At 43.2% G+C, this 109,342-nt stretch overlaps 1 protein-coding gene across 3 annotated transcripts; it reads right to left on the reverse strand.

Annotated features, from left to right (window-relative positions):
* GATAD2B (GATA zinc finger domain containing 2B) lies at positions 28,852-108,567 on the reverse strand. Of its 3 annotated transcripts, none has more exons than XM_018046145.1 (12): positions 108,329-108,455; positions 64,492-64,748; positions 44,183-44,518; positions 40,120-40,249; positions 39,400-39,531; positions 38,972-39,100; positions 38,374-38,544; positions 37,320-37,632; positions 36,366-36,568; positions 35,329-35,439; positions 35,056-35,173; positions 28,852-34,401 (listed from the first exon to the last, which is right to left on the reverse strand). In XM_018046145.1, the coding sequence occupies exons 2-12, from the start codon at positions 64,527-64,529 to the stop codon at positions 34,268-34,270; spliced, it is 1,815 nt and encodes a 604-aa protein (XP_017901634.1). In that variant the 5' UTR covers positions 64,530-64,748; positions 108,329-108,455; the 3' UTR covers positions 28,852-34,267. The 3 variants fall into 3 exon arrangements, with proteins under 3 accessions (XP_017901634.1, XP_017901633.1, XP_017901635.1); XM_018046144.1 differs by having other exon boundaries at positions 37,320-37,635; XM_018046146.1 differs by lacking the exon at positions 64,492-64,748 and having other exon boundaries at positions 37,320-37,635; positions 108,329-108,567.

The raw sequence follows: 109,342 nt of genomic DNA on the forward strand, positions 1-109,342 counted from the left end.
CCCCTGTGGGCAGCCAAACATCTCCAAAAACTCACCTGTGGTTGGGGCCGGGAGAAGGGTCTTAAATGGGCAAAACAGAGGCTTCATTTTGGGGGAAACGACCCTCCAGACACCCCTCACCCCTCAAAACTGGCTTTGTTATCCATTCCCTGAAGGGGAGGGGTGCGGCCTCTCAGTGCAACTCAGATGTTCCGAATCTTACCCACAGTTAGTCCTGTATTCCCAGAAGCAGCAGTACAGTTTCTGGGGAGAGTTTGCCTGAAAGCCCTCCTGGGAGCAGGGCTTCAAACACACGAATGCTTGTGGTGGCAGAGGGATGGGGAAATCAAAAGGAAAAGGGCCTCTCCTTAGCCCCTGAATGAGGTGTCAAAAAGGTTAATCATCAGGGAGTTCCCTGGTGGTTAGGATTCACGCTTTCACTACTGTGGCCTGGGTTCAGTCCCTAGCTGGGGAACTGATATCTAGCAAGTTGCATTGCATCACCAAATTAAAAAAAAAACTTTAAATAAATAAAACTGATTCAAAATAGCTTTAAAAAAGTTAATCACCTTAAAAGTTTGAAATGATGAAACTGCTGCTTATCTTAGAACTAAACTCCCCTTCTGTTTTAAGCTGTGGGTCCACAAAAAATTCTACTACTTTCTTTTGGATTATCTTTCCCCCTCCAAACCCTCTTCCCAACGTGAGAGGTCAAGGGATACACCCTATCACCTATCCTGGGTCCTTATGGACCCTCACCCTCCTATTCCAAAACGTACACCTTGTCCCACCCTCCACCAACAAACCCAGTTCAGATCACCAACGGACTAGACAGACAGGTGCACCCAATCCTTGTCTCATTTGGTTGAAACCTGTACTGCACAGTATGGTGGCCACAGTGTTTAGTGAGTGCTTGACACGTGGCTGGTCTGCAACGAGATGTGTGAACTACACACCAGGTTGCAAAGACTTAGGACCCAAAATAAAGATAAAAAAATATTTCATTAATAACTGTTCTATATTGCTATGTGTCAAAATATTGGGTTAAAATATATCAAATGTATTCCGCTTGTTTATTTTTACTTTCATAAAGGGGGTTTCCCTTTTGTAAAGGTGGCTTAGCAGTAAAGAATCTGCCTGCCAATGCAGGAGACAGGATCCTTGGTATGGGAAGATCCCCTGGAGAAGAATACCCACTCCAGTATTCTTGCCTGGAGTATCCTATGGACAGAGGAGCCTGGCAGGTACAGTCCATGGGATCTCAAAGAGTCAGGCAAGACTTAGCAACTAAACAACAACAAAAAGAAGGCTACTAGAAAACGCAGAACTACAGACCAGCCACGTTATAGCTCCACCAAATAGAGCTGGCCTAAATCCTGTCCCACGCCTCCCTCTGCAGACCCACAAATACTAAATGAATACATCCCCTGTCCCTGTATGATGCCTGCCTTTGAGCTGCTGCACTTTGGAGAGGACAGCCAGCGGAAGCACTTCTGTTCCAATGGGCTGAGCCAGGTGGCTGAGGTTGGCATGCTGTCCTCCAGACAGAATCGCAGCTCTCTGAACCAGCTTTGTTGCAGAGGCTATATAACCTCTGAAACTGAGACGCCAGAAGAAGGCACACTCTGGATCCAATGGTTTTCCATTTACCACAATCAAATATAAAATAAACTTCAAAAGAATTTAGTTTTCCTACCAAAAAAGTCCAAAGGAATAAAATGGAATTCTGAGAAATTTGCTGAGATAGGTTGGTCCTTATGGCCCTTGTCCCTGATATGCTGGGCGTTGGGAAGGGAAGGTGGTGGAATCAGAGAACTGTCTAACCTCATCTTCAGTTACAGCAATGTTCTCAGCTCTGTGTCAGTGAATTTCCAGGCCACGAGTCCTCGACAAATACCGGAACCAGACAAGTACCAGAACCAGAGCCTTGGCAAACCACGCTCTTTCACAGCCAGAGGCTAAGAATTTTTTTTTTTTTTTTTTTTTTAGATGGCTGAAGAAAGCAAAAGAACATTTCATGAGATATATGGGATTCAGACTTCAGAGTCCACGAGTAGTTTAATGAAACAGGCCACTTGCATTTCTGTACATACTATCTATGGCTACTGCTTTGCTACAAAAACACAGTAGTTGTGACAGACCATATGGCCTGAAAAGCATAAAGTATTTACTATGTGGCCCTTGACAGAAAGACTGCCCTGTTCTAGGGCCTCGTCCCTACCGCCGCTGGGCAGCAGTTTTCCCGCGCGCAAGGACAGGGAGTGTCAGGGGGACGGCCCGGCGACGCTTGGCGACTGCTCCCAGTAGGGCCTGGCAAAAAGCACCCGGGATGCGGCGCCGCCTGAGTCGATTATGTGGGGAAAGGCAGTAACACGCGAGGTCCTGCTCATTGCCGAGCGCCCACGCGCCAGCAAGCTCCAAGGAGCAGCCACGCACACCCGCGGAACCCGAACCTGGGGCGCCAGCGCTGACTGGCGCCGGCCACTCGCTGCCGCCCACATCCTCGCGCGAAGGAGGCGGGGCAAGCTAGGAGTGGGCGGAGCCATCCCACACGGGCTGGGCGAGCCCCTCCCCTCCTTCCAACGGAGAAAGGCGCCTGCGCACTGCTGCCCCGTCCCCGGGTGGGTGTAAGGGCTGTGAGTGTGTGTGTGTGCGTGCGTGTTCAGTCGTGTCCTTGTCACCGCACGGACTGTAGCCCGCCAGGCTTCTATGTCCATGGAATTCTCCAGGCAGAATACTGGAGTGAGTTACTGTTTCCTCCTCCAGGGGATCTTCCCAACCCAGAGACCAAGCCCACGTTTCCTGCGTTGGCAGGCAGACTTATTACCACTGGAAATTACCTGGGAAGCCTGCAGCCCTGGCTAAAATTAAGAGACAAGTAGGGAAACAGGGTCAAAGTAACGGAAGTTTTCTTCTTTGGGCCTGTAGGGAACAAATATTGGAAGAAAATTGTTTTTGTTTTTAAATTGAGATGTAATCCAATTCACCCTTTTCAAAAGTTCAGTGTTTCTAGTATATTCATAGATTTGTGCAGCCATAGCCACTACCTAACTTAGAACATTTTCATCCCCTCCAAGGAAGCCCCTACCTATCAGCATTCTTCCTGTCACTCCTGTTTCTGGCAGCCACCAACCTGCATTGTCTCTATGGATTTATTTGTTCTGAACATTGCATGTAAATGCGATCATATATGTGACATTTTGTGTACCAGTGGCTTTCACCTAGTGTACCATTTTTGAGGTAGATTCATCTCTGTTGTGGCAGGTATCAGTACTTCGTTCCTTCGTATGGCCAAATAATCATTCTATGGGATGTATATACCACAATCTGTTTATCCATTCATCAGTTGATAGCATTTGGGCTGTTTCTACTTTTTTACTATTTGAAAAATATTGCCACAAACATTTATGTACGAGTGTTTGTGTGGACATAATATATTTTCAACTCTTTGGGGTGTATATCTAGAAGTGGAATTGCTGGGTGTTAGAGAAACTCTGTGTTTAACTTTGGGAGGAACTGCCACACTGTTCCACAGGGGCTGCACCATTTTACAGCCCCAGCAGCAAGATATGAGGGTTTCAGTTTCTCTACATCTTCACTAGCACTTGTTGTTATTTGTCTTTTGACTATAGCAATTATAGTGGGGTGATAGGTATCTTATTGTGGTTTTGATTTGCATTTCCCTGATGGCTAATAACACTGAACATTTTTTTCATGTGCATATTGGCCATTTGAATATTTTCTTCAGAGAAATGTCTACCCAGATTATCTCCTTGCTTTTTAATTGAGTTTTTTGCCTTTTTATTGATGAGTTGTGAGATTTCTTTGTTTTGTTAGGGTTTTTATTTTTAAATTTTTTAAAATATATATTCTGGACTCAAGTTCCCTTGTTTTTTTCACTTCCTTGATAGTGTCCTTTAAAACATAAAGATTTTAAATTTTGATGAAGTACAGTTTGTTCTTTTAAAATACAGGGAGAATATGGCAGAGTTAGTTTTCCCCAAGGACAAATAAAGATATGAGGATATATTGCATTTCATTTGGTAGTATACATTTTAATAGTAAAATTGGCATTATTTGAAGCTTTTATGGCTATTATTATACTATTATTTAATAATAGTATTATCTATTTTTAATTATTATTAACTTATTATACTATTATGTAATGTATAATAATAAACATTAGGAATCACTGTTTTCAGAGCAAGAGAAAAAGAGATATAAGTATAAAATAAGTGAAGTAAAAATCTCATAAGGTCGGGTCCTTCCCTGGTGGTCCAGTGGTTGAGAATCTACCTTGCAATGCAGGGGACATAGGTTCAACCCTAACCCTAACCCTAACCCTAACTAAGATCCCATATGCCATGGAGCAACTTGGCAACTAAGACCTGATACAGCCAAATAAGTTTAAAAAAAAAAATCTCATAAGGTCACTCAAAAAGCCTAGAAGCAACAGACTATTTGACAACAGTGAGATGTGCTGGTGCACACGTCCTTGGAGGAAAGGTCGGTTCCAGGTCAACAGGAGATACTCAGGATGAGACTTGGGGCATCTTGTGCCGGAAAGCAAAGATATCAAAAAATGGGGGAACAGCAAAAAGCACACAACGCTCCCAGCATTCCCGTCACCTAAGACAGGGCAATCTAAACTGGGGAAAAGATTAATGAAGGCACTCGAAACACTGAACATACAAAATGTAGCCATTCAGAGTGATACTGAAAGGAGGCTAGGAGGATAAAGGGCCAGAGGGTTAGAGAAACAGGTGGGGTAGAGCACCAACACCTTACTCTGAATACTGGCCATTAAAGGAAAGAATTTTGTCCTTTAATTTGCATTTATCCTTTAACAAGCATTTATCCCTCCTTTACTGCAAGAATTGTATTTCAGGGTCACCAAATTCTCCTAGTTGATGAGGGAAAGTTCTTTGCAAAAGACTTGCAATTAATGAGTGAGAAAAAAATGATAGAATTGGAAAATTACCATTTTGCAACCACTAATAAATTTGAGGCAGGAAAATATCATCAATGAATAAAACTATCAGATGAAACCCTGGAAGGGAATTTTACAAGGGATCGGTCAGGTTATCACCAGCTGAAGCCACCAGTCAATCTTAGAATCACTAAAAGTAGAACCCCACCCGCGAGGCGCTTCTTGCCTCCTGAAGAGATGAACTGTTGGCACACAGCACCGCCTGTAAGGCTTCCTTTCTCAAGAGCAGAGCGTGAAGCTACCCAAGTCTCTAGGGAAACATCCATTTGCAGAGGAACATATTTAATAACACCAAATAAATCAAACAGATCCAGAATGCAGGTACTTCTACTGGAAAATTTATCCAGTGTCTTCAATAGCTCAATGATATATGAGAGAGGTATGGTGGAGGAAGGGGGTGGGCAAGGCTCGCTTCAATTAGATCCTTAAGATATAACCAAATGTAGTATAGAATATGGACCTTGTTCTGAGTGGTCCAAAGAGTAAAAAGACGTTTTTTTAAAACAATCAGGGAAATTTGATTATGAACTAGTTACTAGGTGATAGTAAGAAATTATTGTCACTATGATAGGGAAGAAACTTTGTATTATTCTGAGTGTATGTGCTAAGTTGCTTCAGTTGTGTCCAATTCTTTGCGACCCCCTAGGACTGTGACCCCCTAGGCTCCTCTGTCTATGGGGTAATCCAGGCAAGAATACTGGAGTGGGTTGCCATTTCCTTCTCCAGGGATCTTCCTGACCCAAGGTTCAAACCCAGATCTCCTGGGACTCCTGCATTGCAGGCAGATTTTTCACCACTGAGCCACAGGGGAAGCCCCTAGTATTATTCTGTTACAAGTTAATTACTAAAGGGATGTTGCCTGTCAGTTTAGACTATGCATATTGGCCCATCTCTGGGACTCCTGCCTCCCAAGGAATGAGGATTAAGCTAAAATACCTTTGATTAGCTCACAAAAAACCAGCCTCACCAGGCCCACCTGGGAATGGTTGCAAGAAGGAAAAAGTTAACACATCCTGGAACCAGGACTTCAGCCCCTCCCCTTTCAGTATAAAAGAAGCCTGCATCCTAACTCGGGGAAGGTGGTTTCTTGGGAAGTTAGCCTGCTGTCTTCTTGTCTGCTGGCTTTCTGAATAAAGTCGCCATTCCTTGCCACAACAACCCATCTGGTGATTGGCTGGCCTGTCATTCGGAGAGCAGTATGAGCTTAGACTCTGTAACAAATTTTGATGAAACCATCAAGGACCCTTGCTGCTCATGGCCCTCTGACTTGGTTGGGGAATTTTGGACTAAGTCCCGAGCAGCTGCCAGGACCTCTTGTCCTGAGGATCTTCCCTTGAAGTTCCCCAAAATGGCACTGGCTACTCCAGCGCTTGGTAGTGGGAGCAAAGAATCAAGATCTGGGAGTTGACGGGCTCAGTGCAGTTGGGCAAATCACTCTGGTGTGTAGAGTTGATGGGCTCAGTACAGTTGGGTAAGCCACCCTGGTGTGTAGAGCTAGAACTTGAAATTTGATTACTTCTCTTGAGTTTTTTCCTGTGGGATAAGCCAATTTGCTTTGTACTTCTGTGGAGTACCCAGTTACAGGAAATAATTGCTAGATATTTTACCCAGTTTGTGAACTGGTTGGTTTGTTTCTTTGTATGCTAGCATGTGTGTGCCACTTACGTTCATTTGTCTTGTATTTCTGTCTTTAAAAATTGGGATATTTTAACTATCCCTAAAAAAAGCCCTCTGGGGCACATTTTGGATAAGCAATCTGATGTCAGCTATGAAGCTGACTGAGAGGCAGACGATGTTTTATTGTAACAATGTGTAGCCACAGTACCTGTTATGACCCCACAAGGGGTTTAGGCAGGGTTGCCTTGGGACTCTGTACACTTTGCTGCGGTGTTGTTCAGTCCGACTCTTTGTGACCACATAGACTGCAGCACGCTAGGCTTCCCCGTCCTTCACTATCTCTTTGCTCAAGTTCATGTCCATTGAGTCAGGTGGTGCCATCCAGCCATCTTGTCCTCTGTCATCCCCTCTCCTCCTGTCTTCAATCATTCCCAGCATCAGGGTCTCTTCTAATGAATTGGCTTTTTGCATCAGCCATTGCGAGCTTCAGTTTCAGCATCAGTCCTTCCAATGAATATCCAGGGCTGATCTCCTTTAGAATGGACTGGTTGGATCTCCTTGCTGTCCAAGGAACTCTCAACAGTCTTCTCCAACACCACAGTTCAAAAGCATCAGTTCTTCGGCGCTCAGCCTTCCTTATGGTCCAGCTCTCACATCCCTACGTGACCACTGGAAAAGCCAGAGCTTCGTGGTGCTACATTATTTCTGGTCTCCTGTGTTGATGGTCTGGATCCAACAACTCTCCCAAGAGTCACATTCCATGGGGTTTTAGTTGGTGGTTCTTATGACATGTCAAACCTCAAGACCAAACTTGAGAGTAAATTCAGAGTTTTCTGTTCTTTGGGTTTTTTATTCCATTTGGTTTTGGTACCATGTCTCCACTTAGACTGTCAGTGGAGGAAAGGACATTCCCAGAGAGAAGAGAAAGGTTTCACTTGGTTCCTAAATCACCAGAAGCCCCACCCCAGAACCCAGCCTGGTTGGTGGATGCTGAGGCAAAAGGCACTCTTCTGATTGATAGAGACGGCCAGTTGCTATTTATGGTTTTCTGGTGGCCTTTGAATGAGCCAAACACAACTTAGCAACTAAACAACCAGAAATAGCATAGCTGTTCTGTGAAGAAGAGGGGAAGAATGATGAAATCCTCTATGCGCAAGCATTTGTGCTGTGACATCAGGGTGAGAAAAAGCCAGACAGTGTCACTTTATGGTACAAGAAGCCCAAGGAAAGTCTATCCTACAGGAAGGAAAGAGAAGGGAGAAGGGTGAGGACAGATTGCTGCAACCTGGGGCCGAGCTGGCTGTCCCAGCTGCTCCAGCTGTTATGCCAATATGTCCACCCCTTCCTTCACCTCCCATTCCCATTCAGCGCCAGTTCCCAACCCGGGGCTCAGGAAGTGGTCCGGCTAGCTCCCACTCCTTACAGGGATCAATTAGAAAATCCCTGAGGCACAGGGACTGGTGTGGTATCACCACCCAAGACCCAACAAGGCACTCAGTTTGGGCCAGGAGTCACTCCTGGGGCAGGGCCGTTTCCCTTACACAGTTACTGAGGGGACCGAGATGCAAATGCCGAAGAATTGATGCTTTTGAACTGTGGTGTTGGAGAAGACTCTTGAGAGTCCCTTGGACTGCAAGGAGATCCAACCAGTCCATTCTGAAGGAGATCAGTCCTGGGTGTTCTTTGGAAGGAATGATGCTGAAGCTGAAACTCCAATAGTTTGGCCACCTCATGCGAAGAGTTGACTCATTGGAAAAAGATTCTGATGCTGGGAGGCACTGGGGTCAGGAGGAAGAGGGGACGAGAGAAGATGAGATGGCTGGATGGCATCACCGATTTGATGGACATGAGTTTGAGGGAACTCCGGGAGATGGTGATGGACAGGGAGGCCTGGCGTGCTGCGATTCATGGGGTCGCAAAGAGTCGAACACGACTGAGTGACTGAACTGAACTGAGATGCAAATAGCCAGCTAGCTATGTTTCCAAGGGCTTTCTCCATGTCAGGCTTGTCTAATTGGTGGCCCTTATTATAGGGGGGATCCTCTAGATGAAAGAATAGTTATTGATAAGCCCAAGAGAGAAGTGTGCCAGCTCCAACTAACAGACCCAAATGGCGCCCAGAAGCCCATTTGGCAGTGCCCACAGCTGAACCACACTGGGACCACAATAAGGGAGGAATGCCCTTATTAGAGCACTACTATAAATGTACCCTGCCAGGGCTTTGAAAGGGGAACCAAAACAGAAGAGTTTGAACAAAATCCAAGAAATTCGGCAAAAAATTATTACTAGGCCTATAGACTGGTTCCAAATAGGAAAAGGAGTACGTCAAGGCTGTATATTGTCACCCTGCTTATTTAACTTATATGCAGAGTACATCATGAGAAACGCTGGGCTGGAAGAAACACAAGCTGGAATCAAGATTGCCGGGAGAAATATCAATAACCTCAGCTATGCAGATGACACCACCCTTATGGCAGAAAGTGAAGAGGAACTAAAGAGCCTCTTGATGAAAGTGAAAGAGGAGAGTGAAAAAGTTGGCTTAAAGCTCAACATTCAGAAAACGAAGATCATGGCATCCGGTCCCATCACTTCGTGGGAAATAGATGGGGAAACAGTGGAAACAGTAACAGACTTTAGTTTTTGGGGCTCCAAAATCACTGCAGATGGTGATCGCAGCCATGAAATTAAAAGACGCTTACTCCTTGGAAGAAAAGTTATGACCAACCTAGATAGCATATTGAAAAAGCAGAAACATTTCTTTGCCAACAAAGGCCTGTCTAGTCAAGGCTCTGGTTTTTCCTGTGGTCATGTATGGATGTGAGAGTTGGACTGTGAAGAAGGCTGAGCGCCGAAGAATTGATGCTTTTGAACTGTGGTGTTGGAGAAGACTCTTGAGAGTCCCTTGGACTGCAAGGAGATCCAACCAGTCCATTCTGAAGGAGGTCAGCCCTGGGATTTCTTTGGAAGGAATGATGCTAAAGCTGAAGCTCCAGTACTCTGGCCACCTCATGCAAAGAGTTGACTCATTGGAAAAGACTCTGGTGCTGGGAGGGATTGGGGGCAGGAGGAGAAGGGGACGACCGAGGATGAGATGGCTGGATGGCGTCACGGACTCGATGGACGTGAGTTTGGGTGAACTCCAGGAGATGGTGATGGACAGGGAGGCCTGGCGTGCTGCGATTCACGGGGTCGCAAAGAGTCGGACACGACTGAGCGACTGAACTGATAGACTGATGCAGATCCTGAAGCCTCTGAATATAATAGAATAGTAAAATAGTTCTGGGCAAAACACCTCCTATAGTTTGAGGCAAAAATTAGATGGTGTGTTTGGAATGAACCCTTCTCAGTTGGCAGCAACAACAGGAACGATAACAGAAGAAACAAGGTGCAGAGCGTGGCCGCTTTTCTGGCCATCGCGCTGGATCCCTAGAGGCGAGCAACCCAAGGAGACACGGTGCCGCTGACCGTAAGGAGGAAGGATATTAGAGAAAGGCTGCCCTAGGCTGAAACATAAGAGGCCAATAAAAAGACAGGAGCCTCTCGTATTATTAGGGAATCATTGACCAAAACCACATGTCTTGGTCAGGCATGATGATAACAGCTTGCATGAGTTGTCTCACAACAGGAGGTCCCAATCAGGAACACAGTGCTGCCCCCCAAAACCTAACATGGGGAAAATTCTGGAGGGGCCAAAAGGAGGGAGGAGATGCTCCTCCACAGTATTGTCCTGCCAATATCCCAGGACTTTTCTTGCTGGAATCCATCTTAGGTGAGAGGTACGAGCCCCACCAGGAGGGGCCCTGAGTCAGGCCACATATGGGCCAAGCAAGATGACTGGCCAGAGACGACCCAGAAAGTTAGCCCCATCCCCATGAAGCCTGAGGCTTCCAGCCACGTGGCAGAGCAGCCCTCCTGGCTCTCCCTACCCTGCTGCTCTCCACCTGGGGGTCCCTTCCCAATGAAGTCTCGTGCTTTGCCAGCGCCTATGTCATCTCAGACAATTTCTGAGCGTTAGACAAGAACCCACTCTTACCCCCTGGAAGGGGTCCCCTTCCGGCAGCAGCGTGGTAGAAAGGGAGGAACACAATGATTTAACAAAGAAGCCCAGGGGCTCCCTTGGACTTGAGGCACCCAACTCCCATTTCCCCACAGGAACTCCAGGTAAGATGGGCAGTGGGAGATGAGCAAAGACTTTCTGGTAAACACAGGTGCATCGTAGTCTGGTTAACACCGAGATGGTGCAAAAAAGCTCTCGATCCACCCCAGGCGTGGAGTCTCTGGCGAGGTACAAAACCATTGGTTCTTACAACTCTAGAATGCCAAGTAGAGCACCTCTCCTTGATGTCCTTCACCATGTGAAAGGCAACGGGGCAGCTGACCAAGCAGCAAAGGAAGGCCATTAGCGAGGGCGATAGCATCCCTCCCCCCACCGACTGTGTTATCAAAATGCCAGCCAGTGCATTCAGAAAAGGACAGAGAGGACCAGAAAGTGGCGTTTCGCTCTGACCACACCGCGCCCGGCTGCAAATGTAGGGCACAGGAAAGAGCTGTGATCCCTCAGGTGCTCGTGGACGCTGCGGCAGCCCATTTGCAGTGGTACCCATCACGTGGGAGAGGCCCCCTACGGCGGAGTCAGAAGTATGCAATGGGGCCTAGCCTACAAAAGGCCACCCAGCGATCTCTCAGAACTGCACCATTTGTGCTAAAAATAACCCAAAGACTGCTGCTGGACCTCCCCAGGTGAGGACTCAACACAGCAACCTGCCATACTGAGGACTGGAAAATGGGCTTAAATGCCTCGAGCTGCAGGAAACTTCAGATACCTGCCAGTGTTCAGACACGCTCTCAGGATCGGCGGAAGCATATCCCATCTGGGCAAAATAAACAAACAAATAAAAGGCCTCCAGGCTTCCCTGGAGAATCTGCCTGCTAATGCAAGAGGCACAGTTTCGATCCCTGAACTGGGAAGATCCCACGTGCTGTGGAGCAACTAAGCCAGCTGAGCACTACTAGAGAGACTGCGTGCCGCGGTGAGATGCTGCATGCTGCAACTAAGAGCTGACGGCCCAGAAAACATATCCATAGAAGAAGGCACTTCTTTCTGGGTCTTCGTTGCTGCTCAGACTTTCCTCCAGTTGCGGCAAGCGGCGGTTACTCTCTGGTTGAGCTGTGTAGGTTTCTCACTGCAGCGGCTTCTCTTGTTGAGGAACACTGGCTCTGGGGCGCTCAGGCTTCAGCAGTTGTGGTTCCCCAGCTCTAGAGCAAGGGCTCAGTAGCTGTGGTACTTGGGCTTAGTTGCCCCACAAGCATGTGGGCTCTTCCAGGACCAGGGATCAAACCCGAGGCCCGGAAATTGGCAGGCAGACTCTTTACCACTGAGCCACCTGGGAAGCCCTAGGTTCAAATAGTTGTATATAAAAAAGGAAAGACGATTACCAGGCTCCTCTGTCCTTGGGATTTTCCAGGCAAGAATACTGGAGTGGATTGCCATTTCCTTCTCCAAAGAAGATTGTACCACTGACTAAAAGACTAAAGAATATTCCCTATCCAGCACTGATCGATTCCTTTCCATAATCACCTCTTCTTAGGCACAGTCCAGTAGGCCTAGGGCAGTCTTCACCCCTTTCACAGGGGACTGTGGAATGGATCATTGACAGCAGGGGATTATAATAGGAGAAGACTTCTGTATTCCAAGTCAGTCACTGAAGAAAGGCATGTTGCCTATAAACTTAAGCTACACCTAATGGGAACCTTGCCTCCCAGGTGCTGAGCATTAAGGAAAAATACCTTTGTTTAGTTCACTTTCCCACCTGGGAATGACTGGCTGGAAGAAGTTAGGGTATCGCCTCGAGTGGATGGCTGGAACCAAGACTTTACTCCCTACCCTTTCAGTATAAAACAAGCCGGAACTCTAACTAGGAAGGTGGTTCTTTGGGATGCTAGCCTGCCACCTTGTCAGCTTCTGGTGGCTTCTAAATGAAGTCGCTACTCCTTGTCGCAACAACTCATCAGCTTCTCACTGGACAGATCAATCAGAGCTTGGACTTGGTAGCATTATTTTTGTTAGATATGATAATGACCTTGTGGCTATGGAAATTTTTGCATTTTTAAAAAGATACACAACAAGTATACAGGAGTGGAATGAGATGATGTCCAGGATTTATTTGAAAATGCTTCAGCAAAGAAAAGGAAGACTGAGAGAAGATGAGTCCAGCAGGGGAAACAGAGAGCCGGAAGGGCCAGTGACTGGCAAAGGCCAAGGCAAGGAGGGAGCTGGTGGGGAGCGGAGACACTGCCTGGGACCGTGTCCTGTGGAGCCCAAACTTCAGGAGAAACATCCCGGGGTGGGGACAGTACCTCTGATAGAATGTGGGGAGCCAGGTCGGAGAGGGACTGGTCGGGGCAGGGCGATGTCACGGCTCGTGTGCACGGGTGGAGGGATGGAGCCGCCTCAACCCGCTTTCTGCCTGGCTCTGCTCATGGACCGCCTATCAGGTGTTCACAAAAGGGAGAGACGGATGCTTCTCAGAGTCGAGGGAGGTCTGGGCATGACTTTGCAAGGCTGGCTGGCTCTCCTTTCATCTTCCCCTTACCCCGTGTTGACAGGGAGTGCCACCTGCTCTGGCTTTGGGCACCCAGAGGGGATCATGCAAAGCTCCTGCCCTGGTGGAACTCACGCTCAGGTTGGGGAGATGCCCGGGAAACCCGAACTGCGGAGTCAGTGGGTGACAGTGTCAGTGATAGAATAGACAGGGATCTTGAAAAGTTTTCTATCTGCTGCATCAAATGACCACAAGTCATGGCTTCCAACACCGCCGAGTTACCCTCTTAGGGTCTGTAGTCGGAGTTCAGACACGGGCCCCACGGGCTAGGAGCCAGATGTTCTCAGGGAGGCGTTGGGAGACTCCATTCCTGCCTTTTCCAGTTTCTGGAGGTCATCCGCATTCTTTGGCTATCTGATTCCTTGTCTCCAACAACAGCTCGGCCCCCTCTCCCCTCATATGACCCTGACCTTTCCCCCTGACCTTTCCTGGCTGACTCCTGCCAGCCTCTTCTACTGCTAAGGACCCTTGTGACTACACGTACCCACAGGCTCATCCAGGGTAGTCTCCTTCTTTTAAAGTCAGATGACTGGTCATGCAGTGCAGCCAAAATTTAAAAAAAAAAAAGGCCATTTGGACCTTTATTCCTGGGACAGCACCTCCTAACCTGGGGCTCGGGGTGTACGCAAATGTAAGTTTCCTTGGAGGTTGGGGAAAGCTTTCACCAAATCTCAAAGGGTCTTGGCACCAATAGAAATTAACTCCTATCTTGAGGGTTATAAAAAGAAGTGCTTGGAATGTCACTTTGGAAAACAGCTTGCCAGTTCCTCAAAATGCAGAGTTACTGTATGACACAGAAATGCCATTCCTAGGTATGGCCCTGAGAGGCCTGAAAACACGTCTCTACACAAACTGTACATGAATGTTCACAGCAGCATTATTCATAATTCCCAGAACGTGGAAATAGCACAAATGTCTGTCATCTAGTGAAAGGATAAACAAACTGGTGTAGCCATACAATGGAAGCTTGTTCAGCCACAAAAAAGCGTGAAGTACTAACACGTGTCTGCAACGTGAATGAACCTTAAAAACATCACGCTAAGTGGAATGAGCCGTGCACACACACAAACATATGTAGTATGAGCCCACTTATAAGAGGCATCCTGAATAGCAAAGACAATAGAGTGGGTGCCTGCAGGGGAGGCATGGGAGAGGGGTGGATGGGAGTGAATGTTAACGGGTACAATGTTTCTCTCGGAAGTGATGAAAATGTTCTAAAATATATTGCGGTGATGGTTGTGCAACTCTGTAAGATATACTAAAAGTATTGATTCATATTAAATATACTAAAAGTGTTGATCATGTTGTACATACTAAGATGTCTGAACTTTAGGCTCTGTAAATTCTCTCAAACTGCTCTCCTATCTTTGTGGTTTTAACGTGTATTATTTATCTGGTTGTGCTGGGTCTTGGTCAGTTGCGGCATGCAAACTTCTATCTGTGGCCTGTGGGATCTAGTTCCCCTAGAGAGGGATGGAGCCTGGGCCTCCTGCCTTGGAAGCACGGAGTCTTAGCCTCTGCACCACCAGGGAAGTCCCCAAGCTGGTTTTAAAAAGGAGGAGGAGTGGCACTGGGCCCGTAAAGTGCAAAGCCTTTCATTTGTTCATCGCAGTCCTGACAAGCAGGTCTTGCTCTCCCTCCCACATCACAGGTGGGGTATCTCAGAGGTGAGGGATACCAGCCCAGGGCGAGATGGCGGGTTAAGGACAGAGCTTGTGCTTGAGCCCACGTCTTCCGTACTGATGATGGTTCTTTGTCTTGTGGGCCACGTTGGTGAATTCGGAGGTGGCAAGGTAGACGCAGAAGACAAGGAGACATCTTGTTAGTAGGTACTGGAGCGAGGTCTTGACAGCAGGAAAACCAGATAGAGGGGCCCGGCCAAACACTGCAAACGCTGATCTGGGCCACACAGTCCTAAGCCCTGGCCCCACTGAATCCTCCCAGTCATGGGGGGAGGTGGTTTCTATCACATACACCCCCATTTTTATCAATGAAACAGGTTCAAGAGGGAAAGGGAACGTGTTAGTCACTCAGTCATATCCGACTGTTGGCGACCCCATGGACTGTAGCCCCCCAGGCTCCTCTGTCCATGGGGTTCCTCAGGCAGGAATACTGGAGTGGATAGCTATTCTCTTCTCCAGGGGATCTTCCCAACCCAGGGAAGATCCCCTGCATTGCAGGCAGATTCTTTACCATCTGAGCCACCAGGTAAGGCTTCTTACAAAGGATACAACTTATCAGTCACTTGAACCACATCTTGACACCTCAGGGCCTGTGATCCCATCCAGGCTGTGCTGACTCAGTAGGCCACTCTGGAGAAAGAGTGAGAACCTGAATTGGAGGCTTCCAGAGAGATGCAGGGCTGGTGAGGAAGGCCCAGTGGGGACGCTGCAGACTGTCTCCCCACAGTCTCTTTTAGGAGTAGCTCAGGCTCAGTCACCCACCCTGGACTGCTGGTCTCGGAGGAGGAGGTGGAGCCGGTAGAGGCAGTGTTGGGTGAGTTGATTCTGAAAATGCTTTTGCATGAGGTGGGGAGCCAGGGAGGAGGCTGAACACGTCAGAGAGAAGACCAGGGATGGGAGCTTGTGCTGAAGAGACGAGGGGCGCAGGCTGAGCTGGGGAAAGCCGAGGAGGAGCAGGGGAAGGGGCCTCAGTCTGGGGCCAGAAGCCTGGCTACTTGTGGATTCCCCACCCTCGCTTCTCCTCATCATCGTTTCTCACGGACAACCTCCTTCCCCACTCCCTATACTTCCTCTCATCTTTCCAGAAACTTTGCTTTTGGAGGGCAGAGGATGCAGTTTAGGTGAAGGGGGTCCTACAGAAATAGTTAAGTCTGAAAATTCAGGCCTTCTCCTCTGGTGAAAAGGCATGCCCCTCCCCCTTTTAGCCTGTTTAGACGGTCAGTACGGCAAGAGGAGAGGGCCCAGGCTGCTTTCTCTCTTCCAGATGGGGCAGTGGAGGCTGGGTCCTCACCCCCGCCTGCCAGTGCCTCCCGTCCCCAGGGCCCCAGTCCATTGTCCCAACAAGTGTGCAGAGGACAGCTTTGGAAAGTGGCGCTATGAATGGTGAGGGGGCTGCTGTGGCCATGCCCGGCTCAGCACCTGGGACAGCGATTCCTCTAGGAGGGTGGGGACTCTGCACCCCTCCCCAGGACGCCCATGTCAGACTCCAGGCCTCCCAGTTCTGGCCCAGGATCCCCAGAGTTGGGCTTAGGGCAAACAGATGCCTCCCCCCACCACGCGAACTTCACTCATTCAGTCAGTGTTTGGAAAGGAGTAGGAGGTAGGTCTGAGGCTGGGAAACGGACAGGTTTGACCCCAAATTTGCCCTCCTCTCATTGGCCTCCACCCCGTCCCCTGTCCCTGCTCCAACTGTCTTAGTGTCTGGGTCCTGGACCTGGGAGGAGGGGACACTGGGGATGGGGGTGGGGAGGAGGCTCAGGCTGAAAGCAGAGAGAGACCCAGCTCCAGGGAAGACAGCAGCCTCCAACCTTTACCCCAGACTTCAGGCCTCTGGACCCTGAGCCCCTATACTGAGCTCCCTCAAGTGCATGCGTGGGGAATGCCCACAGCCCAGGGGACCCCAGGCTGAAGGCAGATCAGAGCTGCCTGGGGAACAACCCAGGACTGAGAGGGCCAAACCTGTGGGGACATGGGGCCAGGGCTGCTGCTGCTGCTGCTGCTCCAAGGCTGGGGTGAGGGTCGGGGCCTGCATGCAGGACGCAGAGGGAGAAGGAAGAGGAGGGCAGTGAGGGAGAGGAGGAGGAAGGCCTCAGGATGAGACAGGCGGGTGGGAGGATAAGGGGGAGGACATTGGGATGGGAGAGCCAGGGGCAAAATGGGGGAGGGAGGTGGGGGACACCAAGGCGATGAGAGCAGAGAGCAGGGAGGGAAGTGGGAGGATAGGCATGCACCTGCGGGAAAGAGCTCGGGGAAGGGAGGGTCTGCGAGAGCAGACTTGGGCTGCAGTCTGGGGGTGCCGGGCGGAAGGAGAGCTGAGGGAACGCAGGTTAGGAGAGGCTGTGGGAGCAGAGGGTCTTGGAGAGGCAGGGACCAGGAGGTTTCCCCACAGATGTCCGAGGCTGGCTGACCCCTAGGCCTGTGGGCTTTTCCCCTCAAAGGCTGCCATTTGCCTGCCCATCTGCTGGGCAGGTTCCTGCTCAGCCTGGAAGGCTGAGTCGTTGCATCCCCGGGTGTTTGTGTAGGGTGGTCTGTGCATGTGGGTTCGCAGCTCTGAGCTTGCATTTCCAGGCCTGTAACATTGGTGTCTACCATCCCGTGCTTGGGCATTTGTGACTTTTGGAGTCTGTAGGGATGTCTCCATGTGGGAGTCTGCTGTGAGAGGACAGTTCTGGGATGGAAGCAGTGTCCAGGTCTGTGAGGCTGGGCTTTCAGTCTGAGTGTGACTGAATATGTGAGTGTGAGTGAATATGTAAGTGCGCTCCTCCCCCACTCAGGGGCTGGGATCTCAGCAGTGGGAAGAGGGAGCCAGGAGTCCCGGGAAGCTGACCCTGCAGGCAGATGGGCAGATGGGCCAGTGAGGGATGAGGGGATGACACCATTGGCCCCTGGGGAGCACAATGCCCATGCCTGGGCCCCTGACCCCGCCACTGTGCCCGCCCTGCCACCTCCCTGTTGCCAGGGTCCAGCTGAAAGAGGCCTTCGATTGCAGCAGCCCAGCTGGAGAATGGTGGCCGTGCTCCTTGGACTGGACTGCCAGGCCCTCCTCGTGTGCTTCCCCGAGGTGCCCCAAAGTCAAGTCCTGCCTCCCCACCCCTCACCCAGGCCAAGAGGGGCTCAAAACTGAGGGGAGGCGGTGGGCTACAGGAGGCTGGTGTGCCCAGGCCTCGCTGGCTGTCCCCACAGGTCCCATTGCAGGCTCTGAGCTGGCCTTGGTGCGGAAGCGCCTGCTGGTGCTGCCCTGCCAGGTGGAGGGTGAGCTGCCTATGTCCATTTCCTGGCAGTGGGATAGACTGGCCCTGACCAATGCCAGCAGCACCACCCTGATGCCCAACGGCTCCCTGCATCTGGCCGCACTGCCCTCTTGCTGGAGCCTCCCCTTCCGTGCCCACGAGTCCCACTGTGTGGCCCAGAACTGCCTGGTGCTGGTGGGCCCAGATGCAACTGGCAAGTAAGTGACTGGGCTGCTCCTGTGAGGGTCGGGGGGGAAGAGAGTGCACAGGGGTACCCACAGATGGCGCCCACAGGGCACAGAATTGCCCAGGGTGGGCTAGGCAGTGTCGACAGCATGCACCATGCCTAGGCCGAGGGCCCTTTCAGGGGATCAGAAACATGTTTTAACTATAATTTCTTTAAAACCAGATGAAAAAATGAATAATGAATATATAATAGTGAGTTGTTATTTGATAGTTCTGGATTATATCTGTGTCGATACTAATGCAAATGTAAAACATGAGTTTAAATGTCACGAAGGTAAAGTGCTCATGGCCTCCGGAGATGCGAGACTGCAGGGCTGCAAGAAGGCAGACAGTGGGGAGCGGCAACCGTGGGCACAGAGGGGAGGCTGGGGCTCTGGGACGAGTCGCTGGTGGCGGAGGTGGGGGCCAGCTCTCTGGGTGCTCAGGTGCTCCCTGTGTCCCAGGCCTGTCATGCTTCTATCAACATCCAGAGTCTGTCAAGGAGGAGCCGGGTGGAGTCACCTGCTTCCAGCGCATGGCCTGGGGAGTGCCTGAGCCTTCCCGTTCCTGGGAACACAAGGGCATGACCGTGAGTGCCGCTGACCACAGGTGATCATAGTGAGGAGTGTGGCGGGGTGAGGGGCTGCGGGCCACTGCCCAGCCACAGACCCCTGCAGGCATCCTCCGCATCACTAGCGTGAGCCAGGTTGACCCGGGCACATACTGCTGCGTGGCTCACAGTGTGGCCAGTACTCGCCACAGCCAGGATGCTCGGCTGGTGCTGAAAGGTAAGCGAGGACCGGGGGATCAGAGCGGGCACCGGCAGAGGAGGGTGTGGGAGCTGGCGCCACAGGGAGTGGGTGTGGCTGATGTAGCTGCATGTGGTACAGAAACTTGGAGCGCTGGCTACATATAGGGACTGCGCTGGGTGTGGGAATACAGATGTAAGCAGGTGGAAGAGGCTCAGCCCATTACCAGCTTCCCAGAGCTGGCAACTGAGTGGAGAGGGAAGTGCTGCGGGAACCCAGGGCAGAGGCCTCTAACCCAGCCTTGGGCTATGGGCAAAGCTATACCAAGCTGAGTGCAGGAGAGGCAGGCCAAGGTCAGGAAGATGGGGAGGGTGGCATTGCTTCCTGTAAAAGCACAAGGGTTAGAATAGTGCAGCTCACGCAGGCAGTTCCATGTTGCTGGACCAGAGAATGGGGAGAACTCAAGGAAACAAGAAATCGATGTAGGAAAGGGCGGTGAGGCCCATCATGAGGAGTCTGGGCTTGATCCAGAGAGCAGTGGGAGCCCTTTGGATGGGCTCAGGGGCTCCTGCGACTCAGCTGTGGGTGGATGCTGGGGGACATTCGTGTTTGTGCATGGTGTGCTCAGATGTATGTGCATGTGTGTGTGTGCACACGCACACACACACGTGCGTGTTTCCTCCTTTGGGTGAAAACAGCCTTGTACCTGAAACTCCAAAAGTGACCCGAAATACAGGCCACGTGGGGTGGGAGAGTTTTGTGCCCAAAATGAGGGTTGCAGCAGAAACTATGAAGAGATGGTACCTAGCGGGGAACAGGTTAAGACCCACGCCGCAGCCTGAAGCCAAGATGCCACCGGAGTGTGAAGGGAAAGCATGCCTGAATTATCCACTAGGGGGCCCCCGCAGTACAGATAACGAGTGAACACTGGGCAAGCATCAAGGCAAAATTCTACCAAAAGATGCTTAATTTTTAAACTGAAAACCGAAAGAGGAAGGGGACATCTGGAGTGTCTCTCATCTGGAGCTGACTTAGAAACTGAAAGAGCAGAGCGGGGATCAGGGGCTCCTCCCTGAGAGCAGAGGGAAGCTGGGGTGAGGCTCCTGCGGCTTTCCACTTCCTGTTCCCGTCCACCATCCCAGGCATGAGGGCAGGGCAGGATGCCCGGCTTCCATGATGATCAGTGCTCCTGGCAAAGTGACTGGCCAGGCACGGGTCCTCCATCCTGCTGGCCGCAGAGGCAGGGGACTGAATGGCCAGAGAGCTTAGGCAGATGACAAGCAGGTGCTTGTTGGGCGCAGATCAGCCAGTGACTGAGCTACATGGCAGCCTACATTTCACAGAGGCAGCTGGGATCAGTGTAGACATTTCCCCAGGGACAGGAGACAGGATCTGCGTACCGAGGCCCCAGCCATCCACCCCTAGAGCGCTTCCCTGGGGCAGGCGTTACCCTGGGCAGGCACCAGGGACACGGGATTTCCCGGACTTTGAAGGAGCGCACAGTGCCCGGAGGGAATGCTTTCAGCAGTGCTTCCAAGACCCAGGATTGCGTTCCACTTCTGCCAGGCCCTCTGGGGCTGAACAAGTCACTTGCCCTCTCTGACACCCAGTTTTCTCATCTGTGAACTTGGAGAAGTAAAAGCGCTGGCCTCACAGGCTTGTAGTGAGGATTAAAGGGGCCCAGCGCATGGGGGCTCACAGTATAAAGCCTGGCATGCGGAGGCGTTCAGCCAGGGATGGATGTCATATGCACCAGCTCTGCCCACTAGACGGTCTGACCAGGTGGAACATGGCCTCCTTGGCCACCGCCAGGACATTTCAAGACAGTCCACAGCTGGAGCTAGAGCTTCGGGAGGCAAACTGAGGAGGGCCTGGTCCAAAGTAGACCCTCAATATACAGTGGTGGGCTGAGTGGAGAATGGACGAAATGCTGTGCTAGACCTTGAGCCAGATTCAAATGTGGGTAAGACTTTACACCAGTCCTTGAGGAGCTTTCTTTTTTTTTTTTTTTTTTTTTGAGGAGCTTTCTGAACAATCACGTTTGGCCGTGCTGGGTTTCGTTGCGGCATGGGCTCTTCTCCAGTGGAGGCGAGCGGGGGCTGATCTCGAGTGCAGTGCACCGGCTTCTCGTGGTGGGGGGCTCTCTTGCTGTGGAGAGAGTATCCAGGTTTCAATAGTTTTGGCATGTGGGCTCAGGAGTTGCAGCTCCTGGGCTCTAGGGCACAGGCTCAGTGGTCATGGAGCATGGCCTTAGCTGCTTTGCAGCATGTGGGATCTTCCTGGACCAGGGGTCAAACCCAAGTCCCCCGCATTGGGAGGTGGGTTCTCTGCCGGCTGAGTCTCTGGTATGTGTGTATATGTGTGTGTGTGTGTGGGAGCTCCGTCAGCTCTGACTCTTTGCAACCCCCATGGGCTATAGCCTGCGAGGCTCCTCTGTCCATGGAATTTTCCAGGCAAGAATATTGGAGTGGGTTGCCATTTCCTACTCCAGGGGATCTTCCTGACCCAGGGATCAAACCCACATTTTTTGCATCAGGCAGATTTTTTACCACTAGCACCACCAGGGAAGCCCAGAAACTTTGAGAGATGTAACTTTGTATGAGAACTTTTTTTGTTTTTGTCTTGCTATGGCTTGTGGGTTCCTAGTTCCCCAACCAGGGATCAAATTCAGGGCCCCCTGCAGTGGTAGCACAGAATTCTAACCAATGGATTGCCAGGGAATTCCTAAATTTTTAATAAAGGACATTTATGAAAAGGTTAAATAAGTATGTGTTACAAAATCTCATAAAATAAAAAGCGGCAAAACAAGAATGGGGGTGACAGGATGAAGGAAGACAAAGGCCTGGTCCCTTGCTGTTCACAGCTGTACTCCCAGCGTGGGAGCAACACCTCACACAAGGCAGCCCCCCAGTGATGACTCGCTGATTTGATAAGATGGGAGAGGGCGCCCGAAAATGAAGATGCTGTTAGACCCAAAGAGCAGTGTGTTTCAGAAAAACTTTTGCATCCCATTTGAGCAGCTGAGACACGCTCACTTGGCAGGGGGCCCTGGCTCTCTTTCTAAGGGAAGGGTCTTCCGGCAGTTTTGTGGTTGACTTAGGGAAGGGGACTACGTCCCTACCTGGTCCACCTGGTCAGTTCACGTTCTGACACTGCTGCAGGCCTTCCAGGGGCACTCTGTGGTGGCGGGGGGCTTGCATACACCCTTCCCTCTCTCCACCCCTCCAGTTTAACTTGGGGCCTGCTTAGTACACCAAAGCTGCTTAGCTCTGATGCAGGCCGACCTCAGAGGTACTGCAGGTTTGGTGCCAGACTACAGTGACTATCACAATAGAGTGAGTCACGTGAATTGTTTGGCTTCCCAGTTCATATAAAATCACGTTTCTACTGTATCCTATTAAATAGCATTATGTATAAAACAAAGTACATACCTCATATAAAAATGTTGATAGCTAAAATTGCTAACCATCATCTGATAATGCAGGGTTGGCACAAGTTTTTGATTTGTTTAAAAAACAAAAAAACCGTTGCAGTATCTGTGAAGTGCAATAAAATGAAGTATACTTCTATTTGTGGGATTCCCTAGTAAAGAACTCACCTGCCATGCAGGAGCCTCAGGAAGACATGGGTTTGATCCCTGGGTCAGGAAGGTCCCCTGGAGGAGGGCACAGCAACCCACTGCAGTACTCTTGCCTGGAGAATCCTATGGACAGAGGAGGCTGACAGGTATGGTCCATAGACACAGACACACACAGACACACACACACACGCACGCACGCACGCACGCACGCGCACACACACACACACACACACGCACTTCTATTTACTGCCATAGGACCTTGGGCAAGTAATTTTCTTTATATGTAAACCAGGAGTAAAATAGCAACACCTCTGGGGTCTGGTCACTTGAGGATTAGAAGGGGCCTCTGGGAGCGGAAGTGTGTCCTGGATTCAAGGGGAGAGTTCTGTTTCCCGATCCCTCAATTTTCTGTTTCCCCCTCTCAGTGGGATCCCCACAGCTGCTACAGGAGCCAGAGATCCTGTCTGGGGCTCAGAACCCGAGGGTACAGTGCTGGAATGCATTGTCACAGGCCACCCACGGCCACTGGTCTCCTGGAGCCACCTGGGTGTGTAGCAGTCCTGCCCTGTCCCGCCTCCCGGAGTCCCCAGCACTTTGCACCTTCCCAGCTCTGACCAGTTGTCTCCCTGCAGGTGGCTGCTCCATCAGTTTAGAGGGCATCCACGTCCTGGGCCCTGGGAACCTTGTGATCTCTGAAGTGCTGGTCCAACACTCGAGCACCTACGTCTGTGCGGTCAATCGGCCCGGAACTCAGATCCGACGATGGCACAGAGCATCCTGCTTGTGCAGGGTGAGCCCCAAGGGCCAGCTAGGGAGGGTCCTGGGCCACCCCACTTGCCACGGGAACCTGGATGAGGAGAGGAGCAGCAGGAGGGTGAGAGGCCAGGCCTCATGGCACCTCCCACCTGCCATCACCTGCCTGGCTCCCTCCGAGTTTGTCCAGTGGCCACAGTCCTTGTCCAAGCCTCCAGGCAGCAGCACCATCTTCATCTGTGTAGCCCAGGGTGTCCCTGAGTCCTGGCTGGTCTTGCTGAAGAATGGGAAGGGGTTGAGTCCTGGGGATAACATTCGGCTGACCTACAACAGGTACTCAAGGTGCCCCTGTTCCACCCCCTCCACCCTGCCTGAGTGCTGAGGTCCCCTCACCTGCCCCAAGCATCTGCCCCCGCCTGTATACAACACTCTCTTCCTACATCTACTGTCCACAATCCTTGCAGCCAACTCCACCCACAGGAGGCTCTGCCCAGCCTGCTCCAACACCAGCGACACCAGCACACAGGCGGTGTGTCCTTCTGCTTCTGCGCTGGGCCATGGGTCTTGCCACTCCACCAGGGCAGGGGACTCGGAGGGAAGGAGCCCCATTGGCTGTGTTTGCTTTTCCCTGGTGCGGATATCCGCAGAGGACGAGGCCATCTACCAATACATGGCAGAGAATGGTGCGGGCTCCAACCAGGCCAGTGCCCGCCTGGCTGTGACGGCATCCAGAGCTATGCCCCATTCCCATGGGCCTGCAGGTGATGGCTCTCTCCACCTCTGCCGTTTGAGCATCTTGGGGACCACTGCCCTCCAGCTGGGGACCCATCATCAGCTTTGTGTGGCACGTCCGGCCAGTGGGAAGTGGGTGTGGGTGGATGGACAGGAGTCCCTTACTCTTAGTGATGCCCAGACCTGCCTGGACCTCTGGTACTTCCTTTTGCTCTTCAGCCCTCTTCTTATCCTCAGCCTTTCTCATCCTGGCTCCTGAGGCCCCTCTCCCTTCTCCCCTTGGAGACCTAGCTGGGGCTCTGTGCCCACTTTGTGGTGGTGGGGGATGTTTATAGTAAGGCAGAGGGATGCTGGTTGCCAAGCTTCTCTGCTTCTCAAAGCCAGCTGGTCCAGAGCTCCAAGAGGATGTGGGTAAAGGTACCTTTTGAGCACGTCTTCTCCAACCTGGAGCCCACCACGGTCTATTCTATTCATGTGCGGGCCTACTCAGCAGAGGGTGCCAGCCAGGACTCAGCCTCCATCCACACTTCCACCATGGGCAGCAGTGAGCGACAGCTTCTCCAGCCCTGTAGAGCCGCTGGTCTCGGGCAAACAGCTGCCAACCAGCTCATCTCGTTTCCTCTGCAGCCCCTGCTGCCCTCGGTTTCTCCACCAAAGCGCTCAGTGTCACCTCTGTGCAGGCCCCGTGGGAGCTGCCACTCCAACTGGGGTCTATCCAAGGCTTCAAACTCTCACTGCGAGCTGCCTGCTGCCCATTTTGAAGGGCCCCTGCTTCTGGCTAGCACTGAGTTCCTTTCTCTACATAGGTCTGGATGAGGCCCTGAACCGTCTTGTGCCCCTTCTCAGTGAGGTCTTGCCCCAGGCACTGAGTGTCCCAGTCCGGACAGTCTGTTCCCGTCACAATCTCCTGCTCCTTGCAGAGCCAGCCACCCTCTTTGAGATCAAGCTCCAGGCCTTCAGTGGCAATGGGGATGGCAAGCGCAGTTCCCATGTTGTCTGCCGGCACAATGTGCCCCTTGCCACCCCTGGGGAGTGGGATCCAGTAGCAGGGTAGCAGGCCTGGGGTCCAAGCAGGCCCTTACCGTAGGACCTACGGCCATCGATCTTCGAGGAGGAGGAGGGGCTGAGCTTTGCCTCCATCTTGGTCCTCTGACAGATGGCACATCCACAGAGTCCAAGGCTGGATGCTCTTGCAGCCAGGATGAGAGCAGCTCGCTGCCTGGGGTTGTGGTGGGCATACATGTGGGCCGGGCTGCCCTCATCATCTGCCTCCTCTGTCTCCTCCTGGGCTGGAGACATAGATAAGGGCCAGGATGGCTAATGTGGAGAACTGCTAGGAAGGCAGCATAGGTCCAAAGAGTGGGGAAGGGCTTTTATCCATGACTATGCTGTGGAAAATTCTGAAAGAGATGGGAATACCAGACCACCTGACCTACCTCTTGAGAAACCTATATGTAGGTCAGGAAGCAACAGTTAGAACTGGACATGGAACAACAGACTGCTTCCAAATAGGAAAAGGAGTACGTCAAGGCTGTATATTGTCACCCTGCTTATTTAACTTATATGCAGAGTACATCATGAGAAATGCTGGGCTGGAAGAAACACAAGCTGGAATCAAGATTGCTGGGAGAAATATCAATAACCTCAGATATGCAGATGACACCATCCTTATGGCAGAAAGTGAAGAGGAACTAAAGAGCCTCTTGATGAAAGTGAAAGAGGAGAGTGAAAAAGTTGGCTTAAAGCTCAACATTCAGAAAACGAAGATCATGGCTTCTGGTCCCATCACTCCATGGGAAATAGATGGGGAAACAGTGGAAACAGTAACAGACTTTATTTTGGGGGGCTCCAAAATCACTGCACACGGTGATCGCAGCCATGAAATTAAAAGACGCTTACTCCTTGGAAGAAAAGTTATGACCAACCTAGATAGTGTATTCAAAAGCAGAGACATTACTTTGCCGACTAAGGTACATCTAGTCAAGGCTATGGTTTTTCCAGTAGTCATGTATGGATGTGAGAGTTGGACTGTGAAGAAGGCTGAGCACTGAAGAATTGATGCTTTTGAACTGTGGTGTTGGAGAAGACTCTTGAGAGTCCCTTGGACTGGAAGGAGATCCAACCAGTCCATTCTGAAGGAGATCAACCCTGGGATTTCTTTGGAGGGAATGATGCTAAAGCTGAAGCTCCAGTACTTTGGCCACCTCATGCAAAGAGTTGACTCATTGGAAAAGACTCTGATGCTGGGAGGGATTGGGGGCAGGAGGAGAAGGGGACGACCGAGGATGAGATGGCTGGATGGCATCACTGACTCAATGGATGTGAGTCTGAGTGAACTCCGGGAGTTGGTGATGGACAGGGAGGCCTGGCGTGCTGCGATTCATGGGGTCGCAAAGAGTCGGACACGACTGAGCGACTGAACTGAACTGATGCTGTTTTATGAATGAGGAGACTGAGGCAGTGAGGGAGGCCCAGTTCTTCTCAGAGTTGTGTGATATTAGGAGTGGGAGGAGGCCTGGTGGCTGCATGAAACAGGGCAGAGAGCACTGGGGCTCCCAAGGCAAAGGACAGGTGGCAGAGGCAGGCCAGAGCCGGATGCCTGCTCCTCTGTGCACAAGGAAGGGTCTGGCTCCTCCTGTCTCTGGGGAGCATAGAACAGGATGAAAGCCTGGGGCGGATGGAAGAGGGAAGCCCAGACAGGCCACGGTGCTCATCCTCTCCATCCGGGCAGCCTCTCCTGCAGACAGGAGTCACAGTGCTGAGCAGGGCCTCCGACAGCCTGGGATGGAGCTGGGGGCTGCAGAAGTCAGTTTCGAGTGGAGGGAAGCTCGGGGGGAAGACTGAACTCAAGACCCAGGTGAGGGGGGTTCTGGTGAGAGGGACTGGGGAGGAAAAAGTGGTGTGCTTGAGGCCCTGGATCTGAGGCCTGACCACCGCCTTCCCCCTTTGGTGACCAAGGAGCAGCCACCCTTAGCCTAGGGCCCTCCAAGCTGGCTCCCTCCCAGATGTCACTAACTGCAGTCCTACCTAAGAAACTACTTCACCTTTCCCTGCCAGCCTGGAGTCAAGAAGGAACCAAAGGTCCCTCAGCCCTCTCCACGGACAGGGGCAAGCCTGACCGTAGGAAGAGAAAAGAGGACATGATGTTCGCTTCTCCCTTCTCCTCAAGAAAGGGGGGAATCTGTGTCCTCCCCAACACACCAGGTAACTTAAAACTAAACCATGCTCAGGTGGGAGTTCTCTCCATTAATCCCCCCTCATAACCCTGCTGGACATGTCCTCATGATCCAAATATGAACTCCCCCAAGGTAGATGGCTCTCAGGGTTCCCCCTGAAGTGGGGAAGCAGGGCAAGGGGCGCATGCTCCAACCTGAACCTCCTGTCTGAAATCTGTCTGTCCTGTGCCCAAGCTGGAGCCTGACCCAGGGACAGGCATCCCGCGTGTCCTGGTGCTTTAAAAAGGCAGGTGGGCAAAGGAGCTCCGAGCTCCCTGCCACGTTGTTCCGACACCAGAAGTATTTGCAACATCTAAGCTCACGTGCACCGCTTCTCTTAGCAACCAAATGGCCCTCTCCACCTTTCCAGATCCAAAGCATTGGCCCCTTCTCAGGAGGCACCCCTCATCATTTTTCTGTTTTTGAAAGGAGCTATTAGTTTGCACTGTGGTTTTGGTGGCCTTGAATCCCTTGTAGAATGAGCACAGAAGCTGTGAAGCACCCTACACATCTATTTCCCTCCGTTCTAGGTGTGCAAAGAGCACGTCTTTCCCACTCTGCCCCTGCTGACCTGTGGCAGTGCTGGCCCCTGGCCCTCCTTGTCCAGCCCTACCATGCCCTAAAACCAAAGCCCCAGGCTCTCCCTCGGTCTGCTGGTCTTGGTGGGATCCCAATCACTGTCTCCCCTGTGCTCTTGTAGAATGACGTTAGTACCAATGACCAGACTCCAGCAAGGCTGGGCCTTGCCCCTCCCCAGCCACCCAAGGAGCAGAGAAGCAGCTTTGACTAAACAGTGTGGCAGAGGACCAAGAGGTTAAGAACAGCCCCAAACTTTAGCTCCCTGAGGAAGTGCCATCCTCTCCTCTGGGTGGGCCAGGTCTAAATGCTTTGCTGGAACTAAACCAAAATGGAAAAAATTAGTTAGGATCTGATTAATGTTCCGGATTGAAAGGAGACCTTCGGGCAGTGGAGCTGAGTGACACGCCAGGACAGGGCAGCTGCAGATCTTTCAGGGGACGTTGCACTCCGACTAAGGAAGTCCGTATTATGCAGCTTGCTAAGAACAGTGTGGGCCGTTTTAAGGCTCCCCCTGGAGAGACCCGCATGCTACGAAGAACTGTTACTGGAGACCAGAGCAGCGTAAGGAGAGCCAAGGACAACTAGGGTACACCTCTCCTTAGGACAGGATGCAGGTCCAGCCTCTGGGTTAAATGCAGCCTCCTTCGGGATACCTTTAGACCTTAAGTCATCAGGTAATTAAAGTGGGATCAGTGGCTTCCAGAACATGGATCTACATAAAAGTGAGGAGAACAAGAATACACAAATAGTTAAGGGCTTTAAACCCTCACAACTGAAGAAAGGACACAAACCATAAAGGTACCCCACTGACTTCAGGGAGTATAAATCATAGCCAATCTCCAAATCGCCCCTAAAATTTCTCCCACCAAACTGCCATCCCCACCCTCCACCACGACTAAAGCACAAGCCACAGGAAAGTTTAGAAACCATTCCTTTCTTTATTAAACATAGCTTGCAAGTGATAAATATTACAAAGTTTTTTTTCTTTTAATCCTTTCTCCAAAAATTAGCTTATTATTTGAATCTGTCACCGCTGAAATGCTCAGCAGCATCTGAAACAGATGGGAGTGTATTTGCCTTTTTGAAAACCAGTTTCTATTGGTCTTAGTTTTTTCATTTTAATTCCCAAACACAATGCAGAAAATCAGAATGAGTTTTTTTTTTTTTTAAAAAAGGAAACTTAAAAAGAGTTGTGCAAAAGGGTCTTGTTCCCCTCCCACCCACCCCATTCAGAGAAGGCCATTCCCCATCCCACCTCCCTGCTCCCCACCCCCCACCACCAATCTATCCTTCCACCTTCACCAGGGCTTCACCCACCATCCTATATCCTCTCCAGGCTTTACCAGCCAAGAACCTACAGTGGGAGTACTCAGCCCAGGCTGCGGGGAAACTGGGCCCCTGAAGGAAATAGCTGTTGAGAGAGCTGCCTTTAACGGGGTTCAGATGAGATCTGAGGGAAGGAGACAAGATGTGGATTATATCTGAGCTCTCCAACCAAGAAATGGGGGAAAGATCTGCATTCTGTAGCTCACAAAGGGTGTGAGTGACCACCAAACCTGGAGTATTCATTGGTCAACCACCCTTGAGGGCAGTTGCTTGTGAGGTGGGGCTTGGGGCCTGGTTCCTGCCCTTGGGTGACTAGAGGCATGAGGGCAAAGATGTCCCAGATTTAACTGAAGTTCTACACATCACTCTGCTGCCTTTCCTAAACCAAAAGGAACAGCAGGGGCCTGGCAGCTCTCCACGGGCACTGTCACACATATACCCACTTCAGTACTAGCCACTTTGGTTTCCTCCCCTCAAGTTGTTTTGTTTTCAGTTGGGGAAGAAAGCTTTACAAACTTGGTGGCTAGAGGATCTCCCCTGCCTGCCATCACTTCACAAATAAAACTGAGACCCCGAAAATTAGCTCTATCAAAGGTCACATAACAAGTCAGCAGGAAAGCTCGAGACTAAACCCCAGGTCTCCAGACTGTGCCACCATCCCACCTCCTTTGTGCTGTGGTTCTCTCTATTCTCCACAGTCTGGACCTGGAGTCTTGCAGTAACCCAGCCTCACCCCAATTTGCAAAGCCTAAAACTGTGCACAGATGGATATGGCTCTCCCCTAAAGGAGACTTTCTTAGGATGACTTATTTAAATTATTTCTATCATCTCCTGACAATCCACCCTCAAAGGCCCATGAAACTAGGTTCTTTTTTGGGGGTGGGGAAATCCCTTGCATAAGAAAGCTTGACACTGAATTTTGTTATATAGGTATATTGTATATATGCTGATGCAATCAGAGAAAAAAAACAGTGCAAATACAATTACAATTCATAATAATACTTGGTTTCAATGCCCCCGGGAACTGCCCCATTCCTCGGCTACCTCCCAACCCCCAGCACTTCCCCACAGTCTCAACCTAATGCTGGGGGGCAGGGAGGGTGGGCAGGTTAGGGTAGGGAGTGGGCTCTGCCAAGGCAGTGCTGGTGACCCGGAGGGACTACTCCAGGGTGGGGAGGCAAGGCACAAATTAGGGGTGGGTGGTGGGGGAGGTGGCATCTCTAAGGAGGGATGGGGTTGGAGCAGCTGCCAGTCTCAGTGTGCTGGGCCCGGCCCACTCCCCTCCCCACCCTCCACAGCCCTGCCTCCCGACCCCCGCCCCTTCCCCAGAAACCCTTTTGCACGGATCATACACAAACGGGCACATTACAAAATGACATAACACGGTTTCACAATATCCATGGCTAGGGCTTTTTTTTCTCTTTTTCAGTTTTTTTTTTTTTTTTCTACACAATGTACAATTCCTTTTAAATGGATCAAGAAATAGCTTATATACACGAATGAGTCCTTGTTATAACATCTCGGCAGCAAATATCATAAGCTAATGAAGGTCTTGTTGGAGGGGAAGGGAGCCTAGGACTGGGGTGGGGGTAGGGGGTGTGGAGAGAAGGTTATGCCTTCTGGAGAAGTGGGGAGAAAAGGGAGAGGTTAGGGAAAAGGAACAAAAGTAAAATATCAAGAAGCATCTTTACAAAGCAGTTCTACAGCTAATTCCTTTTAAAGGGGAAAGGAAAGGTAACCAAAGCAGGAAAACATTTATCTCTGTGTCTTAAAAAAAAATTGTCTACCATACATACATCCAAAAAATGTGGAAAAAATACTTATTCCAGGGATGAAAGAAGTCCAGATGCTGTGGTCAAATGACAAAAAGAAAAAGAAAAAAAAAAAGGACAAATAAGGACCTCTGTCCCTCAGTTTTACCAAAGCCTTACTGCTCATTCACCCGTATCAGGCTTAGAGAGAGTAAGCCACTGTCCATAAACTACTTTTAAAGCCTCTGGTGATGGAGGAAGCCAGGCAAAACTGGTGGGATCCTCACTCTAGTATCACCCTGAGCTTCAGGGCTCCAGGGGTGAAGGATAACTCTGTACAGAGGGTCTTTCTCCCTATCTTTAGGGCATGAGGTTTAGTGTCTATGGGGCCCAAGGCCTGGGGATGGACAGCAATAGACTTGGAGGGACACAAGGCAATCAGTGATGAAACAGGAGAGAAATGAGAAAGACAGAGGATGGGGGAGAAGGAGGAAAAGGGAGGAGGTGGAAGGCTAATACTTTACCATGATTAGAGGAACCTCACCCCCATCACTAATCCCTGGGAAGGGTATGAAAATGGGGATAAGAGGGGGTAAGAAATCAAACCTCAGCGATTGAGCAAAGGGTCACGGAGCTATACTAGTCAACAAGCAGCCTCTATGTAACTGACCCTGAGGGGATAAAAACAGGGAAGACTCCACCCTCTCCCCTATCGCCTCAGCACCTTGGCAGGCACGTGACTACAGGCTTTCCTTCCCCATCATCCCCTGTCTCTACACATCTTACTTCCAAACCCCATTCAAAGGTGGCCTGGCTCCCAGGGAAGGGATTCAGCTCAGGGCAGGGACAGCCCCCAGCCAGACGGTATTGCACATTCTCTGTTCCTTACTTTTAATCTCAACTGACAAACTTGGGCACCTCGTACCTCTGAGCACCTCTGAGCTGGGGGAGGGGAGACATAACAGAAATGGCACTTCATCATGGGGTGGGCGGGGGGGAGGCTAGACAGACATGCCACAAGGCAAGATGACTTGCAGGGAAAATATTTTTTAAAAAGCTTCCAATTTCGTGGAAGAGAGAAAAGCAAAACCAAACGATTTATCCAGTGCTTTCAAAGCACAGAGGGCAAAGGAAAGATGTAAGAATATATCTTTATATATATATATATAATTTTAAAATAATCCCAGACCCAGTTCCACTAACCCCCCTCCCTCTCCCACCACTTAGTCAGGGGTTCCACATTCCCCAGAAAAATACTCGAAACAACCCCATCACTACCTGTTACTAGCGTCTAGCTTCCAGATCATTTCACCACTGGGGAGCCCAGACACAGGCTGCATCTCTGCTCCTTTATTAAGTGCTCAATGAATTGGGGGAAAGGGAGGAAAGAAAAAAAGCCAGGAAGGCCCGTAGGGCCAGTATAATCACCCACAGTGGCTCTGGAGTATGGGGAGTAGAGGCCAGTGTGGGGGGAACTGAGCCTGATTCCAGCTCCTCCTATCCCCTCCCCAAACTTTATGGGGAGGATGTGCAGTTTGTGTGTGTGTTAATTTTAAAAGTGCCTTCTTACTTTAAAAAATTATTTAATTTTAAAAAATAAAAATGGGGGAACCTCTCCAGGTGGCTTTCAAGGGCAAAATGTTACACTCCTCTTCACACTTCTCTGCTGAGAGTATCCCTTCCTCAAACTCTGACAGCTTTTATTAGAGCTGGAGAGGCAGGTGGACATCCACTATGAAGTGAGCAGAAGCCCCTACCTTTAATGGGCTTCCCTTACCTCAAAAACGGCCTGGCCCCTTCCCACGTCCCCCACGGTGTGGGCAAATGGGATGCTCATCTCCCCAATCCCCAGAACAGCAACATTGCACAATTCAATTCATTCTCTACATTAGTAGCACTTAAGAAAAGAATAAAAACAAACAAGAAAGCAAAATTTATAGAATTCTGGGGAGAAACAAGACAACTACTACTTTTATAGCACAGGTCCAGGACTGGTTTTGACATAACTGTTCAGCTGTGAGCGGTCAGCTCTGCAGTTAGCGCAGCAGGGCCAGGTAGGGCTCCAACCTGATTAGGTGCCCTCACCCTCACCTCCTGGCACTCAGAAGGTAGAGACAAACGGAAAGTCGCAATGTTGGGAGGGAAACCCCTCTTTCTTTCTTCCTCTATTTCCTCCCTTTGACATTTCACTCACTCATGCCCATCCAACTTCCAGGACACCCAGCAAAGTCAGGCTGGGAGCAGCCACTCTATATTACAGATGGGGCTGTGGTTACTGAGGGCAGATTAGGATTTTTTAAAAAAGAAAAGAAAGGAGATGGGGATGGGGGAGAACTTTACAAAAAAATAAGATGAAATAACCTGGGGCTAGTTGGCCTGGAATCGTCTTCTGCGTCTCCACTGGGGTCAGGAGGCCAATCTCATTCGCCCAGCATCCAGAAGGCTAGGGCGTGGTCTCAGTCCTCCTTGGCTCAACTTATGTTCACTGTCATGCCCCTTTCTCTCTCTTCTCTATGGGTCACTTTGAGAGTGGTTACGTTTTAAAGCTTCTCCTTCCAGGCTCTTTCCCCTCCTTCTTAGAGCCCAACTTCAATACTCAACACTGCCTTCTGAACTGTCCAGCTCAGAGACACCCCACAACTGGTGTGCTATCCTCCTTGTTTGATGCCACCACCTCCCCCCAAACCCTGGGTTAAGTGCATTAAAAACTTTTGCCCCTAACACTCCCAGTCACGTCCTACTTGGCAGCTGGGGACCCTACTGCAATGCTCCTATCACTTAATTGAATGTGATTTGTGTTTACAAAAAAGAAAAAAGACAAAAGAAGAGAGAAAAAAAAACTGGGTGAAAATAAAAAGGTTTAACCGTCCACTGAACAAAGGGAGGACACACAACATCATTAAAAATGATAATAATAATTAAAGCATAAAAACAAACTTTAGAAACACACATCAAAGGGCTTAGATTTCTCCCCAGGACCTCATTCTGACCTCTATCAGAGGCAGAGATCCACCTCGCTATTAAAACTGAAGAGAGAAAGTGGCAGAACAGATCGCAGCAGTGTAAAATAAAGGGGAGGTGGTGGGGCAGGGCGTGTGTTTTCTTGTTGATTCCTACTTTTTGTCTTCTGTTTTTCTGTTTTGTTTTCCGTGTATGGTAGGCACCAGTACAGGCACTGCATGCGACGGAAGTTGGGGACAATGGGAGAGGAGAGGGGTAAAGGATTCAAGGTTGGGGCAGTATAAGTGGAACAGGCGTTATTTCTGTCCACTGATGGACTGCGATATAGACCGGGGAGGGATCATGTCTAAAAGGTATTCCCGCTGTCGGTCTGCCAGACTGGGGGCTTTGTGTCCTCCGATACCAGTGTTCAAGTATGCAATGTTGACACCTAGACCCAGGAGACAAAAGCGGAGGGCAGGTATTAAAAGAGGAAATGATACCTTCTTCCGCAATACCCACAGGCTGCAGTCTTGGAGATGCAGAGGGAACATTAGAAGTTGTCTACATCAGTCCAGACTCAGTTAAGCTTTATTTCAGTAGCAACTTACTCACCCTGCTCCCAAGCTTTAGGCAGAGAAGCCTTCCCCAAACTTCAAACCTACCAGACTAATCAACATGGTCTTGATGGTATAGAAGAGTCAAAGAAAATGGTGGTGAGAGGAAAATAATCAAGACAAAGAGAGGGGAATTATTCAATCAGCTTTGGTTTGGGGGCTGCTGACTTTGAAGAAACTTGCCTAGGTCACTCAACCAGGATCAGGACAGTCAACCCTGCTATTATGGCCAAAAGAGATAAATAACCACATGCCCACCAAAAGGGCACACTAGAGAGGACTATGTTATTTTCACCACCAAAACCTTAGTGTACTGTGCCTGGCATGTAATATGGATTCAGCAAACATCTGACGAATAACAAGAGTGAAGGGAGGAGGGCCTAAAGAGCGAGCAGAAAACAAAAGACAGAACAATCACCCAAAGGAACTGCTAAAGAACTGCAAACTAGTCAATTCCCGAGAAAAGTTCTCAGATCAGCCCTTCTTACCTGGCATACCAAGGAGGCCCCCTGGCACAGACAGCTGGGGTGCCTGTGCAAAGTTGGAAAGCATGGAACGGGCAGATGTGGGTATACCACGCTGGAGGCTGCTTTGGGGCTGCGGAGCCTGCAATGATGAGGAGACGAGCAATCATAACTTTGCCACAATGGAAGGTGTAAGGGGGAGCAAAGAATAGGAGTACAGAAGAGCAATATGATTTTCCACAGAACAAAGGACGAACTGGAATAAATGACTGACAAAACCTCAAGAGAAATCCTCACCTGCCGAAGCGTATGATGTCTCATTATGGTCTCTTGTTTACTGACACTGGACACAGCTGGAGCCGTAGTGGGGGAGAGGGCTGCCTGCTGCTGTAATCGCTGTTCAATTTCCTGTTGGGAGTCATCAGGTAAGTTGGGCAGGACAGCACCCAATTTCCTAACCAAAAAACCTAGAGATCTTCTTATCTCTAACGCTGCCAGCTAGCTGGAGGGATATGGAAAAGGCAAAAGAATCTGGTGGGGTAGTTGCACTAGGATCTCTGGGTACAGCAACCTCAATGCTTCAACACTTAAGGAGTCCCTCTCTCCAGGAAAGCTAGCTCTCAGAAGCTGGCTGGAGAGCTAGGTGGTGGTGATGAGCCGACTAATGTAAGTAATTAAGGCCGATGAGAGTTACTGAAGTTTTATTTTTGACTCCTGTCTACCCATTTTCCAGAAGACCCATGATGCTACCCAGAGGGGTCTGATGGGTGGTGGGGCAGAAAATAATCTGAGCTTCCCAATACCTCTTCCCTGCTCCAAGATATTCTCATTCTATTAATACTGTATGAAGAATTCACACACACTAGCAATCACTAATCTTCACTGGGCTACTTTATAATTTACCCTTCCCTTTGTCATTTCTTTGTCAAATATGGACTGCAGATAATTACTTCTCTAAAAGAAAGTTCTAGTACAAATATAAATCCTTTTCACCAAAATCCATTTGTTTGAGGAAATGAAGTCAATAATAGAGGAATTTCCTCAGTGCTATCAGGGAAAGCCAAGATTCTCAGCCTTTTGTCCCTTTCCCTTAACCTCAGACATCACGTGTCATTAAACTCTTACTCAATCAGTAGTCACATGGAAATGGGAGAGGCAGAATGGTAAGAAGGGTATTAAGGGAACTCAGGTCTCTAGGTTCAAGGAACTTCGCTTCAGAACCTAGATCACCTGGACTGTAGTGTTCACACAGACAACTCCTCTAAACTAGAAAGAACTGCCTTTTGGTAAAATCCAACCTGGACAGGTGGCTGGTGAGAAGTCAGAATTCTTACCTGTTCCTGCTGTAGGGCTTTAACAAAAGCATTTTTCAGCCGGTTGGTGTGTTCTGCCTTTAGAGCCTTCTTCTGGTTGGAGGTCATACACTGCTCACATAGAATCTTACCATTCTTCTCCTGCTTCCAGTGAGGGGTGAAGTCTGTGCGGCACTGGGCACAAACAAAGGGTTCGACCCGCAGAAGAGAGGCACAGCTTTTCCCTAGATGCCAACAAAAAGAATAATCAGTGGTTTCACATTTCCTCTCCATCTCCTGTTTCTCTTCATCAGATGAATCTTTTTCTAGGACTTTACTCTGCTGAATTAAAAAAGTGACTCTGAAATTTATAAAATATTTACATTTCATTTGATTACAAAGTATCACTTTAGGGAATTAGATAGTACCATCAGTTCGTGGGGTTGCAAGGAGTTGGACACGACTGAGTGACTGAACTGAACTAACTGATCCCTATTTACAAATGAGGAAACTAAGTCTAAGAAACACAGCTTCAAATGACAAAACTGGGATGATAAAAATTCAAGTTTTCTGATTTCCTATTATGCAATATTGAAAAGAAAATGTGTGTCAGAGTCAAAGCTCCAGCCCACATACTGCAAATAGAGAGCAACCCCTGCTTGCTGCCACTAGACACAGTCCCTATGCAGCAATGAAGAGCCAGTGTGGCCGAAAATAAATAATTTTTGAAAAGAGCTAAATGATATGCTGGAAAAAAAAACCGACAAGCTATATAAAATACACAATAAAAATATTAGGCCTACAACATACAGACACACAAAAAGCTTTTTGATATGCTATTTCTAAACAGCCTCTGAATAAAGGATGGGAGTGGTTTGGTAAAAGTCAGAGAGAGTTTATTTAATATTACACAGTACCATGTGATACTCTGTCCATATTAATCAGGTTTGGCAACTTACTGCTTAGATAAAAAGACTGGCCAACAAACAGCCTTACCTTGGCTGTCGATGACACTCTGTACGACTTCCTCCAAGCCTACCATGTAGATGAACTCGCTATTGGCTGCACTAGGCAGGAAGTGAAGCAAGGGAGCAGGTGGTTTAGGGGGTGGAATCTCCAAGAGTGTCTTTTCCAGCTGTTTGCGAAGAGCCAATTTGGCTGCAGCCTGTGAGTTGGCAGCATCTGTCATGGCGCTGGGGCTAGGGAGTGGTGAGGACACTCTGTTCACGGTCCCTGGCTGGATATGGGAGGCAAGATTCATATAGATGGCAGAGGATGTTGTGCGCTGACAGGGAACAGAAGAACTTGACTGCTGAAACAGATTGAGTGTAGGGGTCAGTGATGATATGTGGGAGAAAGCACCAATTTTTACTTTTGTGGCAGAGAACATTATCCGATCCTAGTCTGACCTACACAGCTTCCCCCAAACTCAGAAAATGACATGCGGTGTCCAACTTCTCCACTGAAAAAGGATTTTGGCACACAGGAAAGGAGAATGACAGTGGCTATGAACTAAAACTGCAAAGATTCAGGATTCTTTGTCTTATATCCTTTATGCTTCTTATTCCTTAGCTCCCTCTGGCTTTCTTCTAGACATATTTTAGCTTATTGCTGCTCATAACCCTTCTTCTCTGCATATAACCCTTCTTCTCTGCTACTATATTCACGTGGGCTTCCCAGGGGCTCAGTGGTCAAGAATCCACCTGCCAATGTAGGAGATGGAGGAGACTTGAGTTTGATCCCTGGGTTGGGAAGATCCCCTGGAGGAGTAAACGGCAACCCACTCCAGTATTCTTACCTCGGAAACTCCATGGACAGATGAGCCTGGTGGGCTATAGTCCATGGGGTTGCAAAGAGTCAGACACAACTCAGTGACTAAGCACACACATGCTATATTCATACAATTCCTCATGATTTAACTTTTGGGACCACTGTCAACCCACCAAAATTTCCTTTGTTGTCCTAGTCCAAAAACTTAAAATGTATGACCTTTTCAACAGGGAAAGCAAATAAAAGATTTTTCTGTTTCCATATTAGGGTTCCCTCTTACCGGTTGGTAATTGATGGTGGGATTCATATTGGGTGTTGTGGTGCGTACAAGGCCAGGCTTAGGTGGGCCCCGCTGACCCTGTAGCTGGGCTGGGTTTGGCGCAATCACACGTTGAGACATTAACATGTGTGGGAGGGTGGTATTGGTCGCTGAACGGATGACACTGTGACCCTGAAGTGTGAAAAGATACAGTCATAGGTGGCAAAATGCCTCACAAATGCCAAACAGAAAACATTGTCTATAATATGTATCTAAGTAGAAACATAGTCAGACTTGGTAATTCTGTCTAATGATCTATGGGATAAATCTTCCATCACTGTAAAACTTGATTAGTACTTAGGAATTCCCTGGCTTTTTGGTATAAACTATCTTAACCCTCTATGGAAAAGGGCTAAGAAGTAGAAAGACTACAGTGGCAAGATTAGTTACTCATCCTTCTACTGCAGACTGAATCACGCCATTAAGGACCAACAGGACTATTGATAATAATGACATGTCTATCAAGGCCATGTTCTTTCTGTGATCTTCACAAAAGCCCCGGAACCGAGATAGGATAACAGAGTTCCCTGAAACTAAGACCACACTATGGGTAACATACCTGTAATGTTCTCAAATTCTGTTCAACCCCTTGGGCCCCAGGCCGGGAGGGAAGCTTGGACAGGCCTTGCTGTCCCACATGGGCAGGAGATGGCTGAACAATAGATGCTGCATTCTGTACAACTGGAGTCTGGGAGAGAGGAGAAAATGAGACAGTGGAAAAGGCTAGTAATCAGAGGTAGAAATCTGTACACTTCTAGACTTTCAAAACTCCTTGTCAGTCTGAAGCTCCTGTTGACCAGAAGGGAAAATGAAAAAACAGAACCAGTTTTCTTGATTAAGGCCCCAAATAAAAAAATAACACTATTCCTAGAGACTAAAACCCAGGGGACCAGAGAAGAATGAGGCACCCTGCTGAATCTAGCTGGGGCAGCCCTTTCTCAGTTTTTCTTTGCTTTCTGCTAGTCCTTTGTCTCTTGGGCACAGTACCTTCTGGACCACGTTCTCTTTCTGTAGCTGACTCTGTCTCAGTTTCTTTAACAGCACCAGTCGGGCTTCTTCCAATCGCAGCTCATCTCTCAGCTGCTTGATGAGTTGCTGCCGTTCTTCAATGCCTTTCCCCTGAGGAAACATGGAGACTATCAGCTATAGCAGCAGTTACTCAGAGTCCATTCCTGCAAGATGATCTATTGTTTTAGGTCGAAAACCTTCATCTCCCACAAGAAGCACAGGTGCAATGGAATTGTTACCTTTGTGTTCCTAGCACATAGTCTGGCACAGTGCCTGGTATTCATTAGGTATTCAAAAATAGCTTACAGAATGAAAGAAGAGATCATATATAAATGCTAACCAGATTCCTAGCAGAAGAATGGCCAAAGGGAGATATTGCTTTCCTTGAAAATAATGTTCCTTAATCTTTTAAACCCGTGTTTCCTCCAGAAATACATAAAAACTTAGGAATTCCCCCATGTTCGGAGACCCAGGATACAGTATAAAAGGTATTTCTAGCTAAGAATTGAGTTTACATGATCTGAATTATGAAGTTTTCATTATCCAAAGATAAACTACACTTTTTCAAACTTTCTTCTCCACTTGTAGTTATTTAGATCCAAAAAGTAAACACTAAAAAAGACCCCAGAAATGGGACTCTCAGGGAATTAAAAAGAAGAGTAGAAGCAAGAAATGATGAAAGGAATCTCTTTTTTTTACCTTAAACATCTCTAGGTTGGCTGCTTTGAGTCTTTCTTCCATTCGGGAGCTGGAACGGGGGCTGGAAGCCTCATTATCAGACAAAACAATGATGTCTGGGGAGGGAGTTAGTCTTCCTCGGTCTGGTTCACTGGACAAGAAAAGGAAAAATTAAGGTATTTCCAACAAAGTTCATAGAAAAGTTAAGAAAACTTTTCTACACTGAACAAAGAAATCCAAGGAAACTTAAATCTGTTCTGATTCACCCAGGGAAGACAGAGACATCCAAATCAAAGGATAAAGAAGAAACCAAAATGGAAGTGTTGACAAAACCACAGCAAAAGAACTTTTCCCATCTAAATTCCTTATAGAGGATCCAGACACAAAGACACTGAATGGGTTTAGGAATGAAAGTAAGAGATAAGTGGTTTTATCATACCAACTTTAATAAAAATTCCAAGTGCTTTCCTTATATCTCAGTCTCCTTTTGGCTTGTCTTGAGGTTCAAGAAGGAAATGGTTAGCCTGACAGGGGAAGAAAGGCAAAGGCAGTAGAGCCTACTTGTCCACCCCAGGTACAAAGGACACGTTGCTAAGGGGGCATTTATATCAGTATGACGATACTGATAAGAACATGATCCTGGCTATCTGAAGATTTACAAGAAAGGACGTTATGTGGCAACTCCAGTGAAGTCTATCCTGTCGTGAGTTTAGGCCAAAAGAAGGTACTGTTGTCAATGGCTTGAGAGAATGGACAGTGCTAAGTATAATGTCTACAGCCTTCTGGAGGACTGAAACTCCACAATTAAATGTATGGGTCTTGCACGTACTTGCAAGTTCTACTTACCATCTTCCCTCAGGAAAAAAACTGTCTAGAAATGACTCTGAAATCTAAACCTTTCACACTGGCTATGCCCTATGGCCAATTCTAGTTATTAGACAACTTTAGTTTTGATCTTTCTGGGGCTAGTCTTAAAAAGCATCTTGTCCCTCTAAAATAAAAAATGGCACTCACTTTTTAACACCTAGATAACAAGAATCCTGCAAATTCTAACTGCCTGAGGGTCCCAAGTCAATGACCATATCCTATAATTCTCTCGTGATTTCTTAACTCAGATATCTTCACTGACTACTTTTTTGAAATCTACAGTGTAGTCAGGAGTATGTAGGTCTAAAACAATGTATTCTTAGGTCTTACTTAAACTTGTAACTCAAACCTTTTATAACTACAGATCTTCAGTCCTGAGAGCCTCTTGACCATTTCTCAGGGGTTCTTGTCTCAGATGCCATTGGGACTTGGATGCCTTTTGAACAAGGCACCTTGGATGGTTGGGATAGGCATTCAATTCCTCAACAGGGTAAAACTGAGGTTAACAAAACAAGCAAGCTTAGCTGAGGAAATAAATTAGGAAGACAGTGATAATAATAACTATCTTGGGGATTACTAAATTTGCCTGTATCACTTTATAACCACTGGTCACAGACACAAGCTGAAAATGTAGGGTTACAGAAAAAAGAAGTCACTAAAGGGAGAAAAGAACATTTTATACTCTAACCTCCAGTTCCTGGAGTAATGGTCAGGCCTAAACATACTGCATTTTTATTTATCGTTTCTATATTCCTTCATGCCCCACCCCCATCCCTAACGTAAGTAAACAACTTTGAGGTCTGGTAGATTTCTTTCTTCTACATGATTCCCCAATGTCTGCATCAACAGTCAGAAGCTCTTTCCAACCTGGCCTGGCTGGATACATACTTCACAAATTGTTTCTAACCTAAGGAATTCTCCTTGCTCAAATGAGTGGCACCTATCACTTAAGGACTACCCAGCACCAGAACAAGCAGAGATGTTACAGTATGGAGATTTGGGAATTGAGCGACACCTATCAGGAAGTTGTATCTGAGAAAACCCTAAATGATACTTCATTCCCAAATATAACTGACTCATAGTACACGGATAGCACAGGTAAGGATAAGCCCAAGTCAAGTTTCATTCCTCAACTTGTTTTTTTTTTTTTTTTACTTTTGACCTGGAACTCTGGCTTTTTATTAAACTTTTCTGGGGCTAGAAGTTATTTTGCTACTTTCCCAAACATACATATGATTTACAATACTTGCTGTTCCTAAGTATGCTGCTGCTGCTAAGTCACTTCAGAAGTGTCCGAGACTGTGTGACCCCACAGACGGCAGCCCACCAGGCTCCCCCGTCCCTGGGATTCTCCAGCCAACAACACTGGAGTGGGTTGCCATTTCCTTCTCCAATGCATGAAAGTGAAAAGTGAAAGTGAAGTCACTCAGTTGTGTCCAACTCTTCGCAACCCCATGGACTGTAGCCTACCAGGCTCCTCTGTCCATGGGATTTTCCAGGCAAGAGTACTGGAGTGGGGTGCCATCGCCTTCTCCATCTTAAGTATGAAACCCTACCAATTAGATATTATTGAAAGCCAGACGTGCTGCTGTTATCACTTTGTAACTCAGACTGGCAGATTCCCAGAAACTATAAAATTCCTAATCTTTATCCAGGTAATAAAAACAAAACCAGAACTGCCATGTCTCGATAGCATTCCAAAACCTAAGCAGTGCTGGTTTCATGCATATCTTATTTCACGGATACCATAACTTGCATAATTGATGGCAAAAAAAAAAGATATTTAGGCAATTATGATATGGCTATCGTTTCAAGAGCCCTTCCTTCTTTCTGCCTTTAAAGTCCCTCCTCCTTTTATTCACATCAAAGAAACCATTGTTCTCCATGCTGAGCAATCTATCAATCTTATTTCTTCTTACAAAAAGCTTGAGGCTAAATGGAAATAGCTGTCAGTGTATCTGGTCTGGTGAAAGGGAAGGAGAGCGACAGGGCAGACAGGGCCTATTTTTTTCATGCAGAATGGGGATCTAGATGGTTTACATCAAGCCTCTTTTCCTAGAGAACGTTAAGAACAGTGCCTAGTTTCCAAAGAATCAAGTTTCAAAAGTTCAATCCTCTAATAAAATTAAATGCAATGGGAGAGTTTTCAGGGTACTCTTTCAACAGAATTTATCTGTGATATAGTACAATTCCAACACCAGGGAGATCTTACCAAAATGTGTAACAATGTTTCTATGAAAAATACATTTTCAGTTCCAAATTTGGATGTAAGGAATCCACCTAACATTTCTCCTCTTCATTGACCCCAGTGAAGGAGGATTAGTCATTTGCTCCAGAAGGTTAAGGGTGATTACGGGGCAAGTGGATTGCTCAGGTGCATTATCTCATTCATCCACTTTTCTTTTTTTCCTAAAAAGGTCTAAGGGTTAGTCTATAATACTTTGCTGATACTACATATTGCTCCAAAAAATTTGTCTCTTCTTCCACAACCTCTACAGAACTTTTCTGACGTTTCTTAAGCGTTTTTAATGCTATTTACCAAGAATATTGTTCCCCTATTGGGTGTGATTTAAAAAAAATAACTCTGGGACAATACTACAAGTTAACAAGAAAAGGTAGAGAAAGAAACCTAAGTAAGATTATAACGATTCCTTTTTCCTTCTTCCTTGTTCTGTGTATGTGAGAGAAAGCACAAGCATGAGGGTACTTGTGTAAGTGAATGTGAATGTGTATGCATGTTTGGGGTTCGGGGAACGTGGCACAAATGAAGTAAAAATGCAGATGATTAGCACATGAAGAAGACAGAACACACAAGAAAAGAGAGGCCCATACTCTTGGAGGTAATAAAAGCTGGGTATCCATAATAAACAGATCTCAAAACTCCCGGGACGATCTGAAGAAATGACTGGTTTTGCCTCCTAAAACGGCCTAAAATTAGACTGAAAGTATATTAACTCACTTCTAGTTGGGGTACCAACTCTTCCTGCCTCCTTGATCCAGCAATGGCTACTTTATCTTAAGGATAATGATTTTTAGAGGCACTTATTTTCATTCAGAAATAAGAGGAATTCATGGTCAAGCTAGATGGCACAGATACACCTTCATTCAAGAAGCTTTAGGAAGAAAAACCCCTTCCTCTCATTGGAATTCATTACTTTTCCATAGGCTTAGTTTATGAGAAGACCTTAACTATGGAGGCAGCTGAATCAAGCCATACCTCCGTCTGGCACTCATATCTACAGGTTCATCATTGATGTTTTCTTTGCCTGGCCTTCCAGCAGTCCTGTTGTCTCCATGAGGCCTGAGATTCCCATTAAGCTTCTCTTCATAGCCCTTGACTCCACTGCCATCTTGTTTAGTGGGTAACTCATGTGGCACCTCAAGATTTGCCAAATCCTTTCGTTTGAGCAGTGCCAACATTTTCAGACGTTCCATGGCCTCATGCCCTTCCATTTTGAGTCGTTTAGCCAGGACATCATCTCGCTCATCAGCTGGGTCCAAGCTCCGCTTCAACAGATTCAGGCGAAGAGCATCCTCTGTCATTCTATCCATCCTATGGAAAGAAACATTCGAGTGCAATCAGAATAAAGTCCCTTAAACAGTCCACAAGGAAAGAAGAATCACAGGCATATAAACGGAAGGTCAAAGTTAACTGAGCTAACATTCTACCTTATAACTTTCTAGACGATCTGTATTAAAGGAGGTATCATCTCAAGCTCAGCAGTGAAAGTAAACCTCCAAATGCCTTCCAGTCATCGAGGTTCTTACTGTGCAGATGTCTGAAACCAAAGACCATACTCACTGAGATAATCCATTAAGAACCTACATCTCTCAAAAAAGTAAACATCCTTTTGTGACTGGCCTTTTGTATATGCATGCTCAAAGTCAGATGCTTTGGTTTTAACTCTCATGCCAAATTCTTCTCCTAGAAAAGACTCTTTTATGAATGGGAGGTTCCTCAGGTCACCCATGCCTATCTTTAACTGGCCTATCTTACTGATGGAGAAATATGAGAAAGATTAATTAGACAAAGGGCATCTAACAGAAATCCTCAGTTGTCTGGATATAGCAAGGGTCAGAGGGGCCCACTGTTATCTGCCCTCAATTCTATACAGATTCAGTATCTTAAGATACTTTGTTCAGCAAAGAACTCAGGCACATAGGAAGATAAAAGGTACTATGTTCTTTACTCTCACAGCAAAATTACAGGCAAGCTAATTATCATTTTTCCTTCTCATTTTGATTTATTACACTAACAAAATCTAGCTGCAAAATTTCTCCAACACTTGCAAATCCAGGGTTACCTTGCTGGTAGGAAACAGCAATGTGTCACTGGAAAGAAAATCTTTTGAGGCATCAAAACATAGGTTCTAACTGCTGTTGACTTTTACAGGTCGGACATTTGACAAGTGACTTTACCTTCCCAAATCTCAACTTTCATCTGTAAGAGTGGGTACTCAGAAAAGCGTTCAGTAAAATTTAATTTCTATGCCCTCAGGACAGAACTTTCACACATAAGATACAAGATTCAGCTTGATAATTCACAGACTCAAGTAGTAGGACAGAGCAGATTACCAGTGTTAATTGGTGCTCTTACAAAGAAAAGTATGTATGTGCTTGCAGCATCTTCCTTCCTGTAGTGCAGAGTAAAATATAACTCTTCTAATTATAATAAGGAAAAAGAGTAACCAACAAAAGAATTTCCAACAAAAGGAAACAGAACTTTTGGAGAACAGAGAGAAGTCAGAACTCAGACCTCTGAATTTTCAAGTAATGTTTCTTAACTCTTCCCTTTTTCAAAGAACAGCCTTGTTGAGATATAATTCACATTTCATACAGTTCACCTATTTAAAGTGTATAATTAAGTGGTTTTTAGTATACCCACAGAGTTGTGCAATGATCACCACAATCAGTATTAGAATATTTTCATTATCTCCTCCTTAAAAAAAAAAACCCATACCTATTAGCAGTCACTCTCTTCCCCCTTTACCTCTATACCTAATTGAATTTATCTCTAGATTTGCCTATTTTGCACTTTTATATAAATGGAATTATACAATATGTAGTCTAATTGACTTTTTTCACTTACCAGTATGTTTTTAAGGTTCATTCATGTAGCATATATCATTGCTTCATATTTTTTATGGTCTAATGATATTTCATGGTATGGATATATATTTTGTTTATTCATTTATCAACTGATAGACATTTGGGTCTTTCCTCCATGTTTTAATTTTCTCAGCCGCCCTGTGCGGCATGCAGGATCCTAATTCCCTGACCCGAGATAGAACTCATGCCCCCCATGGTGGAAGCACGGAGTCTTAACCACTGGCTCACTAGGGAAGTCCCCTACTTTTTACTATTATGAATACTGTTATGAACTTCTGTACACACGTTTCTGTACCGACATGTCTTCAATTCTCTTGAATGTATACCAACAAGTAGAATTGCTGGGTCCTATGGTAACTCTCTTTTGAACGTTTTGAAGAATTGTTAGGCTGTTTTTCCAAAGTGGCTGCACCATTTCACATTACCACCAGCAGAGTACAAGGGCTCCAATTTCTCCATATCCTCTTAATTTTCTTTAAACAGCTTCAGATATGAAACATATTATAGCATATAGAAACACTCATTAGCTGCAGGTTCCCCGAAGATTTACTTTGACATGTGTTATTTCTGAAGTGGTTTACCTCTTCAGAAAAATACCCCCAGATGGACTGACTGGAAAGTTGAATGAACACCAAAAAGTTAAGCCCTAATTCCACAGTAACAATGTCCTGAGTAACTTGATCAACACCTCACAGTGAGAGTATGATTGAGAATACCATGAGGAACTGCAAAGGGTAAAAAACAACTAACTACACACCTAGGTGAAAAAAGTACTTCAGAAAAGTACACAGCAAAATATACGAATGTGTGTTAATACAGTATACTGTTTTGAGATAAATTATCTTTACGAGCACTGAGGGAATGACAAAATGACAAAATTCAACAACCTGGTGCTGGCTGGAAATTGGGATGCCATCATTAGCTTGGCTTCTTCAACTGATGGTTATACAAGTAACTAATCAGTTCAAATAATTTCACCTTTGTTATAATGATATAAATGGGTACACTGCAAGTTGTGAGAAACCAGAACCAGGTATTTGAATGTCTGAGGTAAGCAATCTTTCCCAACAGATGGCTTGACAACTCTGATTAAATTTTCCTTGCCCACTCTTGACTTTACTGACCCAACTTTATATACTCACAGCCATCCTGCCTCAAAATCCAATGAGATATGGATGACTCTTTAAAACCACCAGACTAAATGAAGTCAGCCAGACAGAGAAGGAGTATTTTACGGTTCCACTTATATGAGTTACGTAAGGCATATTCCCCCTGGAGGAGGGGCATGGCAACCCACTCCAGTATTCTTCCCTGGAGAATCCCATGGATAAGAGAAAACTGGTGGGCTACAACCCATAGGGTCGAGAAGAGTCAGACATGACTGAAGTGACTTAGCAAGGCATATTCATGGAGATAAAGCAGAATAGAGGCTATCAGTGACTTGGGGTGGAGAGAAGGTAGTGAGAAGTTACTATTTAATGGGAACAGTGTCTCTGGGATGAAGAAAAAGTTCTTAAATGGACAGTAGTGATGGCTGCACAACACTGTGAAAGTAATAAAAAGTGAATTCAACATTTAAAAATGGTTAAACTAGGGACTTCCCTGAGGTCCAGAGGCTAAGACTCTGTGCTTGTAATGCAGGGGGCTCAGGTCTGATCCCTCGTCAGGGAACTAGATCCCACATGTCACTACTAACACCTGGTGCAGTCAAATAAATAAATTAAATAGATAAAAATAAATATTAAAAAAAGGTAAAAACGGTAAATTTTATGTTATGTATAGCTTGCCACAACAAGGAAAAAAAATCCAATTTAGTAGAAACAGATTAAAAAAGGCCACGAATGATATCTTCAGGGTGATGAAAATGTTCTAAAGCTAGATTGTAGTTATAGCCACAGAACTCTGTACATTTATTTTTAAAAAATTGCTGAATCATACACTTATACACCAATAAACCTGTAAAAATAATATTCAATGTAAGCTGAGTTAGCGCTAAGTTGCTTCAGTTGTGTTCCACTCTTTGCAACCCCATGGACTGTAGCATACCAGGCTCCTTTGTCCATGGGATTCTCCAGGCATGAATAATGGAGTGGGTTGCCATTTCCTGCTCCAATGTTAAGCTGGTCACACATAAATTCCTCTCCAAAAAGAAAAACAAAAATTCTGTAAAATGAAATGCTGTATGTTGTCTTTTAACACCTAATCAAACTTTTCTGCTTTTTCCAGGCTTCAAATAATAACCATATTTCTTAAGTACCTACTTAAAAGCCAAACATGTTACTAGACACTTTATCATGCTTCCTTATTTAAATCTCCTCAACAAGTTACTAAGTGGTATTATCTCTACTTTAGAGGTGAAAAAGTGTCAAATCAAGTATCCTAAGACTGCAAAGCTTTACACAGTGAATCTAGAATTGCAATGCATGTCTAGCTCACTTCAAAAATCTACTATAGGGCTTCCCTGGTGGCTCAATGGTAAAGAATCTGCCTGCCAATGTAGGAGACATGGGTTTGATCCCTGGTCTGGGAAGATCCCACATGCCACGGGCACTGCAACTAGAGTGTAGCCCCTGCTCTCCACAACTAGACAAAAGCCCACAGAGCAACAAAGAGCTGACACAGTCAAATACAAATAAGTAAAACTGAAAACAAAATCATCCACACTAAAAAATCCTAAAAAAAAAAATATATATATATATATATATATTTTACAGCTATTCCTCCCCACCCTGTCAAAAAAAAAAAATCTATTATACAGTACATCTCCCTGCTCGGAGCGAAATAATCTTAAGAAGCGGTGTTGTGGACTCATGCATTTGCACATGCATCCAACCCATCTATCCCCCCAGACATTAAACATATACAATGTGCCAAGTTCTGGGTTAGGTACTAGAAGTAAAGGTGAAAAAAAGACCAGGTTACTGTCCTTAACAATTTCATTCCGACAGGAGACAAGACGTGTATGTAACTAAAGTACTTAGATGTTATAAGAACTCATTATCTCTGCCTTTGCTATATCCTGCTTTTTCTTCCTTATACTGAATTCAATTCATTCAGAGGCAAAAGCTAGAAGCCTGGAAATCATCTTTAACTTTTCCAGACTCTTAATCTAAGTCACTAAGTTCTATCAATTCTATTATCTTCCTCTCAATGAGAAAATTTAGCCATTCCCTTGTATAAGGGCTGTTCCCAAGACAGGGATTGAACCTGGGTCTGCTGCACTGCAGGCGGATTCTTTACCTTCTGAGCCACCAGGGAAGCCCCAAATGAGAAAATAGGTAGTGCTGGCATGCTGCTACTGGCAGCCGTCTTGGTCATGAGGGAAGGCAGTTTGCAGATAAAGCAGATGCTGTGCACTGTAGAACATTGAGAGGAGAGCTAATTACATAGCTGTGCCACCAAAGCAAACTACTCTGAAGCTAGTCCTGTTACACAGACCAGTAAATTCCTTTAACGTTTAAGCCAGTATGAACTGGATTTTCTGATGGACAGGGAGGCCTGGCATGCTGTGATTCATGGGGTCGCAAAGAGTTGGACACGACTGAGCGACTGAACTGAACTGAAAACCGAAAATATCCAAATGGATAGACAGCTCTGTCAGAAATGCTGAAATGAAATCAAGGTGGAGATATCCAATAAACAAGTGAATATATGATACACAAACAACAGCACCAGAGTTCAGGCCAGAGCTGGAGACAAATATTTGAACAGATAAAGAAGATAACTGAAATAATGTATGGGGATGAATGAAACTGAATATACAGTCGGAAGAAGAGCCAAGGATAGAGCCTTGGGCAATACCTACATTTAAGGATTGGTTGGTCAGAGGAAACTAAGTAGAGCTAAGGGAAAACTAGGAAAGCATGACACGTCAACAAATGAAAGGAGAGTACCTGTGTGCAACAATTACAGCAGAAAAATGTCCAGCTTTAAATTCATTGCTAACTGTTGCAAAAACCTAAGAATGGCCAGATGGTGACACAGCTTTAGAGTCATGCTTGTCGAGTTTTCAACTCACTGTTACCCCCAAATCAAAATACAGGGGTGCAGTGAAGACTTTTAGAAGATCCTGAGGTGGAAGAGGATGGAGGGATAGAGGTGAGCAAAACGAATTAATATCTACTGAGTCGACTGCTATTTAGTAGGCAATATATAAGGCCCTTTATATATATTCCCTCATTTAATCACATTAAAGTTATTTTTAGTGAACTAAATATTATAGATTGGGCTTCCCTGATAGCTCAGTTGGTAAAGAATCCACCCGCAATGCAGGAGACCTTGGTTCAATTCCTGGGTCGGGAAGATCCCCTGGAGAAGGGATATGGAGGAGGAAATGGCAACCCACTCCAGTATTCTTGCCTAGGGAATCCCATGGACAGAGGAGGCTGGCAGACTAGAGTCCATGGGGTCAGGAAGAGTCAGACATGACTGCAGTGACTTAGCATGCATGCAAACATTATAGATACAATTGAAGCACCCTGTGTAACTTTCCCACCAAACCATTCTACCCTCCCTTCCTCCCTCCTCAGAAAGCCATTGTAATGGATCTGTTATCACTACGTAACATATATGAAAGAAAGTGAAAGTGAAGTCGCTCAGTCGTGTCTGACTCCTCACGACCCCATGGACTGCAGCCCACCAGGCTTCTCAGTCCATGGGATTTTCCAGGCGAGAGTACTGGAGTGGGCTGCCATTTCCTTCTCCAGGGGATATTCTTGACCCAGGAATCAAACCCGGGTCTCCTGCATTGAAGGCAGACGCTTTACCCTCTGAGCCACCAGGGAAAATATATAGTATACTTTGTATATTTTATTTGTTTAGGATCTTAGTTCCCTCAGGAGCAATCAAATCCAGGTCCTCTTAAGTGGAAGGGTGGGGTCCTAACCACTGGACCACCAGGGAATTCCTTAGTTTGTGTAATTTTAAAAGTAGCTCTTATATGTATCCTTTTTCATTTTGCTTTTTTAATGCTTAATTTATCCAAGTAAATATATGAAGCTCTAGTTCATTTAACTGCTGTGTAGAATTCCACAGCAAAAAATATTTGATTTAGTAATCCTCTCTCCAGTTCAGCATTTAGGCATCAATTTGTTGATGTTAAAACCAATGCTCTGATTTCCACTTCTAGTCAAGATGGTGTAACACAGGCCGGATATGCCCGCTCACCTGCAACAAAAAACCTCTACAAAAAACACGTGAAACAAAGTCTTCAAGACAGCAGACATGAGCCTACCAAGGACAGTGATCCCAGAGGGACAGGAAACAAACGAAATAAGCTCTATAACTCACTTGTTTACTGCCATAGGAGCATTTCTAGGACACGATCCAGGGATGGGAAATGAGAAGAGCCAGGCAGACTCTTGAGTTGAAGAGATGGAGATGAGGGTGTAAGGGTATAGCAAGACAAAGACGGCTACATTTCAAAAAGGACAAAGTACCATATAAGTTAAGAGCTGCAGAAAGATGGCGATCATAAAAAAGACAGGTGAAGTACTGGGCATGTAGAGAGGGTAGAATCTTCACACATTGCTGGTAGGAATGTAAAATGATACAGTCACTTTGGGAAATGGCTTGGCAGTTCCTCACAAAGTTAAACATAGAGTTACCATATAACACAGCAATTCCACTGCTAGGAGAACCAAAAACATCTCTACACAAAAATCTGGACACAAGTGCTCACAGCAGCATTATTCATAATAGCTGAAAAGTGGAAACAACCCAAATATCCATTAACTGATGAAAAACGAAAATGATAAATGAAATGTGGTATATTCATACAATGATATACAGTCACTGTATAAACGCTGTATAATAGCTGTAAAAAGGAATGAAGTGCTGATACATGTTACAACATAGATGAACCCTGAAAACACTACCCTAAGTAAAGGATGCCATATCTATGCCAACACTATCCTAAGTAAAGGCCCTATATTGTATGATTCCAGTTACATGAAAAGGCAGATCTATGGAAACAAAGCAGCCAGTGGTTGCCTAGAACTGAGGAGAGGGGCGAAATAGAGAATGACTGCTAAGGGGTAGGCGTGTTCTGTTTGGAGTGATGAAAATGTTCTAATCTTAGACTGTGGTAACATTTGCACAACTCTGACTATACTAAAACCATTGAACTGTATATAAATGGGTGAATCTTATGGTATGCGAAATATATCTCAATAAAGATGTTTAAAAATACAAGGGATGATAATAAGAGCAGATTCGATTATTAAAGGAAAAAAAAAAAGACTAGCGAACCAGAAGACATAGCAATAAAAATTATTGAAAATTAAACAAAGAGAAAAAGTAAAAGAATAAATGTCTCAGGAGACTAGAGGACAACGTGAAGCAACCAGGTATACAGATAACTGGAGTCTCTCAAAGACTGGAGAGAGATGAAGCGCATAGAAAAAAAAATATGAAGAAATAATGGCAAATGAATAAATGATGAAAACTATAGGTCTACAAATCCAAGAACCTCAACAAACCCCAAACATGAGAGACATGGGGTGGGGGTGGGGGGGCCACACCAAGGGACATCATAATCAAATTGCTCAAAACTACTACAGACAGACTTCCCTGGTGGTCCAGTGGTTAAGAATTTGCCAATGCAGAGGACACAGGTTCAATTCCTGTTCCAGGAAGATTCCACATACCTTGGGGCAACCAAACCCCCGCATGGTACTAAAACCTGCACAATTAGCATCTACGCACTGCAATAAGAGAAGCCACAACAATTAGAAGCCTGCGCACAGAAACGAAGACCCAGTGCAGCCAAAAAACAAAAAGAACGAACTACTACAAAATCTTGCAAGCAGCCGAAGTGAGAGGGGGAAAAGATATGTTTACATGTGAAGACAAGGATAACATCAGATTTCTTGATGGAAACAATGTAAAAGAGAACACAGTAACATCTTTAAAATACTGAAAGAAAAAGTATCTGACAATCTAAAACACCATACCTGTCAAAAAGTATCTTTTAAAAACAAAGATGAGATGAAGACTTTTTCAGTCTTTTAAAATTTCCTTTATCAATCTTCTCCTTTACAATTTATATTTTTTGTATCATAAAAGTTCCACTAGGACTTCCCTGGTCATCCAGCTGTAAAGAATCCATCTGCCAATGCAGGGGACATGGGTTCGATCCCTGGTCTAGGGATACTCCACATGCCTTGGGGCAACTAATCCTGTGTGCCACAACTACCGAGTGCCAGCTCTGGAGCCTGCCAGCTGCAAACTACTGAACCCACACACCACAACTAATGCACCCAGGCACTCTAGAGCCTGTGCTCCGCAACAAGAGAAGTCACTGCAGTGAGAAGCCCTCACACTGCAACCACAGGGTAGCCCAAGCTCACAGCAAACAGAGAAAGCCCTCGTGTAGCAACGAAGACCCAGTGCAGCCAAAAGTAAGTCAATACAATTTTTCTTAAAAGTTCTTTTAATTATAGCCTCAAAGCTTATTTTGTCTGAAAACTATATACATAGTTCTGTTATACATAAAGGAGGTAAGCAACAATGATTTACTGTGTAGTACAGGAATTATATTCAATATCATATAATAAACTATAAAGGAAAATAATCCGAATTACTTTGCATTACATCTGAAACACACTGTTATGAATCAATTATACTTCAATTTTTAGAAAAAGTATTATTAACTACAGTCACCATGCTATATGTCACATCTCCATGACTTATTTTATAACTGGAAGTTCGTAGCTTTTGATCCCCTCCCCTCATTTTTTGTTTCATTCCTCCCCACCCCACCGGGCAACCACCAATCTGTCCTCCGCACCCAAGAGTTGGTGTTTTTGTTTTGTTTAGATTCAACATTATTAGTGAGATCTTTTTCTTTCTGACTTACTTCACTTAGCATAATGCCCGCAAGGTCCATCCATGTTGTCACAAACGGCAAGATTTCCTTTTTTACAGCTAATAATTCCATTTTGTGTGTGTGTGTGTACACACACATGTAACATTTTGTTTACCTATTCATACACTGATGGACACTCAGGTTGCTTCCATGTCTTCACTATTGCAAACAATACTGCAAAAAACATGAGGGTGCATTATCTTTTCAAATTAGTATTTTTGTTTCCTTTAGATAAATACCCAGAAGTGGAACTGCTGGATGATACCGTAGCTCTAGTTTCAATTTTTTTTTTTAGGAAACTCCATACTGTTTTTCAAAATGACTGCACCAATTTACCACCAACAGTGCACAGGATTCCCATTTCCCATCTTCACCAATACTAATTTCTTGTCTTTTTGATAATAGCCATTATAACAATTGTGAGATAACATCTCACTGTGGTTTTGTTATTTCCCTGATGATTAGTGATGCTGAACACCTTTTCACATACCTGTTGCCATCTCTATGTCTTTTTCATTTTTGGCCTTGAGGGATCTCAGTTCCCCAATCAGGGACTGAGCTCATGCCACAGCAAAGCCTGGAATCCTAACCACTAGGCCGCCCGGGAATTGCACATGTATTTGCCTTCATGATCATTTCCTCTTGCTCTCCTTCTCTAGTATCTGCTCATATTCTTAGTTCTAACTCTAGGCATGCCCTTGGGTTCAACTGTGTGCCTTTCCTCTATCTGCACCCACTCCGTACCCTACATAATCTCATATATTCCTATAGCTTAAAAGAACACCTATTTGCTAATTCTCAAATTTATGTTCTTAGACCTTATCCCTCCTCTAAAAATTCTTTTATATATATTCAACTGCCTAAATGCTATCTTCATTTAGGTGTCTAACAGGCATTTTATGAACTTATGTCCAAAACTGAATTCATGAACTCTCAGAATAAAAACTTTGTCTTCCTCTAGTGTTTCCCTCCTCAGTGAATGACACCACCATTTAACCAACTGCTCATATGAAACTCTATGCAATCCTTCTTTGTTCCCTCACATGCCTACACGCATTCCATCTGTAAATTCTGTAAGCACTCCTTTTTAGATATATTTCAAATGCAACCCCTTATCACCACTTTCATGTTATTATTCTAGTCCAAGCTATTGTCATCTCCTGCTCAGACTATTGCAATTTTTAAAACTCTGCTTCTGCTCTTCTCAGCCTATGTTCCATAGAGAAATCAGAGTGCTCTTTCTAAAATTTAAGTGGTATCATATCTTTGCTCAAAATGCTTTAATGGCATCTGTGGTGGTTTACAAACACTGTCTCCCCAAATTCTTTGAAAGTCCTCACACCAAGAGGTGGTGGTGATGGGGATCTATGTTCCCTTCTCTTGAATCTAGGTGGGTTCATAACTGTTTCCATCTGTAGAATATAGCAGAAGTGATGCTGGGTGACTTCTGCCACTGGGTCAAAAAGCAATGCAGGTTTTGTCTTATTCTCTGGAATGCTGAAGTCTGGAGATCTGAGCTGCTTTCTGAGAAGTACAACTTCCCTGAGGCTGCCATGGTGTGAAGAAGCAGAGCCTCAGGGAGAGGTCACATGTAGACACTTCAGTTGGCAGGTCTACTCTTTAAGTCATCTTAGCCCAGGAACCAGACATGTAAGTCAATGAGCCTTCAGATGATTCCTGCCCCCAACTAATACCTCTTCCCCACTTTTGCAGCTTTTCAGCTGCAGCCCCAGACACTGTAAAGCAGAAACGAGCCATCAAGGCTGTGCCGAATTTGAATCAATTCCTGACCCACAAAATCCCAAAGCATAATAAAACAGCTGTCTTAGGTTACTATGTTTAGGGTAACTAATTTGTCATATATACAGCAATAGTAACCAGAAGAGCACTGCAAGTCTTTATCATAGCCTGTAAGGCCCTACATAACTTGGCCCACTATCTTGTGACTACATCTTCCAATACCCTCCCGCTGCTCCCTTTCCAGTCTGTTTAGTCTCCCTGTTCTCTCCTGTTAGCCATGTGGCTTGCTCCCTTATTTGCTTCGTGTCTCAGAAAGATTTTCCCTAATACATGTACTAGGGAAAACAAACAACAACAAAAACAATGATCACCTTTCGTCATTACTCTGCAACCCCTTAAAAAGTTTTATTCTTCTTCTTGGTAATTATGACTACCTGGCATATTAGGCTTATATATGTTGGTCTGTTTCCCACCCACTAAAATATAAGCTCCATGGAACAGCTTTTTCTTCCTATTTTATTCAGTGCCTGACCCATAGTATGTACTAGATAAATACCTGCTGAATAGAAGACCACAATCTTCACTTCTTAAGATATTCTAGTTAGTTTTTTCAAATCTGTCTCTTCCAAAGCATTTTCTTTTCTTCTCAAATCTCTGTATTTAATAGTTTAAATACATTTATTTTATATAGTCAGTGGCTCTATTATCTGAAGTTTTCAGTTCCTGCTGCTGCCTCTTGTATCTGTGACTTTTGTTCATCATAAATGAATTGTTTTCTTGTGCTTTTTGTTATTTTTTAAAGAGCAGCCGGTCTTCACTAGGACTTTATCTGTAAGAATCCTGTATGGTTTGGATTGTGGACCTGTTCCTACAGAGTAGTTTTCATGTGCTTCTGCCAGCTACTGCAAGGATATATAAAGTGTTCTGAATAATTTTTTGTATTTATTTCTCAGCTTAGCGATCTCAGACAAAAATAATTTAAACTCATATGAGTTTGGTTCATACTTAAATTTTCAGGGTAGATTTCCACCCACCTCTAGTCAAAGACTAGGCTGAGACAGAAAATTTCTGTTTCCTTGAACTAGGGGATGGAATTTGTTATGGTCACCTCCTTTCCCTGAACATGCGCCTTTAAGGATCCTGGCTTTCATACGGGATTCTCACCTCTACTTCTGTTCTGTACAGGCCTAAAATGTTGTCTCTTGGACCCCTCGTGAGCATTAAGACCAAGTCTTTTAGGGACTTCCCTGGTGGTCCAGTGGTTCAGACTCCACGCTTCCACTGTAGGGGGCCGGGGTTCAGTTCCTGGTTGGGGAACTAAGATCCTGCATGCCGCACAGCGCGGCTGGAAAAAAAAAAGCAAGTCTTTCAGTTACTGAAACTAGAAAAGCGCCCCAGAACTGCCACAGTATTAAGTCACATACTCACTGCTCATTTTTAGTTCCCTTTTATTTTTGTGGTCCCTGAGAATTTTTCTTATTTCTTTCAGTTCAGGTTATGTGTTTAAAAAAAAAAAAAAAAAAAATGTTTATTCTACCCAGCATCACTAGGTGGTGTTTTGTAATGAAACTGCAAACAGTTTTAGTAACATGGTGTGCCATATTCCGGAGTCAAAAATGATGGTCTGAAAATTTTAAATTTATTTTCATAATAACTAGGCTCAGAGCAGAAAGGCTTCCCAGCTTATAATAAACAAAACAAGACCAAAGACCACTAACTGCAAAGAGAAAAACACAGCTTTACCAACAGAGAGATCTTGCTGTCACCTTAACCCATGCGTCTAAACTGGCAGTGTTAAACAGTGAAACAATCAGATATTATGTGCCTCTTAATGTGATGCAGTATGAAGACACAGCATCTCCCATGAAGTATTTTTCCAAAAACATATAAACATTACATTGAAGTCCAGTTTACAGGACATACAAAGAATCAGAGAACAAGCTACATGATATCATACAGAAACAATCTGACAAATCGTAGAACATGCTGCAAATCAGCTAGTCTGGTTTCTTCAAAAGCTGACATTAAAAATGTGGAGGAGGAGAGGGCTGCAAACTATTCTAGATTAAGAGACACTTAGAGACATACTGAATACAAGGTATGATATCTGATTAGATCTTGGTTTAAAAAGAAAATCTACAAAAGATATTCTAAGGAACAACTGGGGAAACTCCAAGTAGACTGGGCATTAGATAGTATTAGGGAATTACTATTAATCTTGTTAGGTGTGATAATGGTACTATGGTTGAAAAGAAAATTGTCCTTGTTTGGAGAAGCAACTATATTAGTTTTCTATGGCTGTTACAGTAAATTACCACAAACTAAGTGACTTAAACTTCACTAGGCATCCCTGGTGGCTCAGACTTGGTAAAGCATTTGTCTACAATGCGGGAGACCCGGGTTCAAGCCCTGGGTTGGGAAGATCCCCTGGAGAAGGGAATGGCAATCCACTCCAGGACTACTGCCTGGAAAATCCCATGGACAGAGGAGCCTGGTAGGCTACAGACAGTCGGACACAACTGAGTGACTTCACTTTCAAGTGACTTAAACAGTAGATTAATTTTTTGAAATATTTATTTATTTACTTGTTTGGCTGTGTTGGGTCTTAGTTGCAGTACACTAAGGGATCTTCGTTGTCTCATGCCGGATCCTTCATTATGGTGTACAGACTCTCTGGTTACAGCATGCAGCCTCAATAGTCGTGGTGCATGGGATCAGCTGCTCCGTGACATGTGGGATCTCAAGTTACCAGACCAGGGATGGAAGCTGCATCCCCTGCATAGCAAGGCAGATTCTCAATCACTGGATCACCAGGAAGTCCCTGAACAGTACAAATTTATTATCCTACAGTCTGGAAGTCCAAAGTCTAAAATGGGTCTTACTGGACCAAATTCAGGTCATCAGCAAGGCTTCTTACATTCCTCCTGGAATTTCTAGAGCAGTATCTATTTTCTTGCCTTTTCTAGCTGACCACCTGCTTTTCTTGGCTCATGGCCACTTCTCCATCTTCAAAGCCATCAATGCTGGGCCCACTCCTCATGTTGCCATAATTCTGACTTTCTTTTGCCTAAAATTTTCCATTTTTAAGAACGTTTGTGATTACACTGAGCCCACTCGGATAATACAGAATAATATCCATATTTTAAGGTTGAGCTTATTAACAACCTTAATTCCATCTGCTGTCTTGACTCCCTTTGCCAAGAAACTGAAATTCAATCATTCTGGGGATGAGGATGTGGACACCTTGGGGGAGGGGGCATTATTCTAACACTGTAATCTTCAGTATCAGGTGGGCCAAAATGTTCGTTCAGGTTCTTCTTACATCTTACGGAAATATCAATAAAAGCTTTGTGGCCAACCCAATATTTAGAGGTAAAGTCGAAAACTTAACTTTGAAATGATTCAGCAAAAATATGCATGTTACCTATCAATAAAGCAAATATGGCAAAACATTCATTGTTGACTCAAGATAGTAGTTATAGGACTTCTCTGGTGGTCCAGGGGTTAAGAATCCACCTTGCAATGTAGGGGGACCTAGGTTTGATCCCTGGTCTGGGAACTAAGACCCCCATATGCAGGAGAGCAACTAAGCCCGCGCACCACAACTAGAAAGCCCATGTGCCACAACTGCTGTAGCTCATGCACTGCAACTAGAAAGTCCAAGTGCCACAACAGAAGATCCCACGTGCAACTAACACCCGGCACAGCCAAAAACAGACAGACACATCAGATGAGAAATTTGGACTCCTCACTTCTTGCTTGCATATTTAAAAAAGAATAAACAGTATGTTTTATCAGTTCTGTTCAGTTACTCAGTCATGTCCTACTCTTTGCAACTCCATGGACTGCAGCATGCCAGGCCTCCCTATCCATCACCAGCTCCCAAAGCTTGCTCAAACTCATGTCCATTGATGATGCCATCCAACTATCTTTTCCTCTGTCGTCCCCTTCTCCTCCTGCCTTCAATCTTTCCCAGCATCAGGGTATTTTCAGTAAGTCAGTTCTTCACATCAGGTGGCCAAAGTATTGAAGCTTCAGCTTCAGCTTCAGCTTCAGCATTGTCCTTCCAATGAATATTCAGGACTGATTTCCTTTAGAATTGAATGGTTTGATCTCCTTGCAGTCCCAGGAATTCTCAAGAGTCTTCTCCAACACCACAGTTGAAAAGCATCAATTCTTCAACACTCAACCTTCCTTATGGTCCAACTCTCACATCCATAAATGACTACTGGAAAAACCATAGCTTTGACTACAAGGACCTTTGTTGGCAAAGCAATGTTTCTGCTTTTGAATGTGCTGTCTATGTTGGTCAAAGCTTTTCTTCCAAGGAGCAAGCATCTTTTAATTTCATGGCTGCAGTCACCATCCACAGCGATTTTGGAGCCCCCCAAAATAAAGTTTGTCACTATTTCCATTGTTTCCCCATCTATTTGCCATGAAGTGATAGGGCCGGATGCCATCATCTCAGTTTTTTGAATGCTGAGTTTTAAGCCAGCTTTTTTACTCGCCTCTTTAACTTTCATCAAGAGGCTCTTCAGTTCCTCTTCGCTTTCAGCCGTAAGGGTGGTGTCATCTGCATATCTGAGGTCATTGATATTTCTCCCGGCAATCTTGATTCCAGCTTGTGCTTCATCCAGCCCGGCATTTATCTGCTTTGTAACTTTTTATAAATAGAACTTAAAAATATATACATAGCTCTGGCTTGCCTTGTCTTTGCGTTCTTTCTTAGAACAAAGATTCCCTTTTCAACTGTATGCACTTAATAAAACTAGCTGCATATTAATAAAATATGTAAAGACTAGTCATCAAGCCTACTATATTCATCTATTCAGGTTCAAAAGTGGAGTGGTAAAAAGGAAGAAAAGAGCGATATAGGGAGAGCTCAGACTACAGAATGCTATGGCGTTCAGAATGTGGCATCCTAGTAAACAAGTCCTCATGAAAATTATAAACAGAAAGTGCAGAAACTATCATTTGTTCTTACATTTTAAAAGAGTGCAAATCCTGGTTTGCTTTCTACCACTGGGAGACATTGGCCACAGGTCTACCAAGACCTGTTCACCTGCATATAATGTGTTGCTGTGTTGAATCACTCAGTCGTGTCTGACTCTTTGTGACCCCATGGACTGTAGCCTGCCAGGCTCCTCTGTCCATGGGGATTCTCCAGGCAAGAATACTTGAGTGGGTTGCCATGCTCTCCTCCAGGGGATCTTCCCCCCAGGGATCAAACTCAGATCGCCCACAATGCAGGTGGATTCTTCAGGTCTGAGCCACCAGAGAAGCCCAGATAATATGTTAAGTATCTTCAAGTGAGAAAATCCAACAACACAGAAAAAAAGTTGAGGAAATGAAAACCTCCAACTCAAAGAAGGGATCAAGTGAAGATTCTCTTCAAATCAAACTGTTCTGAGGCATCTAGTATGTACACAGTAGTAAGAAATACAAGCAATTCAAGGATTAATTCAAGGATCATATAGTAATTGAGAAATCTGGAGATGTGTTTACCCTCAGAGAAAAAGTGACCTAGTAATAAGAGTGTTAAAATGTGGATGACTTCAAGGATAGACTCTAGGTTTCAGACTAGATAGCTGGTTTCTTCCCCCTTCTTGCAAGATTCTTCTTGCTTCTGCCACACAAGTTACACAAATGTGAGGAGGAATCCTTTCCTCTATCAACCTTATTCTTTCTCTTTATTCTATATTTACAACAGATATCACTTTTTAAATTAAGTTAGAAACTCTGAAGTCATGTGAGATGACTCCTTCCTACTTCACTCATTCAAACAAGTAGTTTTTTTCATGGATTCTAATATACATATTTTTTCTCTGTTTTAACCTCTGGTATCAGGGTGTATCTTACAACCAACAGCATTTGACAACTGACAGTATTTCTTCTTTCTTATTGGTTTATAAACTATTGATACATCTTAAAATCAATGGCATCTTCACATCTGCAGCAACGTGGATGGACCTAGAGCTTCTCGTACTAAGTCAGACAGAAAAACACAAATATCGTATGATATCACTTATACGTCAATTCTAATGAATGGCACAAGTGAACTTTACAAAACAGAAAGACTCTCAGACACAGAAAACAAACATGGTTAACATAGGGGAAGGGGGCAAGGGAGGGATAGATTAGGAGCTTGGGATTAACAGATACAAACTATTATATATAAAATAGATAAAGAAGTTACTATTGTATAGCACAGGGAATTATATTCAGTATCCTGTAATAAACTATAATGGAATAGAATATGAAAAAAATACATTTTTATGTAAAACTGAATCACTCTGCTGTATACCAGAATCACAAGAATGTAAATCATCTACACTTCAATTTAAAACCAAATATCAACAGCATCTTAGAGTCCACGAAATACAATATTTATGAAGCGCCTAACATTTATTATTAGTATTTTTCTAGGCATTGAGGATACAACAGTGAACAAAGTCTCTATCCTCATGGACTTCAATCCAGTGGGGAAAAAAAACAATAAACAAATTAACAACATGAATAGGTAAAGTAGAGATAAGATCCCTGAAAAAAGTTAAGCAAGAAAAGGGGAAGGAGTGCCAGATGGGAGGAAGAGACTATTCTTAAAAGCAGAATTGGGAAAGTCCTATCTAAAAAGGTAACATTTGCGCTAAATCCTAAGTTAAGTGAAGAAGTGAGCTCTGCATGTATCTGGAAGAGAATATAACAGGTAGAGAAAAAAGCAAGAATGCTGCTTGAGACAGAATGGTGCTTAGCATATGGCAGAAAGAGTAAAAAGGTAACGATGAAGTGCCATCTCCAAGAAGGAGAGTGGCAGGACACAAGGCAGGAGAGGTAATCCAAGGGCCAAACCAAGGACATATCTTGAAAAAAGAGCCAACAGAAATGCTGGTGTACTGGATGAGAAGGATGAGAAAAAGTAGTAGTCAAGCATTACTCCAACACTGTTATCTCCACAATGAATGATGATGCTTTTTATGAAAATGGTGAATAACAATACGTTTGGAGGAAAAATGAAAAATGTAGTTCTAACATGTTAAGTCTGAAATGCCTATTAGACACAAGTCTACAGTTAAGAGGAGACGTTTGGCTGAAGATACAAATTCAGGAGTGATAAACACACAGACAGAATTTAAAGTCATGGGGTAGACAAAATCATTTAAGAAGTGAATGCAGGGACTTCCCTGGTGGTCCAGTGGTTAAAACTCCACGGTCCCAGTGCAAGGGGGCAGGGTGCAATTCCTAATCAAGGAACTATGCTTCAAATGCCAGACTGGTGCAGCCAAATGAATAAACAAAGAAAAAAAAGGGAGAAGAAGAAGAAGTGAATGCAAAGAAGAGAGGAAGTATCAGGGCTGAGCTTTGGGAGTACTCCAACATTTATAATTGAACAGAATATCTAGCAACTACGATTGAGGAGTGGTCTGTGAGGTAGGAAGAAAACCAGGAGAACATGGTGTCCTAGAAGCCAAGTGCCTTTTCCCCTACAAATCTAAATCTCTCTAAAAGACCTAAACATCTCTGGAGTCTCTCCACTCTTTCCAACTTTCCTGCCATCCCTTAATTCAGAATATCATCTTTTCTCTCCTAATCTATAGCAAATATTTTAAAAGATCTTATGGTCTCAGTACCTAAGTCCCTCGCCCCCAGCTTTCATTTTCCATATAGCCAGTAAAGTGATCTTTAGGAAAAAAAAAAAAAGAATCCAGTCTCATTATCCCATCTTTAATATCAAAGACTCCCCATTATCAACAACACTAGCACACAGGTCCCTACATCATCTTGTCCCAATTTACCTTCGCAACCTTATCGTCTGCCACTCCTGCTCTTAAGTATTTCATGAGCTAGGCACAACTACATATTCTTTCATTCTTCCGAGCTCTTCTGTATGCTACTTTCTTTCCCCAGTAAATCCTCCAACTCTTACTTTAAGACTACACAGATATTTCTTTTACTAATAAGGTGACACTATGTCTTGGCTGCACAGGACAGTCCCAATTTACACCTGGTGTACCCTCCTGATGGTAACAATGATCCTTTCACCTTTAATAGTGTCATTCTGGAGGGTAAATTAGATGGTTGTCCTATCTATGAAAACTTCCCTGTTCCTCTAGGCAGTTTTTTCTCCCACTCCGTTCGTTCTCAAACCATTTTTGAACATGTCAGTACCTGTCTCATTACTGAATTACTTGTCCTTTTCCCTTTAAAAACTGTGAGCTCCTAGGGGGTCTGGAACCTTATGTGTTACTCATTTTCTTATCTCTTGCACCTAATCTGTTCATAAAACACAGTCAAAAATGTCTGGTTTCAAGGAACTCTATCTCCTGTTAATACTCAGAAGAGAAGGTAGTCAGAGGAGAGAAAGAGTATGGTGTTGGGCAGCAAGTCTGAAACTGGGAGCCAGTAGGAAGAAGGGGTAATCTGTTCCAGGATTAACAGCAAAGGATAGATACAAGAAGAGGACAAGAAACTTCAACTCAAAAGAGGGCCTGCCACCAAAATGTTTTCAATCTATTAGAGAAATATGTTATACTTTCAAAAATTCTTATTTCAGGTATTACAAAGAAACATTCCAAAGTTACATGTTTAAAAAATATTAAAAAGCTACTAGAGTTCAAAAAAGCCTGCACAAGTCTAGGAAAATGTTTGTGAAGCTGGAATTTAATCAGCTCAGGATACTGCAATCCTTATGGGGCAAAGATATAACTGAACAGTAAGCTCCTTACCATATCTCTATTTCTCTAGTTGCAAACAAAGTCCCTATACAATATTAATACGTTTAATAAATGCTTCTGATGATTAATATAACTTACATTAGTTTTTTCAGTCTGCAATGTACTCTTACACACATTACGTTTTATATGAGGACAACATCTCTGTAAGACAGGCAGAGTAGTAAAACTGTCTCAATTTTATAGATGAAGAAATCAGGCTTCCTGGGATTTGTAGAAGAGACTAGGTTTCTAGCTTGCCAGTTTCAACACAAACTCATCTTCACTTTCTGAAGAGCAATGCTATTCAAACTGTGGTCCACAGACTGGTGCTGGTCCATGAACTGTTTATTACCACTCTGCAACAAGATAAGCATAGAAATTCAGAGTAAGCATTTAGAAATTTTTATTTTAATTTGACAGAGTAATTTTATGCCTGTTGAATCTAACAATAAAAAATACTGGGCTTGAATTTGGATATCTCTTTTCCAGTAATTCATCCCATTATATTTACAAAAGTATTGGTCTATGCTATCTATATTAGAAAACCAAACAAAAAGTTGGTCCTTCATCACAGATGGTTTGGAGAAGTATCACTATAAAGGGCAATGTAGATCAATATGTCACTCATGGATGGAACTCAATAACTTTAACTTTGTCATTTTCCTTTTACTTTATATCCATATTTTGCTAAGTATCATTTTAGACCCTGTATCAGAATTACTTTAGATACGTGTTTAAAATAAATCCTCCCAAGCCCATTTCAAAGTAATGAACTGGAATTTCTCAGTGAGGAGCCAAGAAATCTACATTTTATCATATTTTCCTGGTTTTATTAGGCATTCCATATAGTTTAAGAATTATTGTTCTAAACTTTCATAATAGAAACAGGCAAGTAAGTAACCTAGGGAATATATAATTAAATAAAGGAATAGAATGGGAAATTCCTGAAGAGATGGGAATACCTGTCTCCTAAGAAACCTGTATGCAGGTCAAGAAGCAACAGGTAGAACCGGACATGGAACAGTAGACTGGTTCAAAACTGGAAAAGAAGTATGTCAAGGCTGTATATTGTCACCCTGCTTATTTAACTATATGCAGAGTACATACATCATGTGAAATGCTGGGCTGGACAAATCACAAGCTATAATCAAGACTGCTGGGAAAAATATCAATAACCTCAGATATGCAGATGACACTACCCCAATGGCAGAAAGCAAAGAGGAACTAAAGAGCCTCTTAATGAAGGTGAAAGAGAAGAGTGAAACAGCTGGCTTAAAACTCAACATTCAAAAAACTAATATCATGGCATCTGGTCCCATCACTTCATGGCAAACAGATGGGGAAAAATGGCAACAGTGACAGACTTTATCTTTTGGGGTTCCAAAATCATTGGGGATGATGACTGCTGCCATGCAATTAAAAGATACTTGCTCCTTGGAAGAAAAGCTATAACAAATTTAGACAGTATATTCAAAGGCAGAGACATCACTTTGCTGACAAAGGTCCGTATACTTAATGCTATGGTTTTTCCAGTAGTCATGTACGGATGTGAGAGTTGGACCATAATAAGGAAGGTTGAGTGCTAAAGAACTGATGCTTTCAGACTGCGGTGCTGGAGAAGACTCTATTTAGAGTCCCTTGGACAGCAAAGAGAGCAAACCAGCAAAGAAATCAACCCTTAATATTCACTGGAAGGACTGATGCTGAAGCTTAAGCTCCAATACTTTGGCCATTTTATGCGAAGAACCGACTCCTTGCAAAAGACCCTGATGCTTGCAAAGATTGAAGGCAGGAGGAGAAGGGGGTGACAGAGGATGAGATGGCTGGATGACATCATCGACTCAATGGACATGAATTTGAGCAAACTCCAGGAGATAGTGAAGAACAGGGAAGCCTGGTATGCTGTGCAGTCCATGGGGTTGCAAAGAGTCAGACACAACTAAGCAACTGAACAACAAGGAGTTAACCACGTTTTTCCAATCTCCTTCAGAACTTATCTATTACATTCCATTCTTCTTTGGGCAAAGTAGAGAAAATGTAGGCTTTCTTTAGGAATGTTATACTTAAAACAATATTTAATAGTTAAAAGAAGAAAAAAAAAAAAAAAAATTCCGTTTTATTCCAGGGCACCAGTAACAACAGGTGGTAGGAGAGGAGTTTTAAATTAAATGGTTGTGACTTTTCACACTATTCTGAAAAACATGATCTCTTAGCTACATTTCATACACATTACTCAGGAGAGCCTTTTCTCAGATAAATGGTTTTTTCAAGTGATATATTCACCACACAAATTTGAAAACAGTTGGGGGAAGTGCACTTCAATAGGAAGCAAAGTAACATGGTGTGTATCAGGGACAAAGGAGCAGGGGAAATAGAAAGGTGAATAACATTTGAGTGAGGCTAAATATTAAAACTGTGGGCTAAGAACCATAGAAACAACACTTCATTTAACTCTCAAAACACTCCTATGAATTCCATATTATCTCCAGCCTATGAATGAAGTAATTGAGACTTAGAAAGGCTAAATATACCTGTCTAAAGTCATATAATACATAGGAGCGTGTGCGCATGCTCAGTAGTGTCTGACTCTGCGACCCCATGGACCATAGCCCGCCAGACTCCTCTGTCCAAGGAATTTTCCAGGCAAGAATACTGGAGTGGGTTGCCATTTCCTCCTTCACGGAATCTTCCTGACCCACAGATTGAACCTGCATCTCCTGCATTAGCAGGTGGATTCTTTACCACTGAGCCACCTGGGAAGACCCTACAAATATATAGGCGAGCCATGATTAAAACCTATCACCATACCAAGGAAGTGGGTTTTCAACTCTCATGTCAATTTTTTTTTAATTGATGGTGGTCACCTGTAACATTCTATCAGGAAAGACTTATTCAATCACTGTCTGCCATAGGTGAGTGTGAGTGATAGTCGCTCAGTTGTGTCCAACTCTCTACAATCCATGGAATTCTCCAGGCAAGAATACTGGGGTGGGTTGTCATTTCCTTCTCCAGGGGATCGTCCCAACCCAGGAATTGAACATGGGTCTCCTGCACTGCAGGCAGATTCTTTACCATCTGAGACACCAGGGAAGCCTACTAGTAAGAAACATTTCTAAGTATAAAAACAGGTCAACTTAAAAAGTATCAGCAGACACATGCCTGACTTTATAATATACAGACGATACATTACAATATGTAATGAATCCATACACCTTTTCCAAAGGAATACACGAAACAGAGGCAGCAATAAATTATAAGTGACAATCATCAATCAGCTGAAATAATTTAGATGAAGCTTCTCTCTCTCTCGAAGAGATGGGGACTGGCCAAGTGGTCAGGATGGAACTACAATGTGCTTTTAACTTTGTATGAAGAATAAAATTCAGTTCCATGTTGCTGAACACAGTTCTGTTTTTGCCAAATAAATCTTCTACTTCAATTACTGTCCGAATGCTTTATTAAAACTCCACCATAGGTACAACATATGAGAACAGCAGTGCACACACACAAATTATTTACCATATACACACTCCCATAATCAGAGTAGTAAAACCAGAGATATTTTAATTCAGTGGCCGGTGAGGGTAACCATTTTTTTGCACTTTGAGGAAATAAGAGGTGGGGGGTGGTCATGAAAGGGCAATGGCAGTGATCTGTAAGCCCTAGGCGAGTCTCACAAAAGTTTCTGGCTTCACAAAAATTTCTCCAGAATATCCCTCAAGGATATTTACAGCTCTGTATACTAAATTAGTCATAACACAGAAGGGAGAATGTTATAAGTAGTAACCTAGCCAAATATTTATTCCACAAAAAGTAAGTCTAACAAATTTCTCTTAATGAAAATTCTTGTACTTTAAAGGGGCAAACATAACCATGCAATTAATTCTACCTCACTGGGGCTTCAGAGATTAATAGGCTCATGCCTACTACTTGCAAATGTGAGCTGAATGAACTGCAATTTGACTTCCACCAAACCAGAAATTGTATTTCTAGGTCCTGCCAAAGATCACAGAGCAATGGTTCTGTACTGCACATCTCCAAACTACCCTGATGCACACCAGATAGCCAAGCTCCTTCCAAGCTATCTAATGCTTCCTACAGCCAATCATTTCCAGCAACTAACTCGACACTTTCCTAGGATAGAAGCTCTCTACCTCAGTTTCCTAAAGGAACTTAAACATATACAAACCAAACTGCAAAACAAATTCCTCAAACGGGGTTAAAACCCCTAAGAAAAGACCAAATGGCTATTGAGTATGTTAGATGCGACAAAGAGTGAAGCTATCTTCTAATGTACCATTTTATTGGATAGACACTTCCATATAATCCTGGAGATAACAATCTCTGGTATTCATCACTTGATGGAATAGAAAAGGTTGTGGACGAGGGCGTAAGAAGAGTATGCATCAATGTGAATATCTAAGCCCTATTAACTATTTCTTTTTCTTTAAATATTTATTTTTATTCATTTGTCTGCAGGGGGTCTTAGTTGACCAGGGATTTAACCCAGGCCCCCTGCATTGGGAGCGTAGATTCTAAGCCACTGGACCACCAGGGTAGTCCCCTCTATTAACTATTTCTCATTAAAAGGAGGTTTAGAAAACAGGGAACCAAGAGAGACCACCTGATCTCAGCATAGGACACAGAACACAGCGTAGCTTATACTACAATGTATCTACAATACATCTAGCAATATTATCAATCATAGGTTAGAAATTAACGTGACCCAACTATAGAAGACACTGGCAGATTACTAGTGAGTTGACCAAAATGTTCATTTGGGTCTTTCCAGGGACTGTCACAAATATCATTAAAGCTGTTACAAAGCCCCAAGCCTGCAAAGAAAGAAGCTGAGATCCAAAGAAACCATAATTCACTTTTATCAACTTTCTGCTGAGTCAAGACTTACTCTCCAAATGAAAGATGCAAAAATCACATATATGACACAATCAGAATCTGTCCTGGGTTTCCCTGGTGGCTCAGTGGTAAAGAATCCACCTGTCAGTGCAGGAGACACAGGTTCGATCCCCAGTTCAGGAAGATCCACATGCGTAAGCCCGTGTGCCACAACTATTATTAAGCCTGTGCTCTAGAGCGTGGGAACCGCAACTACCGAACCTGTGTGATGCAACTACTTAAACTCGTGTGTCCTTGAGCCTGTGCTCCGCAACAAGACAAGCCAATGCAATGAGAAACCTGTACTCATTGGGTCGCACTTAAATTGATCTACACTGAAACCAAAGGCACATTAACCCTTTCACCTAAATCTTGATTCATTTTTCTGATACAGCATGCATTTGCTTATTTTTGCTTTTCTCCTTCCTCCATTAACTTATAAACACCATGGAGTGAGGGATCTGTCTACTTTATTCACTACTATTATCCTCAGTTTTGAGATAACTTCCTGGAATGTAAAAGACAAAACTAAACAAAACCACTCAACGATTATCTGTTAAATGAATAACTGGACCCATCATCTGCATGATGCTTTGGTAGGGGAAGAGGGAGCAGATGAAACTGAGCAAACGGTATACAGTTCTAACTTAAGCAGAACTGATTCATTTCTATTTCAGGATTATTCAGCCTTCTTACTAGTTGGAAGACTTCTGATGATTATTCTCTGTATAAACATCTTCCCATTTCTAGAGCAAGAAGCCTCAACCCCTGTACAATATCCCACCCACCCTCATTCTAGGTAATCCGTTCAGTTTTGGCTTTGCATTTTTCATTTTCATTCACCTCCTCGGGTCATATTAGAGAAAGTTATGGATCAGATACACATATATGGGTAATCAACACCAGGGCACGAAGAGCTTCTAAAATTATTTTTGTGACTATGATTTTAGAATGGGAAAATATCAACACAGGGCATCTTCAATAAAGAAGAACCTTAAGACCCTTACGGGCTTCCCTTATGGTTCAGCTGGTAAACAATCTGCCTGCAATGCGGGAGACCTGGGTTCGATCCCTGGGCTGGGAAGATCCTCTGGAGAAGGGAAAGAAAGGCTGCCCACTCCAGTACTCTGGCCTGGAGAATTCCATAGACTGTATAGTCCACAGGGTCACAAAGAGTCAGACACGACTGGGTGACTTTCACTTTCACTTTATGACCCTTACAGCAGGAAAGAACAGCTTCTCAGCTGGCTTCCTGCTGTTTCAATTTATTTTCTATTAAATCTGATAAGCCTTCTTGAATATAATACTTTCCACTATTACTTACTACCTGGCCCCCTCTACTCTGCCCACCTAACCAAGTTACTGTGCCCCAATCTTCCAAAAGACAGCCTCACTTTTACATATGTATATACTACTCTCCTAGTCCTTCCCCTGACACACTTCTAAGTATATATTCCTGTTCTTTATCTGATAAAACATATTCTTGAGTTAATTAATCCTATCTAAGTACTTTTTCTTCCAATGTCTTGACACTGCGGCTCACTGCCCATCAAAACTGGTTCCTCCTCCTCCTTCCACAGTAATGGAAATACTGGCTACACTAGATGTTCGGCTTATTACATACATTTCCTAGGTTCCATTGGTGATTGTTAGGCTAAATTCTTGCCAATGGAATACAGAGAAAGTATTATGTGCTACTTTCAGCCTAATAACTATAAAAAGTGGGCAAACTCGTTCATGTTTTTTCCCATTCCTATTGGCTGCCACATAGTTTCAAGCCTGCAGACAAGGACAATACCCTAGAAATTGATCCTCCTGCTAGTGGTATCAACATTTCTTGGGAATTTGTTGGATATACAAACTCTCGAGCCCCATTCCATATCCATGAATCAGAAATTCTGATGATAGGGACTAGGAACTTTCTTTTATGCTTTAACAAGTCTTCTAGGTAACTCTGATGCACACTACAGTATGAGAATCATTGTTCTAGAGATCAGCAGGTAAATCAGTATAAAAGAACCTGAGTTCCTGAACTGCCACATGAAACAACAGAGTATCAGGACGCAATCACTTTGGGCAATTACAAAGTGTTTTACAAAGTGTAATTACAAAATTACAATTTGTTTCAAATTGTAAAAAATACTTTCTATTATATTTTGAGGTCTTGCATTTTTATCTTTGTTGCAACTGTTAGGCATATTCTCCCAGTTTTTAAAACTTTTTGGTCGCAGGATCCCTTTAAGAGGACACTCCTAGGGACTTCCCCAGTAGTCCAGTGGCTATGACTTCCTGCTCCCAATGCCTGGGTTTGACTCCTGGTCAGGAAACTAGATACTACATGCCGTAACTAAAAGAGTCTGCATGTTGCAACTAAAGGTCCCATATGTCACAATGAAGATCCAAGACCCTGTTGCGGCAACTAAGGCCTGGCGCAGCCAAATAAATTGATATATATATATATATATGTATGTATATATATATAAAAGGACACTCTTAAAAATTAAAACTCCAAACAGAGTTTGCTTGTAGGCTATAATATCAATAGTTACAATATTAGAAATTGAAACAATTTTTAAAGTTATCAATTCATTAAAAAATAAGCCCACATTCCACATTAATATTAATATATCCTTTATTACAAAATAACTATTTCTCCAAAAAAAGAAAAATTTAGTGATACTAGCGGCATTATTATACAATTTTGCAAATCTTGTTAATGTCTGGCTTAAAAGACAGCTGGATTCCCATAGCTGTTGCTGCATTCAATCTGCTGTGATATATTGTTTTAGCTGAAGTATATGGAGAAAAACATCTGGTCTTAAACAGATACATAGTTAGAAAAGGAAGGGTATTTTTTTAAAAAGTCTTTAATGAATTCATTATTTAAAAAACATTTTTAGCTCTGAAATGATTTTAAACTTGGGGAAAAGTTGCAACAATAGTTTTGAAAAGTCCTATACACTCTTCTTTCTGTTCTCCCTAATTTTCATATCTTTTAAAAAATTATTATTAAAATTGAAATATTTTTAAATTAGTTAAATTTTAATTAAAGTATAACTGCAGTGCCAACATCTTTTATAACCATAGTATAACATTCTGAAACCAGGAAATGAACAGTGTTAATAGAATACTATTAACTACTCTACAGGCCTTACGCAAATTTCACCAGTTTTCCTACTCACAGCCTTTTCAGATCCAAGATACAATCCACAATCCCACATAGTATTTAGTTGTCATGTCTCTTTGGTCTCCTCCAACCTGTGACAGTTCACTAGTATTTTTTTCTTAAATAATGTTTAGTTGTCTCTCTCAGGGTCTTAGTTGCAGCACATGGGATCTTTGTTGCATCATGTGGGATCTTCCACTGTGGTCTATGGACTCTCTGTTGCGGCACGCAGGCTCTCTAGCTGAGGCATGAGGGCTTAGTTGCTCCAAGCCACGCGGGATCTTAGTTTCCTGGCCAGGGATCAAATCCACATCCCCTGCATTACAAGGTGGATGCTTAACCACTGGGCCAGGGAAGTCCTTTATTAGTCTTTCTTTACTTTCAAATTTTTGAAGAGCACCAGCCAGTTCTTTTGCAAAATGTCTTTCACTTTGGATTTGTGTGATGTTTTCACATGATTACACTGAAGCTATGCATTTTTGGCAATGTCACAAAAGTGATGGTGTGCCCTTTTCAGTATATCAGGAAATATGTGGTGTTGATATATTGAACTATGGGTGTTGTTAACTTTAACCACTTTACTGAGGTGGTGTCTGCCAGGCCTCTCCACTGAAAAGTTGTTATGGGAGATACCAGGGGGATCCATTAAATTCCATTTTGCATCAAATTTCCACCCACTAATTTTAATATCTATAGATAATACTTGCCTGCAACAATTATTAGTACTTGTCAGATGTTTCAAAGATTCTTATATGTTAATCTGAATTTTTACTGTAATAAACAGCTGTCCTCATTTCCCCATTTATTCAAGTATTTATTTACCACAATATGGACTGTGGACATTTATCTTATTCCATGGTTTATAATCCATTATCTTTATTTTATTCTTCAAATTGTCCCCAGATTTGGTCACTGGCAGTTCCTTCATGTTGGCTCCCCATTTTTTTTTTTTTAAAGCATTTCATTACTTTCTGGTACCACATGATATTTCAGACTCATGTGAATTTTTTCTCCTTAGTCATTTCTCCAAGGAGTTCTGGTTCCTTTTATTTCAGACTGGCATCTAGAAACCAAGAACTGATGTCAAATGTGCTCACTGCTATGGTGAACAAGGAAATACACACACGCACACATAAACACACATCTGTATCTTTTTCTATATTTATCTGTATATATGTGCATAAGTATGTATACAGATTAAAACTCATATGAGTTCATACTGATGTGTGTGTGTTAGTCACTCAGTTGTGTCTGACTCTTTGGGACCCCATGGACTGTAGCCAACCAGGCTCCTCTGTCCAGGGAATTCTCCAGGCAAGAAAACTGGAGCGGGTTGCCATTCCCTTCTCCAGGGGATCTTCCTGACCCAGGGATCGAACCCAGGTCTCCTGCATGGCAGATTCTTTACTGTCTGAGCCACCTCATATTGATGAGGGATACTCTAGTACTCTTTTTTAATTGGTCAGAATTGTGGATATGTTCATTTTTTATATAGTCAAAGCTCAATACACATGGGCAAAGGACTTGAATAGAGATTTATCTAAAAGATACACTAATCGTCAAAAAGCACATGAAAAGATGCTCAACATCATTAGTCATTAGAGAAATGAAAACCACGACCAGAATGAGATACCAATTCATACCTACTAGAATGACTATTGGAGAAAGAAATGGCCACCCACTCCAGCACTCTTGCCTGGAGAATTCCATGGACAGAGGAGCCTGGCCAGCTACAGTCCATGGAGTCGCAAAGAGTCGGACACTACTGAGCGACTAACATTACATTACATTTGGATGACTATAATCAGAAAGTTGAAAGTAAATGTTGGTGAGAATGTGGAGAAAGTATAATCCTGGTATACTGCTAGCAGGAATATAAAGTGGGATATCTGTTTTGGAAAATGGTTTAGCAGTTCCTCAAAAAGTTAGGATTATCAAAAACAGAATTACGTTTGTCCCAGGAATTCCATTCACAGGTAAAGAACTGAAAACAGGTATTCAAACAAAAACTGGTACAAAATGTTCACAACAGCATTATTCACAATAGCTAAAAAGGTGGAAATAATCCCAGTTGTGAACTGACAAATGGAGAAGCAAAATGTGGTTTATTTCCAGTGGATATTATTCAGGCATAAAAAGGAATAAAGTACTGATACATGCTGCAACATGGATGAATCTCAAAAACATTATACTAATACTAACGGGAAGCAAATGTTAATGGGCACAAGTTTCCTTTTGGAATGATGAAAATGTTCTGGAATTTGACTTAGGTAGTGGTTGCAAAACTGTGAATGCACTAAACACCACCAAATTATACAACTTAAAATAGTTAATTCAGTTAAGTGAATTTTACTTCAATTAAAAAAAACAACAACCAGTTTCTAAAGGTTAGCTGCAAAGTGAAATCTGAAATTTTATAAATAAACTTTTCATACTGTTATTTTAAAATCCATTGTCTTATACTCTCTGAATGGATCCTTTATTCAAGCAGCATATTTTTACATCATGCATTGATCATCTGAAAACTTCTGGTCCACTAGAGGTCATTCTGGTCATCTAGAGGTAAATTTCAAATGCCAATACAGTTTATTATTATATATATATATATACACACACACATACACACACACATATTTTTAATCACATTTGTCCATACAACAACCACTCTCATCAGAAAAGTATTTAAGTCCTAGAAGCTGTCAAACTCATGGTTTAATTTTTACGTGAATTTTATCATGAGGCACAAATATAGTTAGGTGCTTTTCTTGAAAAATTCAAGAATATGTCTGCCAAAAACCTAAATCTAAAGATCATAGTTCACTGATTATTCTTTTCTTTTTTAAAACTTTTTTAGGCCATGCCATGTAGCATGGGGAATGTTAATTCCCCAAGCAGAGATTGAACCCATGCCTCCTGCATTGGGAGACGCTTTCACCACTGGACTACCAGGGAAGTCCTGGATCAATTAACAAGTAAAAACAATGTTCTATGAAGAAAGCAGCTAGGTAGCTTGCAACCTGATTTCACTATTCCTTGAGGTAAACACTGTACCTCAATATGTAGCAAAAGTGCTTTATAAGGATTTTTCACTTTATCACACAAAATATTTGAAACCCATGTTCTGAAAAGTCATGATTAAATAAAATTTATTTTTATTGCTTCAAGAACATTCTTAAGTGAAACAAGGTTTTGTTTTTTCTAAATCGGCAAATTTAAACTGCATGGCAATGAAGAATGACTACTAGAGTACTGCGATGATTCATCATACTAAGGCATCAGAGCAGTTTTACTCACCACTGCTTCTGGATCATCAGTGCAAGTGTCAACAAAGGGAAAAAGGCAAAATAATGCCTCTGTATTACTGTGAAATAGCTTTCATCACGAGACTCCCTACAAGGGTCTCAGGGATCTTCAGGAGTCTGTAGACCACACTTTGAAAACTCTTGGCCTACTCTAACTAACCCGTTACTTTAACAGGTAACCTATCAATTCATACAGTTTTCCAGGTTTAATGCAAACTCCTTGGCAGCAAATCTCTCTGCTTTCTTTGTACTTCCCTTATTACCCACTACTATGAAATGCCCTGACAGACCATGAAAGTACTGTTATTGCTTAACCAACTCCAAATGGTACTTTCCTTCACCTAACTCATATCAGCTACGTCAATGGACCTCTTCCCACTATTCCCCACACCATAAAATCTAATTCCTAAAAACCTAAGATGATTAATTCTTCTAGCTTATTTTAATTAGTTCCCTCTTGATTTCCAGAACTTGCTTTCTGACTCACTTTTCTAGGAAAAAAAACAAAAACAACAGACTCTTGATCTAGAAGTCTGCAAACTTTTTCTGTAAAGGGCCAGATAATAAATATTTTAGACTCTGTGGGCTAACTTCTCAACTCTGCTGCTGTAAGCAAAAGTGTGTAACTGTGTTCTAACAAAAGCTGATTTATAAAAACAGGCAGTAGCTGTAGTTTCTGACTGACTCCTGATCTAGGCTCTTCCAACATATAGGTTAATCAACCCAGTGTAATACAAAAGATGCCAAAAGTTTAAAAAAGAGATAGTTATTATTTGCTAAGCACTGTGCTAAGTGCTTTACAATGCATTATCTCATTTAAATCCTTTAAAGGAGGGCTTTAATAATTTAAGTAATTCTCCTTTTACACAGAGAAAACAAAAACAGGTGAGTAACTTTTCAAGGTCTTAGTCTGTAAATAGCTAAGCCTTAGTCTGTACATAGCTAAGACCTGTGTTTGAGGTCTCTCTTACTGCAAGGCCTATGTTTCTAATCATCAAACTATGCTATCTTTCCAAACTGTTAAGACAGTAATTCTAAATGAAAGCAGACACACCATCACTGTTTACCTGTTGAGTTTAGTACACAAGCCTTGGCTCACATCCTTGAATGAAGAGCCTATATGACCTTGTCTTAGATGATACACTGTTAGGTCTAACAATATACACCAAGGACCATAAAGACTCCTATGTTTAAATGTGACAGATTAGGATGTCCTGCCTAAAAAAAAACTAATGAATAGCAGGTAAGCAGCCCTCTCCCAGTGTCATCTTATAATAAATCAGCCCAAATATATTATTTTATACTAATATATTTTGTAAAAATATATTATAAAGAATTATAGTAAATCAGTTTAAAAGTTCTGATACATACCAAAAAGAGGCTGACAGACATTAAAAAAGTTAGAATGAAGGAGACAAGAGGTGGTCAAAAGGCATATTTTACACACTCTTCAAAACTACTCTTCAGTCACTCCCAAACAGTAACTAGGGCCTATGGGAATTAAGAAAAAAAATCTGTCCATTAATAGAATCTGTTAACTTATGTCTCACTGATTATATAACTATCTTAACCATAACATTATCCTTACTAATCTGCTTCCCAATACAAAGAGAAAAGTTACAAGTTAAAGACTGCAAAAAGATATTCTATGAAACCTATCAGTCTAATAAGCAAGCATCACATATAATTAAAACAATACTATATTTACACACCTGTAAAATGGCTGGTTCCCATGGCGAGGATTACAAAATAATAGTGTAAGAGGATAATATCAACTCAAAAACACAATTATTACCTCTAAGAACTAGGGAATCACACAACTCTGAATGAATCTTTATCTAGCCTCTATGTTTGAGCTTCCCTGGTGGCTCAGACGGTAAAGCATCTACCTGCAATGCGGAAGACCTGGGTTCAATTCCTGGGTTGGGAAGATCCCCTGTAGAAGGAAACGGCAACCTACTCCAGTACTCTTGCCTGGAAAATCCCATGGACGGAAGAGCCTGGTAGGCTACAGCCCATGGGGTCGCAAAGAGTTCGACACGACTGAGCGACTTCACTTTCACGTGTTTGAGCTAGGCTGGTCTCTTGCTATTTTGTCTTTTAGTATTCAACTAACAGTGGAAGTGGGGGGGGGGGCGGCAGGGCGGGGAGAGAATCTCTCTTAATTCAAAATAGACATTTGGAAGAGTAGACTTCAACTACTTGTGGTGGGGAAATAACTGAGGGCAGACTAGGGAATAAGCAGGCCAGCCACTCTGCTAAGTCCCAACCCTCAAAGTACAACTTCATATGCACCTCCTAACACTTGCACCAAAACTTACATATCAAAGAGAAAAATATACACAGTATACTACAAGATTGTTGCTTGTGAAAACTTGGCAAGAACACAAATTCATGGGCTATAATACAAAGAATCAAAAAGACTCCAGACTGTCTGGTGGTCCAGAGGTTAAGAATCCACCTGCCAATGCAGGGGACATGGATTCGATCCCTGGTCCAGGAAGATTTCACATGCCACAGTGCAACTAAACCCGCAGGCTGCAACTAATGAAGCCCGCACACTCTAGAGCCTGAGCTCCGTAAGAAGAGAAGTCACTGAAATGAGAAGCCCACAAATTCCAACTAGAGAGCAGCCCCCACTTGCTGCAACTAGAGAAAGCCCATGCGCAGCAACAATGACACAGCACAGCCAGAAATAAATAAAATTAATTTAAAAAAAGACTGAATTAAGCAATTTCCTCTAGACTGCAACAAGACAGACCTTATTATAGGATGTCGTGTCCAACTCTTTGCGACCCTAAGGACTGTAGCCCCCTAGGCTCTTCTGTACATGGGATTCTCCAGGTAAGATTATTGGATACTGGAAGAGGGTTCCCATGCCCTCCTCCAGAAGATCTTCCCCACTCAGGGATTGAATCGCGCCTCCTGCATGGCAGGAGGATTCTTTATCCACTGACCCACCTGGGGAGCCCCTATTCCAGGATAAACTAGTTCAAAAGTTCTCTCACTCCAAACTCTCCTTATCTACTTACTGCACATCAGCACTATCATTCCAAATAGTCAAGCAGGAGCAAAAATAAACTTACATAAAATGACTGGCTGGACCAGGTCTTGAATGCAGCATGCAGAATCTAGTTCCCTGACCAGTGACAGAACCCAGGCCCCCTGCATTGCTAGTGCGGAGCCTTGCTAGCCACTGGACCACCAGCGAAGTCCCAGTATGACATTCTTTTATTCACTAATATACTTTATTTCACATTTCCATTTAACATAAGAGCTTTTCATATATATGTAACACATCTAAGAAAAACATAAAGAGAAATTAAGAAAAAAGGAACCATGGTAAATTGGTGGTAAATTGAAATACAATTTCTAAATGAGCTCTTAATGACCAATGAAAGATACAATCATGCCAACTGAATTCCAAAACTGTAACACTTGCAATATCTGGAAGCTTAGATCTTTCTTTTTCCCTTTCAAGAACTATTTGACCTTCTCTTTGAACAACCCTAACTGCAGCAGATGGCAGGGGGAGACTACTGCATTTTTATAATATACTAAACAAAAAACAACAAGAAATAAAGAAAATAAGGGGGGGGCGGATTCAAAGGAAAAGCTAATATATAATTTGCTCTGTGACAAGGCCTCTTGCTTCTCTTTAACAGCACCTCCCCCCTACCCCATACTCTTGGCAATCCTGAATGATTTGAAACAGTTTGGGAAAAAGTATCTAACAAATTACAGCTGTTAATTCGGGAGGCATTTCTCTTCCACTCATCCCTCTTCCTCAAACACACACACCTGCATTGGGACAAGAAGAGTCAGAACAAACTGCTTCAAGTCCCAAAAGAGTTACACTTCACTAGAACATGGTCACTACCACCTGGACAGAGAAGCTCTCATTGCGCCATAACGAAAGTATCTTTTTTAAAAAATAAGGATAGCTAGGGAAAAAGTGTGTATTTATATCAAAAGGGTTTTTTTCTTCCTCTAAGCCTTCCCCTTTTCCTGGTCCATTAGCCCAAATAAGCAGAGATGACGCAGACTTCCTTATATAATAGTCTGTGATTTCCTAGACTGCAGGCCTTTCCCTTTGTGTTCTGTATACACTTACACACGCGAGCGCGCGCACATTCTCATTGCTTTGCAGCCCTTGGCATGATGCCAGCACTCAGTCAGCTGGTCGACTCCATTCACAGAGCAGGGTTGGAGCTGACATGGAAAAGGGGGGGGTGGGGTGGGTAGTGAGGGTAAGGGGGAGCTAGAACCATCACTGCTATAGACAAAAGAAATTTTAAAAAAGAAAAAGACCTTAACATAACATTCCTCTCACAGCTTCAGCTCAAAGAAAACTAGAATCCAGAAACCATTACAAAAAGCAAAAAAATGAAGCAGAGGCGTTGAGAATCAAAATCGAAAGGGGGTTTGTATGAGAACAATTATTCCGCAATAAATTTTTTAAAGCAATGGTATTTATTATTTCAATTCCATCAGAAACCTCAGCATATCACCTTCTACATGTAGTGAGGAAAAGATTGTGAAGAATTCAGTTTCTGCTTTTAGAAAAAGAAAGAAGGGGGCTGGGGCAAGACAGTTAAATGTACTTACAGGTATACATTTTTCTGCTCCCTCCTCTAGCTGCCAGGAAAGCTGGAGACAAGAAAGCGGGGGGAACAGAAAAAGGAGGGAAAAAAGGAATAAGAGATGGGTTTAGGTTTTTGTTTTGTTTTGGGGGGAGGGGGGAGAGGTTCCCTTTCTCTCTTCTATCGTAAGAGAAGCTCTTTCTATAGCACAGGGGCGGCCCCATACGTGCCAGCCCCCTTGAGAGACCTGCACAAACCCGGTTTCCAAGCGGGCACTGCCCTGCCAATCACATGGCGTACTGTTATATTAAACAAAAGAAACAGGGGGATGCTTACTTTTACCCATGATGCCTAGCGGGGGCAGGAGCGGGGGGAGAAAAACCAGTTGTAGCCGGTTTGTAACCTCAGGACATGGATTATCTCTTAATTTTTAAAAGTCATTTGTGGTACAAAAGTCAGTCAGTCTCCCCACCCTAACTATCACCCCCATTATTCTGGCCTAGTGCCAAACTTTGCCTTCATTCATGAGAGCTAGTTTCCTCTCAAATCATGGTGCTTTAACTGTTTAGTTTCCAAAGCCAACATCCAAGACAGGAAATCAAAGCATCAACACCAAAACATACCCCAAATTACAAAAAACAAAGAAATACTGCCAACGAAGCTCCTTTTCTTTATTCCTTATTGCTAGTGCTAGGGAAAAGACACTGATAAGACTATAGATGTATTCACTAAAGATTTTTTTCCTTAAGTTGTCTCACAGGTATTTACCCCTATCAATTAACACCACTCAGGACAGCTGAATTCACATTTAACAAAATTCATATAGCAAGGTTTCACAGTTAAGTAGTCATAACAGTATACACAAACTCTATAAAAAACGGCTTAAGTCCTTGTATTGTATATTTTACAACAGTTTCTCCTAATGAACATTTCTTTTCCTGTTTTAGAACAAATCTCCCCAATCACTTTATAAGGAGTTTTTATTTCCCAAAAGTACTGATCAGGGGTCAGAAAGTGGCAGGGAAGAAATCCAAGCAAACCAAGGAAGAGCTAAGGCAGTGATAATTGTTTTGGAGATCTATCGGCTGAAGGACATTTACTCTAGGATCTTTGTTTCAGGAAATAAATTCTTTATAAACAGTTAACAAGGAATAATGGGAGCAAGGTAGAGATTTTCTTACTTTTCAACTGATATCTATCACCCAAGTACCTGCCTCACTTGGGTCTCTGAAACTCAAATCATCTGAGTTTATTCCATCAGAATCTCTCACAAAACCTTTGCTTTGTCCAAATATTAAAGCTTCTAGAGTCTAGAGAATATAGAGAAAAATAATCAACACTCTACCCAAAGATATTAAATTGTAAATAAAATTATTCCTGAACAACTTAGTATTACCTTCAATTTTCAGAAAAGGAATAATGACTGAGCTAAACCTTTAGTAGGAAATACTGACCACTGGTATAAGGCATTCAATAATCCACAAACTAAAAAGGAAAACCCTACATCTAAATCAAGCTAAGCTTCAAGTGGTTGATGCTGTACCATCTCAGTCACAGTAAGTTGTACTTAATAGGAGTCCATCAGAGGTCTCCAGATCTAGACACTATCATTTTAGGAGATAAAAGAAAATATGATGTCTGTGATAAATAGGGCAACGAATATAATCAATTTTCCTCTTACTCAACACATTTCCACCAGAGACCAACTATGTATTGCAAACTGAAGTTCACTAGCTCCATGTTTAATCAGGGTAGGAAAGACTGTCTATCTTTTAACAATCGCTCAGAGAGCATGCCCATTTAAGCCCACACATTTGACTGCATTTAAACACTGGTCAATTTTTATCAGTCTTTAAGATAATATAAAAGGCTTAAGATACAGCTAAGCTGTCAGGAGTGATTACCACTGCTGCTGTGCTGTGCTGAGTCCTGTCTGGCTGGCTCTTTGTGACTCCATTAGCAAAGAATTAACTCTCCAACATTATACAGGCTAAGACAGTATACTATGCTTACTACAATGCCTGCCTTTATATTAAACTGATTAGTAGTCCAGAAATACCAAAGATGCTCAAACCAACAGGTATTTTTCTTCAAGATCCTCAAAAGTTAAGAACTACATGGTAAAAAAAAAAAAAAAGAACTACATGGTAGCAACTTCCCTGGTGGTCCGGTGGCTAACACTCAGTTCAGTCGCTCAGCCGTGTCCGACTCTTTGCGACCCCATGGACTGCAGCACGCCAGACCTCCCTGTCCATCACCCAACTCCTGGAGCTTACTCAAACTCATGCCCATCGAGTCGGTGATGCCATCCAACCATCTCATCCTCTGTCGTCCCCTTCTCCTCCCACCTTCAATCTTTCCCCATGAACCCCATGAACAGTATGAAAAGGCTAACACTCTGTGCTCCCAATTCGGGGTGGGAGGTTGGGGGGGATTGGAGAGGGTGGTGCAAGTTCGATCCCTGGTCAGGGAACTTGGTCTCCCATGCCACAATTAAAAGCGTGCATGCCACAACTAAAGATCCTTCAAGCTGCAACGAAGACTGAAGACTCCGCATCCCACAACAAAGATTTAAAATTGGACACACCCAAATAAATATACATATATTAAAAAAAAAAACTATATGGTAGCTAGTGACCCTGCTCTTTTCAACTAAATCATCATCCAAAACCAAAAGTATTTAATTGTATGAGTTGAAAATTGTAAACTTAGCAATACTCCTTGTCAAATGTTATTTAAGTTGTGATGCTCTGAAGAATGTAAAATTCTTCAAGAAAGAGAAAAGATTTAACATTCACTGAGCATTTAATACACTGAATATTTAGTTAATCCACACAATAAACCAGTAGAGTGAGATCCTTTTCCCGTTTTATAGATATGGAAACTAACCTGGTAAAATTAATAAATTTGAATGAAGTCACTCTTTCAGCTAACTCATCCAGTAGATGCTGGCTCCAATGCCCACACTTGGTCCACTATAGCATGATGACTTGGCTATTTCTTGGCCAAAACTCAAGAGCCCAGCTCACTGCACTTGCTGTGCCAATCTCCATTCTAAATTTCCATTTATTTAATCCATTCCCTGCACTAAAGCAAGTATCAGTCAAATACAACTGAAGTAACAAATACAAACTCTTTTATAAGCACATATAATTTCTACTCCTAGAAGATTTCATGCAAGACTTCTCGAGAAAGGCTAATAAGCATATACAATCTAGATATGTGAAAGACATCTGATAGATAAATGTCTGGGAGGGTCAAATCATAAAAGGTAATCATTATGAGGAAAGAGGTGATTATCTTTCCAGACTCAGGAAAACAGGATTCAAATTAATAATAACTAAAAGTCTGCTTGAAGGTACTCCTAAAAGACAAAAATGAACTTCATAGAACCAATATCAGAAACAGATCTAAAAAAACCACAGTTATCCCATCTCTGCACTTCACAAATTTTATAAGTAATTTGCTAAATTTTTGGTGCCAGTTTTTAATATATGTCTTTGAGCTCAAAGAACAAGTGGATTAAAGTAGGAACCACTACTAAAGTTAAAAAATAAAATTTAAAGATCTTTAAAATCTTCACCTATATCTAAGATTATTTTATATAAAATTCACAAGTTATTTATTGGTATCAAAAACAAAAAGCGAAGCTAAAGTATCTAGCTGTTAGTCCTCTCCTGCAAACTCTGTATAGTTCCATTTCCAGTGAGTCTATTCTATTTGGAAAAATCAGCTCATGACATTTCAAGATCACTATTACAACAAACAGATCAAAGAACAGGAGAACCCTATGCATATGATCAATAAGCTCCCATTTTTTAAATTAAGTGTAGAAGAGTTCAACTAATCAAAAGTTAGTTCTGAGAAGATAGGAGTTCTCCACGTATTTAGAAATAATACAGCATGCAATCAACAGTACTACAAAGAAAACGATTTTGCTATCCCAAGCTTGATGCACAAATTGGGAATTTATTCCAAAATAATGTACTGAGTCTCTAAGAACAGATGATTTGCACCCAGTAGGTAAAACAGAATAATGCCTATTGTAATGGGGAAAAAAAAAATCAGTCTTCAATATTTGGGAGTTACAAATTAGTGACTGATTGATACTGAAGTATCTAACACTAATTGGGAGAATGTATTTATTAGAAACTTGGCTAAAGCCAAATAAAACCTAAGTACACTGCCTTATAAAGTAGAATATGGACTGGGTCTGATACGGGAACAAAAGGAAATAAGAACAAGGCTTCCTGTTCTGAGATAGTATTTAAATTAAGGAGTATTGTCTCCGCTTCCCTCACCCACCCCCGCCGCAAAGTAATATTCCTCAATGTGTTCACTCCTGGACTTATAGGAAATAAAATTATTGTAGAGGGAATTCCCTGGTGGGTTAGGCCTTGGCACTTTCACTGCCAGGGCCTGAATTTAATTCCTCGTCAGGGAACCAAGATCCCACAAGCCATGGTGCAGCCAAAAAAAAAGTTTGAGAGACTTTTTTTTTGTTCAAGAAGAAAGGCCAAAAGCCTTCTATTGTTCAAGTATTAAAAATAATTTTTAGATTACTGCTATACCCTACTCTCAATGACTTAATCACCATATGCATGCTTATCACTCCATTGGGTCTGACTTTTTACGACCCCATGGAATTTTTCAGGCAAGAATACTGGAGTGGGTTGCCATTTCCTCCTTCAGGGGATCTTCCCAACCCAGGAATCGAACTGGTACCTCCAATGCAGGCAAATTCTTTACCGCTGAGCCACTGTGGAAGCCCTTTTAAATCACCATATAAAAGGAGTAAATTATATCAACCATTTCACCTCTCATGAGACATAAAATGTTCCTAAGCCAGTCTTTTCTATGAGGGTGGTTTAGTTTCCCAAGGGCACTAGGGAATTTCACTATCTATCCAGGGGAAAAAGAAACAGGAAAATCACCTAGAGCATTAACGCTTACAAAAGAATGTTTTGGAACCTTCTCTTTCAAAAGACAAAGCAAAAGACAAAGCAGGGATCTACAAAGTAACTACATTCTTGAATCCCTAACTTATTCTAATCCTTCTATCAGCAGCATGCTAGTGATTCCTAGTGGCCATGCCTAGTAACATCTCAATCCTTAATACTTGACTGCTATTTTCATTCTCTCCTATTTGTTCCTTCCCTGTATCTTTGTTGGGGCACCAAGTTCTTTTCAGACAAATCACTAATGTTCATACATATGAAAATTCAACTCAAGGGACCTCCCTGGTAGTCTAATGGTTAAAATTCCACTGCGGGGGCATGGGTTTGACCCCTGGTCAGGGAAGTAAGATTCAGCATGTCGCATGGTGTGGCCAAAAAAATAAAAAACAAACCAAAATTCAACCCAAACATCCTAATGTGCTAACACCTGTCATCAGCTAAGAGCCGCTGAGGAAACAGAGGAAAGTCACCTTTTAGTAGTCAAATCAACATTCTGTCATAGATTTTCTAAGCACTTGGATTCTTTTTCATCTGGCTTTTTCCTGTTACTAGATACCCACTAGTGTCTCTAGCTTTCAATGGGTAAAGCTAGTCTATGAACAATTTTGCTTAGAGTTTCAGATATTTTAACTCTACATTAAGCTTCTCATATTCCACTTCTGCTGCAAAGACTGCTCTTAACTTTATCACTAAGTCACAAACAATGCCCACATATATATATATGTATGTAGGGCTTCCCCGGTGGCTCAGATGGGCCTGCAATGCGGGAGACCTGGATTCGATCCCTGGGTTGGGAAGATCCCCTGAAGGGAAGGGCTACCCACTCCAGTATTCTGGCCTGGAGAATTCCATGGACTGTATAGTCCATGGGGTCACAAACAATCGGACAAGACTGAGCGACTTTCACTCACGCACTCACACATGTATATATGTACATATACACAACACACACTGAGCTACATTCTATATGCTCATGTTCTAGTCAATCTCTGACTTTAAGCAGTTTCCAACCAGGAACAATCTAAGGTAAAATAAATTATTGCAGCTACACAATGACTTTCATAAACTTTCTAAATCTATCCTACACTTTAATAATTACCACACTGAATTCCTATGCTCAACAGACTATACTAGAAAACTAGATCTAACTATCCATTTAATTATCAGAGATGGAGAAATCACTTTGGAATCTAGCCTACTGTCCTGGCTGGGCAAGTTCAGAATTCACTTCAATCTGTGACAATCTTGGTACACTTATGAGGCATCAAGATACTAGAATTTCAGGACAACCATCTTGTATTACACTAACCAGAAAAATGGAAGCCAATATAAAAGGAAAGATCTTGAAAGAAAAAAGTGGTAAATGTGTGACTGTCAAATTTAAAATAAACTTTCCTTTTATTAAATTTTATGTTATATGTGTTATGTGTGTTAGTCGCTCAGTCATTTCTGACTCTTTGTGACCCCACAGGCTGTCGCCCGCCAGGCTTCTCTGTCCATGCAATTCTCCAGGCAAGAATACTGGAGTGGATTGCCATTCCCTTCTCCAGAGGAACTTCCCAACACAGGGATCGAACTCTGGTCTCCTGCATCACAGGCAGATTCTTTACCATTTGAGCTTCAGAGAAGTCTGTTTTATTAAATTTTAAGTATCTTCAAAATATGTTCTCTGTATTTTCAACAATAAAATTAACCACCTCAGTATTACTGGCACTTGGGGCCAGATAATTCTTCATTGTAGGCCTCTGTCCTGTGCACTGCAGGATGCTTACTCTGGCCTCTACAGAGTAGATCCCAGTTTTGAGAAGAAAATGTTCCCATACAGAGCCAAATGTCCTGCAGAGGGCAAAATCCTTCCCAGTTAAGAGCCATTACATTAGAGCGAACGCCATCAACATGATTTTACCCTCAAGGAGGTCTGTGGCTATTATTACCAACAATCTTAACCTTGCAATTTAACATAAATACTGACAAAGGAAATAAGAAAAGTTAAGAATTCTATCAAATACCTTTAGGAGAAGGAAAGGATAACTAGGAGGGAGCATGGGTAGAGGTAATCTTCTGTATCTCTTATTTAGGTGGTCATCTTATAAAACATGTTCTGTATGTATACTGTATCTCAGGTTAAAAACCAAAAACAAAAAAACACAACAAAGTTTACCTAAAACACGACAAAACAAAACTGATAGGCAAGAAGCGTGATAGTATTTCCTTGCTTCAGTGCTACTAGAAATCAGGTACAAAGGGTACAGAACCAAGACATTCGAGGTGCAGGGAAAGGAGTCCCTAAATATTTGATGATGCAATGATTTATTCTTGATTTTAAGATACCTGCTGCTGCTGCGCCACTTCAGTTATGTCGGACGCTGTGCGACCCCACAGACAGCAGCCCACCAGGCTCCCCCATCCCCGGGATTCTCCAAGCAAGAACACAGTATTCAAATCCTTCCTTTGGCCACACAGCTCCAACTAATCATTCTTTTTCTTTTTTTTTTAAACCTATAAAGCTTTCTAAGATTGATAATCATATCTGGGATTAGGGTCATATATATCTTTCACTGAGACTTTCATACCTTTGACTCTGGAAGTTAAGAATGGCTCTTCAAAAACTCCTCTAACAAGAAAAATCTCTACATAGTACTAAAAACCTGCATGAAATCAGGTATGAAACAGAATGGCTCCTAATAGCAAAACAATTGCCTATCCCCAAGCAAAATCCCCACTCAAACAAGAACTCGATTTCTACTCCAACAAGTAGGGCAGATAAAGGGGATAATCTGAAACAAAAAGGAAAGTAGGTGGGATCATAAAAACTAAACAGCTTCTGAGCCTGAGAGTGGATGAGAAAATTTTCAGATCAAGAAGGCAATTCCTAGTACTGACTAACTACAGTTTAAAAGATCTTTCTATATTCTATTTGCACATCCATAAATTTAAGAGAAGAAAATGCAATCAGACTAGATATTTAATGCTTCATTGCTTTTCACAATCCAAGACAACTGTATTAAGATCCCTGTTTGAAGGGTCTCTTAGAAAAGAAAAATTCATTAATCAAATAGTTCCAGTTAATTAAAAAATACCGTAGTTATGACTTTGAAAACTGAAACAACATATATAGCTTAAAACACTTTTTAAAAGGAAGAAAAGCACACAGATCATTTGATTTTGCCCTTTCTGTTTCTTCTAATACAATGAGAGCAGAATAGTTTTACATAACATCAGGAGAATGCAATGAAACAGTTTGCTCAAATACGATTACTTGATTTTCAGTGCTAAATGTCTCAGACTATCCAACTGAGTACAAGGGAAAGATTAGTGTTTCCCAGGGAAATACTGCGAACTACATAAGTGATTGTGGTGGTGGTTTAGTTGCTCAGCTGTGTTCTGACTCTTTGCAACCCTGTGGACTGTAGCTCGCCAGGCTCCTCTGTCCATGGGATTTCCCAGGCAAGAAAATGGGAGTGGGTTGCCATTTCTTCCTCCAGAGGAGCTTCCTGACACAGGGATCAAACCCACATCTCCTGCTTGGCAGGCAAACTCTTTACCACTGAGCCACTGGGGCAACCCCAAATAAGTCATTCAGTTCAGTTCACTCAGTCGTGTCCGACTCTTTGCGACCCCATGAATCGCAGCACGCCAGGCCTCCCTGTCCATCACCAACTCCCAGAGTTCACTCAGACTCACGTCCATCGAGTCCGTGATGCCATCCAGCCATCTCATCCTCGGTCGTCCCCTTCTCCTCCTGCCCCCAATCCCTCCCAGCATCAGAGTCTTTTCCAATGAGTCAACTCTTCTCATGAGGTGGCCAAAGTACTGGAGTTTCAGCTTTAGCATCATTCCTTCCAAAGAAATCCCAGGGCTGATCTCCTTCAGAATGGACTGGTGGGATCTCCTTCCAGTCCAAGGGACTCTCAAAAGTCTTCTCCAACACCGCAGTTCAAAAGCGTCAATTCTTCAGTGCTCAGCCTTCTTCACAGTCCAACTCTCACATCCATACATGACCACAGGAAAAACCAGAGCCTTGACTAGATGGACCTTAGTTGGCAAAGTAATGTCTCTGCTTTTGAATATGCTATCTAGGTTGGTCATAACTTTTCTTCCAAGGAGTAAGCGTCTTTTAATTTCATGGCTGCAGTCACCATCTGCAGTGATTTTGGAGCCCAAAAAATAAAGTCTGACACTGTTTCCACTGTTTCCCCATCTATTTCCCATGAAGTGATGGGACCGGATGCCATGATCTTCGTTTTCTGAATGTTGAGCTTTAAGCCAACTTTTTCACTCTCCTCTTTCACTTTCATCAAGAGGCTTTTTAGTTCCTCTTCACTTTCTGCCATAAGGGTGGTATCATCTGCATATCTGAGGTTATTGCTATTTCTCCCGGCAATCTTGATTCCAACTTGCGTTTCTTCCAGTCCAGCGTTTCTCATGATGTACTTTGCTCCAAATAATCAAAACTGTATCATGTTGCTCTGAAGTGAAAGCATCTGCACAGGAAAAGTTTCTTCTATAGGCACCCAGTACTATGTCTTTAAAAAACACCAACTATGTTGTAATGGATTCAAATCACCACTTCTGCTGTGTACATTAAGGTCCCCAAACTAAATACTTGGCCAAAGTTTAATACACCTAAAAGTAAAAAGGATCACCAAAAAAGACGCCCCTACTTCAGTAACTTTCTATGTCTGCATACTCAAACACCACATTCCTTTAAAATGCTGCTGCTTGAGACTTCCCTAGTGGTACAATAGATAAGACTCTACCTCCCTGGTCCAGGAAGACTCCACATGCCTCAAGGAGCAACTAAAGCCCATGCACCACAACTACTGAGCCCGCATGCCGTAACTACTGAATCCTCTCTGCCTAGAGCTTGCACTCCGCAACAAGAGAAGCCACCACAATGAGAAGCCTGTGCACTTCAATGAAGAGTAGCCCCCACTTACAGAGAAAGCCCGCATACAGCAAGGAAGACCCAGAACAACCAAAAAATAAATAATTAAGAAAAAAGAATCAGATGCACTCAAACTTAAAAAAAAAGGCTGCTGCTCTGCTGAAAATCGTTGGAAATAAGAAACAATAAACTACCGAAACACCAATCCCAAATCAGAGCTATTAGTATTTTCTGTCAAATACGGAGAAGGAAATGGCAACTCATTCCAGTATTCTTGCCTGGGAAATCCCATGGATAGAGGAGGTGGGCTGCAGTCCATGTGGTCACAATAGAGTCAGACAGGACTTAGTGACTAAACAACAACGAAGGATTCCCTCCACCAACAACCTGGGCATCTATATCAGACTTAGACTTATGCAACAAGATGAAATTCTACTGGGCAATCACTTTTAAACTTCCATGAATGTCAGTATCTCTCTGACTTTTGATTTAAATGTTCTTTTAAAAAACACAATCTGGGAAAAACTACGTCCAACGTATTACAAGTATTCACCAAATAGCTTCTCATCTGCTCAGTTATATCACCATTATTCTAGGACCAGAATTCATTTATACTACAGATTGGCCTTTTTCTGTAAAGGCTCAAATAAATATTTTAGGCTTTGAGAGTCTTATCTTTGTTGTGACAATTTACCTTTGATATTATAGCAGTGTGAAAGCAATCGCTGACAATACGTAAAGAATGTGTGGTTCTCTCCAATTAAATTATTTATGAATGCTAAAATCAGAATTTTGTATAATTTTCACATGAAATTGAAATATCCTGAAATATCCTTCTTTCGATTTTTTTCTGTTTGACTGCACTGGTCTTCATTGCTGCTCTTCTTAGCTACAGCAAATGGGGCTTCTCTTGTTGCAGGGCACAGGCTCTAGGACTCTAGGGCTTCGGCAGTTGTGGTGCGCAGGCTCAGCTGCCCCATGGCATGTAGGATCTTCTGTGAGCAGGGACTGAACACACTGCCCCCTGCTTCGGCAGGCGGATTCTTAACCACTGGACCACCAGGGAAGTCCCTTTTCATTTTTTCCAATTATTTAAAACTATAAGAAGCAATCATAATTCTTAGCTCGTGGGCTGGACAAAACACAAGCAACAAGCAGAATTTGGCCTACTAGCCCTTCGTTTGGTGACTTCTGATCTGCAACCTCTCATTTGACTATTAAACATTTCAACTGTACCAAAAAGTGTATTTTTTTTTTTTTTTTTTTTTTTTTTTTTTTTTTTTTTTTACTGTACCAAAAAGTGTAGAGAATAACAAACCACCATTTACTTATCAACTATTATAAGAGATATAACACTACAAATAAAACTGAAGCTCTCTGAGTAACTATTCCAATCCTATTTTTCTCTTCCTTTCCCCAAAGTAATCACCACAATGAGTTTGGTTTATCACTGACCTTTTTTTTTTCCCCCCAGTACTTTTGCTTTAAGTGTACAGATGTACCTATATAAAAAATATTGCATCATCTTTCAAGTTTAAGTTTTATGGTATTATATACATATGTATACCACTTTGCAACTTAACTTTTCCTTTAAACGTGCCTCTGATATTAGCCGGTTAACACGGGTAACCAGTCTACTCATCTTAGCTGGTGTGAGTCCACGCTCGGTCCCTCAGCCTGTCTGCTCCTCTGTGACCCGCGGCCTGCGGCCCGTCGGGTTCCCCTGCCCACAGACTTCTCCAGGCAAGAACACGCAAGTGGGCTGCCAGTTCCTCCTCCAGGGCAACTTCCCAGCCCAGGGCTCGAACCCGCATCTCCTGCACCGGCAGGCAGATTCTTTACCGCTGAGCCACCTGGGAAGCTGTAACATGTGGGATCTACTTCCTTGACCAGGGATCAAACCTGGGCCCCTGACTGGGAGTGCAGAGTCTTCGCCAGGGAACCACCAGGGAAGTCCTTGACATTTATCCAAGTTGACACCAGTAACTAGTTAGTTTATTCATCTTAAATGTTACAAAGAATGCCAACTATGAGGTACCACAATATAGTTATCTACTTCCTATTCACTCAACAAATTAATTACATATTATATGGCAGGCACTGTTTTAGGTGCAAGAGCTACAATAGTGAATAAGGCAAAATTCTCCTCTCTACGGAGTTTACTCTAATGCACACTAACACTTTCTCTTTATTGATATTATTTCCAAGAGAAGTCTCAAAAGTAGCTCTAGCCTAATTTTATCCAAAATACGAAAGTGAAGAAAAAGTGATCAATTTTAGTAAATGGAAGAGAGATCCTCTCTCTTTCATAAAAATATTTCTTATAAAGCTAAGAGATAAAAGAAAATTTTAAAAATAAATTTTGCCCCAAATATAAAAACTGTTAAGCTTTCAACATTTTAATATTAGAGACCCATTCATGGTTGTCTTCATTTAGACTTCACTATAAACAGGTAGTACTGATGATAAGACATCTGGAGATCCATTTCTTTTCCTCCTCATTTCTAAAAACCAGAGTGAAGCAATAAGGAAGACAAAGATCAGCAGTGGATCTAAATCTTTGATCAGTCAACAGAAGAAAATATCACAGTAATCCAAAACTTAATAGAACAGATAGAACAGGCCCAGAAGACAATTACTCAGTCCTTGGAAATAAAATGACAGATTTCCTAAGCAGAAATGAAGCAAGACATCACCATCACCAGTAATTAATGGAAACAGTCTCCAATGCTCTTTCCACTTCAAAGGAGATGGTAACTTTAAATACATCTGGAGAATCCCACGGACACAGGAGCCTGGCAGGCTATAGTCCATAGGGTCGCAAAGAGTCAATCTGAAGCAACTCAGCATGCATGCCATTGAATTAATCAGATTTCCTGTCACCCGCTTAAGGATGTGTATGAACACCAGTTTGTTTCATTTTACTCCTGCCTGTAGGCCCTGAATGCGGGGTATTGGTACCAGCAAAGGTAATACCCTACTCTGGGCAAGTGAAGGCCTACTAATAAGTTCCAAGTTCACTAAACAAAATTTAAATCTACTGAATAAAACAAATCACCTTAACTCTAAAAACAGTGAAATGGGAATGAGGAAGAAGACAAATAACTTACCAATGAGCAGGAAAACTAGTTAGAAAGGAAATCTGAGTTGTATAAAGCATTTGGTCTTATTTGTCTTAACATCCCCATTCCCTGAAAACAGTGATTTAGCAGTGTTTGGCTCTCTGCCTCTGCCCACTGGGAGTTTAATAGGGACTCCAGTAAGGAGTTTCCATGAAAGCAGCCAACTGGGAACTATACATGCTCATTCTTATTGAGGTTGTCCTGATCTTAAAAGATCGTGGTGACAAATCAACTTACCAAAGTTTTAAAAAGGTTTAGACTAACAATTTTTCTTTTTTTTTTTAATGTTTGGCTGTGCTGGGTCTTAGCTGCAGCATATGGGCTGTGGTGTGTGGGCTTCTCATTGCAGCGAAGCTTCTCTTGTTGCAGAGCACAGCTTCAGTAGTTACGGCACGTGAGCTTCGCAGCTGCAGCTCGAGGGTGCTAGAATACAGGCTCAGCAGTTGCCCTGTGGCATATGGAATCTCAGTTTGAGGACCAGGGATCGAACTCCCTGAGGACCAGGGTCTTTTGCATTGGCAGGCAGATTCTTAACCACTGGACTCAAAGGGAAGTCCCATGTTTGACAACTGATTGGTTTGAAGGCCATTTTGAACAAGTAAAATTTTCTGTTAAACTGTGTGTACTCCTCTTCCCAACAACTGGCTACAGTTAGATGGCCAATAATCAAATCCAGAGATATATGCTTTTAAGAAAAGAACTGCTAACAAGATACAGAGGCACTTGAAGACAGTACTCATCACTATCCAACCACATTGCTTCCCTCAAATTTAGATTTAAACTGAGCTGTTTTAGAAACTTTCACAGTCTGCTGGTATGAATGTAAACTGGTACAAATTACAGGAGGATAATTTAATATCTGACAAAATTTTCAATGTGCATGCCCTTTGGCCCAATAATTATATTTCTAGAAATTTTACCTACAGATACACTAAAATGTATGTAACATGTTTCACTGGAACCCTGGTTATGACAATACACTCACACACTAGAAACATCCTAAATATTCCTCAGTGGGCATAGACTGGGTACAAACTAAAGTATATCCATACAATGAGATACTGTACAATCACCAAAACAATGATAAACATGTACGTAATACACACATACACATAGTATGGTATAATGCTAAACAATCTGAGCCAAACAGTCAAAACTTCCTGATTCTGTATCCCAGCTCTTTTATTTATTAGGTCTGTGACCTTAGGGAAATCACTTAACCTCTTTGTACCTCAGTTTTTTTATTGTAAAAATGGAGGTACTGTGAGGATTAAACAAGTTAATGTGAAGTGCTTAAAACAGTATTTGCACATAAAAAACCCAGTAATGTTAGTTATTAAAAAACTTATCCAAGGTAATTCCCTGGTGGTCCAGCGATTAGGACTTGGCGTTTTCACTGCCATGAGCCTTAGGTCAATCCCTAACTTGGGAACTAAGACGCAGCAAGCCACAAGACGTGGCCAAAAACAAAAGAGACGTATCTAAGGTGATATGGGCAAGCACTTACAATGGCTAAAACTAAAACAACTCAAGTTAGGACAGATACAGATAGATGGAATAAAGAGAGGTTTTTGAAAGTAGAATTTTCAGGATTTGGTAAGCTTAAATCACACTCTGAACCAAATTGTAAAAGACGTTGATATGTTGTTTCCTAATATGTTGGTTACTTAATTTATAAACACACTGTATCTAATGTTGTAGTTATTTTAATAAATGTCTTCTCTTCTGGACTATGTATCTTCTTGAGGACTGAAGTTTTATAATTAATCTTTACTTGCTATACAACACTTATGTGTATGTCTTTTACATGGTAGATATACAATAAATACCTAATACCTATGAAATGCTCTTATGAATAGCCAGGCTTTTTCAGTTCCCCACAACCAGCAGATTTAAGTGGTTACAAAGTGAACAGAGTGCTGACACATGGGTAAAGAGATCCAAGTTTTCTCTTTTATCAGTCATTTTTTCTAGACCAAACTAGTCGAGGATAGAGAAAAACCACCTGGGGTCTATATACTCTAGGAACTAGAAAAATAACCCTGTATCACTTATTGGAGACTTGGGTTTTCTGATATAATTTGAGACTTAAGACTACAAATGAAAAAACAAAACAGACTTTATAAACTAGGTAATCAGCACTAAGTTTAATAACATAGCGGTACTCAAATTATGTTTATTCAATGCTGACTAAGAGAATAATAGCAATAAAAGTTATTAAAGAGCAAGACTTGTAGACAATAGGAAAGGTACATAGCCATAACTTGAATATTCTTTCCCAACAAAGTTTTGATATCCATGAAAAGATTTTCACCCTCAAAATTATCATTTAAAGAATAAGCAAATTCTCTATATATAGATTTGAAAAAAATCTCCTATATTATTAAATGAAAAAAAGATGTAGAAAGCTATCTTTTGTGTAAAAAGAAAAACTAAAAAGAAATTCACATATGTTTACGTATACATAGAAAATTCTGAAATGACAGAAAAGGAATAACAATGATGATGTTTAAAACTAGGCAGGTGAGAAGTGATGAGAAACTTCTCATTGTGTGTCTTTTTTTTTTTTTTAACTTGAGGACTTCTGTGGTGGTCCAATGGTTAAGAATCCACTTGCCAGTTCATGGGACACGGTTCTATCCCCAGTCTGGAAAAATCCCACATGCTGAGGGGCAACTAAGCGCATGTGCCACAACTACTGAGCCGACACCCTAGAGCCGGTGACTACAACTACTGAAGCCCAGCCCAAGTGCCCTGGAGAACATGCTCCGCAAAAAGAAAAGCCACCGCTGGACTTCGCTGGTAGCACAGTAGATAGGAAGCCGCCTGCCAATGCAGGGGACACGGGATTTGATCCGTGGTCCAGGAAGATTCCACAAGCCACAGGCAACTAAAGCCATATACCACGACTACTGCAGCCTGTGTGCCCTAGAGGCTGTGCTCTGCCACAAAAGAAACCACCACAATGAGAAATCTGTTCACCTCAATAAAGAATAGCCCCTGCTCATCGCAACTAGAGAAAGCCCACATGCAGCAACAAAAATCCAGTGCATCCAAAAATAAATAAAATAAAATAAATTCGAACCAAACTTTTAACAATAAATAAAATGCTCCAACCACAGCAATTCATTTATAAGAGCAAAAGTTATCCAGAGTAACCCTGCTTCTAATACTGTAAAGAAAAATACGTGATCCAAGGAGCTGGGTGAAATTAAAATTTTCTATGACAAGGACCAGCTGCCATATTATAGTAACAGGATCCCATTCAGTTTAGTGTTATATTGTTTGGTCCAATATAAAAAAGGGATATGAAAAGAAAAACCTAAAACTCATATGTCATCTCAAGGGACCCCAAATAGCCAAAACAATCTTGAAAATGAAGACGAGTCAGAGGACTTATACTTACTGACTTCAAAATTTATTACAAAGCCCCAGTTACTGAAACAGTGTGGTATGAGCATAAAGACAGACATACAAAGCAACGGAACAGAATACAGACTCCAAAAATAAACCTTTGCACATATGATCAAATGATTATCAACAAAGATCAAGACCATTCAGTGGAGACACGACTGTCTTTTCAACAAACGGTGCTGGAAAAACTGGATATCCACATTCCAAAAAATAAAACTGGACCCTTACCTTGGAGCATATACAAAAATTAACTCAAAATGGATCAAAGACCTAAAAATAAGAACTAATATTGAAAAACTCTTAGAAGGAAACACAGGAGGAAAGAGCTTCATGACAGAGTTCATAACAATTTCTTGAATATGACACCAAAAACAGAAAATAGTAAACTGGATCTCATCAAAATTTTGTGCACCAAAGGACATTATCAACTGAGTAAAAAATAACTCACAAAATGGAAGAAAGTATTTGCAAACCATATATCTGATACAGGATTAATATCCAGTAAAAAGAACTCCTATCACTCAATGACAACAAAACAAACAACCCAATTTAAAAATGAGTACATTGCTGGTAAGAATGAATAGTCACAAAAGAAAATAGTAAGACAGTTCTTGCTATTGTTCAGCTGCTAAGTTGTATGCAAGACTCTGCAATCGCGTGGACTGCAGCACGCCAGGCTCTTCTGTCCTCCACTGTCTCCTGGAGTTTGTTAAAATTCATGTCCACTGAGTCAGGGATGCTCTCTAACCATCTCACCCTCTGCTGCCTCCTTTTCCTTTTGCCTTCAACCTCTCCCAGCATCAAGGTCTTAGGGAATATTATTCAGCCTTAAAAAGGAATGAAATTCTGACACATGCTACAACATAGATGAACCTTGAAGGTATTATGCTAAAATTAAATAAGCTAGACACAAAAGGACAAATATTTTATGATTCTACTTATATGAAGACCCTAGAGTACTCAAATTTATAGATAAAGAAAGTAGAATGGAGGTTGCCAGGTGCTAAGCTGAGGAATGATGGGCAATTATTTTTTTAATAGGTACAGAGTTACTATCCGCCAGGCACAGAGAAGTGAAGTTAAGGTCTAACAACTAGTTAAGTGGCAAAGTAAAAATGTGAACCCAAAACTTTCTAACTGTAGAACTATACTTTTCAAAATGACCAAAAGTTATTCCAGTGTAACCATAGGAGATTTTAACTAATTATGTAAAAACACCCCAAGATCAGCACCAATACTAGACTTTCTCATATCCAGATACCACAATTATACCTATGCACAACACTGAGAATAGTTGACTTGGAAAGATTAACAAGAGAGAGAGCACAAAGCTTTTCTAGACAACCAGCAAAAACTAATGTGCAGTCTAGGCAACATACAGATGTGGTAAGCAGCCCCCATAACAAAATTAAACTGATTACTCCAGTAAAGCAACTATACTCCAATAATAATGAACTTTAAAAAACGATCACTTCCAAAGGCTTCTTCAGCTAATTCTTAAAGCTACAAAATAATAAGTAAGAATCTCACTGTTCTCCTCTAATACCTCTTTGTACCATAAAAGTGCCCCTTATACAGTCCTTTTCACACTCTTAACCCAACTGAATCTAGAAGACAGCATAGAAGTGACATAACTACAGACACTGTCGTTTTGCTTTTTAAAAAATATTTACTTATTGGGGACTTGCCTGGTGGTTCAGTGGCTAAGACTCAAGGCTCCCAAGGCCGGGGGCCGGGGTCCGATCCCTGGTCAGGAAACTAGGTTCCACATGCTGCAACTAAAGATCCAAAATGCTGTAACTAAGACCTGGTGCAGCCAAATTTATTTATTTATTTGGCTCCACTGGGTCTTAGCTGCGGCAAACGGGATCATCAATCTTCGTGGCAACATGCAGATTCTTTAGCTGCAGCATATGAAATCTAGTTCCCTGACCAAGGACTGAACCTGGGCCCTCCTGCCTGCGAGCATGGACTCTTAGCCACTGGACCACCAAGGAAGTCCCTCTAGTATACTGTATTTCACTCCCTTCCTGTGAATATTCTCAGGTATTCAGTCAGCCAGACTAAAGGTTTAATTTGGAAATAGAAACCGCTCAGATTCCAACCTTGGTTAGACTCTTCTTGGACACCTACCACTCTGTCTTTGACAAAACTGGGAACCTACGATTTAATTCCAGATATACATCAAGGCTTTGGTAGCATCAGTGAAACAATCAGGACTTCCCTAGCAGTCCATCTGCCAATCAGTGCAGGAGACATGGGTTAAAATCCCTGGTCAGGGAAGATTCCACATGTCGCAGGGCAACTAAGCCTGTCTGCCACAACTACTAAGCCCATGCACAGCAACTACTGAACTAACTGCGTGCCCTGGAGCCTGTGCTCTGCAACAAGAGAAGCCACAGCAATGAGAAGCCCATGCACCACAACTAGAGAGCTGCCCACGCTCACCACAACTAGAGAAAGCCTGTGCACAGTAACAAAGACCCAGCGCAGCCAAAAATAATCATTAAATAAATACTTTTAAAAATGCAACAATCAAAACAGTTCATAACAAGTGGTATCCCTTTATGTACAGTAATTCATTAGATCTCAAATTTTTACACCACTAGTTAAGCTAGAGACATCTTATTCCTTTGAACCCTCCAGGTTTTTCAAAGTTGCACTTGCTATTTTTAGGATGGTTCTGTCTGGGACTTCACTGTGGGTCCAGTAGTTAAGAGTCCACCTGCCAATGCAGGGGACACAGGTTAGATCCCTGGTCTGGGAAGATTCCATGTTCTGTGGGGCAACTAAGCCTGTGAACCACAACTACTGAAACCCAGATGCCTAGAGGCCATGCTCCACAACAAGAGTAGCTGCCACTCGCTGCAACTAGAGAAAGACCCAGCACAGTCATAAATAAATGAATAAATAAATAAAAAAGATGTTTCTGTTCAAGTAAATACAGCTGTAAAAAGATCCTTTTCCAGTCACCCATATTCCTTGAAAGTTTTCAGTGCAATGTTAATGAATTATACAGAATTCAACTGTGAAATAGCTTTCCATGCACAAAGTAAAGAGTTAAAAATGCAGGCTAATGAAAACTTAAGACTGAATCTTAGTGCAGTAAGAGACCCATATTCTAGTTTCCATTTACATGGCAGAAAATAATCTGGATTTAAAATATTCTAAGAAAATAAAACTTTCAAATTCACAATGCACTCAGGTAACGACTTCAGTGAGCATTCTTTACTAAGTGAATTATAAAATGAGAAAAGAACAGCATTAGAGTAACACAATTTATTCATGGACAGTACTACATGGTAAGAGTGTCATGCTATTCACACCAAATTTCCACAGTAATCTAATATAGGGTCTGCCAGGCACACTGTCCCGGGCAGTTGCAATAAATATGACCAACTCCTTCACTCTCTTTGATAGCAACACATCAATCCAGCCAAATATATGTTTAAGAGTGGTTAGAAGCTGTCCCTCCCTCCAAAATATGTTATTCTATTGAGGAAATATTTTCAACATTTTTCACTGGTAGTTCAACCTATTTAGTGGTGAACACCATTCAGGTAACCTTTATGCTTTTAAACAACAGAATACAAATCCCCCAAAGTTTTAATTTCAAGACCAGTATGACTGAAAAAATCAAAGCTATTGTTCCTTCTTGCCTCTGATGTCCACGTCTGTCTGCATGCATCACAGAAGAGAAAGAACAGTGGGCTTTACAGATCTCTTAGTGTGAAACTACCATCCTTACAGAAAGGAAGAGCTTCTTGCTCCTGGCTCAAGGGATTCTGCTCACACACAAAGCTGAAACCTTACTCTCCTGTTTCCTAGCATGCAAGATGAAAGAAGGTGGAGGCAGCAGCTCAGTTAGAGTTATCCTCCTGGGAACTCATTGAAGGTAAGAGCCAAGTTGGATGAGCTGTGCCATTTGCCTTTGAAGATTTCATGGGGGAAAAAACTACAGCCTCCAAACCAGTGAAGTTTCTAAAAAAAAAACATCTAGCATAATACCACCATACTAGTTCTCTGGAAAACTAGCACACAAAAGCATTTAATTCCCTCATTCAAGAGTGACAACTCTTTTTTTTTTTTAATCAACCCACAGAAGAACTACAAGAAAGCAGATTATCAAAGTGCAGTACTATCTTCTCAAAGAGATGCTCTTCATGGTCAAATAATTTCCAGAAGCTTTGCATCCTTTAGTCATTCTTTTACCACTCCTAATATAAATGTGTATTTAGACATGCAAAGCTTTGGGATCTTATGTTGTAAAGAAATCTGCCTTAACTTAACCCAGAATTTTTCAAAACCCTAATTTGATCATGTAACTTTTTTCATATAAGATCTACTAGGAAAACTATCATTTTCTTGTTCGGTTTGTTTTTGCAAAGGCAAAACGAAACTCTACGAGAAGCGTTAAGAGAACGGTAAGATAACTTTTGGAGTCAGGCAAAATTGTTCAAATACTGGATTCACCACTTTTATTAATTTTTGAGATTTCAGCAAAACGACAACCTTCCTGAAAATTGAATTTTCTCATCTGTAAAATTATAATACCTCCCTCACAGAGTTACTGTTAGAATTAAAATAGCATAAAGCCTTACACAAAGAAAGTACTCAACAAATGAATTTATATTTACATTTTAAAAATTCCCTTCAAGTTTCAAAAGTTGCAAAAATGTATTAAAAAAGAAAACTGAAGAAAAAATTACAGAACCCATGACTGAGGTACTCCTTGAGAAGAGTAATTTCCAGGACTTTACAACCTCTTTAACCCACTGGACTACTGAGAAAGCCTTTAAACTTGCCCTATTTAAGACAATATATAGGAACACGTCACGCCTACTAATGAAAAAGGACATGAACAAAACACAAGTTGTGGAAGAGTTATTTATGGTTTTGATGATAAAATGAAAGGGCCTACATCAATATAAACAAGAAAAAATGAGTTGTGAGAAAAGCTCAGCTTGTGTCAGCACATAATAACAGCTATATACAGTGCTCTACAGTTTATAAAACATTTTTACATGTGTAATCTCATGTGACTGACAAAGAGACATAGTGAAATAGATAAAACAGCTACTGATTATTTCTAATTTGAGAAAACTATGGCTTGGGAGACTTCAAGTGACTTAACCAAGGTCACACAGATAAATGGAACGAAGACACCAACTGGGTTCTTCTGTCCCCAGAATATAACAAATGGGGCATCTTCTAAATGTATGCAGCATTTTCTCAATCCATAGAATTATTATTTTAAAACATTTTATAGGTGACAGACACCATGCTAGGCACTGGAGAAACAACAGTAAAAAGACATGGTATCTCTTTATTTCAGAATGTTGTCAGACCACTGGGGGGAGATATGCAATATATACAAATTAAAATGAGATCAAAAAGAAAGTATATCTAAGTCTCTTTGGGCAAGTCAAGGAAGGGTCCCCAGAGAGAGTAGCATTTGAGATGAAATTTGGAAGCTGATCTTGTAACTAAAAGAACTGTATTTGCTCATGTATAAACTATGAAGGGAGAAAAATAAAGCTGGAGAGAAAGACAAAGGTCAAGATTTATAAAGGGCCCTTGATATCATGCAGAGTACCTTTAAATGATTGGAAACTACTGAATACTTTTGAGAAGGGGAAACCGAATTATCAGATCTCCATTAGACTATTTTGAAGAGAGTATGACTGATGGTTTAAAAGGGAGCAAGACTAAAAACAGAGAGAACTATAAGAGATCATGGCAATATTCCAAATAAAAGTTGTTGTAGTCCTAAACAGCAGCAATGGAAATACAGAAAAAAGGTATAGATTCAGAAATATTTGGAAAGTAACGGGTAAGAGAGAGAGACCTGACAATAATGCTCACATCTCTAGCTTCGATGACTCAATGAATCACAAAAGGGGAGTAGGTGACGAAAATGTTTAGTCTGAGGTAGCAATGGAATACAGAGATGGCTACATCTAGTATACAGTGGACAGCTGGAAACAAGAGAGCTGGCGTTTAGGAGATGTGATAATATATGTGAATATATATGAAGATTTTTTTTCCATAATCAAGTGTTATTTACCATTTCAATGGGAAGGCAATCATTCTATCATCATTATTTGTATAATGAATGCTTCAAAGTTCAAAAACATTTTAAGATCCTGTATCATGCTTACCACATTTCATAGCTTTGTTATAAACAAACAGATAAAAAAAGTTATTATTATTCCTATTTGATTAAGAAATAGTTATTGAGGGACTTCCCTGGTAGCCCAGTGGCTAAGACTTCATGCTCCCCAATCCAAGGCACTCAGGTTCAATCCTTGGCCAGGGAACTAGATCCTACATGCCACAACTAAGACTGAGGATCCCTTGTGCTGCAACCAAGACCCAGCACAGCCAAATAAATATTTTTTTAAAAAGAAATAGTTATTGAGTATTAACTATATTGCCAAATACTGTACTAGGCATTAAACAAAACATCAAAATAAATACAAGTCTTCACAGACTTTACATCATACCAGGGGAATCAATAAGCAATAAATGTAACAAGTATATCAGAAAGCTGTACACTGAAAAACAGAGAAGGATTAGGAGTGAGGGGTGGACGTTGAAGGTCCAATTTTAAATACAGGTAGGATAAAGTCTCACTCAAAAGGTGACAAGGTGACATTTAAACAAAGATTCGACTGAAGAAAGTATGAAAATTAGTCATTTGTATTATCTCTGTGGGAAAAACAGATATTTCCCACTAGAAGGAGTAACTAGTGCAAAGGTCCTGAGATCAAGAGTGTGACTGATTTATTAAGGAACAAGCCAATGTGGCTGGGATGGCATGAGCAAAAGAGAGAATGACAGGAGATCAAAAAAGAAAAGGGACTGACGTGACTGAACAGCAGCAACAGAGAAGGGCAGAGCATCTAATACCTTAGAGCCCACTGTAAAAACTGGCTTTTACTGTGCAAGAAATAGGAATTCAAAAATTAGGAGGCTTAGGAATTCCCTGGTGGTCTGGTTAGCTTCCCAGGTGACACCAGAGGTAAAGTACCTGCCTGCCAATGCAGGAGACATAAGAGATGTGGGTTCAATTCCTGGGTCGGGAAGATCCCCTGGAATAGGAAATGGCAACCCACTCCAATATTCTTGCCTGGAAAATTCCACGGACAGAGGAGCCCATGAAGTCACAAAGAGTATGACTGAGTATCAACCTTCCTTCCTGGTGGTTAGCACGCCACATTTTCACTGCTGAGGGCCTGGGTTCTATCCCTGATTCAGGAACCAAAATCTCACAAGCCTTGCAGCCAAAACAAACAAACAAACAAACAAAACACACAACTAGGAGGCTTACCCAAAATCATATACCTAAAAAATGGCAAAGCTAGGATCTGACCCAGGATTTGTTCTGCTATTCCAACTTGCCACTTATTAGTCCACAACTTCCCTCCTGGGAAGTCTGAATTTAAATACTCTCAAAAAGCTAACTTTATAAATAAATACCTTCTAGGTTAGAGATGCACAACCTCTCCAATTAACACATCTAATCCCCCACAGCCACAGTGAGAATTCACTAATTCTAAAGTCTAATCAAATCCTAATATTCCAGCCTATATTTGAGGAGATTACAAATTCCAGCTTCCTCCCAAAATGAGAGTAGATCAAGAAAGCTTTATCAGGAGACTTACAACATGACTTTCAGATTCAAGTAAAGATAATCTGAATTACTTTTAAAAATGTAAACTAGCCAGACGTGAAAACAAACAAAATAATGGCTTGTGAATGTCAAAGTATTGTCATGTTCCTCAATAGCTCACTGCTAGTATTAATGACAATCAAGTTCACAAACAGTCAAGGAAGCTTCTGCAATTATGATGACTCTTTGAGGTCTGGGATTGACCATTTCATACCTCAAAAGTAACAAAATACTTGTCCTCATTCATCTGTTGCTTTTGGTACTACAACCCCAAACTGTTGATAGTCTCTTGCCAATTGATGGCACCTTAAAGCAAAGACCAGAGGATTTTGAGGGAGACACCAAACATTACTGAGATACTATCCAGGCTGGTTAGGCTCATAATGACCCTAGGTCACTCCTTTCCTACTGAATAACCTCAAATGCTATAGGAATACTTCATATATCCATAAAAGAGAAGATAAAAGATGAAACACGAAGGAGGAGAGTTCTACGGTCCAGAGGCTTTCATTACTACTATGCAAATACAGGAGGCTCTCTGCTTCAAGAACTCTAGAGCCATCAAACCCCCAACCAGTACCTATAGAAAAAGTATCACAGGAATTACTGAGGATAAAACAAACAAAATGGCTAATATTTTTCCCTTCCAAAGTCAGTCCTTTTCAAAAGAAACTGAAATTCCTTCTATCTCCTTTCCCAGGCTTAGCCAATACAGAAGAAGTGCAACTTTGTGTGGCACTGCCTGATAGGCTGGATCTTCCTGAGCAAAGAGGTGGACAGCTTTATGCCAGGACTAGATTTATAGTCAATCTGACTGACTGGGTTTTCTTTTTCTTCTTCTTTCCCTCTAAACTGTATCAGACAATGTCTGGCTATTGTGCCTTAATATATAATGATGCAGGGCTTTAAGTACCGCAAAGGGTCCAGAGAAGAAAGTCCTTGAGTTCCAGTTATGGTTGAAATCATGCCCTCTCTAGCAATCATTTTACTTGACCAAAGCTGGTTTGGCTTTTCTCAATGAACTAAATAAGCATTCTGACTGAGTTCAGGGACTGCTTGTCAGTTAAGATGATTCTAAGGGGTTGCTTGTCCCAATGAGGTGGCTAACAAAGAATATGCTCCAGTACAGAAACCAGGATGCCATAGCTGCTATTCCCCTAAATATGCACCTCCAGCTTGATGGGTGGAGGAGGTAAGGAAGGAACAATCAGTAAAAGTGAAACAAGAGGCCTGGTTTACATACAACATATAAAACAATGCTTAAAGCAAGAATGAACCCCCCCTCCTAAAAAAAAGAGACAAAAAGATTAAAACAAACAAAAAGAATGAACCCCAGCAGTCAGGATACTATTATTGACACATTGACTCTTTTTTCTTCCACACTGCGGTTTTCTAACAAAACCCAACCTGGAGGTTTGGCCAGGCCCAGTCAGAAAAAGAAAAAAGTTGAGTACAGTTTGTGGTGGGGTGGAGGGGTGGGGTGGGGGGCAGTAAGGAGAGACGTTTACCCAAAAAAGGGGAGGGGGACAGCACACAGGCTTTGAATGTACTTGAAGACTGTGAGATTAAGAACAAAATTCTCACATTTCCCTCCCCCACCACCCTGTGGTATTATGCTTAACACAGCAGTAAAAGTTACTGTCATAACTAAGATCTGAAGTGCTGATCAGGGAACCTGGTTAACGTTGTTCCTAGACAAGTATTTGAATGCAGCCTCTATTCAGACCCTATTGGGACTGCCTCTAAACAGGAAGTTAACAGACATCACACATAGTCAGGGAAGGCAAACCACAGTGTCATAAAGATGGATGCGGCTGTCAGCTACAAATCACTCTCACCTCCTTGAAAGTGTTCTCAAGTAAGGAACAGGCAGGACAGAAGTTCCTAAGCCTCACCTCTTCTCAAACTGGGTCACTCAGGCTAAAGATCCAGCCTTCTGATTCCTGCTGATTATTACTCACCTACTTCATTCCTTACCATGGTGACTATCACTGCCACTAAACTAAAATACTATATTCTTCTTAAAAGGGAACACAGTACTACCAGATCCATACTCCCATTAACTCCTTATTTATACAGCCTATCTGCTTAAAAAGCCCAAGGAAAGACCATCCTTGACCCAGTCCATTCCAAAACAGCCAGAGAAAATATCAGTCACCAAAAAACCAGCACCATTTCCAACAGGTGTGGACCTTCCCTCAAAGTATACTCAGCTCCTGCGTAGCACCACCTTTAGCAGCTCCAATAGTACCTCTTTCCCAACCTAGGACCAGCAGAAATGCCACTTTAGGACAATTCTCTACCAGGACTGCTCCAAGCACCAAAAGTATGAATCCAAGTGGTTATCTCAAGAAAGAGTTTAAGTCAGTGTATCAAAGAAGGAGCAATAAAGTTAGCACCAAACTCCCAAACAGGATAATCTTCAACATATAGACGACAACATACAGACACCATGCTGATGCAAGAAAACAAAAGTCATTTGTATGGGGAGGGGGGCTGGAAGCTGGAGGACACAGGTGAGAGATTTTTCACTTTGGGTCACATTCAAGCACTGTCTACTCAAAAAATAAACATTTTGAGAGGGGAAAAAACATTTTAAAAACTCAAAAGCATCAGCTCTTCTCTGGACACAGATCTGTTAAACCTGCTTTTACTCCAGCTGCTGCAAGTTCAAATCTTTCTGCTGGACTCTAGCCTGAAAGCATTGCTCTTTTCCTTTGCTGAAATACACTACCTTAAGTATCTCCCAGCTCTCCTCACCTACACAAAAGCCCTCTAAATAACCATTTCTCAGAAATGAGAAAACTGTTCTCAGAGGGCTACCCGATTCTCCAGGTGACAGTGGAAGAAAAAAAGGTTGATGGCAAGCTCAGTTAGCATCTACATGCCACCCAGCCACCATCAAAGCCTCCATCTCCACTTCAGTGCCAGCCCTACGAACTAATAACATCATGTGTTTGGAGGGAAGTTGATGCTGGGGAAGAATCCAAACAGGCTACCATACCTTTATGAAGGGGGAAAGGTGCCCTGGGGCAGGCAAATGGCACCCAAACCTCTGCACTAAGAGGAGCAGCTATCTCCTTCGTGTAATTGAAAGCGAGGAGGCCAAAAGTAGTCTAAGTCCGGATCTGCTTTAGGAAAGGGTAAGTTCTAGTTCCCTCGGCCCTCAGGCACTGACTGAACTGGGATACAGATCCAGTGGGACCCAGAAGCCCAGCCGAAGAAAGGGATGGTTTAGTCACTACAGAAGACAAGTACCCACACAGGCTTAGACAATTCCCTTCTACGGGAGGGCGAAGGAACGGTGAACGATGAAATAAAGGGGTAAGGTTCTGCGCTCCTGATCCCTTTGCCTATATAAAGATAATCATCCCATGTTTCCCTCAGCCTTAAGGGTCCCCTATTTGTCCCAACCGCCGGCAAACACAAGACTGAGAGTAGGGAGCGGCCCCCGCACCCTGAGGGCACCACTGGGGGTGGAGAGAGTTAAGGGGGGGGCGCGCTAGAGAGGAAAGGAGGGGAGCATGGCGGGCATGAGGCAGTGAGTTAAAGCGGGGAAGGCGGGGGAAACGGGGCGCGAGGGAGGGGAGAAAGAGTAAAAGGAGAAGAAATGAAGGGACACGAGCTGGGGGCGCGCGAGGCCGAAGTGAAAGACCGGGGCGCGCGCGCGGAGCGGGGGGAGGGGGGAGGGGGTGAGGTGAAGGGGGAGCGCGAGGCGGGGGCGCGCGGTGCCGGGGTGGGGGGAGGGGGACGCAAGGCGGGGGCGCGCGGGCGGGCGTCGGCTCGCGGGCGCTTCCCCTCCCCCCGCCCCTCCACCTTTCCCTTCCCCCACCTCCGCCACCACCGCCTCCTCCCAGCCTCCCTCCCTTCCTCGCTCCTCACCGCCCCCGGGCGGGCGGGCGGCCAGGCTGGCCTAGGCCAAAGCTCCTCACCTGGCGGTGGCGGTGTAACTCCCGGCTAGCTCGCCTCCTCAGGCGGCGGCGGCGGCGTCGAAAAAGGAAGAGGCGACGGCACAGTAGGTTCCGGACCCCGCTGACGGGACCGGGGGCGGGGGTGGGGGAGGGGGGCGGGCCGGACCCGGGCGGGCGGGCGGAGCAGACACTGCGGTACAGACGGGGGCAGCGGCGGCGGCGGCGGCTGCACCGGCGGCGGCGGCACCACACAAACAAGGACGCTGATTGGGCAGCTGCCAAGCACCTCGGCTCCGCCTTCCCCACACGCCACGACGCCCATTGGGCGACCCTAGCCGGCCTCCCCGCCCTTCTCTTCTCGGCCGTACCAATAGGAGGCGGGCTGTCGGGGCTACACCCCACCCTTGATGAGTGAGTGGCTGAAGAAGTGATGATTGGCGTACGTAAGACCCAATCCTAAAGAGAGGAGGGGGATGGTCTAGCGGGGGCGCGTTAATGGGTACCTCGGCCAGTCCCAGACACATCCGGGTCTTCAGCAGCCCATTAAGTGTCGGGGGTCAAAAAATCGCTTCAGGCTGCAACTTTACCTTAGAGACGTTTTGGTCCCCAGGCAGCCGCCGTACCCCACTATCCCCAAACCGGGATTCCCCTTTGGCCTGCTCTCATTCTTCCAATTCTAAAGATGGAGACTGGCGAACGGCGGTGGGGTCTGCGTTGGGTGGTGTTTCATCGCGACAGAATCCAGGAATTTCACGATAGCAGTAGCTTGAGGCGCTCGGGCCTTGCAGTCTGTTTGGGGCGTGGCCTGTCTCCGTCTGCCAAAGGCCTTGAGCTTCCTGGTCTTCATTGTACCCCAGCACGGTCCTGTCGTGACTGAACCACGACTGGGGGAAAAAAGACAGCTAGCCAAATTGCTGAGAAATTACGCCGCGCAGAGCGCTCGCAGCTCCTTCTCTCCGGATCTCTAGTCTGATCAGGTTCACAGTGAGGGAAACAGCCTCCCACTCCACCGACTACACCTAATCAACTTAAGGC

Source organism: Capra hircus, chromosome 3, assembly GCF_001704415.2.
Source record: "Capra hircus breed San Clemente chromosome 3, ASM170441v1, whole genome shotgun sequence".
Lineage (NCBI taxonomy): Eukaryota > Metazoa > Chordata > Mammalia > Artiodactyla > Bovidae > Capra > Capra hircus.

What these genes read in the sequence shown, in the direction of transcription:
- GATAD2B (XM_018046144.1), bottom strand. Translation starts at nt 64,529, where the DNA reads ATGTGTGTAAGAGTACATTGCAGACTGAAAAAACTAAT. An exon ending in AAGCCCTACAGCAGGAACAG is followed by an intron (nt 35,440 to 36,365) that starts GTAAGAATTCTG and finishes GACTCCCAACAG; the next exon opens with GAAATTGAACAGCGATTACA. An exon ending in GACATCATACGCTTCGGCAG is followed by an intron (nt 35,174 to 35,328) that starts GTGAGGATTTCT and finishes TCATCATTGCAG; the next exon opens with GCTCCGCAGCCCCAAAGCAG.